The 103071-nt window shown below is 45.7% G+C and overlaps 1 protein-coding gene across 5 annotated transcripts; it reads left to right on the top strand.

Moving 5' to 3' along the window:
* Positions 1–17025: 17025 nt before the first annotated feature.
* Positions 17026–96331, top strand: LOC123352519 (ficolin-2-like). Of its 5 annotated transcripts, XM_044992761.1 has the most exons (16): positions 17026–17066; positions 26133–26392; positions 30421–30532; positions 34126–34279; positions 36221–36334; positions 76873–76926; positions 79051–79086; positions 81350–81385; positions 85099–85152; positions 85557–85592; positions 86750–86785; positions 87492–87527; positions 88373–88500; positions 89483–89612; positions 89948–90082; positions 95815–96331. In XM_044992761.1, the coding sequence occupies exons 4-16, from the start codon at positions 34141–34143 to the stop codon at positions 96060–96062; spliced, it is 1182 nt and encodes a 393-aa protein (XP_044848696.1). In that variant the 5' UTR covers positions 17026–17066; positions 26133–26392; positions 30421–30532; positions 34126–34140; the 3' UTR covers positions 96063–96331. The 5 variants fall into 5 exon arrangements, with proteins under 5 accessions (XP_044848696.1, XP_044848699.1, XP_044848695.1 ...); XM_044992764.1 differs by lacking the exons at positions 76873–76926; positions 79051–79086; positions 81350–81385; ... (6 more) ...; positions 89948–90082; positions 95815–96331 and adding exons at positions 37951–38004; positions 41950–41985; positions 44317–44352; ... (3 more) ...; positions 53430–53564; positions 56765–58106; XM_044992760.1 differs by lacking the exons at positions 17026–17066; positions 26133–26392; positions 30421–30532; positions 34126–34279; positions 36221–36334 and adding exons at positions 73987–74133; positions 75374–75487.
* Positions 96332–103071: the final 6740 nt, after the last annotated feature.

Here is a 103071-nt window from a genome sequence, read left to right as displayed (position 1 = left end):
TCTGGACCTGAGGGACTTGGGAACACAAGTTCCATTAAAAGTCAATGGCATGTGTGCTTCTTAGTCATTCTACACTGCAATAAAAAACCCATGACACCAAGTCTCAGAACCCGAGTCAGCTGGGGTTTGGGGTTCAGGCTGCAGGGCTAAAAATCCACAGTCTGCACTTGGCCTTGAGCCGCTCTGAGACTCTCCGTCCTTGCAGGGTTTCAGAGCCCAGGCTCCAGACCAAGCCTAAGTGCCTACACTGCAAGTCTTAGCCCGGTGAGCCGAAGTCAGCTGATCCGGGCCAGCCCCAACCGTGCTGCAGGTCTTTTATGAAAGTGTAGACGTACCTTTTGGGTAACATTTGTTAAAAGTGCTAAGTGATATAGGAGCCTACGCCCCATTTTTAAAAGGGATTTAAGTATGCAGGAGCCTAGATCCCATTGACATTCACTTTTGAAAATGGGCAATAGGCCCTTCAGTCATTCAGACGCTTTTGAAACTCCCACCCATAATGTTGTTCATAACTGTACGTTACAGCAAGGCAGCTCAAACATTTCTGGGGCCGCTCGTGCTGGTCTGAAGCCCACAGGTGGAGCGTGGGGGAGGACAGGCCTGGGGGGACAGTGAAAGCTGAGGTAGGAACCTTCAGTTTGCCTCGTTTTTTATTTGTTTTTTTGAGCTGCACGTCGAAGTATAACTTTAATAAAAGGTTGTTGTAAGGGGCAGTCTGTGCTAGTCTCAACCAGGCCTCGTGGTGCTTTTGTTTTGTTTTGTTTTTTTATTGTGGATATAGAATGTTTCATTTTGTTACCCCGTCACGCTTCTGTCTCTGCTCAGCGGAAGTTCTAGCCCTGTCCAATGTCATCCAGATTAGGCTGCTATTTTTTTTAAATCAAGAGAGACAAAGTGGGTGAGTGTAGCAGGGTGGTTTCCAATACGACTCCTGAAATGAGGACTGAGAACAGCTGGGGGAAGCTGACTGAGTAGCTGACCTCAGGTGTGGCCAGCTCAATCAGGGCCCAGCTGGCTCTGATAAGAGGGCTGGAGGCCAGGTGCTCCAGGCTCACTCGCTCGCTGTGGAGAGAGAAGGACCTGGGTGCCTGGGAGCTCAGGGTACCTGATGCAGAGCAGAACTGGGTAGCAGCAAGAGGAGCTGGGGAGTTCCAGCCTGGCAAATCCCCAGGCTGAGGCCTTGTTTAAGGCCTAAGCAGGTCCTGGGGCTACAGAGGTGCAGCCTGGCAATAGGCAAAGGCAGCAGGTCCAACCCCCTTGCCAATGACGAGTGGCCATTACACACTGCAGTCTGCCCCAGTGAGTGGGGGCTAGATGGTGACTGGCAGTAGCCACTGAGGCAAGGTGGGGATAGAGGGTTGGGGGTTCCCCTGAGGGGGGAGACCTGGAGTGTGTGGGGGTACTGCAGGAGCTAGAACACTGAGGTAAAGGGCACTGAGGTCTGGGAGGGACATGGGGGGCTAACGCAAGGGAGACACTGGCCACAAGGAGGCGCCCTGAATGCTGAAGAACTAATTCCCAGGATGACCAGTGGGAGGTACCACGGCGGTGAATTGTCACTTGCTACAGTGAGGTAATATCTTCTATTGGACCAACTTCTGTTGATGAAAGAGGCCTGAAGAAGAACTCTGTGTAGCTCAGAAACTTGTCCCTTTTGCTAACTGATGGCAATAAAAGATATTCCCTCACCCACCTTGTGTGTCTCGTATTCTGGGACCAATACAGCTACACCAACACTGCACAGAACATTTGCAAAAATCTTTGAACTTTAAAACACTCTTTGTCTGACACTTCCCCCAGCTGAGTTGCACAATGTGTCATTGTTCTATATTGCCCTGGGGGTAAACAGCGCAATTACATTCCAGCAGGTGTTCCGTCCACCCATGCCCTTTCTCCAGCTGTTGTGAACACAGATAGGCTTCCTTTCGTAAACTAGGCAGATTAATATTTATTAGTCCCTCAGTGCCACCCTCCCTCTCTGTCCTACTAAATCTATTTTTGGCTTATAGTGTTAAGTGGAAGGAAAGGAACTTGGGTAGTAGCCAGTGCTCTTACTGCCGTTATAAGACTCTTAAGGCTATTAACAATAAAACAAAACTTCCTGAAAACTCAATCCATGCCAATAACATTAGTGCAATCAGCCCTGAGGGAGCAGAGCCAGGTAACTTAGGCACAGTTCATCTCATGGGGTTTCCAACAATTATTCCCCACAGAAGAGTGGAGTTTGGGGGGCAAAGGGAGCTAAGTCATATAGAAGCCTAAGCCCCATTTTCTAAAATGATTTAGGTACTTAGGAGCCCAGATCCCATTGACCTTCATTTTTGAAAGTGGACCGTAGGCTCCTCAATCACTCACACACTGTAATGTTGTTCATAACTGTACATTACAGCAAGGCAGCTGAAAGATTTCTGGGCAGCTCATGCTGATCTGAAGCCTGGGGGCACAGTGAAAGCTGAGGTAGGAACCTTCAGTTTGCTTTTGGGGGGGGCTGCATATCTGTTTTTTAAGTATAACTGTAATAAAAAAAATTGTTCTAATGGCCAACTTGTGCTAGTCCCAACCAGGCCTCATGGTGCTTTTGCTTTGGTTTCTATTGTTAGTAGTTTAATAGGCAAATGTTAATGGACACATTCTGAGAAGAGCATGATCCTGAAAGAGGAGGCAAATGCTAGGGGTAAGGAGAGCAACTGCACTGCACCGGGAAGACTCTCTGCCTTGCTTCCCTGGGATCAAATGCTCCAGTTCTGAGTGACCTCTTGGGCTGCTGGGATAAGGGGGATGGAAAGGTCTAAGGGCTGGTCCACACTGGGGAGGGGATCAAGCTAAGATACACACCTTCGCGTAGCTGAAGTCGAAGTTTCTTAGTTCGACTTACCTGGACATCCTCACGGCGGCAAGTCGACTGCCATGGCTCCCCCATCGACACTGCTCACGCCTCCTGCCGAGGTGGAGTACGGGCGTCAATTTGTGGATCGATTTATCATGTCTAGATGAGACACGATAAATCGATCCCCGATAGATTGACTACTACCCGCTGATCGGGCGGGCAGTATAGACGTACCTTAAGTCTCCTACTCCCCTACCTGAAGCCTGCTGAAGCGACTTGGTGTGAGAGTTGCCTCTTGTAGAAGAAGCAGGGAGATTTCTGCAGTTCCATGTGTGACATTTCTCACTGCGGAAAGACAGTCACCAGAGGGATATAGATTTAGCTTTAAGGGATGGTGAGGCAGGATTAGCTGATATCAATTTAGTGTTAGTGTGAAGAGGTGTAGCACCTCCCTCTCCACCCGGTTACCTTCTTTAATGCTAATTACAGGTTTTGATGGACAGGTCTGGGTTCTTCTGGATCCTGCCACCCACTCAGCAGGGTGAATCTTCTTTATTTTTCCCTATGAATTTATTTGGCGGTGCCTCCACCTCCCTCGCTCCTTCCTGTCAGGGTCACCAGAGCAGCTTGGGAGGAAAATTCTAACCTCAGGGTAACCCCCACTTACTTGCCAGATAGTTGGAGACTCCCAAGAAATAACACAAATACATACAGTGTATTCAACACAGTAATTATATTAAACAGGAGACAAATTTAAAATAACAGGGTAAAACAGTATTCTTAGGGTCACTGGTGTCCACACTAATAATACCCGAGACTTTCCCCAGTCGTGGGACCTGATGTATGAAATGTAAGATTAGTGTCCCGTTGATACGTATACTTTGTTGGGGCCCTTGATGACCTATGACCACAATATCTTCTCTGCCGTGGTTTAGCAGAGTGGCTGACGGGTTCACAGGGGCGGCTCCAGGCCCCAGCACGCAAAGCGTGTGCTTGGGGCAGCAAGCCGCGGGGGGCGCTCTGCCGGCGCCGCGAGGGCAGCAGGCAGGCTGCCTCCGGCAGCTTGCCTGCGGAGGGTCCACTAGTTCCACGGCTTCGGTGGACCTCCCGCAGGCGTGCCTACAGAGGGTCCACTGGTCCCGCAGCTTCGGAGGACCTCCCGCAGGCGTGTCTGCGGGAGGTCCACCGAAGCCGCGGGACCAGCGGACCCTACACAGGCAAGCTGCCGGAGGCAGCCTGCCTGCCATGCTTGGGGTGGCAAAATCCCAAGAGCCGCCCCTGCGGGTTCAGTACAACCCAAAGGACTCACAAGTGGGAGAAGGTGGTAAGACCTTCACAGATTTAATATGCAGCAGGTTATAAAATCCCCAAACTCTCACTCCCTGGCTTGAGGACACAGTTCAGGTAGTAGGGGGTCCCCAAAACAAGTTCCCTGACTGACTAAAAGATGGTGCCCTCACAAACTCCATGAATGATCCTCAGGTTCAGAGATGACTCCGGACTCCTCAGTCACTGCAGAGGGGCTGATTTCTGCTGGCCGGGATCCTCTTAAGGCAGGAGTCAGCTGATTCAGTCCCAGGATTTCCCCTCCCCACAAAGGGGTGCAGGGCTCAAGGTGCAGATTACACAACTACACTAACATCCAAACTGTCGTCTCCTAGCCCAGCGTCCAGACACACACTCAGCAGGCAGCAGCCCTGGACTAGCAGCCAGAGCAGAGCTGACCAGGTGGTGACTGGTCTCACCTAGGGAGCTGGAGGGCGAACTCAGCCTGGCTGGGGAAGTTTCCCAGCAAAACTCTACAAACTGGGAATCATCAGTGGAGCGGGAAAAGCCCAGCTGAGGGATCTTGCTTTCAGGTCTCTAGAGGCCAGTTCTCAGGGGGAACCCTGCCTGCAGGCCTGGGACTCCCCAGCTTCCCACACAGCCAGTCCTGCCCTTGCCCTGGCTGGCTCCAGACTGACTCAAAAAATGGCTTCTCCCCTTTCCTGAGCTCCCTGGGAGGGGCATCTCACTCCCTGTTGGTTGCCGGGCAGACTCTGAGTCTGCCTTGGCTCCCGCTCCGAGCCAGGGACAGTGCCTCTCCCTGAGCTGCCAGCAGACAGAGCCCCAGGAATCTAGGTCATCTCCTTGGGGGTTACAGAGGAGTAAGGGTTAGAGAGGGGATTCAGTTTTAGATTTAGGGGTGATGGAGTTGGGTTTAGGGGATGGGGATTAACATTTGGGGTCATGGTTTGAAGTGGGTGACTGGCACTCAGGCTAAGTGGGCATGGCTTGAAGTTAGGCTTAGGGGGCAGCCAGGGCATTAGGTTTGCAGGGCAAAGACTTCAATTCCAGTTTAAGTGACAGGGATTTAGGCTTAAGTGGATGGGGTCAGAGCTGGACAGGGTGTGGGTCTCAGGGTGAGGGACTAGTCTTAGTCAAAGTTTGTGGTGGTTTTGGATTAGGGGATAATGATTTAGGTGTTGAGGCCTGGAAGTATGTTTTAGGTCTAGGGTCAGAGACAGGTGATTAGCTGGAGGTTACATGTAGGTTTAAGGGACAAGGTCAGAGGCTGAGGAGTCAGTGTGCTTAACCTCAGGAAGTGCGGAATTAACCTCATGTTGAAGGTAGAAGGAATTCTGTGAACACTTCCAGGAGCGCCAAGTGATGCTCTGTGCTTGGGTGGGGGACCCGGAAGGTTCTGTGAGGAACTAGACTCTGAGGGGGCCATTCTACAGGCAGTTAGGCCAAGGGATATTCAGGCAGCTCTACTCTGATGGCAGCTTTCTGAGGGGTGGGGAACCCTTAAGGTGTTTTTCTGAGGGGATGGGAGCTCTGGGAGTTATTCCGTGAGGAGTTGTTAGCTCTGTGGGACAATCTGTGAGGGATGGTTAGCCGCAGGAGACCTTCTGTGAGAGGTTGCTTGCCTTGGACAAAGTTCTTTCAGGCACAGGGAGCCCAGACTATATTCTGTGAGTCTGGGAGCCATAAGTGACATTTTGTGAAGTACAGAGGCCACCGTGGGTGTTTCTGTGAAGCATGTACCCTGGGGTATGTTTTCTGAGGCTCAGGGAACTATGGGAGATACTAGAGATGCTGTGTGGTCAGTGAAGGACCCAGGGAACATTTTGTGATGCACTGAGAGCCCCAATTAATAATCTGCAAGGTTTAAGGAGTGGAGCTGGTCTGAAATTTTAAATTTTTCCTGTGGAAATTTTCTATGAAAATGAAAAAAAAATTTAATTCCATGTGAATTTTCAGTTGTTCACAGAAAAATAAAAAAAATAATATTTTGGGCCAAAACTGATGCAGAGGGGAAAAAGTCTTGGGCTGTGAGGGAAAGTTAAGGGAGGTGGTGAGTTTTAGGGGGAAGAGAGGATTATAGGATAGTGAAGGAGTGTTAGTTGAATTGGGGGAAGAAGGGTTATCAGGCAGCATGGGGTGGGGGCTGGAGTTATAGATAAATACAAGGGCAAGCAGCTACATAGGGAATGTTTGAGGTGGTGAAGCTACAGATTATTTGTCCCAACTCCCTTACTCGTCAGAGTTGACTTTTCATGGGGAGGCTCCCCTGGAGTGCCACCTTCTGTTGAAAAAGCCCTCAAATGAAAAGGAAGAGAGCAGAAGCTCCTCCTTCCCCATCTCTCCCCCCACCCAACCTCTTTCCTTTTCTCTTTGAGATCTATGGGTGGAAAGTGCGATATAAAAGAGCTAGATATTATTATTGTTAGCCTGCAGGTTGGGTGGCTCCCAATCTATAAGAAGTCTTCGCTGAATTTGATAGGCATGATAGCTGCCTTTCATTCAGGCTAAATGAGGAATCAGTTAAATGCCTCTTTGTTTAGTGATGGCTGAAACAATGGAAGCCACCACCTAAGGAATGGATTGCATGTAAGGCCAGAGCAGAGGCCAGACCATAGGGACTGAGGGGCTTCTCTAGAGCAGGGATTCCCAAACTTTATTCCCTGAGGCCCCCCTGTGCAGCTGCAGTAAGCACTGAGGGCCACTATTAACAGTTCTTGAGGAAAAATATTTTAAATTATTATAGACATATAAACTATGACACTGTAAACAAACAATGTACATGTTTCCTTTTCCACCAGTTCCCTGGCAGAGCTGGGGAAAAAGCCCTGACTTCACCCCCTAAATCAAGCCAAAGCTCCGTGTCCCCAACTCTTTCCCATAAGCAAGGTCCCTCAGCCTCTGTCCCCCCAGGAGCACTGGTGGGGCAGGGGGTGGCTGAGGTCCCTTGGTGTTGCCCATCACTAGTGCAGTTGCAGCAGCTTCTGCTTGGCTTGGGTACTGCCACAGCACCAGTTCAGCCTGCATGGCATGGTTCTCCCTCAACAGGCACTGAGATCAGACTCATTCCATCAGGAGATCATTCTATGTCAGTACACATCAGTAACTGTAGATGTAAGCCAATGTTGTGAGTGAGCTTTCTGTGGCCATCTATTGATGAATGAGAGGAGAAGACCGCATGAGCAGATCTTATTTGCATAAGTGACTCCCACTGTATCAGAGTGATCATTTTGGCTGTTTTGGGTTAAAATTCACTTAAGGCTTAGATGTAAGGGTAATTAAATGTTAGTCCCTGAATTGTATGAATAAAGGCAGTGGATTAAGGGGATCACCATAACCTATTGCTCATTCTTGAACAGCTGGGTAGTGAACCAAAAGGAAGAGAAGAGGGAGATGTTGATGCTGATCTTGTTTTGGGTGGGGCTTCTGTTTAATGAACCTATATGTTATTTGATCATTCTTCTTTCTGGGACTGTAGAGTTTAAATGCGCAGCTGAATAGACTCAATTAAGAATCTTCCTCTTTTCCCAGTTATGGTGGCAAATCAGGAAAATGAGATGCCAAAGAGGTAGCAGCCTTACTGGTATCAGTGGTAAAGCAGTGGCAAGAGGTAGAATAACGAGAGGCAACAAATTGAAGCAAGAGACAGGCATTTCTTCACAGGAGCCAGGCAGCAAACCTTGCCCCCCCTTCTCCCAGGTGGTGGAGGTGAACCCGTCTGAATTCACGTCTGGACTCTGGGACTTTGCTAACCTCTGACAACAAACTTATGCCCGCAAACTGTGAGTGGGGTGCAGTGAAGGAAGGGGAAAGTGGTGTGTTAAAGGGACATTTGTCTATTGGACTTCCCCACTGAAAGGTGGGGAAACTCAGGCAAAATACTACTGCCCAAGATGCTTCTGGGCGAGTGTTTTACTTATTATTTGCATGCTTCTGAGTCATTGTTACTGTATTTTCCCAAATTAATACGGTATTTACTCTTCTCTTAATAAGTTATACATGGACTCAGTGCTTGTGAATGGAGAAGCATTGCTTAGTAAGGGCACCCAGGAGAGGTGTTACCCCCACCCCTCAGGTTACTGGATTAGGCTTAGACTTGCATGTTTTATTTTATTTTGCTTGATAATTCACTTTGTTTTGCCTGTTATTACTTGGAACCACTTAAATCCTACTTTTTGTATTTAATAAAATCACTTGTTAATTAGCCCAGAGTATGTATTAATATTGGGGGGGGGCAAACAGGTGTGCATATATTTCTATCAGTGTTATAGAGGGCAAACGATTTATGAGTTTACCCTGTATAAGCTTTATACAGGGTAAAATGGATTTATTTGGGGTTTAGACATCTGAGTGCTGGAGACAGGAGCATTTCTTAAGCTGTTTTCAGTTAAGCCTGCAGCTCATGAGGGACGTGGGGTTCAGACTTGGATCTGTGTTTGTAGCAAGCAAGCGTGTTTGGCTCAAACCGGGCACGGGACTGACGTCCCAAGCTGGCAGGGAAAACAGGCTCAGAGGTAGTCTAGGCATAGCAGGTGGCAGTCCCAAGGGGGTTTCTGTGATTCAACCTGTCACAGGGGTGTATATGAAAACTCTATTTAATGTTATAAACTGTGGCTTTAAATTGTAAGGAGTTTCCTTGTTCTGCCTGGAGACTAGGGGGCTCTGAGGAAAACCCGATCTTTGCAGCAGTGTTCTGAATGGGTCTGAGTTTGGCCTTGATTAACATAATTTGGCCCAAGAAAAGGATGTTGCAGTAATTGAGCCATGAGTTGATGAGAGCTCGGACATGAGTTTTAGCTGTGTGGCTGGACAGGGAAGGCTGCATCTTAGCAATAAGATGCAGAAGGAATCTGCAAAGTTTAGACATAGCCTGGATGTGAGGACCTACAGGTGTCTGAGCCAAGAACAATGCTGAGGTTACAGGCCTGAGTGACAGGCAGGATGCTGCTGTTATAGTTATGAAAATGTGCTAATGTGTTGAAATTAAAGGCAGATACTTGGTCAGAAATCTTGTGAGAGCCACAGGCAGAGGGTGAAAATATTCTTTGGGGATGCTGAGTAAAACATAATATTAAGTGCTATTAAGGGCCCAGTGGGTTGGAGAGTGAGCCCGGCTGCCCCATACTTACCCTGCAAAGCCGGCTCCTGTCCTGCAAGTCTGGGCCTGTCTCCCCACTCCAGCACATTGGCTCTTGTGACTCTCAGACATGGAGGAGGCTGCCCTGGTATCATGTGGCACATTTGTCTATGCGCAGGCAAGCCCCTCCTGCCATGAGAATCCACCCTAGGGTTGCCAACTTTCTAATTCCAGAAAACCAAACACCTGCTGAGCATTCGTGAGTTGTGCTAGTTCCTCCCCTGCCCTGACCCAGCCAATGGGAGCTGCGCCTGTGGACCAGGGGGGAGAGGCAGCATGTGGACCCCTCTGGACGCCTCTGAGGCTAGGAGCCAGACATGCCGGCTGCTTCCTGACCCAGGAGCTGCACGGTGCAGAGGCTAGCAAGGAGCCTGCCAGCCCCGCGGTGCTACCAACTGGACAGTCAATGGCCACCAGGATCCCTCTTTGACCGGACACCTGGTCACCCTAACCCACCCCCTTCCTGGCCCTTGTGCTGCTGGATGCAGGGTTTTGCCTGCCAAGCTGGGCATGCACGTGGTCTGAGAAAAACTGGAGGAAGGTTGGTGATTTGATAGGTAGATTTGGGGGCTGTGGCCCAAAGACCTCTTGATGCCAACTAGGAGAGTGCCCAAGAGTACATAGGGGTGCAGAGTTCACCAAAAGAATGGCATGTAAGATCTATAACGAAAGCCTATGGCACACTGACCCATCTTAATCACTGAGATGTATGTACAGAAAATATGTGAGGAGGGGTGTGTGTGTGTGTCTATATCTATACTAAAATGTATAATCCCTAAGTCTGTAGTTAAAAGCCGGTCACTCAAAGGCAGTGTGTCATGAGACAGACTTATCCAGACAGGCAGTGGGAGACTGTTGTATGTCATACAACAGAAATATATTCATATACTAAGTCAGATGCTAACAAATTGCTGGTGGAGATTTTAGAAGGAAATTAAGAGGAAGAGATTCCGCAGTAGGGGGAATGGGAATCTATTTTCAGGTGACCATCAAAGGTCTGTTCTGGTACACTTGGGGGTGCAGAGAGACCCCTAGCATCTCTCCATCTGTGAAGACAAACCAGGCTTGATCTTATGAAATGGGGATCTTGGCCAACCTGGTTAAAAAGACCGGGAAAAGGACTTGGGGTAAGCTGCCTTGTAGGAGACAAGGGAATGCCTTGTTAGTTAAGTTTGGGCTCTAGAAAGCATGTTATGATTTTATTTTATATGTAACCATTTGTTTCCAATACTTTTTTCTTTCTTACTTGAATCTGTGTTCTTTGATAAGCCTGTTCTTGTTGTTACTATCTATATATATGAAGTGCTATGTGTTACGTAGGGTGAGGATCCTGAGTTGAACCTTGCTATCAGGGGTGTACTATTCCTTTGGGAATGGTGGCTCTGAGAAATCGGCACACTCCTGAAGGCCATTTGGAAGATCCAGCGGTTGGTGTTACCTATTGTTAGCCTGTGCAGAGAGCAAGGGAAGGCAAGGCCTGGCAGGCAGTGCTTGTGTTGCCAGAGGCTGGTGGAGTCAGGGCTGATCCACAGCAGGCACAGACAGTAAGGGCAGATAGTAGCGAGGTGCCTCACAACCCCAGATGCCCCTGGGACGTGTCACAGGGACGCTGAGCCCCCTCCAGCCCTAGCCACCCATCACCTGTGGTGAGAACAGTTCGTGAACGTACTGTATAAATATGGCCCCTATATAAGAAAGTGTCCTCATTCAGGGCAGCATTTAAGCTCACACTTAAATCCCACACATGCTTAAATGCTTTTCTGAATCGGGGTCTGAGATTGCAAAAATGAACGTCAACCTCAGAAATGTGATTGACCGGACTAAAAGAATTAAATGGTTTGGAGTGCTGTGCTGCCTGTATTATCTTAACATCTGAATGCTAAGAAGAGTGATGGGCCAAGTGAGATGAACAAATTAAAAAATAACAATTTATGAAATCAGTATGTACATCTACTGTAACACACAACCTGCCTAGGGTCTGTATAGCCCCTTATCTTTTGTATTACCTCACCCTCCCTTTTAACACTTATTTGTTCTGCCAACAATCTAGCATAGTGGTAATAAGGAAGGAGGGTGTGTGTGTGAGGGGGGAAGGAGCAGGGAAAGTAGCTGCTAATCTTGCTGCCCCAGTAAAAGTTTCTAAGGTACAAACAAAAGAACCATTATTCTTAAACAATCCATGCCAAGAATGTTGGAGTGATGGGTACAAGGGAGCAGAGACAGGTGGTGCTTTGTTTAAAGAACATTGAAGGGATGGGTCTCTTTTGCAAGCACAACACCTCATGATGCTACAGGAGAGACCTGAATTCCAAAACAGCCTCAGAACACCTGTTGCTTGGGCCAGTGAAGACGGGGTGTGTGTGCTTGCTCTCTGGGGGAGGGGAGGTGTGAGTGGTCCCATTTTGAAAGCTCTCTCCTGCCATGGGGCAGCACTGAAGGCAGACTTGTAATGCTTGTCTACATGGTGGGGAATGCTCTCTGCCGGGGTGTAATTTCTAACGTGTTCCACGTTAACCGATCCATGCAGATCCTGCTGGTGCACTTTCACATAGTGCCGTTTGAAACAGTACTGTGTTAAAGAGCAGCAGGGGACCTTTCATGCACACCAGCGGGGTCTGCAGAGACCAACCAATGCACAGCATTTTAGTGTGCTTTAGAAGTCACACCCCAGTAGTGCGCATTACCCCAGTGGACAAGGACGGAAAGCCCTGCTAATATTTTTCTACCTCTGCTTTGATCACTTTTTAAACGAGTATAAGGACATGGAGTCTTTCTCAGGGCCCAATGCTGCAAACTCTTGCTCACCTGAGTAGGTCTGTTGACTCCAATAAGATTACTCGCATGGATGAGGAATAGTGTAGAATGGAGGCTTATCTGAACTTACTAAAGACTGTAAAGCTTAAACCATCCCTTGCAGGATTCCTTAATGAAAGACACAGTCCAACACAGAGCTGCAGGACACCAAACTAGAGGCACCACACCTGTTTAGCCCCTACCAAAGCACACTGTGATCTGGGAGTGGGCTTCCACGTCCTGGGTTTGTTTGGTTTTGTTAATCTTCTCGATGAGTTGTGTATTTGCAGCTGGGGAGGGGTTCAGGGTTTTTCTGGACATACCTGCAGTTGGAAGGGGTTTATTGTTCTGATGGTGGGTATTTAATGTGTGGAATACAATGGGTTGTTATTTACATTATACTGCAGGACCCTCACACTAGAGCTGAGCACACCACTGATTTTATTTAGCAATGAACCAAAACTGATTTTTTTCCCAAATAAAAAACAAGTTTTCATCAAATGTTGGTTCAAAACAAAGTGCCCATTTGAAACATTTTGACATTTCCATTTTTTTCAGCCAAAATTATTCACCACACTCAAATAATTTTGCTGCTCCCCAAAATGTAATGAGATGAAAGGAGGGGGACACAGGGCCAAGGAGTCTGGTGCAGTTCATCTCCTGGAGTTTCCAACAAATGCTCCCCATGGGCGAGAGGAGTTTGGGGGTGGAGAGGGCGGATTGCAGCCTCCAAACCCTGTGCTGATATGAAACTGCTCTGCCTTGCAGCACAGCCTCCCTTAACCTCTTGGCCATTGCTGGGACTCTGCTATTGGCCATCTCACAGTGCCTATGCCTTACTCTGCCTCTGTGGGATGAGAACGGCGTGGAGCAGGGGTTAGTGGTAACTGGACATTCATTTGGTCCCAAACGGAGCATGTTGTAGGGAGCTTCTGCCCCCCATCATGCCATCCCTTCATTATCACAGACCCATGTGGCCCTAACCCTGTGGAGCTTGTGGAGAGCTGTTTCCACAGATTTCTAAGCAAGAGGGGGAGCATGCCTGATACGTCAGAGAGAGACCGCATCTAGCACTGAACTGGGAGCAACTGGACATGTTGGGTTCATGCCATAGCTTTCCAACGTCTCTCTGCTAGTGCTGGACGCTCTCCGGGCTGAGACAGGCCACGGGGGAGTGGGAGGAAGGGGGCTGTGGAATTCCCAGTTACGAAGGAGGAATCTTGAAAAACTGCCCTTCTCTAAACAAGACCATTTCCAATATCTTTCCAAGCTGCCTTAATACATGATGCAGGTTAGTCGGATTATCTTATTGAAATAGAACATGTGCTTACATGCCGCACACCATATGTCGCCCGGGCAAAGCAATGTTGTTTAACCTGGGCCTTGCCCTGGTTAAATACCAAGAGCTTTAGAATTTATGAATTTATGTATCTTTGGTTATTAAGGGCTCACTAACTCTGTGACCTCAGAGAAATGTAGCTGGGACATTCTGGCTTTTTGTTTGCTTGGATTTGCATTCAGGTTTCCAAGAAATGTGATAATGTATGTACTTTGTGTTAAGGTCAAATACAAACCTGTGAACTATAGGAAATTCAGAAGGACTGTTAATCTTTAATCCACACTTTTGTTTCTCTGAGTTGTAGCACAGAAAATAGGTATGGTCCCTGAGGGTTGGGGTTGTCTTTAGAAAAAATAGAGCTGTGTAGAAGTAATCAGCCGATGTAATATGCTTTTACTTGTTTAAACCTAATTCTTTTTATTTCATTTTTTAATATTTATAAAAAATGACTGAGAAAGTTAAGGTTGGTAAGCTATATATAAGATTACTAACACCAACATCAAGAAACAGGGAACTGAACAGTTGAGACATCGGCAAACAGCCTCCAAGTTAAAATATCATGTGCAATGCTCACATTCCTAATGCTATTAGCCAGAGCGCTGTAACTGAGCTGCAAACAGAAATTTGAGATTTCTGCTTGGAAGTGTTGGTTGATCTCTTTCAAGTTAAATTTCCCTATTTTGTTTGTTTTATTTCAAATGTTGATATAATAGTCATTAAATACAAGCTAGCAATTTTTAATTTCTCACAATATCTTTAAACAAGAATCATGATGACTTTAACTCTGTCCATGTGGGAATGGAAACATTTTGGAAGTCAAATTTACTGACTTCAATGGAGTTACACCAATTCTTATCACACTACCTTCCAGCAAGATGGCTGACCACCCCTCTTGTCAGGGTCTTCTCCAAAGTCCTTTGTTGGCCTAGGGGAAAGGTGATTTAGGGTTCATTGTCCTTCTCTTTTATAGTCCAGTGAACCTTTGAAATGGATTTTTCTGACGGTTATCCCCCCAACGTGAAGTTCATTCAAGCTGTGGGGAGGGAGACATGGAATCTGCTGGTGAAGGAAATTCCATGCTGGTTTCTTCCCCCATTGGTGTTTGCTAAAATGCAAATGAATGGCCACTTGACATGCAATTGCTAACTGACTCTGACACCTGGCTGCAGGCATCAGCCTGCCCTTTGTCTGGGAGAAACCTGTTTACCCACTTCTCAGATTTGTCTGGTAAACTCATTTTAGTTCCACGTTTTCTTCAGATATGTGTGGTCCCTTTGGCACTTACCATACACAAATATTAATGATTAGAGTGTTAATTTTCTAATGATGCGTTACGTGACACACCTCAGATACAGTTTGACATTAATGAATTGGGGTACATGAAACTGGTCAGGCCAGTTGAAAAGCACTGCCAGATGCCAGTGAGCCCCTTGCCCTTGTGCATTGGGGAGCTCTTAGGGTCACACCTCCTCCCCTACAATAGTGACGGAGGGTTAGCCACTGGCTGACCTGGAAGCAAAAGGTCAGAGCCCTCTTTCCTGGACCTGGGTTGTGCCACTCTATTTTCTTTCCCCTTTATATGTACAATCTCCATACCATATTCTTGGAGAGTCGTGCTCCATCATAGCTTTGAATTGGAGCCCTTTGTTTTATGTAACCATGCTAATGGAGAGTGATCAGTCCAGACCCTGAATTTCTTCTTAAAGGATAGGGCCTCAGCTGTAATTGGCCACATTAGGGCATAGCATTCTGCTTAACCTGAAGAGAGGGGTTGCAGCTGAGAATCTGAAGAAGGGGGAGGGCACCTCCCTTCAACCCTAATTTAGGCAACAGACTCCCCAAGAGCCATGGGCTTAGGACACAGGCCTCTCCTTGGTATCTGGTATTGGCTAGCTTAGGCGGGGAGCTGCTTAACATGCTGGCTTTTGTGAATCCTATTCTGAGGCACCCTCCATGCATCTTATAGGGAGCCTAGGTGCTGAACTCTGGCTCTGTAAATCCCAGTGATTTGTTATAAGTGGTGATGCTCAGTGTTAGGGTGACCAGATGTCCCGATTTTACAGGGACAGTCCCGATTTTGGGGTCTTTTTCTTATATAGGATCCTAGTACCCCCCACCCCCTGTCCTGATTTTTCACACTTGCTGTCTGGTCACCCTACTCAGTGTAGTCACGCCTACGTTCCTTCACAAATCCAGACTGTAAGTGCCTAGATCCATTTTGAAAATGGAACTTAGGCTGCTGAGTCACTTTAGCGCTTTTGAAATTTTGGATAGAAAACATGGAGTTCCCAGTCTTCCTGCCAGTGTGGTCAATGGCCACTGATGAAGCTTGACAGGGCCAAGGTAAGAGAGAATTCCTAAAAAGGAAAAAATTATATTTAAGCAATTATAATACTGCTCGGGGCATGGGATGAAGGTGCTTTTTTTTATAGGTGGGCTGCTCTTAAGAGCTGGAGTCTACACGCTGATTTGTTGTTGCTTATGAGAGTTGGGCTTCTGACATTGATTTCTGGTTTTATAAAGGACAAAAGCATTCTTCAGAAATGACACCTGTCACAGGTGGGGCTGCTCTGTGGCACCCCCTGCAGAGCCAAGCCTGGTATTGCAGGTGCTTCCCGCCTTAGTCCACAAGTTGTGGCTGCCTGCTTGGAGCGCAGTGGCCCATTTTGTAAGCTAGGTGTCAGTCTCTGCACAGTTAAATAAAAATGAACTCAGAATTTGGCTGTTTGCACCTTTAAACAAACAAAGGCAAGTGCTCAGTGGTTTTCAAACGTTTTGTGTTGGTGACCCCTTTCACACAGCAAGCCTCTGACTGTGACCTCCCCCACACCTTATAAATTAATGTAACCCTTCTGCCCATCAGAGATGGCAGCAACAAGGGCCGGGTTCAGTATCCAGGGGTTCCGTTTCAATAACGCAATGCAAAACCAGTTTGAGCCCCCACCCAGTGACCTGGGACAATTACATACCACCGCCCGGGCGCCTCTAGGAGGCAACACTTCTCCTCTCGCAAGCAGAGAGTCTGAGTGTAGCAAAAAAACTTTTAATAAAAAGAGGGAAACAATGTGGCATTATTTTGGGGAAACAGCACATACAGGGTTCATAAACATAAATCATGAACAAAGAAAGAAGTCCAGCAACCCAAAAGTCCAATTAACATGCCTGTCCTTTCCCTGCACCTCACTCATGGCTGCTGTCCTTGGATTGTGCAGACTCAGAGTTCTGAGGTGCATCAGCAGAGTTCACCTCCCAACCCTGGCAGAAGGGGGCAGGGATAAGGGAAATGATTTTATGAGAGTAAACAGCCTGCAGCATTCTCAGGCGGCTGTGTTGCTTTAATCTATTTCCTGGGGAGGGAGGACAGGGAGAAGGACTAATGTAAAGAAACAAATCTGTAGTGAAAGTGTTTTTATATGCTGGGTCATCAATCGAGACTGCTATAAAATGAAGTATATGGCAGAATGCTGGTAAAACAGAGTAGGAGACGTACAATTCTCCCCCAAGGAGTTGAGTCACAAATTTAAGTAATGGATTTTTTTTTTTTTTTTACAAGCATCAGCATGGAAGCATGTCCTCTGGAATGGTGGCCGAAGCATGAAGGGGCATATGAATGTTTAGCATATCTGGCATGTAAACACCTTGCAATGCTACAAAAGTGTCATGTGAATGCCTCTTCACACTTTCAGGTGACATTGTAAATAAGAAGCGGGCAGCATTATCTCATGTAAATGTAAACAAACTTGTTTGTCTGAGCAGTTGGCTAACAAGAAGTAGGACTGAATTGTAGGCTTTAAAGTTTTGCATTGCTTTGTTTTTGAGTGCAGGTATGTAACAAAAAATTCTACATTTGTAAGTAGCACTTTCACAATAAAGAGATTGTACTAGAGTACTTGTATGAGGTGAATTAAAAATACTAGTGCAAATATTTGTAATAAAAATAATATAAAGTCAGCACTGTACACTTTATATGGTGTTGTAATTGAAATCAATGTATTTGAAAATCTAGAAACACATGCAAAAATAATTCATAAATTTCAATTGGTATTCTGTTTAACAGTGTGATTAAAACTGCGATTAATCACAATTATTTTTTTAAATCAGGATACATTTTTTGAGCTAATTGCATTAGTTAACTGCGATTAATTGACAGCCCTAAAATATATTCATTGTTTCCTATCCACACCCCCCCTATATAGGACAGAGCTTTTCACTGAGCTCTGCCCAGACAGATGCCCAGGTCTCTTTTCTTCGCTTTAAAATTTTTGTTGTTGTTAAACTAGATCCCAGCAATGAAGATAAGTAGTTCAAATGATTCCTTCCAGTGTTTATTATCCTGCACTTGCCTCCACTGAATATGATTCACATCACGCTGCCCATTTGTCTGCCTTTGCTAGGTCCTTTTTGAAGTTTCTCAATGTATTTTAGTCCAGTCTAATCTAAATAATTATAGCTCCGATTTTAGCCCTAGAGTGTTCTCTCCTTCTCCGTATCATATGTAATGCTAGAGCTGGTCAAAAATCAGAATTTCCATCCCACAGGAAATTCTGCTATCTCAACATTTCTTTTTGTCCCAAATGAAGATCCCATGATCCCCTGGAAAAGTTCAGTTCTGTGGAAAAGGTATTTTCTGTCAAAAAAAGATTGACTGAGAGCTCCCTACCAGCTCTTTTAAATACAGTAAACACCAGCCCTAAATAGTGGGACACTGTTAACTTCTCTGCATATTGAAAACTGACCATTTATTCCTATTCTTTGTTTTCTGTCTCTTAGCCAGTTTCTGGTCAATATCTGAACTTTACCTCTTATCTTGTGACTACTTCACTTTCTTTATTACTTCTTGTGAAGGTCTTTGTCAAAATGCTTTGCAAGTACAAATTGTCAGCTAGTTTTCATTTATCCACCGTTTCGCTGATGCTGTCAAATAGTTATAGGAGTGAAAAGACACCACTTTCCTTTACGAAAGCTCAGTGGTGCTTTTTCCTCCATATATGATGGTTATTGTGAATTTATAATTCTGGTTTACTAAAAGTCTTGTTTAATCCACCTAATACAAAAGTATGGCTCTCTGGCATGTAATTCCTAGGAGCACTCTGAGCATCTTTATTAAAGACAGGTATAAAATTTGCTTCCCCCCAGTATAACAGCTTCTTTTAATGAGATTTGCATAAATTTGTTAGCAGCCCAGCCATTCCACTCCACACTTAAGTTCCTTCAGAACTGCTGGATGAAATGCCAGCTGGTCCTTGTATTTCATCTGATTGTTTCAGCACCTTCTCTTCTGCCACCTCAGTGTCTGGCAGGACCTCCTCTTTATTACTTGAAAAAGAGTAAGTCCAGAGCTGGATCTCCCCAACCTGCTCTGTGGTGCAGAGCGATGCTGATGAGCTAAAGCCCAGATCCCCAAAGGATGCCTAAGTCCTAGATGTTCAAATCCCAGTTCTAAGCATCACTGTGATCCTCTGAGCTATTGGATTTTCTGGTGTCAGGCTCCCTCAATAACCCCGGTTAAAGCTGTTCCTTTGTGTATAAATAATTAGAGTCAGTGGAGAAGAGGGACTTGATCCTGGGTCTCCCACAGAGGGTGCCCTAAGCTCAGGGCTATGGAATAATTCTCTTTCTCATGCTCTCTCTCCTTCTAGCCCAATGACTAAGTATTTGTACACAGTGGAACAGCTTCAACAGGAGAGACGGAGGGAGCCCTCCCCCATCAGAATGTCCCATTGGTCTGTGTTCAGAGCATTCTCTTGGGATGGTGAGAGATTCCTGTTCAAATGTTTATCCTGGGTGAGTTCTCTAACTACTGGGCTAGAAGTGATAAGGGAACTACCATTATCATGAGGGGGCAGGGCTTAGCACCCACCTCTCTGGTCAGCATCTCCCATTGGCTAGCTCAGACATGTATCCCAGTGAGAGGGGTAGGGCTTGGTACACACTCTTCTGGTTGGCATCTTCCATTAACACACATCTCTCTGGCTGGTTTCACCTACTGGCTAGCTTAGGTGCCTATCTCCCTGAGAGGGGTGGGGTTTATCACCTCTGGTTGACATGTCTCCTTGGTTCGCTTAGGTGATCCCTGACTAGAGTGTTGGGTTTTGCGGCTCTCTCTCTCCATTCACTGTATAGGGAGCCTATGTGCTTAACTCAAGCTTTGTGGATCACCGTGTTGGTCCAGTGATTTTCGTGGTACCTAAAAGTTGCGTATTGCAATGCTGAGCATCATAACAACTAAGTCCCTTTGTGGAGCCAAACCTAAGTGACTATGTTGTAATATCCTTTCTTAACAGCTCCCTTCTTTCCCTGCTAGTGCAGTGCACCCAACAGCTCTTTTTCAGGCTTCTGTTAGTATTACAGACTTTGCACCAAACAGCTCTATTTCCAGCTTCTGGTATTGTTAGACTTTTTGGTGTTTCTTTTTTTAAATTCCTTTGGTTATTCACTTTTTGCATTTCCTCCTTAGCCTTCTTAATTTCCATCTTACATTTCACCTGCCAGAGTTTATGCACCTTTTTCAAACTTGCCAAATGTGGTTTATGCACCCTTTCTTTCAGTCAGCCAGGCTGCAGGAACAGAGCAGGTTTTTCATTTAATTTCTTCTCCAGGATATCAGGATAGGGTTTTTTCTTTCTCTTTTCTTGCTGACTTCTATGGTAAAATATCCGGAAGTAGCCTCCATGTTGAGTAAAGATTTTAATTTCTTTATGTTTGACTTTTTTTGTATCCTTTTAAATTAGTTTCCTTCTTTAATTTTTTTCCCCACTTTCTAAAGACTAATGCCACACTGCTGGTTTCGGTATGAGCTGTCCCATGAAGACTTTAACCATAATTATATACTGCTGACTGTTAGTAAAAGGCTGAACAATAGTTACTACTTCAACCAACTCTGTATATAACTTAAGATGAGAAGCTACTTAACTGTGTTACCTAGAGCTAGATAGTCCAAGAAGTTGTCATATGATCAAGAAATTGCTCCCTTTTTATTATATCCCAGTGTGTCATTTCATCAATTGACTGTGATTCTGTCAAGTCCCACATTACTGCAGTTTTTTCCCAATGGGTATTACAGAACCCAATGTCTTACTAGATTTAGTGATTTGTCTTTTTGATTTCCCTTTATACTTTGACCTTATTGTACTATCCTGATTCTAGTAATAAAACTTTACTAGCATTTTTATTTTTCTGAGTTGGGTTGTATAGACATACAGATTCTACCTTATAGTCCTGCCCACTCAGAAATGCTGACTCATTAAATTCTCTAAATTCTGTAGACTACTTTAAGGTTCAGTTCTACTCCCCAACCTGTGTGACCTAATCTGTCTGTCCAGATATCACAATATCTCACTTTTAAAATATACTATCGTGCTTCAGAAAGGGCTGTTTTTATAGGTTAAGCCATCTTATATAGCTAGGCATTCTAGTTCACCTCTTTTGGCGTTCAGCTTTTCACACAGGAAAAGAAACATTTGATATTATTTATTTACATTAGCACCCAGTGTGCTAAATACTTCACAAATGTAGAACAGAAGAGCTGGGAGACAGCCAGAGAAGCTCTGGTAGCATGGCCCTGGGAGGAAGATGGAAGAGCTTTTTGGACAGAGTGCTGCTTGGAAAAAGGCTTGGAATTGTAAACAAGGAAATTGCCTCTGTTTGTTTCTCCTGTATTCAGGGAGACAGGACTCAGTGTACATTCTTTGTAAATAAACTGGACTGCGCCTAAGAAATACCTATCAACTTTTCCTTCTAACAGAAACAATCCACAAGGCCTGAACGGGGGCTAGCTCCTTGGGCCAAAAGGAGCAATGTCTTAACCATGAGACCAAGCTCTCTCTTCCTTCAGTCCTCTAACTAATTCACTACACACCTTCCAATCTGCCAGTACCTGCAATAGGTACACATCTTGTAATTTCTGCAACAAATGAGGCAGGGGTCCTAAAGACAACAGCTGTGTTCACTACACAACCTTAATTTGTAGATCTTGAACCTGGCAAAAATGTGTCCTTTGAAAATCCTGAGAGCTCTGTGCTTCTTGTTCAAAATGATCCCACCACTGCCACCAAGTCAAGGCTGAATCCCCACTCTGGCACTTCAAGTACAGAAGGTGGGGGCCCACAAGGAGTCTAAAAATTAATACTTGCCACTCCAGGCTTGTATTAAACTGCCAAGGATAGCTTTTCTCTGATCTTGGCTTGGTAAACATTGCCACCACCCAAAGGCAAACCCCCCATTTGGACTCAGGAAGGAGCACTTGGGAATTCCTCCCTGTGGGGTACCCTCAAGCCATCTCTCTCTCTCTCTCTCTCTCTCACACACACACACACACACACACACACACACACACACAGAAAGAAAACAAAGGAAATTAGCTGTTGCTACCAGCTAATCAAACAACATGCACAAACATCTGAGGACACCAAAAATCCAATCCTGTTCTTTAAAAAAGTAAATTTTATTAAAAACAAAAAGGAAAAAAATACATCTGGAACTTAGGCTCTTGCTAGCTTTTACAAGAGCAATTCCAAAAATTAAGCACCCAAAATAGCTTTCTTGGAGGTTCAGCTTAAAGGTTACAAGCAAACAAAAGCACCCAGGGTTAGCACAGAGGAGTCCACAGGCCAAAATAAAGAAATAAACCTGATTGCGTCTAGCTAAACATTCCCAATTTACTTACATATTTGGGGGGTTTCAAAGTAATTCTAGGTATGATCTGATGATTTTTCATACCTGGCTTATAGCTTTACCCAGCATTCCTGCTGCCCTCTGTTCCCCTCTTTCCCGGAAAGACACAACAGACCCAAAGGGAAAGCTTCTTTCCCAACTTTAAAAAGTTCTAGCCTTCCCATTGGCTCTTTTGGTTAGGTTCCCACTCCTTTTCTTTCACATGTGGGCTTGTTAACCCTTTACAGGTAAAGCAAGCAGAGAACAGACACCAAGAGGGAATTTACAGCTAACTGGCTGGCTGGGTGTCCATAAAAGGGAGCTACCCCCACTTCATTATCACATCTGTCAAAAAAAGATTGACCAAGATCTCCCTACCAGCTCTGTTTGGGTACGTCTTCACTACTCGCCGATCCGGCGGGTAGTGATCGATCTATCGGGGATCAATTTATCATGTTTAGTGCAGACGCAGATAAATCGATCCCCAATGGCTCTGCTGTTAACTCCGGAACTCCACCGCGGTGAGAGGCGGAAACGGAGTTGACGGGGGAGCGGTGGCAGTCGACCCCGTGCAGGGGCGGCTCTAGGATTTCCGCCGCCCCAAGCAGGGCGGCAGGCCGCGGGGGGTGCTCTAGCGGTCGCCGGTCCCGCGGCTCTGGTGGACCTCCCGCAGACGTGCCTGTGGAGGGTCCCGCTGGCCCCGCGGCTCCGGTGGACCTCCTGCAGGTGTGCCTGCGGATGCTCCACCCAAGCCGCAGTCCTAGCGGACCTTCCACAGGCATGCCTGCCGCCCTCCCGCTGGGACACTGCCCCAAGCGCGCGCTTGGCGCGCTGGGGTCTGGAGCCGGCCCTGACCCCGCGCCACGAGGACGTGAAGTAAGTCGATCTAAGATACGTCGACTTCAGCTACGCTACACTCATAACTGAAGTTGCGTATCTTAGATCAATCCCCCCACCACCACAGTGTAGACCTAGCCTTAGATGTATTAAACACCAGCCCTAAATAGTGGGACACTGTTACCTTCTCTGCATATTGAAAACTGACCATTTATTGCTACTCTGTTTTCTGTCTCTTAGCCAGTTTCTGATCAATGTCTGAACTTTACCTCTTGTCTTGTGACTACTTTACTTTCTTTATTAGCTTCTTGTGAGGGTCTTTGTCAAAACGCTTTGCAAGTACAAGTTGTCAGCTAGTTTTCATTTATCCACCGTTTTGCTGATGCTGTCAAATAGTTCTCAGAGTGAAGAGGCACCACTTTCCTTTATGAAAACTCAGTGGGTTTTTTTCCTCCTCATATCATGATTATTGTGAATTTATAACTGTTTTACTAAATGTACTTTACTGCATTTTGGCTAATTTACCTAGTACAAAAGTATGTCTCTCTAGCATGTAATTCCCAGGAGCACTTCTAGCATCTTTATTAAAAACTGGTGCAAAATTTACTTCCCTCCCAGTATAACAGCTTCTTTTAATGAGATTGCATATCTTTGTTAGCAGCCCAGCCACTCCACACTTAAGTTCTTTCAGACCTGTTGGATGAAGTGCCAGTTGGCTCTGGCTTGTATTTCATCAGATTGTTTCAGCATGTCCTCTTCTACCACCTCAGTGTCTGGCAGGACCTCCTCTTTATTACTTGAAAAATAGTAAGTCCAGAGCTGGTATCTCACCATCCTGCTCTGTGGTGCAGAGTGTTGCTGAGGAGCTAAAGCCCAGATCCACAAAGGTCCTTGGGTGCCTAAATCCCAGATGCCTAAATCCCAGTTCTAGGCACCACTGCGCTCCACTGAGCTATGGGATTTTCTGGTGTCAGGCTCCCTCAATAACCCCCGTTGAAGCTGTTCCTCTGTGCATAAATAATTAGTCAGTGGAGCAGGGGGACTTGATCCTGGGTCTCCCACAGGTGCGCCCTAAGCACTGGCCTATGAAATGATTCTCTTTCTCATGTGCTCTCTCCTTCTAGCCCAATGACTAAGTATTTAAACACAGTGGAACAGCTTCACAGGAGAGATGGAGGGAGCCCTCCCCCATCAGAATGTCCCATTGGTCAGCGTTCAGAGCATTAGGGTGACCAGATAGCAAGTATGAAAAATCGGGACAGAGTGTGGGTGGTAATAGGTACCCAGATAAGAAAAAGCCCTGAATATCAGGACTGTCTCTATAAAATCGGGACATCTGGTCACCAAGCAGAGCATTCTCCTGTTCAAAGCTTTCTCCCCACAAGGTGGGGTGTGTATGGAATTGAACCCACGTCTCCCACATCCTGGGTGAGTTCTCTAGCCACTTGATAAGTGATAAGGGAACCACTTAGAATCCTTCTTCCCCCTGTGGTCAGAATCTCCCATTGGCTAGCTCAGACCCTTATCCCCGTGAGAGGGGCAGGGCTTGGTACATACTCTTCTGGTTGGCATCTTCCATTAGCACACATCTCTCTGGCTGGTATCTCCTACTGGTGAGCTTAGGTGCCTATCTCCCTGAGAGAGGTGGGGCTTATCACCTCTGGTTGACATGTCTCCTTGGTTCGCTTAGGTGATCCCTGCCTAGAATGTTGACTTTTGTAGATCACTCTCTCCATTCACTGTATAGGGAGCCTATGTGCTCAACTCAAGCTTTGTGGATCGCCGTGTTGGTCCAGTGATTTTCTTGGTGCCTAAAAGTTAGGTATTGCAATGCTGAGCATCATAACATCTAAATCCCTCTGTGGATCCAAGCTTAAGTGACTACTCTGTAATATCTTTTCTTAACAGCTCCCTTCTTTCCCTGCTAGTGCAGTGCACCAAACAGCTCTATTTAAGGCTTCCGGCTTCTGTTATTGTTACAGACTTTTTTGGTGGTTTTTTAAAAATTCCTTTGGTTATTTACTTTTTGCATTTCTCCCTTTACCTTCTTAATTTCCATCTTACATTTCACCTGCCAGAGTTTATGCACCTTGTTCAAACTTGCCAAACATTACACACAGGGTGACATACATGCAGGCCCCATGCACCCTTTAATGCAGTCAGCCAGGCTGCAGGAGCAAAGCAGGTTTTTTCCTCTAATTTTTCCTCCAGGATATCAGGATATGAATTTTTCTTTCTTTTTTCTTGCTGACTTCTATGGTAAAACATCCTTAAGTAGCTCCCATGTTGAGTAAAGATTTTAGTTTCTTCACATTTGACTTTCATATCCTTTTAAATTAGTTTCCTTCTTTAATTTTTATATCCCACTTTCTAAAGACTAATGCCACACTGCTGGTTTCGGTGTGAGCTGTCCTGTGAAGACTTTAACCGGAATTATATACTGCTGCCTGTTAGTAAAAGGCTAAACAATAGTTACTACTTCAACCAACTCTGGTATATTACTTAAGATGAGAGGCTACTTAAAGGTGCTACCTAGAGCTAGATATTCTAAAGACTCATTATATGGTCATGAAATTGCTCCTTTTTTATTATATCCCAGTGTGACATTGCATCAGTTGATTGTGATTCTGTCAAGTCCCACATTACTGCTGTTTTCCCCAATGAGTATTACAGAACCCAATGTCTTACTACATTTGGTGATTTGTCTTTTTGATTTCCCTTTATACTTTGAACTTATTGTACTATCCTGATTCTAGTAGTAAAACTTTACTAGCATTTTTATTTTTTTGAGTTCGGTTGTATAGACATACAGATTCTACTCTCTAATCTTTCCATCCAGATATCACAATATCTCATTTTTTAAATTTCCTATCATGCTTCAGAAATGGCTGCTTTTATAGGTTAAAGTTCTCTTACATAGCTAGACATTCCAGTTCACCTCTTTTGCCTTTCAGCTTTTCACACTGGGAAAGAAACATTTGATGATATTTATTTACATTAGCACCCAGTGTGCTAAATACTTCACAAATGTAGAACAGAAAAGCTGGGAGACAGCCAGAGAAGCTCTGGTAGCATGGCCCTGGGAGGAAGACGGAAGAGCTTTTTGGGCAGCGTGCTGTTTGGAAAAAGGCTTGGAATTGTAAACAAGGAAACTGCCTCCTGTTTGTTTTTACTGTATTCAGGGAAACAGGACTTAGTGTAGATTCTTTGTAAATAAACTGGACTGCACCTAAGGAATACCTGTCAACTTTTCCTCCTAACAGAAACAATCCATGAGGCCTGAACATTGGCTAGCTCCTTGGGCCAAAAGGAGGAACACGTCTTAACCATGAGACCAAGCTTCCTCTTCCTGCAGTCCTCTGACTAATTCACTGCACACCTTCCAACCTGCCCAGCCAAGTACCTGCAATAGGTACACACCTTCCAATTTCTGCAACAAATGCGCAGGGTCCTAAAGACAACAGCTGTGTTCACTACACAACCTTGATTTGTAGAACTTGAACCTGGGTCTGCAACATGACAGGTGAGTGCTCTAATCGCCTGGCTTTTGTCTGTTCTGGGGCAAATCATAGAATATGAGGGTTGGAAGGGACCTCAGGAGGTCACCTAGTCCAACCCCCTGCTCAAAGCAGGACCAATTCCCAACTAAATCATCCCAGCCAGGGCTTTGTCAAGCCGGGCCTTAAAAACCTCTAAGGAAGGAGATTCCACCACCTCCCTAGGTAACCCATTCCAGTGCTTCAACACCCTCCAAGTGAAAAAGTTTTTCCTAATATCCAACCTACACCTCCCACACTGCAACTTGAGACCATTACTCCTTTTTCTGTCATCTGCTATCAATGAGAACAGTCTAGATCCATCCTCTTTGGAATCCCCTTTCAGGTAGTTGAAAGCAGCTATCAAATCCCTCCTCATTCTTCTCTTCTACAGACTAAATAATCCCAGTTCCCTCAGCCTCTCCTCATAAGTCATGTGCTCCAGCCCCCTAATCATTTTTGTTGCCCTCCGCTGGACTCTTTCCAATTTTCCACATCCTTCTTGTAGTGTGGGGCCCAAAACTGGACACAGTACTCCAGATGAGGCCTCACCAATATCGAATAGAGGGGAGTGATCACGTCCCTCAATCTGCTGGCAATGTTCCTACTTATACAGCCCAAAATGCCATTAGCCTTCTTGGCAACTAGGGCACACTGTTGACTCATATCCAGCTTCTTGTCCACTATAACCCCTAGGTCCTTTTTTGCAGAACTGCTGCCTAGCCACTCGGTCCCTAGTCTGTAGCAGTGCATGGGATTCTTCCGTCCTAAGTGCAGGACTCTGCACTTGTCCTTGTTGAACCTCATCAGATTTCTTTTGGACCAATCGTCTAATTTGTATAGGTCCCTCTGTATCCTACCCCTACCCTCCAGCTTATCTACCACTCCTCCCAGTTTAGTGTCATCTGCAAACTTGCTGAGGGTGCAATGTACGCCATCCCCCAGATCATTAATGAAGATATTGAACAAAACCAGCCCCATAATGAACCCTTGGGGCACTCCTCTTGATGCCAGCTGCCAACTAGACATGGAGCTATTGATCACTACCCCATTGAGCCTGATGATCTAGCCAGCTTTCTATCTACCGTATAGTCCATTCATCCAGCCCATACTTCTTTAACTTGCTGGCAAGAATACCGTGGAAGACCGTATCAAAAGTTTTGCTAAAGTCAAGGAATAACACGTCCACTGCTTTCCCCTATTCCACAGAGCCAGTTATCTCACCGTAGAAGGCAATTAGGTTAGTCAGGCATGACTTGCCCTTGGTGAATCCATACTGACTGTTCCTGATCACTTTTCTCTCCTCAAAGTGCTTCAAAATTGATTCTTTGAGGACCCGCTCCATGATTTTTTCCAGGGATTGAGGTGAGGCCGACTGGCCTGTAGTTCCCCACATCCTCCTCCTTCCCTTTTTTAAAGATGGGCACTACATTAGCCTTTTTCCAGTCATCCGGGCCCTCCACCGATCACCACGAGTTTCAAAGATAATGGCCAATGGCTCTGCAATCATATCCGCCAACTCTTTTAGCACCCTCAAATGCAGTGCATCCAGCCCCATGGACTTGTCCAGCTTTTCTAAATAGTCCTGAACCACTTTTCTCCATAGAAGGCTGGTCACCTCCTTCCCATACTGTGCTGCCCAGTCTGGGAGCTGACCTTGTTCGTGAAGACAGAGGCAAAAAAAGCATTGACTACATTAGCTTTTTCCACATCCTCTGTCACTAGGTTGCCTCCCCCATTCATTAAGGGGCCCACACTTTCCCTGACCACCTTCTTGTTACTAACATACCTGTAGAAACCCTTCATGTTACTCTTAACATCTCTTGCTAGCTGCAACTCCAGTTGTGATTTGGCCTTCCTGATTTCACTCCTGCATGCCTGAGCAATATTTTTGTACTCCTCCCTGGTCATTTGTCCAAGCTTCTTGTAAGCTTCTTTTTTTTGTTTAAGATCAGCAAGGATTTCACTGTTAAGCCAAGCTGGTTGCCTGCCATATTTACTATTTTTTCTACACATTGGGATGGTCTGTTCCTGCAACCTCAATAAGGATTCTTTAAAATACAGCCAGGTCTCCTGGACTCATTTCCCCCTCGTGTTATTCTCCCAGAGGATCCTGCCCATCAGTTCCCTGAGGGAGTCAAAGTCTGCTTTTCTGAAGTCCAAGGTCCGTATTCTGCTGCTCTCCTTTCTTCTTTTTGTCAGGATCCTGAATTCGACCATCTCATGGTCACTGCCTCCCAGGTTCCCATCCACTATTGCTTCCTCTACTATTTCTTCCCTGTTTGTGAGCAGCAGGTCAAGAAGAGCTTTTCCCCTAGTTGGTTCCTCCAGCACTTGCACCAGGAAATTGTCCCCTACACTTTCCAGAAACTTCCTGGATTGTCTGTGCACCGCTGTATTGCTCTCCCAGCAGATATCAGGGTGATTTGAAGTCCCCCATGAGAACCAGGGCCTGCGATCTAATAACTTCTGTTAGTTGCTGGAAGAAAGCCTCGTCCAGCTCATCCCCCTGGTCTGGTGGTCTATAGCAGACTCCCATCATGACATCACCCTTGTTGCTCACACTTCTAAACTTAATCCAGAGACTCTCAGGTTTTTCTGCAGTTTCATACCGGAGCTCTGAGCAGTCAGACTCTTCTCTTACATACAATGCAACTCCCGTACCTTTTCTGCTCTGCCTGTCCTTCCTGAACAGTTTATATCCATCAATGACAGTGCTCCAGTCATGTGAGTTATCCCACCAAGTCTCTGTTATTCCAATCACATCATAATTCCCTGACTGTGCCAGGACTTCCAGTTCTCCCTGCTTGTTTCCCAGGCTTCTTGCATTCATGTCTAGGCTCTTAAGATAACTCGCTGATTGTCCTGCTTTCTCCATCTGAGACAGGAGTCCTCCCCTCTTGCACGCGCCTGCTCGTGCTTCCTCCCGGTATCCCACTTCCACACTTACCTCAGGGCTTTGGTCTCCTTCCCCCGGTGAACCTAGTTTAAAGCCTCCTCACTAGGTTAGCCAGCCTGCTTGCGAAGATGCTCGTCTCTGCCCATCTTGCCTAGCAACAGGGCCGTCCTTACCCATAAGCAAATTTCCTGCTGCCCTTCACAGCTGCGTTCTACTCCAGCCCCTGCTCTGCCTCTTCCTCAGGCCCCCTGCCCCCACCCTGCCTCTTCTCGCCCCTGCTCTGCCCCAGCCCCCCCCCTTCCTGCCTCTGCTCCGCCCCAGCACCCCCCTTCCTGTCTCTGCTCCACCCCAGCCCTGCCCCCACTCCCCTGAGCTCTGCAGCGTGGCCAGGCCTGCACTCGAAGCTCCCTCCGCCCCTCAAGCCAGCCCCACCCCCACAGACACCTGGGGCCCCACACCCCCCTCCACGGGAGGGCTGCGTAGGGCCCCAGAATAGCTAGGGACGGCCCTGCCTAGGAAGCCGCCTTCTTGGAACACCATCCCAAGGTCAAAGAATCAAAAGCCGTGTGTGTGTGTGTGTGTTTCTCCGACCCCCCTTCCCACCCTGAAATTCCATCCTAGACTTGAGAAAATGTTTGCCATAACTGATATGTTTCCACTGCACATTTCAGTTTTGACAAAATGGCATTTTTGATGGAAAAATATTTCTAATGATAAATCTAATAACTTATTTAGTTTAGCATCTTGTTGCTTTTCTGGATCATACACTGGTGACCTCATTCTCTTCTTCCTTCTGATAGATCTACAGTATAGTTATAGACATTGTGGTATAACTACAGGGCACAGTTCAGATTCTTTGGGTGCCTTCATGATGTATTTCCATATTTAAACATGTTTGATTTTATATTGGGTGTCACCTTACTTCTGAATTTTCTGGGTTTATAATAATTGTTTTGGGGATATGGCAACAGCCCACTAATGTTTTTCCCTTAAGTCACTTGTACATACTCTCGACCTTTACTCCATCTTAAGGTACTTTTCTGTCTGAGAATTTCCTTGTTTTTTAAAAGCTTTGTACATCTCAACCTTAAACCATTTTTAATTGAACATTTTTAGGGACAGACTCACTGGTTCATTGAAGCAGTGCAACACTCCCATAGTGCACCAGCTATTTAAGCTACGTTTACTTCTGGTTTGCCAAAGCAGTGCAAAGCAACTGAAGCATACGGTGAGTCTGCCCCTTAGTTTGCAGTTGACACAGGTTTAGAGAGCTGTGTTAGCAAGGCCAGTGCTATGTGAAAGGGGCCAGGGAAAGTCCAGTCCCTGAGTCCCAGTGTCTGTGCACGTTAAGGGTTCAGCTTATACTCCTGCCTCAGTTTCCCTGGCACTGCTGCCTTGGTGTGAGTGGATCCAAGACAGTAGTGCTATGGGGAGACTTTCCAGCACTGACGTCCAAGCTAGCATGTTGCTAATGGACCCGTTAAAGAGCAGTGACAGCTGGACCAAGAAATCTACCATCCTGGCAAACGTGTCTTGTCTCCTTCATATTATGGAGTCATTATAAGCAATAGAATTGTTGCATGCAGATTAGTTATAGAGACTGAGAGGAGATTGGCTGAATTACTTCTGATGTCACAATGCTCTGTTTAAGAAATACCTGAGCAATTGACCCGAGCCTATCTGTTGCCCACATATTTATAGCAATTTTATACAACAATCATTAATAGCTTTATAGCAACCTAATTTCTTCAACGCTAGCCTATGCACAAGATTGTAATTAATTTTAACTACATGGAAAGTTTGAAGAGTCTGTGTTACTCCATTATTAAAATTATTTAAAACAAAGTAAAAACAGAGACAGATGCTAAATTTCTTAAAGGAGCAGGTTTTAATGAATTTTTACTCCTAAATTAGCAGATTTACTTGTTAATGCGCAGAAAATTCATTCTGCACTTAGAGTAATTGCTGAATGTTTGCAGAGGAGATGCTGTATTTTTCTGACATGACAAAACATTGATTCCCTTCTCCAAGGGCAAAATGGAACTCAACTTTAACTTTTGTCATGACTGATGCATTCCTAATATTTTCAGATTTCACCTATGGTATACATCACAAACTCCTTTGTATAGGGCCACGATGAAAAGCTTCATTTTTGTTTGTTTATAGTGCCTTTATGGCACTACTTGCTGTAATACCTGAATGTGTTTTCTTGCACTCTGGCTTCACTTACAAATTGCTGGAAGGTGACAAGCCTTCTACTTGCTCTGATAAATAAGAAAACAATGAATTGTAGAAACATACGATTAGAAAGGACCTTGGTAGGTCATCTAGTCCATCCCCTTGCACTGAGGCAGGACTAAGTATTATCTAGATCACACCTGAGAGGTGTTTGTCTAACCCACTGTTAAAAATCCCCAGTGATGGGGATTTCACAACCTCCCTAGAATATTTGTGCCAGTACTTAAAACTTCTTAACTGTAAGGGTAATTTCCTAATGTCTAAACTAAATATCCCTTGCTGCAACTTAAGACCATTCCTTCTTATCCTGTCCTCACTGGAAAAAGAGAACAATTTAGCACCCTCCTCTTTATATGTACTTCAAGTCCGTTGTCATGTCGCTGCTCTGTCTTCTCTTCTCCAGACCAAACTAACCCATTTTTTTCAATCTTTCCTCATAGGTCAAGTTTTCTACACCTTTAATAATTTTTGTTGCTCTTCTCTGGGCTTTCTCCAGTGTGTCCCCATCTATCCTGAACTCTGGTGCCCAGAGCTGGACACAATACTCCAATAAGAGTAGTTACGTGGACTTGCTCCTCCTTTTCGTGAAGTCAATGGAAGCAGGACTGGACTCACTTCAGCTGTGACCATAAATTGCTAATAAGATTTCCCACCCCCCAATTCCTTCTTTCTGTCTTTCTTCAGATCATTTAGCAGGTTCATTTGGGTCAGCACATTTTCTACAGTCAGAAAAAGAAAATAACTTATGTTGACATGAAACTATGTTAGTGACCCGCTGCTAGTTCTCTAAAGAAGCAGTGCCACTTCTCTCTTTTTCCTTGTCCTCAATTCATACTTCCAGCCCTGCTGCAGAGGGAACTGCAGGAAATGCAACCTTCGCATTCTGTCACAGGTTAAATTTTTACCCTTGGACAAGTTGGAGATTTGTTGCCGTGAGAAAATTAGGGAGTTTACTTTAGGTTTTAAATGGAAGTTGACTCTGTCATTGACATGTCGTTCAATGGAAGGTGAAACTTTTTTTTAATGGTTGCACTTCTTCCCAGGACGGACAGAGTCTGTAGTGGGAGGGGTTCTCTCATCTCTACCCAAGTGTAGAACAACTTTAATTATCCATTTTTCATTAAATTAAAATATTGTCTTGGGCTCTAGCTATGTAATTTATGATTCAAAGATCTCAAGGCCAGAAGGGACCATTGTGGTTATCTAATCTGACCTCCCTGTACAACACAGGTCATGATCTGGATTTCAACTTCCAAACTTTAGGTGGTGGTTAAATCTAGGGTTTCGGTTCAGTCCATTATAAAAGTAGGCACAATTTGCAAAATCAGAAGGTTAGAATTAGTGTTCTTCTAATCTGAATTGACTGTCATTCTATTACTGTCAAGCCTCACATCCATGTTGCATTTATTGAGCTCTCAGATGGTCCTGCTGCAATTCTCCTTATTCATAAAATGTCTCCCAAAAGTTTTGCTGGACACATACTTGGCAATTTATGGTTCCATGGCACCTCAAGGGCTGCAAGTGATGAATAGACTTTCTGTAACAGCCCATTCCCATCAAGTTCTCCAATGTCCTCTGCATTACAAATGGACGTGTAGCTGAGGTGGTATTTGATTCCAGACAACCAATTTTAACCAAAACACCTATGACCAGATTCATCCCTACTGTGATTCTGCTGACTTCCACTGGAGATGATTATCCTGTCAGTTGCGTGGACTGAACTATCATTGAAATCAGTGGGAATTGCATGCATTCAGGTGATGAGGGCTCTGATTATATCAATTGTCAATTCTTTACCTTAGCCACAAGACCACCTTTCAGCCCTCTCTCTGTGATACTGTTATACTGACAAACCTGTTTTGTCAGGGATCTTGTTTCAAAATGTATGTATTAACTGGTGTATTTAATTATCTAACATCAGATTAGAGAACATTAAAAATATAGTTTCCTGTGAAGATCTGGCATCTGTTTTTAAAGACTTGCTAAATACCAGGGCATTCAAGTCTGTTGTTGAGTTTTGGGGCCCATGTCTACACTTAATTAAAACCAAATCACTTTATATTTTCATTTGGGGTTTGTTTGCTTTGTGTTGCTAGTTTAACATCTCTGGCTGACAGCATCTAATGAAAGAGGAAATTTGGTCCAAAAGGTTTTATCTGCAGCAACTTCCCTCTGAACTCTGATGCCCTGATGAAAGATGATAATGTATCAGGAGGTTAAGAATAGTTTCACCTTCATGAGATTTGTATAAAATTTTGATTTCTTGAGCTTCTTGGGAGGTTTTTAAATCCCACTTTTTCGAATCTGGGCATTTTGCATCATGCTCTGTGATACTGACCCCACCAATACTCCTCCACCAGGAGAATCTCTGCTTTAAAGAAAAATCATTGAAACTAGCTACAGAAGGAAACCTAAGGCTAATAAACAAGGGATTGACTGTAAAAATATTACACCAGGCCCTGAGATGAGCTAAAGTAGAGAAACCATAGAACAATCTCAGCAGAAACAGCAGTAAAGTGGAGGATGGGTGGGAGGAGTTGAGAATTTAAGAGGTGGAGTTTGTTTTTATTTATCCTATAAAAGGCACCAACGGATGAGATGCTAATTAGGGAAGAGGCTAAGTGGAGCTTGCTGTTGCAGAGGCCAGCATCAGCCATGGGAAGAGCCGCACAGCAAACCCTCACTGCTTTACTCTGCATAGCAGCAGCCGTTTGCATGGATGAGGACAGCTGTCCAGGTGAGTAGGAAACAAGCCCTGTAACAGCTTTTCTTAATAGAGTCATTACCAAGCCATCCTCTGCAGAACTAGTGGAACTGATCAGATTGACCTGTAGTGAATTGGTCGCTGCCTTCCTTAAAATTATTTTGTTATTACTAACAGTGAGTTGTAGACTTATAGCTTCCAGCCTCTCCTACCTGATGTTGAACTCTTCTCTGGTACAGATCCATGGACTACGGGACTGCCAGTTACCAAACGACAATCCTGACACTATAATATTTTAGAGCTGGGACTTCTCTTTTTTTTACAAGATTTTTTTGTCTAATTAGTACTATAATACATTGAGCATATTGCTGCTGTGTGTATATTACCAGATATCCATTCTCTGGGACCATCACAAAATGTCATCCATTCGGTGCCTAAATGCTCTGCTGCTGTTCAGTGCGCTGGCATGAATGTAGAGTTGAGAGTGTGAGACTGCAACGTTGATTAAAATTCACACTGACACTTTCACATCTACATTTTTAAATGTAGTTAAAGGTTTATATTTTCCTAATTAGTATGGAAAGAAACTTCATCTTTGACTTACCAGATGGTACCTTAGGCATTGAGGAACCAATGAGATTTTTGGATCTCTCATGGCTTCCTATTCAAAAATAAGAAACCAGCATTAATGAATGCTTGTTTAGAAGGCACAGGTATGTGCCGGCCTCTAATTGGACATCACTAATATAAATAATACCAAATATTTGCAGAAGGCAACAAAACTACAATATTGTCCTAAAACATCCAGCACCTTCATAGCAGCCTCATGTCAAACCAAAAAGTGTAACTTTAAAAAATTCAGGTTCTTTAATTCTCAACTAAATGACAACTTCAAATTTAATTTGCTTATGTAACCCTTCTGCCCCTCTGAGTTGGCAGCAACAAGGGCCGGGTTCAGTATCTAGGGGTTCCGTTTCAATAACGCAATGCAAAACTGGCTCGAGCCCCCACCCAGTGACCTGGGACAATTACATACAACCCCCCTGGGCGCCTCTAAGAGGCAATACTTCCCCTCTCACAAGCACAGAGTCTGAGTGTAGCAAAATCCTTTTAATAAAGGAGGGAAACAATGTGGCATCACATTGGGGAAACACCACAAACAGGATTCATAATGTAAACCATGAGCAAAAGACCCACCAAATAAGTTTTGGCAATGTCATTTTCCCCTTAGGGTCTTAAGTCCAATCACCCCAAAGTCCAACAACCCAAAAGTCTCTGTCCCTAGTCAGTGCCGCCCCAGAGTTTAAAAGCTTATCTGCAGAGTTTCACCCCCCCAGCCTGGGTGTAAATGGGGGTGCAGACAGGGTGTTAAGGGGCACCTTACGTGGGCCGGGGCCGACTGCTCCGCCTCTCCGTGGAGTTCTGCTGCAGCCTTCACCATGACCGGCTCCACTCCACCAGCTGTGCCGCTCCTCCAGCCGACCTGTGAGCCGCTCCAACCGTCCCACAAACCGCTCCGCTCTGCTCACTGTTCCATGAGCCGCTCCAACCGTGCTGCAAACTGCTCCGCTCTGCCAGCTGCTTAGCAATAGATCTTCAGGCTCCCCCACTACTTAACACAGCACTCAGTGATCTCAGCTCAGTAAGCTTAGCTCTTTTAGTGATTTCAGCTTGTAGTAGGGGAGCCCCAGTGCTGGTGCACCATTGGCCCAACGTGAATTCAGCTCAGCAGCCTCTAGATGAACTCCTAATGGAATCAAAATTATCTCTGCTCTTCAACAGTGCAGAGAGGAGGAAGTGCAATTGGTGTTCCACTTAAACTGGTGGTTAACTGTCCTTGTACTCCCAGCCAACAGTGAGTTCTGTAGGTTCCCATTTGCTGAAGTTTCCCCCCCCCGCACTGGAATCTGCAGAATATTCCACATCCTGAGACTCTCTCATATGTTACTTATTGTTTCATCTCTTTTTCCTCAGAGGTCAAGATTGTGGGACTCACTGGTTCTGACAAACTCGCTGTTCTCCAAGGATGCCCTGGGATGGCTGGAGCCGCAGGTCCCAAAGGCGAACCCGGAGCTGCAGGAATGAAAGGTGTGTTCCCAGGGGCTAAGTGGGAATCTGATATGGCTGGTGATGTCTAAAACATCTCTGTCCCAGTACAGATCTTTTAGCCTGTGTTAAGGGACTTGAACTTCATTATGTCCCTGCTCTGAACCTTTTCCTTTTCTCTGTGCTGATAGAACATCAGACACTTGCATGGAGGTGTGTACGGAAACATCAGTCATGTATTTACCAGCTTACAGATACTAATATACTATTTGATTATATACAGAGATGATTTAAAATGGAAATGTAGCTGATTATTCAAACAAATCCTTTCAATACCAATGGCTGATGTATTGTTTGGGATGTTCACAGGGCTGCCAATTTTCATTGGACATATTCCTGGACATTTCATTACATGACATAATTTTTAATTTCTGGAAACTCCAGGACATTCCTGTTGCATTGGCAACCCTAGATATCATGTTCATAGAATTTATCCACAGCATCACTGAGATGAGAAACAGCAGAGTAATAATATGAATGCATTAACAGCTGGTATGTTTGAAAGTTTACATTATTTCCATTGTACACTAAATAGGCCATTTGATTTTATGGGATTTATTTGTTCAGTTTGCATAAAACAATTGGGAGAGTCGGGATAAAAATCGTATTGTTTTCTAAGCACACACCAACGTTTGGGTTTCTTGTGGTGTTCTGTAAAATAAGTTGAGTTGTCCAAGGACACAAGTGTTTAGTGTGTTTGCAGCACAGAATCAGACATCAGAACATGGGCTCTGATCCTTAGCTGGTGTAAGTGGCATTGAAGTAAATGGAGCCGCACAAGAGCTGGTCAGAAAATGGGCTTTTGTCATGGACAGTTTTGAGTTGCAAAAAATCGAAACTCAAAATATTTTCATCTGAAAATGCCACCATGTTGCCTTGTGGGAGTTGCAGTACAGTTGCCTCATGCTCCCGTTCTCTGACGGCTAGGCTCCCGTGTCAGACTATGTCTCCCATGATGCACCGTGGTCTCTCCTTGGTGCATTAAGGGAGTTCATCTATGGTGCACCATGGCAAGGTAGTCTGGCTAGGGAGTCCCTCGCTGCTCCAGTCATCACCAGCGTTTGGACTGACAAAACCTCCCAACTTGATTGGGGTAACACATAGCATCAGCTGCATCTTCTCTGTATTTTCCCTCACGTTTGATTGTTCAGGATCTGCACTACTTTTACTTACGCACATGCATGCGCGCACACACACTTTTGGACCTGCTGAAGGCCATTGATTTGCAAGCCAGCTGACAGCTAGGACAAAACCTGAGCCAGTGGTCTTCTGATTGGCCGGTTGCATGACATCCTCACCAAGCCACCGAGAGAACTGGCTTGATCCTGTGTGTCTTGTGCAGACAAACAGCAGTTGAAGTTCAATGAGAATTTTGCCTTATTAAGGAATCCAGGATCTGTCTGAAGATAGTGATTAGCCATATCGTCTGAACCCTTCAAACTTGTTTATTTTCTGGTTTAACCCTCATTTTGCCATTTGACTTGTAGGGGGAGAGTAAGAACTGACTTTCCAGCCTGCTTCACTCCTAAGTTTACCCTTAAAATATATCCCCACTAGCATCTTTAAAATGTTCATCCAGAGCCTTTCATGTTTTGTAGGGGACAGAGGTGCTGATGGGATCCCTGGAAAGATGGGACCAGCTGGGGAGAAAGGTAATGGAATGAACATAGTTGTTATTTATGTCCATTCACTGCATGATTTAAATCACAAAGAAAGACCTTTAAATGATTTGCGTCTCCTCTGTTGGGTATATGTGCCAGAATGGGTATTGACCAAGGAGAAAATCCTCCTCTCAGGTAGGTCTACACTGCAGATGAAGGTGGGAATGCAGCATGGGTGGATGTACCCGCACCAGATTTAACCTAGCTAGTGGTTGTAACAGTGTCGGTGAGGGCATGGCACTGTGGGTTTTAGCACAGGCTACTGCATAGGCGCCGACTTCCCCTCTAGCCGGGGGGTGCTCGACCCCCCCCCCTCGAGGCCTCGCCTTCACCCCATCTCTTCCTCCAAGACTCCGCCTCGCCCTGCCTCTTTCCCATCCCCGCACCTCCCTCTCCCTCCCAGAGCTTCCTACACACCGCGAGGCGTTGGGAAAGGGGGAGGAGTTGGTCAGTGGTGCTGCTGGCAGGTGAGAGGCACTGGGAGCAGAGCCATCCCTTGGGTAGACTGAATCCGGGTGACCACTCTGGGCCCTGTGCTTTGGGGGGCCCTGAGCTTCGACATCACGGTGTCAGATGGGGTGCGGACAGCAGCTGTCTGCAGTGAGCAGAGCAGGAGGCAGCATGGTGTGTCTGGCCCCTCCTCCCTCCAGCAGCTCACACCATTTGGCATAGCTGAGGAGCGGGGCTCGGCAGGCCTGGGTCAGGGGTTTCTCACTGCTGTCCAGACAGCTGGGCTCCCCCATGGCACCTGCACATAGATCACGTGGCCCCCGCCTCCGCCCTGGGCTCTTGGATGCGGAGGCTGGGGAGTGTGGGGGTCCCAGCCCAGGCTGTGCAGGAGGCAGCACCAGCTCCCACCGGACAGGCACCCCTGACCACCATGGGTGGGCCGTACTCCAGGTAATTTTCCTCGACCCACGCCTCATAGAGCAGCTGGATCCCCATCACTGGAACCAGCACCCCCCTGCTCCCTCCAACCAGCACCCCTGGGGAAGACCCAGCACGCCCCCTACCCCATGGGGGATGATTTGTCCCGGGCACCGCACCCCCTAGGGATGGCCCTGGCTGGGGAATGGGGGCAGTTTGGCTGCCGGTGGGTGCTGCTGTGCAGCAACTGGTAATTTTTCTCTGCGGGTGCTCCAGGGCTGGAGCATCCATGGAGTCGGTGCCTATGGACTAGTGGCCCCACTACAAACCCACTGGGAACTCTGGGTACATACTTGGCTTACTGGCTGTGCCAGGGTCCATGCTGCCATGTCGTCACTGCTGTTATTACCCCCACTAGCTAGATTAAAGCTAATCCAGGTCCACGTACCTGTGCTACAATCACACCTTCATTTCTAATGTGGATGTACCCGCTGCTACACAGGTTTAAAACTTCACTAAGCTCAGTAGGGTTAAACTGTAGAACGCGGAAAGAAGAATATGTGGCCAAAGATATTGGTCACTAGGGAACCTCAGTTCTGTGCATCCACCACCACTGCAAAGAGTATGGGCCTGATTCAGAGGTGAGTCTAAATGCATCTCAGGTAGTCTGTCTTTATCTTATCATCCTAACGTATACCTTCTTCTGGCTTCCTTGGCCTGTCTGTTTCACTATATTACTCCCATTCACACACTCTGCCTGAAGGTGCACTTTCTGCTCCTGTGGGAATTCTGCAACAAAAATGAAAAATTCTGTGCACAATATTTTAAAATTGTGCACATTTTATATGTCAAAATAACACAATATAGTCCCACCAGTTTCAATGACTTTTGGTCATTTATTTCAAAATACCTGTCAGCAAGTACGTCTGTAACAATACAGACAACAAAAAAGATTCAGGAAACATTTTTTGACAAACAGATTCCTTATTAGGCATATTAATACAGAACTGTGAGTAATAATTTATTCATTTAAACTACAATACAGATCCATATTTCCTGCACCCCTCAAAAGCTTGGGGGAGTGAGGAGTAATGGGGGAGTCAGGGGTAATGGAGGAGCTGAGGGAGAGGGAAGTAAATTGCTGGGAAGGAGCCTGGGTGTGAATCTGGAGGGTGTTGGGGTATGGGTGGGAACAGTAAGGGACAGGTTTTGGGGGGGGGCGGTTATGGTTTGTTAGGGAGCTTCCCCCATGCAGACCCTGGCTGACCCCAGCCTCTCCCATTCAGTCAGGCACATCTGGCCCCATCCCCATTTGTTCCTGCACCCCCGTGTTTCCTTTCACCCCCGTCCATGTGTCCCTTTGTAGCCTGATTTGGGGTGTGCTAATAATGTTGATGTTAATTTATCAACTTAATTTAATTTTATTTAATTAATTTTAAGTAATTAATGCTAATAATAATAATAATTCTTAATATGGGTTTGTGGCTCACCAGTCTGTTTGATCAGAAGATAAAGTTCTTGTCCCGAATCAGGCTTCACAGAGTTTATAAAGGGACCCTCGGGGGATGACAGGAAGCTCACTCTGAGACAGATATAGTCATAAAGACTTTTTATTAAAATCAATGAAATAGTGAGCAAATGGTAAAATAGTCAGAGTTACAAAATTATAGTTGTATCAGTTATTCAAGAGATACATAGGGTAATACAATATTATGTGCTGCCAAACTTTAGTTAATACTCACACCCTCTTTTGATAATCTGGTGTTGAAAGATACAGGACCTCACCTCTGGTGGTTCCGATTTCACACCTCTTGCAGAGGAAACTCATGTGAAGAGCTGTTAAAGCTGTTTACTCTCTAACTTAAATAATTAAACTAAACTGAAAAATAAAGCTTTAGGGAAACCAAACTTAGCCTAGTCCCCTTAAAACTTAATGTTTGAAAAGAAACGAAGTACAGCCCATTAATAGTTAATAGCCATCGTAGATGGGTAGCATTGAGGCATAGTTGAAGATGGAGACAATGAAGAGTAGATAGATAGATCAGTCGACCCCCAAGGCAGGCTCTTTCTCTTCCTTAGCTGGCTGGGAGCTGCTGCTGTGTTCTATTGCCACATCGCCCTCTGGTGGGCAAAAGTCAGAAATGGAGATATTATTTTCTGCTGGGAGCTGCTGCTACTCTTCTGCCACAGTGCCCTCTGTTGCGCAAAAGGTGGAACTGCAGCAACATTTCTGCAGAAGCTTTTTTCTGTGCAAAAAATTAAAAATATGCATGGCTCATTAATTATAAATGTATGCAGTAGCGCAGAATTTCCCCAAAAGTAACTTTCTCTTAGAAAATACGGACCTGTAAAGCTCCACCAGAGCAGCATCACCGGTGCAACAATGGTGTAAGTTCTGGTGTAAACAAGGCTCAGGTGTTTTTTAATTAAAAGTTGCTCATGTGGGGATGAACTGGTGCTAGAAACCAAACAAAAAAAAACCTGTGTGGTGTAGACGTGGCCAGAGTTTGTCTCCCTTAGACCTACTTATACCTCTGACTCAGGGTAGTTTACACCACTTCATGTATCACCTCTCAATTTATCTTGTCTTTTACCTATAACGTCTCTATCACCATAGGTCATGACTGTGCTCAGTCCCTAGGCAGATGGGCAACAGAGTTGGGAGGCGTAAATAATCTCTCTACCCTGGTGCCCTCTTGCAGGAACTGCAAGGAATCTGCCAGGCTGGTGCTGTTATGGGTCCTAACTTCTGACAAGCTTGTGGGTCAGGGCACTGACCTGTCTCCTTACCCTCAACAACCAGCAGAATTGAGCAGCCACGGAGGGGAGCATTTCTGCATCTTCCTCAAGGATGGAACAGCATCAGCTCTCCCCAGGGTGTCTGGGTGATGATGTGCCCCCCGAGGTGCTATGCATCCGGGAATTCCCACTGGACACAGCAACTCTGTAGTTCCCCCGGTGCAGGGCAGGGCAGGGCCTGCAAGGGACAGTTGAGCTCATAGTATCTAAGCACCAAATACTGTGTCTCTGCTAAATCTTTCAAACATTTTTCTTTTTTTCTTCCCCCAGGAGAGAAAGGTGGTGTCGGCCTCCCTGGATCGCAAGGTGAGAGACCTCCGATGGCTCTCGCTGGAGGGCAATACACATGCTTTAGGGTCTGACACTAATAGGTGCTCAGCACCACTCAAGGGCCAGATCCTCCCTTGAAAGCAACTGCCCGGGATTTACGGCTGCCTGGTCAGGCCCAGATTCTTTGTTTCAGAGAGGTTGTGTCAGTAACTCAGAATCACCTGTGATTTCAGGAGAAGCAACTCCTGGGGAGAATCCTGCAATGATGGGTCCAAGGGACAAAAAGTTGCAAATGAAGAGTTGTTAGTTTTGATCACTTAAATTATATACAGCGATAGGAGACTGTAAGCCAATCAAGGCTGAAATTCTAAATAGATGAAGGGCTGATGTCCAGCCATTTTCAACAGAGGGAAGGCCATTGTGAAGGATACCCCACTCTTCAGAAGAGAACAGAATCTCCTGAGGCCCTGTACTGAACCCTTCACTGATACCCGGGGCCAGACTGGGGCTCTTCAGCCACCAGGGTCTTTTCCTCACTAGGAAAAAAGCTGTATTTTTAATACTGTACATATTAACATGTATTACAATCCTAGTGTAGACAAGGCATAGAGCTTTAACACCCGTTAGCTCATCAAGGCTCCCCCCCAGGTTTTAACTTGACCAGTTTAACACACGTTAAAGGCAGTGTGCCTTAGCTACACTAGACTTCTAAAACATGTCAGGATGTGTTAAGATCACACCTCGAAATGCCAGTCTATATAAAGCCCTAGTATAGACATGGCCTTGGGGGCCAGTACAATCCTCTGGGAGCAAGGAGGGACTGAGAAGCCCTCGTTATCAAACGTGCATCAGCTGAGCTGTGCTGGTTGTGTGGATGAAAACAAGGCTGTCCTCCCTTTGGAAAAACAGAGGAAATCATAACATAAGAAGAGGTTAGATCTGAACCGGCCTTAGAGTGATATTTCTAACAATATGGTCAAGTTGGCAAAAAGTGTAAATTGCCAAGTACAGAATAGTGCTTCTGGTCTAGCATAAGGGGTGATGGAGGAGAGGAAGGAGGTGCCTCCCTATAACCTTTAGCCCAATGGTTAAAATGCGCACCTGGGATATGGGAAACTCCAGTTCAATTCCATCTGCTGGTTGTGGCAAAGTGGTATGAACTTGGGGTCCATCAGGAGAGTGCACTAGGCGCTGGACTGCAGGATTACCTGATGTGGGGCTTTCTCAATGTTGTAACTGTTCCACTTCGTATTAAAGGATTAAATCCACACAGGGCCAGAGGGAGTGTGAATCTATAGTCCAATGTTTAAGGCACTCACCTGAGAGGTGGGTAAACCCTTGTTCAAATCCTTTTTTGTCAAACAGAGTGGGGAGTTGAACGTGGGTCTCCCACATCCCAGGTGAATGCCCTGACCACCGGGCTAAAGGTTAGAAGGTGACCCCTCTCCACTCCTTTTAAGTGGAGTTAGGAATGCACCACTGTTCTTGCAAGAGACGTCTCAGGCCCCTGAGTCCAGGAGACGGTTCTAACTGTGGATCACAAGCAGAGAGAGGCACCTCCTTCCAGCCTGGATTTAGGCACCTAAGTCCCTGAGAGGGGTGGAGTTTAGGGGACACACCATCCCCTCAGTGTCTGCTATTGGCTAGCTTAGGCTGTTCCCCACTCAGCATGCTGGCTTTTGTAGATCCCATTGTCAGGTGCCTGTCTCTCCCCATGCATTGTATAAGGAGCCTAGACACCTACCACAGGGTTTGGGGATTCCACTGGGAAGCTCAGTACTTAAAAGTTAAGCTGTGCAGTGGTCAATCCAATTGTGGTTTGGGCCCAATTCCAGATCTGGACAATTTTTACTGGGGTTCCTAAATATTGATTTAGGTCAAGACTTTCAAACCGGGATGCCTAAAGTTAGGCACCTACCAAGTTGGTCTGAACTCTCAGTGTTGGGCACCCAGGGAAAACCAGTTCATTTAGTGAGGTGCCCAAATGAGGATTTGGTGACAAACTTTAGGCACCTGAGTAGGAATATTTGGCCCCTTCTCAATGTTAAGGCCATCGGTCAGAGTCCCAGCAGGTCCCTCGAAGTCACGTTGTCTTTGTTCATTCCATTGCACCCCCCCCTTCTTAGACACTAACGTCTATATAACAAATATGACTCATTTGACAAACAAAGCTGCTTCCACCAGATAGGTCAAGTTGTTTTTCCAGAGTGATCCACAAAACCCTCAGTTGTGAACCACCCAAAGGGGTTAAAGCTTCTCTGCTAAAACTCTCCATGTTCTTACACCACTGTGTAATTGACAGCACCAAGCCCATCCAGGTGTGGGCTCCAAGTAATGCAAGGATTTGACCTTGTGTTTTTATTTTAGGAATCAAAGGAGAACCTGGAGCATCAGCAAAAATAGGTGAGCACCTTTGAACTCATCAAAACATGTCAGGGTTGATATTTTAGTGCTAGTGCTTTAAATGACACAGGAAACGTACTGACAGTAATTCCTTTGCATACTATGCTATCCTCTGCCTGTGGCCATCAAAATGTTGCCTCATCTTCAAAAATTATATAAAGACTCAAACTAAATTCCTGGTCCCTGCGCCACCAGAATTCCCATGTGTGGGGTGGGGTTACAAACTCTGGAAAAATGAGAGGGATTCTTTCTGTGGCCATTTCAATTGACTTTTTTTTTTAACCTGGACCATCTTCATGGGCATTTAATCCTTCATATAGCTGATCTCTTCTCTTCCTTAACTGGTGCTTTTAACTGGCTGAATGTTTTGATCAGATGTCACTCTTTTTAATATTTCTTACCCACTGGATGTGGCCCTGGACCTTCACGTTACCCATGGGAGGGGAGAGATGTGGTAGCTCACAGGGGTCGCTGAACCTTCCTTCCCCTTGCCTCTCTGCAGGAGTGAGTTGAGATTTGGCTGTGCAGTGTGGAAGCACATTCTCCCCCCTTGGATTGAGATGTTACTGTTGTGCCACACCGAGGTGTAGATATGTAACAAGAATAAGGTCTGAGGCAATCTCTCTATCTGACTGCATGGAGTGCTTTGGTTTAGTTATGATTCGTCCAGGGTTTCCACAGACCCCACTTCTATTATCTCTGATTTTTGCAAATCATTTGCTTGGTGCTTTTTAAGTAACAAATCTGTATGCGGCATTCTATCATGTAGAGTCCTGCTTGAGGTTTTTATGGTAGGTCTAGTAGTGAACTGCTGCAACTTCCTTTACACTGCCATGTGCCACATTGTGGACCAAATAGTCCAAGGGCTCTGGCTTTTCTTCACTGGCAAAAAGGTCTGTGTCCTGCAATAGCCATCTCGCTGTAAAACCCCAGTGAAGACAAGGCACTTGTAGTGTTTACCATGAGGTAACTGAATGAGGTTAGCTCTCACCCATGGTTCACCTCACTTAGCTATCTCACAGCAAAACCACAGTGCCTTATCTCTCTGTGGTGTTGGTGAGAGAGCTCATGTGTATTAGTTACCCCATGGGTAACTAACACACCTTTCTTAGCAGTGAAGTTATAGCAGCGTTTTTTACCTTGGGCACTGAGCTTTGCAAAGGTAATAACATAGTGGAGACAGGGCACTACAAAGTCAACTCAGCAGAGTGCTAAGTGCCTCTGGTAAGATGCCAAGCTCCTTTGCAATTCCTCCTGAAGTCACCGCTCAGTGGAGTTGGGCCCTAAGACTGTTTTGTAAATAGCAGCCAGAGGAGTGGAGTTTAGGACTTTTGGAACCTGTCACCGGACCACATTCATGGTTTTTATAATATTCTCTAACTCAAGATGTTTGGTACCATTTCTAATATGGGAGTTATGGCAGATTCAGACACATGTTAGGAAAAGAGGAGGCCTTCACTTGATGAGGTTTGGTTAATTCTTTGAAACAGGGAACTTAACGAGACACAATTAAAGAATGTATGACCTTCTGGGTCATTGAGTCCACATCCCTGCTATGGCAGGCAACTCCATCCTACAGTCCTGTTTATAAACATATCAAGCTCCATCTTAAAACTAGCTAGGTTGTTTGTCCTCCACTCCGCCTATTGGAAAGCTGTTCCGGAACCTCTCTCCTCTGATGGTCAGAACCCCCCTTCTAATTTCTAGCCTAAACTTATTCTTGACCAGTTTATGCCCCGTGTACATGTGTCAATCTTGTCCTTTGTCCTACCTCTTCCCCTGCTGGAGTTTTACCCCTGATGCGTTTCTAGAAAGCAATCTCATATTTTCTCATTAATGAAAATATTAAAATTAAAATGATTATGGTCCCAAGACCAATCCTTGAGGAACTCCACTAGTACCCTCCCTCCAGATTGATAGCTGTCCTTACAACACAATCCATTAGCTCTTCTTTAGCAATTCTTGTGTAACCCTTCTGCCCGTCACAGTTGGCAGCAACAGGGGCCGTGCTCAGTATCTAGGGGTTCCGTTTCAATAACACAATGCAAAACCGGATCAAGCCCCCACCCAGTGACCTGGGACAATTACATACCACCCCCCCGGCCGCCTCTAAGAGGCAATAATTCTCTTCTCACAAGCACGGAGTCTGAGTGTAGCAAAAGCCTTTTAATAAAAGAGGGAAACAATGTGGCATTATATTGGGGAAACACCCCAAAAAGAATTCATAACACAAGCCATGAGCAAAAGACCCACTCCCAAGTAAGTTTGGCAGTGTCCTTTTCCCCTCAGGGTCTTAAGTCCAACAACCCAAAAGTCACCCCCCTCACAGTTTCTGACCTTGGTCAGTGCAGCCCCCAGAATTCAGAAGTTCATCTGCAGAGTTTACCTCCCAGCCTGGGTGGAAGTGGAGGGAGGCATGGGGGGGCATCTTACATGCTTCGTTGCTCAGGTTGACAGCTGAGTGCCACGCCTCTCCACAGGGTTCTGCTGCCATCTTCACCGCTAGCCATCCTGCTCGCTGCTCACCAACTTTTCTTCAGCCTCCCCCCCGCAACTTAATACAGCTCTCAGTGAGTTTAGCTGGTTGTAGGGGAGCCTCACTGCTGGTGCACCACTAGCCCAGAGCAGGTTTAATAGTCAGACCAAAGTATCAGAGATTTCAGCTCTGCAGCATGTAATAAGATTCCCAATGGAGTCAAAATTAGCTGTGTTATTATATAGTGGAGAGAGAGAAGGGAGTCAAAGTAGCATTTAAGGCCCTTAGAGAGACCCCACTCCTACCAGGTACACCTATCTATTCCCAGCCTCTCTCAATTGACTGGGTTTTGGAACCCATGTCCCTTGCCTAGCAAGTGCTGCTTAGTTGAGGGCGAGTCCCTCCCTCATAAAATACCAAGTACAATTCTACTGTCCTTGATTCACATAACCAGGATAACAACCCTTTATTACTCCTACCCCAATAACAAAGAGACCGGGGGTCCCACAGCAGCCAAAGTGACCGTTTGGGAGGCAGGCAGTCCATCATGTTAGGCAGGATGGGTGTGCCCATGCAAACAAGATCAGCCCCTGAAGTTCTTTTCCACAGCTCACCACCAGATGTCAGGGTAGAGCTCATTCTGACTGCTTACACTTGTATTAATCCCCATCTTCCCCATTTTAACCAATAAGTTCTCATGTTATACCATGTTAAATGCTTTACTGACATTCAGATAGACTTGATCTACTGCATTTCACTTCTCTGAGAAATCAGTTCTCTTATCAAAGAAAGATAGCCAGTTAGTCTGGCATGATCTATCTTTGCCCCTATGTTCTGACCCCTTTCTATCTTCCTCCTTGTAGAAAACGGAGGCAAAATTCATGTTGTTTTGGGGCCGTACCTACATTATCCTTAATTTCTACCCATTCTCGCTGCATAGCAGCCCCACTTCTTTTGCTCTTGTTTATGTGGCTAAAGAACCTTCTACCAGTTGCTTTAATTTCCACTGTAACTCAGCTTGACTCTTGGCAATTCTCACCTTTTCTCATTAGGGCTGGATGAGTAATCGACTCTTTTTTTAGTTTGCTGGCAGTTCCAACAAATCGGGGGGCAGGGAAATTGGTTCAAGTCACACAAAATTTGAAAATTCTGATAAATGTTGGTGAATTGAAAAAGTCCATTCGAGGTGGAAGGAAACATTTTGTTTCTGGGCCTTTTTAAAGGATTCACAGTATGGCTGGTGGAGATCCCTTCTGAGCTTTAGCCCAGTGGTTAGGATGCTCACTGGAAATTTAGGACAGCAAGACTCTATTTTCTCCTCTACCTGATGTGGAGAAGGGATCTAAACTTGATAGGAGAATGTCTTTCTCCCTGAGCCATGGATATTCTGATGTGGCAATCCTGCTGAAGCTGTTTCACTGTGTATGAATAATTGACTGATCATTGGAGTAGAGTTAGAGACTAGGAGAGTCTCCTAACTCCCAGGTGAGAGCCCTAACCATTAGACTATATAGCCATTCTTACTTTCTCTCTCTCTCTTTTTGGCCGGACACTGTGCATGTATCCAAGTCAGAACAGCTTCAGTAGGAGAATCTGAGAGCATTTCTTATAAGAATATCCTGTAGCTGAGTAGCTAAGGCATATACTTGTCATGCGGGAGGCCACAGTTCAAATCCTTTTTTCCCCATCTGGCAAAGAGAGGGACTGAACCAGTGTCTACCATGTACCAGTGGTTTAAAGCTTGTAAGGGAGGTATTTTGTGAATGGTGCCTCAGTCCCCGCCTTTTTTTTTTCCTCCCAAATATTCTGCAAATTTGTGTCTCATTCATAAATAGTTTTGGTTTGCCAAAAAGTGCATTTTTTTTTGTCCAATGTGCTATTTTTTGCAGGGGGACGGGGGATTGCCCATCTCTATTTCTGACCTCCAGGATGTAGCTTACTTTGCTGATCAATTCCTTCTTTCATTTCTTGTTGGTTCTCTACTTATGCCTAATATCCTTTTTGAGTTGGCTATTCATCCATTTAGGTCTGGAGCTCTTCCCTTGGCTTGGGATGCAAATTCCAGATAGTGTTTGTGCCTTTGACTCAAAAATTCCAAGTCTCCTCCACATTTATGTTCACAAGCTCCTCAGTCCAGTTGACTACACTAACTAGTGCCCTTCATTGCTCAGTCTGCCCTTTTGAACTCAGGTGACTGACAGGTTTTTGATTACCCTTGCCATCAATTTAAACTGAATCAACTTGTGACCACTATTTATTGTTTTCTATGAGCAGCTCTTCTGTAATGTCCTCACTACTTACCAAACCAAGTATAAGGGTACATCTATACTGCAAATTAAAGTGCAATTTTCAGTGCGGGTAGGCATATCCATGCTAGATTTAACATAGCTAGTGTGGGTAGTAATAGCTGTGGGGATGCTGGTGCAGACCCAGCATCCTCTCAGTCCTCAGGGTCCCCAGTGTGCTTCTGCTGGGGCAGCTATCCTTCACTGAAGCCCACCCCACATTTTCATTGCTATTGTAAGCCGTGCTAGCTAGATCAAAGCTAGGGCAGGCATGCTTACCCATGCTACAGTTCTGCCTTCATTTGCAGTGTAGACATGCCCTAAAATAGCATCCTTTCTGATTGGTTTTGGCTGACTTTATCCTTTCACCCTAGTTCAGTGCTCCCACCTGTGGTTTTATGTTTGACAGAGAGAAGAATCAAGTTGAACTCTAAATGTGTTTTGTTCAATTTAACCGTTAAAATGGCCAATTCTTTTTGAACATGAGTCTTAACAGATAGAGATGGGCTGCTGAATAGTCAACTGGCTGCATTTATGGAATGAGATAAATCAGATAAATAGATTAACTTTTATATTTTAGATCTGAACATCTGTTTGAAAAAAACAGTTGCTTCCAGTTTTAATCCATTTCCATTGTGTTCCTTTTCTTGCATAGAATTGAAGGCTCTGGAAGATGCAGCTTGTAAAGAAGGTGAGGTTTTTTTTGCTTTAATTACTGGCCTGTTATCTCATTCCCATTCCAAGGGTGTAGTGACATACAGCTACTGCTAATGACAATAGGTCAACTCTTGTTTGCCCGACTAACCTGAAAAGTCTTATTGAAAATCTCACAAGAGGAAGGCAAACAGGATTTGGCCAAAAATGAGAGAGTCTGTTACCTTTAGAAGGGGAGTTAATTACCAGAGATAGTAGGAATCCATTTTATTTTTACCCGTTTTGACTGGAGCAGCTGCAGCTAGTCAAAGTTCAGGGCACTGCAGATATTTCCAGTTAAGAAGAGAAGTTGACAATGGAGTCTTGTACCTTTTGATGCAATCGTTTTTATTTATAAAGAACATACAAAGTCCTGTTTCTTTAAAGACAGGAGGAATAAAAAAACATGAGAAAGTGTTCTTGCTCACAGTTCAGCCAGCTTGTTTAGGCTGTGTGTGCCTGGCATTCTTTCTGCTTCTCCATGTCCCTGGGGTCCTTCTGTTTGTTTTCTCTCTCACACACTCACACTCACACTCCCTTACCCAAAGACAATGCCCAGCAGAGCTCTCTGCCTACATAGATCAAATCCTTGACTGCCACCGTGGTTTGGAACAGTGGTTCTGAACCTGTTTTGTAAACCTTGATGGCCTCTTGTGACTCAGTAAATAGCTAAATTGTTGACATTCCACAACTCCTGTGCCACAGGGCTGGCTGGGCATGGCTCCCCGCTCCAGGCGTTGTGACCAGGTACGTGGGGTTCAAGTGCCACACAAGCAAATTTGGCCTGACCAGTCCCCCCATTATCATGACATGGAGGTAACTGGACCAAACTTGTGTGATGTTGTGTTCCTCCATTAGGATGAGGTAGGAGCCACCACTGCAAGATGAGTGCAGTGCAGGCTTTGCAACCCTCCCCTCCCGAGGGAGAATCCAATCACCCTACCTCTGCTCCCCAGGCCTCCTACATCACCCTTTGACACATTTTGGTGATCCAAGTAGGGGCTGCACCCCATGCATTGAGAAACCCTGTTTAAACTGCTATTGTTTCCCATGTTTAACCTAAATGAAGGGCAGCTGCTACACTCATCAGGTGAAGGGTCTATAAGCCAACCTATAACAGTATGAATCGTTATACCCTGTTTTCAGTTCCATGCTGAGGAATTCACTTCCAAGAAGATCAGTTACATTTTAGTCTTTTTAAATGGGCTTATGTAATAGGCCTGGTGACAATGGTGCGGACGTAAATGGTGAGATGAGGTAACATTTTTATTTTATGGTACAAATCTCAGTTATAATGTTGGGGGATAAGATGCCCTTGGCTCAGTGAAAGCCATTCTGTTACAGTATATTTATATTTTGAAATTCCTGCTCTGACCAGGACTGAGGAACTGCAAGGAGCTGTTAGCCAAAGGGAATCTTCTGAGCGGCTGGTACACCATCTATCCCAAAGGCTGTACTGCCATGCGTGTGCTGTGTGACATGGACACAGATGGTGGAGGCTGGATTGTAAGTAAGAATTGAGCATAATGATGCTCGTCGGACAGCTTCATGTCTCAAAATGAGAGTCAACTCTTTCCAAAAGCATTTGTTTTATACAGAACAGGAGTATTTGTGGCACCTTAAAGACTAACACATTTATTTGAGCATAAGCCCACAAAAGCTTATGCTCAAATAAATGTGTTAGTCTCTAAGGTGCCACAAGGACTCCTGTTCTTTTTGTGGATATGGACTAACATGGCTGCTACTCTGAAGTCTGTTTTATATAGGTAAATAAAAGCCAGTGTATCCATAGAACATAGTGTCAGAGTGAAAATAAAATGCAGTCCAATCTGATGGCTAATTCTTTAGTGCAAGAAGGACAGAATTCACTATTGCAGAGGTTAGCAACATGCCTGTGTCCCATTGTTCACTCTGTCCCCTTGCAAGTCACTATATTTGTGGGTATTTGGCAGGCGTACCTGATGCTCTGTTCTTGCAGCACCTTCTCTCAGCACTGCCCTCCCAGGGTTCAGCTCATGGAACCTGTTCACAGGCAAAACTAAATGCAAGCAAATGATCAATGTAGTTGGTGTTGATTTTAATTTTGCTGAAAGCCTTTCAGTTAAGTTTCCTTTTTATAGAACAACTGATGCAAGATGCTAAATTTTATGGGTAAATTCTCAGTTTTGAGCATGAGTCATTTAGCCGCATCATTCCTATTAACAGCACACATCACTCAGAAACTCTCCAGAGATGCTATGACACACAAAACTTCAGGTTAACTTTCAGTTTTCCACCTGAGTTTTTTTTATTTCCTCTCAGGTCTTTCAGAGACGGGTAGATGGTTCCGTTGACTTTTTCCGTGACTGGGATGCGTACAAGAGGGGTTTTGGAAGCTCGCTGACCGAATTCTGGCTGGGGAATGACAATATTCACCTATTAACATCTCTCGGTATAGACATTTTGGATACATTTTGCCCCCTACAATTCTGTAACCAAGAAAGGAAGTTTAGCACAGGATGGTGCACAACAGTAGCACTGAAACTGCTGCCCAAATCCAAACTAGTTATTCCCTATAGAACAGTCCTGCTGGGAAAATTATCAAAACTAGTAACACTCTCTAGTTGTGCTGGCTATAAGTAAACTTGGTTAGATTTAGAGATGGTAGAGGTGATTGAATAATGAATATCCAGCATCTGATCGTATGTTAAATCTAATCCTGCTCCCTCCTTGGGTAACATGGACCTGCACAATGTTATGTCATTTACAGAGATAATGGATGAAGTCCCATTGAAGTCAGTTGCAAAATGTCATTGACTTCAATGGGGCCAGGATTTTTCCCAATTTCTCCAGAAGGTGAGACATCCAAAATGACAAATCCAAATCCTGGCCAATTAAGTTTCAGCAATGTGGCATAATTTCCTAAGGTAGTGACCTGGCTCTTGCCAGAAGCTGTGGTCCTGGGAATGAGTGGTGGAAGAAGCTCTTAGGCTGTCGTTGCCCAGAAGGTTAGCAAGCAGCAAAATAATCAGTCCATCTGTATGACTGCAAATGCAGCTATCTACCCAGCATCTGCAGAATGTGAGCTTCAAATCTAGCTAAATTCTCTCTCTCTCTTTCTCCATGTTCTTAATGGTTCCCTCTTGTCTCCCATTTGACTCATAGAATCATAGAATATCAGGGTTGGAAGGGACCTCAGGAGGTCATCTAGTCCAACCCCCTGCTCAAAGCAGGACCAATCCCCAACTAAATCATCCCAGCCAAGGCGTTGTCAAGCCTGACCTTAAAAACCTCTGAGATCCAGAATTATGAACTAATTACAGTGACAGGGGTTCTCAGCTAACCAGTGGTGGCAAGACAGGTGCTGAGTTTGCCTTTTTATGGTTCATTAGTGAACTGATTCTGGGCAGACCACGGCGTGGTGAATGCTCCCGATTCTGATCTATTAGCTGGAACAGAAGTGTTAGCTGTAGGTGCACTTTGCTAATGGGGATGTGAGATTGGGGGGTGTATCTGAGTTAGCAATGGTTCATAAGTTGATGGCTTGGCCTGTGAAGATGAGGCTCACCCAAAAGTAAACCCAAAATTATACAAGATGCTAATGGAATGTATTGAATATTTGCTAATCTTCATGTCTTTAACAGGAGCTAACGAACTGCGCATTGACCTCCGAGATTTTGAAAATAACCATGTGTTTGCCAAGTTCAAGTCATTCAGAATTTTAGACGAGACTGAGAAATACAAGCTGATTCTAGGAGACTTTATTAACAGCACTGCAGGTAGGTGGTTGCCTCATTCTCCAGTGATTATACCAGAGGGAGCACATGCAAATAGTGCTAAAATGTACACGATCTTGTGGCTAAACATGAAATCCCACCATCAGCAAAATCTGAGTTTAGCCTCTTAGAAAACCACAGGCTCATGTTTAATTACAGCATCCACTCCTGATATAATCTGGGAAGATGTCACCTCAAGCATCATTTAGTTAAAGGATAGGCTTTCTGTGAATCTTTCATGCATATGAAGTCAGTTTTGGGATTGTTAAGATTACTCCGACACTGGTTCAGTGTCATAGGACTGGTGAAAAAAGTTTCCTCCAACAAGTTTGCAGCAAAAATAGTCTGAAATGATGATTCTGCAAGTGGGAGGGAAATAGGTATGGAAACCATAAAAGGGGCTTCTTGATTAAGAAAAGAGGTTGCATTCATTCTAGTGTTAAAATAGAGGCAGTCTAAGCCACTCTGCCAGCACAGGGGTTGAATAAACTGCTGGCCTAATTTAAAGAAACCCTCTTTCCACTCTCCTATATGCTGAGAGTAATCATACATTACTCCTGCCACCTCTCACCAACAGCTAGATTGCAGGTCATTGGTACCTCGCAGGACTCAATGCTACCCCATTAGTGAGGTCGGGTTGTTGCTGGCAGCCAGCATTGGTAGAAGCCTTCTGTAAAGAAGGAGATGAGAAATGAAATGAGGTGTTTGGTCACACACACAGATACACAAAAACATTCTGCATATCAAGGCATTTGGACTTGAACTTTAGGAGCTAATTCTGGCGAGGAACACTGATATTTTCCTGCGTATGTGCAAGTCATGTAAGTGAAGGGAAATCCGAGCAGTAACCAGAGCCACTGACAAGTCTTTTGGGGTTAGTTTTCAGGGTTTAGAGATATGTAAGTATGACCCCCATGTAAACAAGGCCAGGTACGTTAATGGAAATAATAAATGAAGATGTGTATAAAAGCTGTAAACCAACATGTTATGATAGTGACAAATTGACATGTCTCCTGTAAAGGAAAACTGTGTCTTCCCTATCAGGATTCTCTATCAGAAGTGTTGTTTACTACTTCTCATAACACAAGAACTAGGGGTCACCAAATGAAATTAATAGGTAGCAGGTTTAAAACAAATAAAAAGAAGTATTTCTTCACACAACGCACAGTCAACCTGTGGAACTCCTTGCCAGAGGATGTTGTGAAGGCCAAGACCTTAAGAGGGTTCAAAAAAGAACTAGATAAGTTCATAGTAGATAGGTCCATGAATGGCTATGAGCCAGGATGGGCAGGAATGGTGTCCCTAGCCTGTTTGCCAGAAGCTGGGAATGAGCGACAGGGGATGGATCACTTGATGATTCCCGGTTCTGTTCATTCCCTCTGGGGCACCTGGCACTGGCCACTGTCAGAAGACAGGATACTGGGCTAGATGGACCCTCGGTCTGACCCAGTAGGGCCATTTTTATGTTCTTTGAATTGTTTGAGCATGTCAACTAAACAGTGGATAAAAATATATATTAAGACTTTTTAAAAGTCTTTGAAATTTTAAGACCTCTCAAAAAAAGGCTATTAAGGAAACTAAATAGTGATAGAATGAGATGCAATGTATTAGTGTGGATCAGAAATTGGCTAAAATAAGGAATAACTGGTCCATTTCAAATGTGGTTAAAGATTAACACTTGGCTGCTGCAAGGATCTGGTGGTGTCTAATGTGTTTATTAATGACAGGGAAATCTGGATGAGTAATAAGGTGGCAACTGCTGCATCTGATACTCTTAAAAAATGTTGTGTGAGGAACTTCAGAGGATCTAGCCCAGGTTGGTTGATGGTAGATGAAACTCACTGCTGACCCATGCAAAGTAATACACCTCAAAAGGAATGATTTTCACTTCTCGTACACATTGCTGGGTTCTAAATTAGCTGCAGCCACTCAGGAAAAAGATCTGGGCATCACTGTGGACATCTCAATGAAACTCATTATGCAGCAAAGCTTAAAAAGCAAGCAAAGTGCTGAGATGCATAAGGAATGAGAGCAAATACTGAAGGAATTATTTATAATGCAATGTGTTGTATATCCTGACGTGGAATACTGTGTCCAGTTCTGATTCAGATAACCCAGAAATACAACCTACACCGAGAAGGTTCAGAAGTGAGCAACAAAAAGGATTAAAACTGGTATTTTCAAAGGAGCCTATGGGCTTGTGTACAGGCAGAAGCTATTGCAAAATAAATTAGGGTGTGAATTTAAGTGCAACAGCTATACCATGCTAACTCCCCATGTGGACACACTTCTCACTCACTATGAGCACCTTTGTGTATTCAGTTGAATCCACTGAATTAAGCTAAACCACAGAGAGGCACTTTTCATGCAAAATAAGTGTTCGCACAGTGAGCTGTTCTCCAATAGCTATTCTGGACTTCTGCCTCCTGTAGACAAGCCCTGGGAATGCGAGGGTGCCCAAATCCCATTGAAATATAATGGAAGTTGTGTGTCTGGCTCCCTCTTTAACGCTCAGCCTAGCAGCCTGGAGACACTTCCACTGAAAGAGAGAATGAAAAGATTGGAACTGTGTAGTCTGAAGAGGAGGCAAATGAAGGTGAATCTGCTCCTCCCAGTTACCCTTCTCTTAATACAAATATAGGGCAACCTCCAATTAAAACGAACAGCAGGAAATTTAACACTTATAAAGGAAATATTTTTATATGCAAAACTGAATTAACCCATGGGACTGATTGCCACAGTATGTCAATGGCAGCTGTTCAGTAGGGTTCAGGAAAGGATGGGACATTTATATGGATAATTCGAATGCTCCCAGCTTTATTAGGCAAGACGTTACAAGGCATGTAAAACCTCACCCTCCAGGGCAGAAATCAGTCTCCTCATGGACATGGTTAGGAAGAAACTTCCTCTGTGAGCAAGTTACTGGACATAGTTGGAGACAGGAAAGAGTATTTGGTGGTTCCCTGTTCAAAACTGATCCAATTCCCTGTATGTGTAGGGCTGAGTGTGTGGGCCTCTGAGCCCTGCTTTAAAGTCAGCCCCTCCCTTCTCTCTCCTCAGAGAAATGTGATGTTACTGCAGCACTCGGCTTGTATTGCAGGGGCTTTGTTTTACCCCATGATATGGGAAATGAACGATCTTGCTCTGGAACCAGTAACTAAATAACAACTGGGGTAAAAAGATCATTTTTGTTTTTGTCACAGGTGATTCATTAGCAACTCACAGGAACATGTTCTTTACAACAAAAGACCGTGATAATGATCTCGCTTCCTCGAATTGTGCTACACTTTACCAGGGGGCCTGGTGGTACAGTAAGTGCCATGCCTCAAACCTCAATGGGAGGTATTGGCTGGGAGCCCATAATAACAGCGGAGATGGTATAAACTGGCACGCCAGCAGAGGCAACAAATATTCCTTCAAACTCTCAGAAATGAAATTTCGGCCTGTTCAGCAATGGTGAGCTGGCAGCACATGTTCCTCCTGCTTTCCCAGACGTCTGTTTGCAGTGAGCACATGTGGCAAAACTGCAGAGAGGAACCAGCCAAAACCACCGGCCACTAGGAGCAGGTGCAGGAGCTGCCAAAGCAGGGGCCTTCAGCCATTCACAGGACTACCCGTTTCTCTGCCCTCTGCTGATTTTTCTTTTGGCCACAACCCTTTCCTCAGTCTCTTAACCTCACCATCACACTTATTCCTCTTGCCCTTTTCCCTAACCCTGCCCCTCACCCTCCTTTCCTGCAGTGTCCCCTCTCCCTTCCCCTTTCTTTCCATTTAGCTGATCCCCTCCTAACTGAACACCCCCCGCTCCCCACAACAACAAACAAATCATGTCACTAAAATGACATTTGCTGCCATTGCATTGTTCACTCTGCTTGTGTGTTCTAGCCCTTCCCCCACCCCGTGTCTGACCTGTCAGTGGAGCTTGTGAGCTCTTCTGGGCAGGGACTGTCTGAGCTCTTCAGGGCTGAGCACTCTTGTACGGGGAGATTTTGGCAAACCGGTAAAATGCCTGAAACCACTGTTGCGTATTGCTAAGAGCAGCCAAATCAGCAGGCTGTAAATTGGCCATGCAGCAGCCTTAGCTTCACCAAGGCAGGAGGGGAGGGGGTTTTGGGTGCCACAGAAAGGGCAGCTTGACCCCGTGTCCTTCCTGATAAGAATTGTGTTGAAGTTGCTGCTACATGCATTTTAGAAGAGCAGGATGTGCTCTCAGGAATGTGTCTGACAGGGCCTCAAGGCTGCAAACTCGGGGGAAAAAACACACCTGGTTAATCAATAATCAGAAGGAAACCTCTTGCTTGACCGTTGAAACTGCTTACTTAACAACTTTTCTTAAAGTGACATGTCATTATATTACTAATGGGGAAAAATTTGAGGTAGGGGGACTCTCTCTCTGGATGCATTTTGTGATCGCCACCGGCTGCTGCTGTGCCACTCGAGAGCCACACTCAGTTTCGGTAATTAGCAAGGGTTGGGGTGTTTTACTAACCTGTTGCGGACGTGTGTAAGTGCTTGAAACGAAGTAAAGTTTAGCGTTAAGTGAAAGTACTCTTGTGTTGTCCTGTTTGTGCAGCCATCTATCGGTCGGACGGCCGTGTCTCCCCTGATTTATTTCCTGACACCACCTCGCACAGAGTAAAAGTTACCAAGAGCTTTGGGTTGAAAGAACCCCAGGTAACACTCTGAAGCCCCGTTCTTGGTTGGTCCTTAGGCGCTGCCATAACAAATATGGTTAATAACATCTGTCTGCACAAGCTTCTACATTGCAAATGCTTGCACTGGCATGGTGACAACAATTTGTGGATTGGAAGCTGTAAGACGGAAAAAAGGGGTACTTTGGAAAAGGAGTGGGAGAAACAAAGACAATGAGCGACAGCAGGAGAGATGGCGTGTGTAGCCTGATTTAGGGTGTACTAATCATTTAATTTAGTTTTAATTAATAATAATAATAATAATAATAGCTAATTATTAACATTAATTAGTATGGGTTTTAGGCTCGCCAGTCTGTTTGATCAGAAAATAAAAGTTCTTGTCCCGAGTCAGGCTCCACAGAATTTACAAAGGACCCTCGGGGGTATGACAGGAAGCTCACACTGAGACAGATACAGCCTCAAAGACTTTTTATTAAAATCAATAATAGTAAGTAAATGGTACAATACCAAGAGTTACAAAGTTACAATTGCATTACTGCTATTCAAAAGATACATATGATAATATAGTATTATATGCAACAACACTTTGGTTAATATACTCAGACCCTTCCTTGTTAACCTGGTAGTAAGAGACATTCAGTGGGAGGGATGGCTTAGTGGTTTGAGCATTGGCTTGCTAAATCTAGAGTAGTGAGTTCAATCCTTGGGGGGGAATTGGAGTAAAAATCTGTCTGGGGATTGGATTAGATGATCTTCTGAGGCCCCTTCCAACCCTGATACTCTGTGTGACACAGGACCAGCCTTGCAGTTCAGGTTTCTTAATCCTTGAGTGAGGGATGCAGGGCTTAGAAAGAGCTAATACTACTTAGGGTTTACTTGACAAACTTACAATCAAAACCTAATAAATAAAACGGAAGGGCTACCTCTTCTAGCGAAGCTCCCATGCAGGAAAGACTTTTCCCTTTTTAGCACCTTGGCTCAGCTTGTAAACTGCTGGAAGAGGCTGAGGTTGACACTCGCTCTTCTGAACCAAGGGGCAATCAGAAGGGAATATAGATGTCCAGTTTTTTCCCCATTGAAGTCAATTACAGATACCCTAGTGATTTCCATGGGTGAAGGATTAAGCCCGTATTGGCTAAAATCAATTATAATTTCCCTCACAAGACTTGCCTAGCCCTGATTGTTGCCTTTGTTCTGCTCATTTACTATATTAATAGACTGTCAAATTTAGATAATAAAATATCGCTACCCTTCCTGCTGGAGAAAAGAGAAATATGTTGGGTCAGCAAATGCCGCTACGCCAGAGATGTGAGCTTGTTCATTTTTCTCTGCAGCTGCTTCATGCTTCTCTTCATGATACTCACACTTCTCTAAACCCAACTTTCACTTCCCTTGACCTGATTCACACTCCCCTTTAAGCCAATGGCAGCTGTGTGTGTGTGGATATCAGAGGACAGTATTTGAGACCAGATTTACAAATTGGGGTGTCAAAGTTAGTCATTTAAATATGAGATTAATGCGCTTCAGTGAGATTTGGGCACCTAGGGCCAGATTTTCAAATGATTTCAGCTTGGAGTATGTAGTGAAATGCCCAGTGAGATTTTCAAAATCTATGGGGGAGTTAGATACTTGGCACTTTTGAAAATCCCACTACACGTCTATCTGCATCTTAGGATGCCTAAATAACTTTGAAATTCTGGCCCCTGGATCCTAATTTAAGTCCCTACCTAGGAACTTCAGGTGCTGAGCCTTAGGCACCAAGACTTGAAATTTTGACTCTTGACCACTAGTAATTTATTTTGGAAAGTTCTAAGCACAAAATTTTACCATTTATATTTCAGCAAAGTTTGGAGAGAAAATCTCATTTTTTCTGAAATTTCACAAAATGAGATTGTAGAATTTCCCCCTCTCTAGTGGGTGAATCAGTGATGGGTTGGTCTGTGTCCTTGCTGGGGAATGTTAATTCAGTTTACATTTAAGTTCACCAATAATGTAGAAAAAATATCCAAAATAGCCTTTCCCCAGGCTTTGAGCCAATGTCGTTCTGTCAATGACTTGCTCCCTTCCACAGGAAGAAAGGGCTGGTTTTTTATGGCTACTCTTCTACCAAAGTTGGACAGAGTATTTATAATGCAGTAGCTGGACTCATCTCTTTTTTAACTATCCTGATGCATTAGATTAAAAACTAATACTTAGAAATGGGCCCAGGGTTCAAAATTCTGATCTAGGTTTCAAACACTCACAAAGTTAGGTGGTGTTTTGACCTGAATTTTTTTTTTTAAACCATCATCATCTTGGCCAATCACAAAGGGCTCCTTGCACCTGGAGCACTACCTGGATCAATTTCTGGCTCTGTCCTTAAGGTTGTCTGTCTTGATATTCAGATTATGTCCATCACTGGCAATCTTATCACTCCACCAAAACTTTTGACACCGACCATGTGGTGGCATTCCTTGTTACATGCTTTGGGATTTGCTGGTCTTCCATTCTAATAATATGTCCATATCAAAAAAGCTGCTAAAACTGAACTAGTGCTGGTGGAGGCAGTTGCTGGATTCAGTCTGAATTTTGGATCTCATCCTGCCACTTGATATGGAGCAGCACAAGGAGATGATGAGGCTCAAAAACATCAATCCAGTGTTCATCAGCCTTCCTCAGTGCACATATCTTACTTCCATGCAGTGGAGTTGGTGTGCAGCTTCATGGCACGTTAGATGTCACAACATCCCCACAGATACTGCTGAAGGACCCGCAACATGACAGCAGTTGCCACTGTACAAGTGTCCACATTTTTTGAGCATCCTCCAGCACTATCTAGGACACTTCCCAAATATTTAACAGTTGCCACCTGCTCTATGTCCCATCCAGAGACCTTAATACCGATCTGAGTTGTAATCTGGAGCTGGGGACATGCTACTTCTTGCCCGAACCAGATTGGGCCATTGACTGCAGCGATTCACCAAACTGGGCCAACAAGGCAGTGTCATCTCACTTCACAGCAGAATGGTGTTCAGCTCAATGCCACCAACAGCTGCTCCTCAAGCTTAGCCATCAACCAATCAATGCCGATACTGAACTTTGTTGGTGACAGAGCAGAGCCGCACCGAACTCCCATGGAGATAGGAACCCAGGACATGTATCTGCCATTGACTCAAATATAATGTTCCATTCCACTATAGAGCTCTACTGTCAATGACTTGACCACATTCCGAAGTGAAACCCATTCAGGCCTAGCTTTTACACTCCACTAATGTGCCTTTGGAAACTCAACTTGTAGTTTGGGCTTACCTAGTATCTTAATTAAAACCACACTTCATATTTGGTATTCAGTTTAGGTGCCCTTGGCTAACAGCCTCTTACTTCAGAGGTCACCAGACTCAAACAGTTTCTGTGACACATGGCTAGAAAGGGTTAAACATCCTGCAAAATAAATAACCCTCAAAAGAGTGGGGAGATAGATAATGTTTGTGTTTTTGTGTATTTACATATGTATGAGTGGGGTCCACAATGTAATCAACAGTCCCTGTCTGTGCTGTATTCTGATATCATTTACATTAATTGTAAACACGAGCTATCTCGGTATTCATCTCTCTTTGAAATATACTGTGAATGGTGGAGGAAAAAGCAAATGGCCTTATGTTAATTCGTATAGCTAAGTACCTAATGACCTCTTGTTTCCTGAGGGAATCCCAACTTGTCAAAGAGGACATGAAATTGTATAAAAGATCCTTGGGTCCTGATTCTGTCATCTCACATCTGCTTAGACTTCATCAGGGCAAGTTTGAGTCGCAAAACTGAGGTCCCAGTTATGCTGGTACGCCCTGAATATGAGATTTGGATATTGGACTATGGCCTATGAACTGAATTCTAAAGGAACTCTTGCAGCTATGAAGCTCACCATCTCTGCTATGAATCTGAACCTCAATGAATTGAACTCATGTCTGTTTGTATATTGATCTTTTAACCATACTCTCCCTCTTTTGTTTTTTAATACATTTTAGTTTAGTTTATAAGAATTGGCTGTAGCGTGTATTTGGGTAAGATCTGAAACATTCATTAACCTGGGAGGTGATGTGTCCGATCCTTTGGGCTTGGTCCAACCTTTTCTTTTCTATGATGAAATAAGATTTACAGAAATTGTCACCATATTTGACATGGGTATCTGGATGAAGGCCTGAGGCTGGATCACTTTAAGGCAGGGGTGGCCAACCTGAGCCTGAGAAGGAGCCAGAATTTACCAATGTACATTGCCAAAGAGCCACAGTAATACATCAGCAGCCCCTCATCAGCTTCATCCCCCCCCTACCTCCCAGCACCTCCTACCCACTGGCAGCATCTCCCCTTCCCTCCCCGCACCTCTTGATCAGCTGTTTCATGGCATACAGGAGGCTATGTGGGGGGAGAAGTGAGGGCATGGCAGGCTCAGGGGAGGGGGTGGGAAGGGGTGGAGTGGGGGCAGGGCTGGTGGCATAGCCAGGGGTTGAGCAGTGAGCACCCCCAGGCACATTGGAAAGTCGGCGCCTGTAGCTCCAGCCCCGGAGTCAGTGCCTGTACAAGGAGCCACATATTAACTTCTGAAGACTTTTCAGCTTGGAAAAGAGGCAACTAAGGGGAGTTATGATAGAGGCCTATGAAATCATGAGTAGTATAGAGATAGTAAATAAGGAAGTGTTATTTACTCCTTCTCATAATACAAGAACTAGGGGTCACTAAATGAAATTAATAGGCAGCAGGTTTAAAACAAACACAAGAAAGTATTTTTTCACGCAACGCACTGTGAACCTCTGGGACTCCTTGCCAGAGGGTGTTGTGAAGGCCAGTACTATAAGGGGGTTCAAAAGGGAGCTAGATAGATTCATGGAAGATAGGTCCATCAATGGCTATTAGCCTAACTTTGTGTGTGGCAGAGGGAAAGTGCTTCTAACCTTTTATCTAGTGAGTCTATTACCTTGCCTGAATCGAGGTTATGTAAAAATCCTCGTGATGGGTCAGAGGTGACTCTGGATTTAAGTGAGACCCAGAAAGAGTCTGTTGTAGCTCAGGAAAACGTTCCTTTGGCACAAGCCCTAGGTGAAAAGGGTAAGGGCAGAATTGCTGTGAAAAATGGGTTGTTGCTTAGAAAGATTCCTAAAGAGAAAAATCTTTTGCAACCAGTTTGCTGCAACTGATGGGTGTGGAAGTGATTGGATTGAGTGAGGGTGAATCACGGTATAGAGAAAGCAACAGCTTTTCTGGGAGACTTGTTTCAGTTAACAAGAATTGACTGTACCTGGATGGAGGCCTGGGGCTGGATCACTTTAAGGGAACTGTGTTGTTTGAACTTCTGAGTAACCAGTGAGGTAATAAAGAAGCTGTTTTATGCTGGTTTGGTGACTCTAAGGGTATGTCTACACTACGGGATTATTCCGATTTTACAGAAACTGATTTTAGGAAACAGATCAAGTTGAGTGCACGCGGCCACACTAAGCACATTAATTCGGCGGTGTGCGTCCATGTACCGAGGCTAGTGTCGATTTCCGGAGCATTGCACTGTGGGTAGCTATCCCATAGCTATCCCATAATTCCCAGTCTCCCCTGCCCATTGGAATTCTGGGTTGAGATCCCAATGTCTGATGGGGGAAAAACATTGTCGCTGGTGGTTCTGGGTACATCCTCCCCCTCCCTCCATGAAAGCAATAGCAGACAACCGTTTTGTGCCTTTTTTCCTGGGTGAACTGTGCAGACGCCATACCACAGCAAGCTTGGAGCCTGCTCAGCTCAAGACCACAGTCATGGACATTGTAAACACCTCGCGCATTCTCGTGCAGTTTATGCTGAACCAGGACCTGAAAAACTAGGCGAGGAGGAGGCGGCTACAGCAGCACGGAAACGAGAGTGATGAGGACATGGACACGGACACAGTATTCTCTCAAACCCGGTGCTTTGGAGATCATGCTGGTAATCGGGCAGGTTCTAGCCATGGAATGCCGATTTTGAGCCTGGGAAACAAGCACAGACTGGTGGGACTGCTAGTGTTGCAGGTGTGGGACTATTCCCAGTGGCTGCAAAACTTTCGCATGCGTAAGGGCACTTTCATGGAACTTTGTGACTTGCTTTCCCCTGCCCTGAAGCACCAGAATACCAAGATGAGAGCAGCCCTCACAGTTCACAAGCGAGTGGCGATAGCCCTGTGGAAGCTTGCAACGCCAGACAGCTACCGGTCAGTCAGGAATCAAGTTGGAGTGGGCAAATGTACTGTGGGGGCTGCTGTGATGCAAGTAGCCAATCACTGACCTGCTGCTATCAAAGGTAGTGACTCTGGGAAATGTGCAGGTCATAGTGGATGGCTTTGCTGCAATGGGATTCCCTAACTGTGGTGGGGCGATAGATGGAACCCATATCCCTATCTTGGCACCAGAGCACCAGGGCAGCCAGTACGTAAACCACAAGGAGTACTTTTCAATGGTGCTGCAAGCACTGGTGGATCACAAGGGACATTTCACCAACATCAACGTGGGATAGCCGGGAAGGGTTCATGACGCTCGCGTCTTCAGGAACACTACTCAGTTTCTTGTCTGGGAAGTAATTCCCTTGCTGCAGCCGTTTAAACAAACAGTTGGGGATGTTGAAATGCCTATAGTTATCCTTGGGGACCCAGCCTACCCCTTAATGCCATGACTCATGAAACTGGACACAGGCAGCCTGGACAGTAGTCAGGAGCTGTTCAACTACAGGCTGAGCAAGTGCAGAATGGTGATAGAATGTGCATTTGGACGTTTAAAGGGATGCTGGCGCATGTTACTGACTCGCTCAGACCTCAGCCAAACCAATGTCCCCATTGTTATTGCTGCTTGCTGTGTGCTCCACAATCTCTGTGAGAGTAAGGGAGAGACCTTTATGGCGGGATGGGAGGCTGAGGCAAATCGCCTGGCCGCTGATTACACACAGTCAGACACCAGGGTGATTAGAAGAGCGCACCAGGAAGCGCTGTGCCTCAGAGAAGCGTTGAAAACCAGTTTCATGACTGGCCAGAGTACCGTGTGACAGTTCTATTTGTTTCTCCTTGATGAAAACCCGCCCCCTTGATTGACTCATTCCCTGTAAGCAACCCACCCTCTCCCTTCAATCAGTTTGCTTTCTAAGGAAATAAAGTCACCTATCATTTAAAAATAATGTATTCTTTATTAATTGATTATAAAAAGAGGGAGAGAACTGACAAGGTAGCCCGAGTGGGGTTTGGGAGGAGGATAAGAGGGATGGAAAAGGCCACTAAAAAAGTTCAAAGTAATGACAGCATTTTGCTTGGGCTGTCCACTGGGGTGGAGTGGGCGGGTGCACGGAGCCTCCCCCCTTCGGGACGGAGGAGGGAGGCTTGAAAAATTTGCAGCTGCGGGGGGAGGGAGGGAAAAAAAGGGAGAGAAGTATTTTAAAAGATACATTGTACAGAACAATGCTTATACTCTTTCACGGTGAACAACACTACTCACATTACATAGCACATGTGATTTGAGTACAAGGTCGCAGTTTGCATCTTAATATTTGTTGTCAGAGTGCTACCGGTGTGGTGCTCTGCTTTGTTCAATGTTGATATCACTCGGCTGCGTGCATGTGTTCCCTCTGTGTGCTGCCCCAGCTCTGCGCAGACAGTTGACACAGCAGACCCGAAGAGAACCCCCAATGACCACAGAGTCTAGTAAGGTACGAAGGCACTTCGGCCAGGTTTATTGCCGTATTGGACACAACGATAGTTCCCAGTAGATTACTTAGTCTACCGGGCATACTACTAATATGTGCCCGTGGTCAATGGACTCGGCTCAGTCAGTGGCGGGACTTTCCACTGCTCCCTCGGCCGGACAAAGACACCGCCCCAGGGATGCTTTCTTATACACAGGTACAAACAAGTTACACATCACTCCTGATGTATGAGGTGCAACCCCTCTACGTAGCAAGGTACAACCCCTCTACATAGTAAGGTGCCGCCTCTCACCTTGTACATGTTGGTTCGAACAAAACAACTCTATCCATCATATTACCCTTTTGGCCCTGTCATTGGGATGGGTCAGCCTGTTCCTTGTTATTTGTGTGGAATGTGCAAGTATGTGAATGTTCTGATATCTAGTGTTCAGTACCTTTTAGGTACATATCTTCTTGCAGCATCAGCCCTTTCCTTGCCAGCTTCTGTGAGCAGGGCCCGCCTCTGGCTCACAGCTTAACTTTGCTTTATGTTAGCAAAGTCTTGATCATTACTTTAGTTCAGGCCTTAGGCCTCATACCAGGCCTCTGATATTAAGGTTTATATCTCAGGGCCTCCTCTTACTACAATATTAAGTGCCTGCGGCTCTGGGGTTAGAGATCACAGACACAGGTCTGGGCAACAGAATTCGTCTTGCATGCGGCCATGGTAAGCCATTGTCTTTCAGCTTCTGCAGCCTTCATATATCCAGTGCCCTCCTTTCCCACATACCAAGCAAAGCCCGTTGACTGCTGCGGCTTTCCTGTTAACGTGCAGCAGCAGAAACCAAACTACCCCCCCTCATCCAATTCTCTGGGATGATTGCTTTACCCCTCCCCCCACTGCGTGGCTGGTGTCAGGGAAGATCCCTGCTAGCTACCCCCATCATTGCATGGCTGGTATCAGGGAAGATCCCTGCTAGCCAAACGCAAAAAAGCTCAGTGCCAATCACCCTCCCCTTCCTCCCCCGGCTTGACTAGCTGCAGGGAAGGATTTCTTTTCAGCCACAGACAAACAGCCCAGTAGGAATGGCCACCTCTGTCCCCTTAATTAAATTCCCATATTTCAACCAGGTTACCATGAATGATATCACTCTCCTGAGGAAAACACAGCAAGATAAAGAAAGGATGTTGCTTGAATGCCAGCAAACACTGGGACCATACGCTGCCAGGCTTTGTCATGCAATGATACCAGATTACTTGCTACTAGCATGGCGTGGTCAAGTGTCCTACCATGGAGGATGGACTAAGGCTGCACTGCCCAGAAACCTTCTGCAAAGGCTTGTGGAGTACCTCCAGGAGAGCTTCATGGAGATGTCCCTGGAGGATTTCCGGTCCATCCCCAGACACGTTAACAGACTTTTCCAGTAGCTGTACTGGCCGCGAATGCATCCAAAGTCCTCTGGGCAAATTAATCATTAAAAAACGCTTGCTTTTAAACCATGTTTTATATTTACAAAGGTACACTCACCAGAGGTCCCTTCCATGGCTTCATGGTCTGGGATACTGCCTTGGGAGGGTTGGGAGGCTACTTCAGTCAGGCTGAGAAAAAGATCCTGGCTGTTGAGGAGAACGGAGTGCTGTGTGCTCTCTGCAAGCTTGTCCTCCTCCTCCTTCTCATCTTCCCCGTCCGCAGAATCCTCAGGCATGGCTGAGATTACCCGCTCCATGGAATCCATGGTCAGGGGTGGGGTAGTGGGGGCGGCCCCCCCTAGAATTGCACGCAGCTCAGCGTAGAAGTGGCATGTCTGCGGTTCTGACCCGGACCTTCTGTTTGCTTCTTTGGTTTTCTGGTAGGCTTGTCTGAGCTCCTTAACTTTCACGCAGCACTGCACTGAGTCTATCCTGCTGGTCTAGCCTGGCCTCTGTTTCCTGGTTCACCCGTTTACCCTGCAAGAGAACGAAGACCCTCCTCTAGGTCCTGCTTTGGGGCCGATGCCCCATTCTACTATTTGTCATCTTCATACAGCAGAGACACCAGCTGCCTTTATATGATCAGCCAGTGACAGACCGATCCATGAGCACAAACCCACAAGCTGATCTTTCTGAAGCACCGTGTAATTCATGGTGCTTTCTGTCTTTCCTGAACAAACTAGAAGATCAACGCTCTGCATTCAGTTTAAGACTGTAGTTTAGTTCTTTGCAAAAGCATCTGTTTAAAACGCTTTATCCTCTGCCACACTCATCCTTCTCAAGCTACCATCAATGTGTTTATGTTGTCCCTTGATCCAATCAGTTAGCCAATATTTGGGTTCTTGCCAGGTTGTTTCCATTAGGAGGAGAAATTGATGCTAGAGCCCAGTATATTCTTTGGTGAAATCCTGTTTATTTACAAAGAATGTACAAAGTCCTGTTTCCCTGAACATAATAGGGATAAACAAGGACAAGTTTCCTTTTTTCAGAAATTGACATCAGCCTTTCCATGAGTCCTGTGTCCCAAGGAGCTCTGTGTCTGCTCCCTTCCAGGGCAATCAATCATCATGGAAACCATTTGGCCACACGATTTAGCTTCTGCTCAGTCCCAGGAATGAGGACTTGCAGCTGCACACAATAAATATCTCTGCCCTTTCTGCAGCAAGACAGAAGAAATAACTTTAGGATTATAAACAAATAATGTGCAGGGTCAGCTAATGCCAATACTTTAGAAATCGGAGTCAGCTCATTTCTCTCTCCAGATGCTTCATTCTTCCCTTCATGTTATTCATACTTCCCTAATCACAACTTTCACTTCTCTGTACACAATTCCCAGCTCCCTTTAATCTGAGCCACACTTTCCTTTAAGCTAGTTGTAGATATGTATGCACATCACAGGGCAGTATTTGAGACCAAATTTGCAAATTGGCTGTTTAATGTCAGTCATCTAAATCCCGGATTTTAACCAGCTTAGTAGGATTTAGGCCCCTATAACCTTATTTAAGTGGCTACATAGAGAGTTCAGGTGCTGAGGTTTAGACACCCAAGTTTAGACACTGGTGGCCCCTAATTGTTACATTCTTTGGGAAGGGCCCTGCCCCAAAAGTCACTGTTTTTATCCTGAAGTATCCTCACACCTCCTTGTCAAACTGTCTGAAATGGGCCATCTTGATTATCACGACAAAAGTTTTTTTTCCTCCTGCTGATAGTAGCTCATCTTAATTAATTAGCCTCTTAGAGTTGGAAGGGCAGCTCCCACCTTTTCATGTTCTGTATGTATAAATATCTTCTTGATGTATGTTCCAGTCTATGCATCCCATGAAGTGGGCTGTAGCCCACGAAAGCTTATGCTCAAATAAATTTGTTAGTCTCTAAGGTGTCACAAGTGCACCTGTTCTTTTTGCAGATACAGACTAACACGGCTGCTACTCTGAAACCTTTCTGAACTGTCTATCCTGCTTGTACCATGCATGGTCCCTTATTACGTCAGGCCGGTGGGTGCTCCACACAGTGGAGGCGGGCTATTCTATCCACTTCTGCTCCTTCCCGCTGTTCCACGTCCCTTGCCTGTCCCTCTTCAGGGATCCCTCTCATGAGCAACTCCTCATCCAGGAGGTCCCGTCCCTCCTTGCTCTAGGAGCTGTGGGGGAGGTGCCCCAGGAGCTCAGAGGCTAGGGTTTCTACTCACGCTACTTCCTCGTCCCCAAGGCGAAAGGAGGCCTGTGGCCCATCCTCGACCTGAGGAATATAACAAGACATTGTCAGCTTGAAATTCCGCATGGTCTCCTTGAGCATGATCAGCCCCTCCCTGGATCCAGGAGACTGGTACACCACCCTTGATATGAAGGACACATATTTTCACGTTTTGATCACCCCATCTCACAGACGGTTTCTCTGCTTCGTGGTGAACAAAGTGCATTATCAGTTCATGGATCTTCCGTTTGGCCTGTGCACGGCTCCTTGCGTCTTCACCAAATGCATGAGGGTCGTGGCAGCTTTTCTTCGCTGCCATCACGTGCATATCTACCCGTACCTGGATGACAGGCTCATATGAGGCCAGTCTTGCCAGCAGGTAGAATCACAGGTGCAAATGGTCAGAGACATGTTTGAGCACTTGGGCATCATTCTCAATGTCAACAAGTCTGTTCTCACCCTAGCCTGAACAGTAGAGTTTACTGGGGCAGTCCTAGATGCGAACCAAGAGAGCGTTCCTCCCAGAGGCCTGACGTCGGGTCTTCTTGCAAATAATCAGCGGCCTTCGCAGCTTTCCCACCTGCATGGCAATGCAGTGTCTCAAGCTGCTGGGCCACATGACTTCCTGTACTTACATGGTGCAGCATGCCAGGTTGCAGTTCAGGCCTCTGCAGGCGTGGCTCGCGTCCGTGTACCGCCCGGGCCGCGACGGTCTGGACATGGTGCTGACCATTCCAGGGCATACCCTCGATTCCCTACGTTGGTGGCTGGACCTCCACATGGTGGGCGCTGGGGTTCCGTTCCACCCTCCCCAGCCCACTCTGATCCTGGTAATGGATGCGTCAGTGCTGAGCTGGGGAGTGCATCACGGGGACCTGACGACTTGGGGCTTATGGCAAGTAGAGGATCTGACTCTGCATATCAACATCAAAGAACTCAGGGTGACCCACCTCGTGTGCCAAGCATTCCTGTCCTGCTTGTAGGGCCACTGTGTAGCGGTGCTGATGGACAATACCACGGCCATGTTTTATATAAACAAGCAAGGCGGAGCCCAATCATCTCCTGTCTGTCAGGGAGCCCTCCTACTGTGGGAATTCTGTCTAGCCCACTCCATCCTTCTCCAAGCTCCATACCTGCCGGCATTCGGAACATACTGGTGGAGAGCTTGAGCAGATGGTTCCTTACAAACAAATGGTCGATTCGTCTGGACATTATCCACTCCATCTTCCGCAGTTGGGGGTTTCCTGAATCAATCTGTTTGGCACGCGGGCCAACAGGAAGAGCCCAACCTTCTGCTCCTTCTGGGGTCACAACCCAGCCTCAATCCCAGATGCCTTCCTGATTCCATGGTCTGATCAACTATTATGCGCCTTCCTGCCATTTCCACTGATCCACAAGGTGCTTCTCAAGGTCTGTAGGACAAGGCAGACATCATACTGGTGGCTCCAGCTTGCATTCGCCAGTGCTGATACTCCACCCTGTTGGACCTGTTGATCTGGTCCCCAGTGCGTCTACGTCTCACTCCCGACCTCATCTAGCAGAATCACGGTCGTCTCCTCCACCCAGACCTTTAGTCACTCCACCTCATGGCCTGGAGGATCCGTGGTTGAACCAGGCAGAGCTCACCTGTTCAGACCCGGTGAGGCGGGTGCTCCTGGAAAGCCTCAAGCCTTCTACCAGGGTCACTTACAAAGCAAAATGGAAAAGGTTTTCTACTTGGTGTGCCCAAAGGCAGGTGCTCTGTAGCACAGCGCACACTCACCCCTGCGGCGCCTCCTGCTGGTTGTCCTTGGGAATTAGCTCACTGCCAGCCAGGAGCGCCCTCTGCAGGCCAGTGATCCGCCTGTCCTCTGGCCCTCGTGTCCCTCCCTGGACCTCAGTGCCTTTTTAACTGGGGCGCTGCCCCCTGGCAGTACCCCACCAATCTGGGTATCCCCTCCCTGGGGAACCCTCAACCCACTATCCCCACTTTGCCTCAGTTTGGCTACTGCCCAGTCTCCTCTAGCCCCCGTTCACTGGGGCAGACTGCAGTATCCGCCAATCATCACTGACAAGGGTGGGTTTGGACCTGCTGCCTTGGCCTACCCCTGGGCTGCCCCCTGCAACCCCCAGTACCTCTTGGCCTTATGTTGGGCCGCAGCCTGGGGCTTTCCAGGCTGGAGCTCCCCAGCTCCTCTGTCTTTCCCCAGCCCTGCTCCACTCAGGTACCCTGTGTCTAGCTCCCTGCAGCCAGGCCCTTCTCCCTCTACAGGCAGAGGGAGACTGTTCGGGCCTCTGGCTCACAGCCTTTTATAGGGGCCAGCTGGGCCTGACTGGGGCATGGCCACAGCTGAGCCTGCTTCCCCCAATCAGCCCAGGCTTCTTGCCCCAGCCACAGCCCTCTCCTGGGCTGTTTCAAGCCCCGCAGGGCAGGAGCGGGTAATCACTCCGCCACATGCTCCCACTCCAGGCTTCAATCCTGTGTGTCCTGGATTATCTTGCGCACCTAAAAGACCAGCACCTGGCATTCAGTTCTCTTAAGGTCCACCTCACGGCTATCTTGGCATTTCACCCGGGCGTTTCCGGGCGCTCAGTGTTTGCACACCCCATCATGGGACGTTTCCTTAAAGGATTAGAGAAGATCCACCCCCCGATGAAACCCCCTGTCCCGGCCTGGGACCTTAATTTAGTCCTTTCTCGCCTCATGGGTCCTCCTTTTGAGCTGTTAGTTTCCCGCTTACTCCTCAACCTCTCCTGGAAGGTTGCCTTTTTGGTGGCCATCACCTCGGCACAGCACGTATCTGAGCTGTGGGCCCTCACATGTGAGCCCCCACATACCATTTTTTATAAGGACAAGGTGCAGCTTAGACCTCACCCAGCCTTCCTGCCAAAAGTCATGTCCCGCTTCCATGTCAGCCAGGATATCTTCCTGCCGTTTTTTTACCCAAAACCGCACGCCAGCCTTCATAAACAGCAGCTTCATTCGCTGGACGTTAGAAGGGCACTCGCTTTCTACATAGACCGAACAAAGCCGTTCTGCAAACACCCCAGTTGTTCATTGCTCTAGCAGAGTGGATGAAAGGTCTGTCGGTCTCTTCCCAGTGGATATCCTCCTGGATCATGGCATGTGTTCGCGTTTGTTATGACCTGGCAAAGGTCCCTCTCTGCCTGCTGTGACGGCTCACTCCACGAGGGCTCACCTCTCCAGGAAATCTGCAGGGCTGCCATGTGGTCTTCAGTGCACACCTTCACGTCGCACTACACCATCGTCCACGAATCGCAGGAAGATGCAGCCTTCGGCAGAGTGATACTTCAGTTTGCGGTACCTTGACTCCGACCCCATCTCTGAGGTAAGGCTTGGGAATCACCTAACTGGAATTGATATGTGTAAGCACCCGAAGAAGAAAAAACGGTTACTCACCCTTTTTGTAACTGTTGTTCTTTGAGATGTGTTGCTCATATCTATTTCATTCCCCCCACCTTCCCCTCTGTCGGAGTTGCCGGCAAGAAGGAACTGAAGTGGGGTCAGGCCGGCAGGGTCGTATATAGAGTGCCATATCAGCTGACTTGGACTGGAGGTTATTATCCTGTCAGTTGTGTGGACTGAACAATCATTGAAGTCAGTGGGAATTGGATGCATTCAGGTGATGAGGACTCTGATTATATCATTTATTAATTGTCAATTCTTTGCCTTAGCCACAAGACCACCTTTCAGCCCTCTCTCTGTGATACTGTTATACTGACAAACCTGTTTTGTCAGGGATCTTGTTTCAAAATGTATATATTCATTGGTGTATTTAATCTATTGCCAGATTAGAGAACATTAAAAACCTAGTTTCCTGTGAAGATCTGGCATCCGTTTTTAAAGACTTGCTAAATACCAGGGCTTTCAAGTCTGTTGTTGAGTTTTGGGGCCCATGTCTACACTTAATGAAAACCAAATCACTTTATATTTTCATTTGGGGTTTGTTTGCTTTGTGTTTCTAGTTTAACGTCTCTGGCTGACAGCATCTAATGAAAGAGGAAATTTGGTCCAAAGGTTCCACCTGCAGCAACTTCCCTCTGAACTCTGATGCCCTGATGGAAGATGATGATGTATCAAGAGGTTAAGAATAGTTTCACCTTCATGAGATTTGTATAAAATTTTGATTTCTTGAACTTCTTGGGAGGTTTTTAAATCCTACTGTTTCGGATCTGGGCATTTTGCATCATTTTCAGTGATACTGACGCCACCAATACTCCTCCACCAGGAGAATCTCTGCTTCAAAGAAAAATCATTTGAAACTAGCCACAGAAGGAAACCCACAGCTAATGAACAAGGGAGTGACCGTAAAAATATTTCACCAGGCCCTAAGATGGAGCTAAAGTAGAGAAACCATATAACAATCTCAGCAGAAACAGCTGTAAAGTGGAGGATGGGTGGGAGAAGCTGAGAATTTCAGAGGTGGAGTTTTTATTTATCCTATAAAAGGCACCAACGGATGAGATGCTAATTAGGGAAGAGGCTAAGTGGAACTTGCTGTTGCAGAGCCCAGCACCAGCCATGGGAAGAGCCGCACAGCAAACCCTCACTGCTTTACTCTGCATAGCAGCAGCCGTTTGCATGGGTGAGGACAGCTGTCCAGGTGAGTAGGAAACAAGCCCAGTAACAGCTTTTCTTAATAGACTTATTACCAAGCCATCCTCTGCAGAACTAGTGGAACTGATCAGATTGACCTGTAGTGAATTGGTCGCTGCCTTCCTTAAAATTATGTTGTTATTACTAACAGTGAGTTGTAGACTTATAGCTTCCAGCCTCTCCTACCTGACGTTGAACATTTCTCTGGTACAGATCCATGAACTACGGGACTGCCAGTTACCAAACGACAATCCTGACACTATAATATTTTAAAACTGGGACTTCTCTTTTTTTACAAGATTTTTTTGTCTAATTAGTACTATAATACATTGAGCATATTGCTGCTGTGTGTGTATTACCAGATATCCATTCTCTGGGACCATCACCAAATGACATTCAGTCGGTGCCTAATGATCTGCTGCTGTTCAGAGCATTGCTATGAATGTAGGTCGAGAGCATGAGACTCTGTAATGTTAATTAAAATTCACACTGACACTTTCACATCTACATTTTTAAATTTTGTTATTTTCCTAATTAGTATGAAAAGAAACTTCATCTTTGACTTACCAGATGGTACCTCAGGCACTCGAGAACCAATGAGATTTTTGGATCTCTCATGGCTTCCTATTCAAAAACAACAAACCAGCATTAATGAATGCTTGTTTATAAGGCACAGGTATGCGGAGGCCTCTAATTGGACGTCACTAATATAAATAATACCAAATATTTGCAGAAGGTAACAAAACTACAATATTGTCCTAAAACATCCAGCACCTTCATAGCAGCCTTATGCAGGGCTTTGGAGCAGAGGCCGGAGCTGGAGCACAGAGCAGCTCCAGAGCAGTGGAGCTGCAGGTTTTTGCCTGGGGCTGGAGCACAGCTCCAAAGCCCTGGCCTCATGTCAAACTTAAAACCAAAAAGTGTAACTTTAAAAAATTCGGGTTCTTTTATTCTCAACTAAATGACAACTTCAAATTTTATTTCCTTAAACTATTGGTTAACTCTTGCATCCGATGAAGTGGGTATTCACCCACGAAAGCTCATGCTGCAAAACGTCTGTTAGTCTATAAGGTGCCACAGGATTCTTTGCTGCTTTTATTGATTAACTGTCCTTGTACTCCCAGCCAACAGATGAGATCTGTAGGTTCCCATTTGCTGAAGTTTTTCCCCCCACACTGGAATCTGCAGAATATTCTACATCCTGAGACTCTCTCACATGTTACTTATTGTTTCATCTCTTTCCTCAGAGGTCAAGATTGTGGGTCTCAGTGGTTCTGACAAACTCGCTGTTCTCCAAGGATGCCCTGGGATGGCTGGAGCCGCAGGTCCCAAAGGAGAACCTGGAGCTGCAGGAATGAAAGGTGTGTTCCCAGGGGCTAGGTGGGAATCTGATATGGCTGGTGATGTCTAAAACATCTCTGTCCCAATCGGGGCGGTAAGCCGCATGGGGTGGCCTGCCGGTCGCTGTGAGGGCGGCAGTCAGGCAGCCTTTGGCAGCGTTTCTGCGGGAGGTCTGCTGATCCCACGATTTCAGCATCAATTTGCCGCCAAATCCACATGGCCGGAGGACCTCCCGCAGAAACGCCGCCAAAGACTGCCTGACTGCCGTGCTTGGGGCAGCAAAAAACAGAGAGCTGCCCCTGCCTCAGTCCCTCTTGGAGCGAAGGACCCGCCGCCAAATTGCTTCCAAACAATTAAGCGACGTGGTAGAGCTGCTGCCGAACTGCCGCCGATCGTGACTTTATCTTTTTTTTTTTTCTTTTTTCCTTTCGCTTCGCTGCTTGGGGTGGCAAAATAGCTGGAGCTGGCCCTGGTCCCAGTGCAGATCTTTTAGCCTATGGTGAGGGACTCTGTCCACTAGCATCACTGAGATGAGAAACAGCAGAGTTATAATATGAATGCATTAACAGCTGGTATGTTTGACAGTTTACATTATTTCCATTGTACTTTAAATAGGCCATTTGATTTAGGGGATTTATTTGTTGTTCAGTATGCATAAAACAGTTGGGAGGCACCATGTTGCCTTGTGGGAGTTGCAGTACAGTTGCCTCATGCTCCCATTCTCTGATGGCTAGGCTTCCTTTTCAGACTACGTCTCCCATGATGCACCGTGGTCTCTCCTTGGTGCATTAAGGGAGTTCATCTATGGTGCACCATGGCAAGGTAGTCTGGCTAGGGAGCCCCTCGCTGCTCCAGTCATCACCAGGGTTTGGACTGACAAAACCTCCCAACTTGATTGGGGTAACACATAGCATCAGCTGCATCTTCTCTGTATTTTCCCTCATGTTTGATTGTTCAGGATCTGCACTACTTTTACTTACACACATGCATGCGCGTACACACACTTTTGGACCTGCTGAAGGCCGTCGATTTGCAAGCCAGCTGACAGCTAGGACAAAACCTGAGCCAGCAGCCTACTCATTGGCCAGTTTTGCGACATCCTCATGAAGCTGCTGAGAGAACTGGCTTGACCCTGTATGTCTTGCGCAGACAAACAGCGGTTGAGGTTTAATGAGAATATTGCCTTAGTAAGGAATCCAGGATCTGTCTGAAGATAATGATCAGCCACATCGGCTGAACCCTTCAAACTTGTGTGTTTTCTGGTTTAACCCTCATTTTGCCATTTGACTTGCAGGGGGAGAGTAAGAACTGACTTTCCAGCCCGCTTCACTCCTAAGTTTACCATTAAAAAACATCCCCACTGGCATCTTTAAAATGTTAATTCAGAGCCTTTTATGTTTTGTAGGGGACAGAGGTGCTGAGGGGATCCCTGGAAAGGCTGGACCAGCTGGGGAGAAAGGTAACGGAATGAACAGAAAGAATAACTATTTTCATGCACTGCATGATTTAAATCACAATGAAAGATCTTTAAACCATTTGCATCTCCTCTGTTTGGTGTCTGTGCCAGAATGGAATAACAAAAAAAATTAAAAATTCTGTGCACAATAATTTAAAATTCTGCATATTTTATTTGTAAAAATAACATAATATAATTACCCCTGTTTCAATTATTTGTAGTTATTTATTTCAAAATACCTGTCAGCAAGTACGTCTGTAACAATACAGACGACAAAAAAAGATTCAGGAAATGTTTTCTGAGAAATAGATTCCTCACTAGGCATATTAATACAGAACTCTGGGTAAGAATCATTTAAACTACATTACAGAACCGTATTTCCCGCACCCCTCAAAAGCAGTGCAAAGGCTTGCGGGGGAGTCAGGTGTAACAGAGAAGCTGAGGGAGAGTGAAGTAAATTGCTGGGAAGGAGCCTGGGTGTGAACTTGGAGAGTTGTTGGTTTTGGTGGGAAAAGTATGGAACAGGTTTTTTTGGGTGGGGGGGGGGGGACATGGAAAGGGATTGTTATGGAGCTTCCCCCATGCAGACCCTGGCTGACCCCTAGCCTCTCCCATTCAGTCAGGCACATCTGCCCCTGTCCCCATGTGTTCGTGCACCCCTGTGTGTCCTTGCACCCCCATCCACGTGTCCCTCCATCTCCACTCAGACACCCACTTCCCCCATCCCTATGTGTCTCTGTGCCCCCACTCAGCTACTCCTGCCCCTATATGTCTCTGTACCCCCTCTCCATGTCCCTATATGTCTGTATCCCCACTCAGCCACCCTGTGTACCCATGTGTCTCTGTGCCCCATTCAGCCATCCCCTGCCCCTATGTGTCCCTGTACCCCCACCTTCTGTCCCCCACCTGGTAATCTTCTGTCCCTATGTAGCTCTGCACCCCCTCCCCCATCACCATGTGCCCCTGCACCTCCCTCCCACAGTGATCCTGTGCCTCAACTCCCATTCAGCTCCTGCCCCAGTCTGTCCTCCCCGACTAGCCCTTATGAGCCACTGTCTGACCCTCCCACCCCCATCAGCCCCTGTCTCCGGACCTGGCCTGACAGGTGCTGCAAGGAAGGCAGGCTCTTTCTCTTCCTTAGTGGGCCAGGAGTTGCTGCTGTGTTCTATCGCCACATCGCTCTCTGGTGGGCAAAAGGCAGAAATGCAGACATTATTTTCTGCTGGGAGCTGCTCCTGCTCTTCTGCCACAGCGCCCTCTGGTGGGCAAAAGGTGGAACTGCAGCAACATTTCTGCAGAAGCTTTTTTTCTGTGCAAAAAATTAAAAATATGCGTGGCTCATTAATTATGCATGCATGCAGTACAGTAACGCAGAATCCCCCCAGGAGTAACTTTCTCTTAGAAAACATGGACCTGTAAAGCTCCACCAGAGCAGCAGCACCAGTGCTAGCAATGGTATAAGTTCTAGTGTAAACAAGGCTCGGTGATTTTTAATGAAAAGTTGCTCATGTGGAGATGCACTAGTGCTAGAAACCAGAAAAAAAACTGTGGTGTAGACATGGCCAGAGTTTGTCTCCGTTCCACCTACTTATACCCTCTGAATCAGGGTTGTTTACACCACTTCAGGTATCACTTCTCAATTTATCTTGTCTTTTACCTCTAACGTCTCTATCACCATAGGTCATGACTGTGCTCAGTCCCTAGGCAGGTGAACAACAGAGCTGGAAGGCGTAAATAATCTCTCTACCCTGGTGCCCCCGTATGGGAAGTGCAAGGAATCTGCCAGGCTGGTGCTGTTATGGGTGCTAACTTCTGACAAGCTTGTGGGTCAGGGCACTGACCTGTCTTCTCACCCACAACAGCCAGCAGAACTGAGCAGCCACTGAGGGGAGCATTTCTGCATCTTCTTCAAGGGTGGCACAGCGTCAGCTCTCCCCAGGGTCTCTGGGTGATGATGTGCCCCCCAAGGTGCTATGCATCCGGGAATTCCCACTGGACACAGCAACTCTGTAGTTCCCCCGGTGCAGTGCAGGGCCTGCAAGGGACAGTTGAGCTCATAGTATCTAGCACCAAATACTGTGTCTCTGCTAAATCTTTCAAACGTTTATTTTTTTTGTCTTCCCCCAGGAGAGAAAGGTGGTGTCGGCCTCCCTGGATCGCAAGGTGAGAGACCTCCGATGGCTCTCGCTGGAGGGCAATACACATGCTTTAGGGTCTGACACTAATAGGTGCTCAGCACCACTCAGGGGCCAGATCCTCCCTTGAAAGCAACTGCCCGTGATTTACAGCTGCATGGTCAGGCCCAGGTTCTTTGTTTCAGAGCGGTTGTGTCAGTAACTCAGAATCACCTGTGATTCTTCTTCGAGTGCTTGCTCATATTCTGCTTTCCACCCGGTGGCGAATGCCGATCTGTCTTCACCAACCCCATGGTTGGTAGGTTCCTTAAGGGCCTTGACCGTCTCTGCCAGGTACAGCAGCCAGTCCCCACGTGGGACCTTAACCTGGTCCTCTTCAGACTTATGAGAGCCCTGTTCGAGCCATTGGCCACCTGTTCCCTCCTATACCTCTCTTGGAAAATGGCTTTCCTCGTTGCTATCAAGTCGGTGAGGCTTGTATCCAAGCTCAGAGCTCTTACCTCAAAACCACCTTACACGATCTTCTATAGGACAAGGTGCAGCTACGACCTCACCTGGCCTTTCTTCCCAAAGTGATTTCGATCTCTCATATCAACCAGGATATTTTCCTCCCGTTTTTTTATCCAAAACCGCATGCAACTCATCAGGATCAATGGCTACACGCCCTCAACATTCGTAGGGCCCTTGCTTTCTACAGTGAGCATACAACACTGTTCAGGAAAACGACCCAGCTCTTCGTCGCGGTGGTGGACTGGATCAAGGGCCTCCCGGTCTCCTCCCAGCAGATCGCCTCTTGGATCACTTCCTGTATCTGTGCTTGCTATGATCTGGCCGGTGTTCTGACCCTGACCCTCACCGCTCACTTTACAAGGGCCCAGGCCTCGCTGGCAGCTTTCCTGGCCCAGGTTCCAATCCAGGAGATCTGCAGAAGTGCTACCTGGTCTTCAGTACATACCTTTGCCTCTTACTATACCATTGTCCAGCAAGCCAGAGATGATGCAGCGTTTGGTAGAGTGGTCCTACAATCTACGGTACTTCACTCATACCCCACCGCCTAAGTAAAGCTTGGACGTCACCTAATTGAAATTGATATGAGCAAATACTTGAAGAAGAAAAGACGGTTACTCACCTTTGTAACTGTTGTTCTTCAAGATGTGTTGCTCATATCCATTCCAAACCCGCTCTCCTTCCCCTCTGTCAGAGTAGTCAACAAGAGGGAACTGAGGGGGCGCTGGGTCGGCTGGGGTATATATCAAGCACCATGAAGGCGCCACTCCAGGGGGCTCCACAGCTGACCCACTGGGTGTTGCTAGGGTAAAAATTCTCTGACGGCTGCGCACGCGGCGCGCACACCTAAGTGGAATGGATATGAGCAACACATCTCGAAGAACAACAGTTACAAAGGTGAGTAACCGTCTTTTTCAGGAGAACCAACTCCTGGGGAGAATCCTGGAATGATGGGACCAAGGGACATAAAGTTGCAAATGAAGAGTTGTTAGTTTTGATCACTTAAATAATATACAGCGATAGGAGACTGTAAGCCAGTCAAGGTATGTTTAGTTTGGAAAAGAGGAGATTAAGGGGGGACATGATAGCAGTCTTCAAAGGTTTGAAGGGTTGCCATAAAAAAAGACGGAGAAATATTGTTCTCTCTTGTCTCAGAAGACAGGGCAAGAGGCAATGGGTTCACACTATAGCATAGCAGATTTAGATTAAATCTCAGGAAAAACTTCATAACTGTAAGAAAAGTAGAACAATGGAACAAACTGCCTCGTGAAGTCATGGATGCTCCTTCACTGGAGGTTTTCAAAAGGAGGCTGCATAGCCGTCTGTCTTGCATCGGTGGACATAACAAATCTGCATTTTAGCAGGGGGTTAGATTAGATGACCTTTGTGGTCCCTTCTAACCCTGTGGTTTTATAATTCTATGTCCAGTGACCCCATTTTAAGCATGACCTGTTCCAGTCTACTCTAGGTGCTAAGTTGTGTTTAATGTCATGTTAATGAACACATTTTCTAACGTCATACATTTTCCTGGTGTAGCTACAGAGAGACACTGCTTTGCCTTGGATAGACAAACCTGTGCAGGAATCCAGTGAAATAGCCCTGAAGATCTGCCTATATGCTTTGGAGCTTATTTTGCCCATTTGTGTGTTTTTGCTCCAAAGCAGGATGTTTGCTCAGCCTCACAATATGTTGTCAATTACGTATTTTGTAATTTGTTAGCACCAAGCCCATCCAGGTGTGGGCTCCATGTAATGCAAGGATTTGACCTTGTGTTTTTATTTTAGGAATCAAAGGAGACTCTGGAGCATCAGGAAAAATAGGTGAGCACCTCTGAACTCATCAAAACATGTCAGGTTTGATATTCTAGTGCTAGTGCTCTAAATGACACAGCGTTGGGTGGTTCTGACTGCATGAATCACTACACACAGGAAACGTACTGATAGTAATTTCTTTGCATACTATGCCATGCTCTGCCTGTGGCCACCCAAATGTTGCCTCATCTTAAAAAATTACATAAAGACTCAAACTAAATTCCTGGTCCCTGCTCCACCAGAATTCCCATGTGTGGGGTGGAGTTACAAACTCTGGAGAAATGAGAGGGGTTCTTTCTATGGACATTTCAACCTACTTTTTTTTTTTAACCTGGACCAGCTTAATGGGCATTTAATCCTTAATATAGCTGATCTGTTCTCTTCCTTAACTGGTGCTTTTAACTGGCTGAATGTTTTGATCAGATGTCACTCTTTAATATTTCTTACCTACTGGACGTGGCCCTGGACCTTCATGTTACCCATGGGAGGGGAGAGATGTGGTAGTTCACAGGGATCGCTGAACCTTCCTTCCCCTTGCCTCTCTGCAGGAGTGAGTTGTGTTTTGGATGTGCAATGTGGAAGCACATTCTCCCCCCTTGGATTGAGATGTTAATGTTGTGCCACACCGAGGCACAGATGTGTAACAAGAATAAGGTCTGAGGCAACGAGATTTGTTCTCTCTCTAGTTTACTGTACGGGTGCTTTGGTTTGGTTATGATTCTATCATGTATGGTACTGCTTGAGTTTTTATGGTAGGTCTAGTAATGAACAGCTGCAACTTACTGTACACTGCCATGTGCCACACTGTGGACCAATTAGTCCAAAGACTCTGACTTTTCTTCACCGACAAAAATATCTGTCATGCAGTAGCCATCTCGCTGTAAAACCTCAGTGAAGACAAGGCACTTGTAGTGTTTACCATGAGGTAACTGGATGAGATTAGCTCTCACCCATGGTTCACCTCACCTAGCTATCTCACAGCAAAACTACAGTGCTTTATCTCTCTCTGTGGTGTTAGTGAGAGAGCTCATGTGTATTAGTTACCCCATGGTAACACACCTTTCTTGATAGTGAAGACATAGCAGCACCTTTTACTTTGGACACTGAACTTTGCAAAGGTAAGAAAACAGTGGAGACAGGGCACTACAAAGTCAACTCAGCAGAGTGCTAAGTGCCTCTGGTAAGATGCCAAGCTCCCTTGCAATTCCTCCTGAGGTCACCGCTCAGTGGAGTTGGGCCCTAAGACTGTTTTGTAAATAGCAGCCAGAGGAGTGGAGTTTAGGACTTTTGGGACCTGTCACCAGACCACATTCATGGTTTTTATAATATTCTCTAACTCAGGATGTTTGGTACCATTTCTAAAACATTCTGCTCTGCCAATACTGGGAGTTATGGCATATTCAGACACATGTTAGGAAAAGCGGAGGCCTTCACTTGATGAGGTTTGGTTAATTCTTTGAAACAGGGCACTTAACAAGGCACAATTAAAGAATGTACGACCTTCTGGGTCATTGAGTCCACTCCCCTGCTATGGGAGGCAACTCCATCCTACAGTCCTGTTTATAAACATATCAAGCTCCATCTTAAAACTTGTGTGTGTGTGTGTGTGGGGAGGAATTAGCATGGGGAAACAATTGTTACTCACACCTTCTTGTCAAGTGTTGGAAATGGGCCATCCTGATTATCACTACAAAAGTTTTTTTTTCTCCTGCTGATAATAGCTCACCTTAATTAATTACTCTTTTTACAGTTGGTACGGCAACACCCATTTTTTCATGTTCTCTGTGTATATATATCTTCCTACTGTATTTTCCACTGCATGCATCCAATGAAGTGGGTTTTAGCCCACGAAAGCTTATGCTCAAATAAATTTGTCAGTCATTAAGGTGCCACAAGTCCTCCTCGTTCTTTTTGAAAAATGTTGGTGAATTGAAAAAGTCCGTTTGGGATGGAAGGAAACATTTTGTTTGTGGGCCTTTTTAAAGGATTCACAATATGGCTGATGGAGGTCCCGTCTGAGCTTCAGCCCTGTTTTTAGGGTGCTCACTGGAAATTTAGGATATCCAGGCTCAATTTTCTCCTCTACCTGATGTGGAAAAGGGATTTAAACTTGATAGGAGAATGTCTTACTCTCTGAGCTATGGATATTCTGATGTGAGAATCCTGCTGAAGCTGTTTTACTGCATATGAATAATTGACTGGTCATTGGAGTAGAGCCAGAGAGTAGGAGAGTCTCTTAACTCCCAGGTGAGAGCCCCAACCATTACCTCCCAGGGTAATGAATGTTTCAGATCTTACGCATATACACGCTACAGCCAATTCTTATTAACTAAACTAAAATTTATTAAAAAACAAAAGAGAGAGAGAGTGTGGTTAAAAGATATATATATATATATATATATATATATATATATATACACACACACAGACATGAGTTCAATTTATTTGGGTGCAGATTCATAGCAGAGATGGTGAGCTTTGTAGTTGCAAAGAGTTCTTCCAGAAATAGTTCATAGGTTATAATCCAATGTCCAAATCTCATATTGAGGGCGTGCCAGCATAATTGGGACCTCAGTCTTGCGACTCAAACTTCCCCTGATGAAGTCTAAGCAGATCTGAGATGACAGAATCAGGACCCAAGGATCTTTTATACAATTTCATGTCCTCTTTGACAAGTTGGGAGTTGAAAAGGTAATTAGCATGACTTTGAAGGAAGTCCGTCACTGGTACTTAGCTACAGAATTAACATAAGGCCATTTGCTTGTTCTTCCACCATTCACAGATTATTTCCTATACATTTCAAAGAGAGATTAATACAGAGCGATCTGGTGTTTACAATTCATTGGAATGATAGCAGAGGGGTGGCCAACCTGTGGCTCCGGAGCCACATGTGGCTCTTCAGAGGTTAATATGCAGCTCCTTGTATAGGCACCGACTCCAGGGCTGGAGCTACATGCGCCAACTTTCCAATGTGCCGGGGGGTGCTCACTGCTCAAAACCTGGCCCTGCCACCCCTTCCCACCCCCTTCCCTGAGCCTGCCGTGCCCTCGCTCCCCCCTTTCCCCCATCCAGAGCCTCCTGCACACCACAAAACAGCTGATTGGGAGGTGCGGGGAGGAAGGAGAGGCACTGATTGGCGGGGCTGCTGGTGGGTGGGAGGCACGGGGAGGAGGGGAGGAGCTGATGGGGAGGGGCTGCTGACATATTACTGTGGCTCTTTGGCAACATACATTGGTAAATTCTGGCTCCTTCTCAGGCTCAAGTTGGCCGCCCCTGTGATAAGATGTTCTTTTGACCTCTGAATTATCAGAATACAATATAGACAGGGACAGCTGATTACACTGTCGACCCTACTTATACATATGTAAATACACAAAAACACAAACATTATCTCCTCACATGTCTTTTGAGGGTTATTTATTTTGCAGGATGTTTAACTCTTTCTGGCCATGTATCACAGGTTGCATGTAGAAAATGGTTGTTTGCCAGCTTTGGTTCTCACCTGGCATCAAGATGTGCTTGTCCCATTGACTTCCATGGGGTGTCCATGCTAGGGGGTCCTGATGTGAGATCAGGGACTCAGCGATCCAGATGCAGATACATTATCTGACTTTCGACACAGCTGGGTTATTGTAATTCCAGGCTGGGGTGGTGGGTGGGGATTATGTACTCAGTATTTACGCTACCTTGGAAACTATTCAGTCAGTTTTCTGTGTCTGTAGGGGAACGGGGACCTCCGGGGATCCCTGGAAATGCAGGACAAGCTGGCCCAAAAGGTAAAGTAACAAAGGGCAGAGAACTGTGTTTTCCTACAGGTGACCTAAGAACAGGAAATTTGTTTTTAATCAAATATCAATTAGAGCTCAGTGGTTTGAGCATTGGCCTGCTAAACCCAGGATTGTGAGTTCAATCCTTGCAGGGGGCCCCTTACAGATCTGGGGTAAAATCAGTACCTGCTAGTGAAGGGAGGGGGCTGGACTTGATGACCTTTTGAGGTCCCTTCTAGTTCTAGGAGATAGGTATAACACCAATTCCTCTAATATCTGGGCTCGAAAAACCACCATAACTTCCCTTCACTCTATAAAGGGTTTATTATTGCAACAGAACTTCAGTTCTGATCCACTGTCAAGATCTCGGTATCTCTGATCAGTCTTTACTATCTTATTTTTTGTTTAATCAGGAGAAAGAGGTCCTGCTGGCCCCCCTGGAGTGAAAGGTGAGAGACCTCAGATGATTCTTCTCACTGCAGAGCACTTTATGGTGCTGTTCGTGGTGACAGAAGAACCGGGAGCCACATTTCCCCCCATCCCACTGTACAATTTTCCCTTCTGGCTGCTCACAGAAAGAAAAAGCTGAAGAAAAAAATTGGTTCAGGTAGAACAAGAAGTGTCATTTGACCCAAACCAACAGGTTTTGGGTGGGTTTTTTAAATCTCCTTTTGGCTTTTGTTTAATAGCCAAATGACTAAACAAAATGTTTCAAAATGAAAAGTTGGAACATTTTAATAATGTCAAAGCAAAACTTTTTGAGTAAGTGGGAAAATTTTCCAACTGATTTATTGTCATTTGCTTACTTTGGCTGTACGTGTTTGCCAAATGTGAGCTGAATTTGTGATTTTTTTCAAACAAGAAACTGCATTTTTTTGATGAATAATATATTAGCTGAAAAATTTCAACAGCTCTAATTCTAATGTCTGACATATCACAAGGTCCTTGGCAGTCACAGGAAATTACTCCAGGAATCAAACCGCACTAGGCCAGCGGTTCTTAAACTTCATTGCACAGCGACCACCTTCTGACAACAAAAATTACTACACGATCCCAGGAGGGGTGACCGAAACCTGAGCCAGCCTGAGCCCTGCTGCCCTTGGCAGGGGGACCAAAGCCTGATCCCTACCGCCTGGGGTGGGAGGCCTGTAACCTCAGTTCCTCCACCCAGGGCTTCAGCTTCAGCCCCGGGGGGTGGGGCTCAGGGTTTGGCCCTAGTCCCCAGCAAGTCTAACACCAGCCCCGGTGACCCCATTAAAACAGTGTTGCGACCACTTTGGGGTCCCGACCCATAGTTTGAAAACCCCCATGCTAGGCTAACACATGTTCGCTCATTCCATAGGAGCTGGGAAGCATGCACCCAGCTGCAGTGTTGACGTATCCTAAGGGTGAAATTCAGCCCGTGAAGAGGACAAGAGAAGATAAATGTATCACTTAAGTCCCACTAGTGGGCTACTTTAACAGATTGTCTGGAGTGTAAATGATACATAGGCCTTGAACTAGCCCTCTGCACAATTAACCCCCAAGTGGGTGTTGAAATGAGAGCTCAAACTATGGAGATGATCTCTATGGAAAACAAGGATTTTATTCTGAGTTCTTCCTTTAGGAGATAAAGGAGAATCGGGAACCCTTGGAACAGTTGGTGAGACCCTCTGCACTTTCCTTTATATTGAGCACATCACTTCAGTTTCATTTCTGCTGAGCTGGAACTTGAGTGGTTTAAGAATCTTCCCTCTTGAATAGTTACCATGCCCACAGTATCGAGCTCACCAATATTCCTGTAAGTGTTGGAATGTCTGAAGAGAGAAATAGCTCTGTCTACAAAACAGGTAGTCAGTAAAGTGTTGCAACATCTGCAATAACTCCAAGCAGATGACCTTTGGTATTAGAGATAATATTTGGCATGTAAGTGAAAGCTGTAGATCCAGATGTACATCCTGGAGAAGGCTGCTTTCTCTTACCCTCCTTATACTCCTCACATACTGGGGGTGGGGAAGGGATTACAAGAAATGGATCCTGATTAAATGCTTGTTTAAAGGAGTGCCCCTTTTTCTATTTAACTAATTTCACTTGGGATTTTTTATAACATATTGACTCAAATTCACAGCTCACGAGAGGGTTACAAAACAGTGTTGGCTAGTTATGAATGGCATCTTTTTTATTCCAGACAGGAAGCGCAGATCAGAGATGGGTGTGATTCTGTTAACACTTGGTTTTGCATAAGTACAAACCTGTCTGTGCATTTTCTAGTACATTGCTATCCCAGCTATCACTGTTGGTACAGTTTAAAAGACTATACAAAGTTTTCTGGTTCAAATTTCACTTCTATTGTTTCTTTTCCCGTCCAGGAGAGAAAGAGCTGGACAATATACAGTGTAAGAAAGGTGAGCATTTCTTATAACCACTGAAATATATTCTCATTCCTTCCAGGGAATGCAGTTATGATGGCTGAACCCTTAGGAATGATGAACAAATATTTTTAAATGACTAATGTGACCACTCCGCCCTTTTCCTGTTTTACCCGCCAGATGGTTGGGTATTTTTAAATGAATGATTTGTGCAAGTAGCCAGTGAATTTTTTGTGGAAACACATTTCAGCCAATGGGTTCATTTGCAATCTGTTTGATGTGAGTATTCTTATGAGAGTTTGATATTCCCTTGCAGTGATTGCTCACCCAAGTCACATGATGACTGGAAGCCCTTCTGACTCACCAGGGATTTCAAAATGGCTGCACAGGCACTTCCACCAGTACAAATCTTCATGCAAATTTCAATTTCCATCAGTTTTCAAGACACTTTGAGCCAATCCTCTGTTCAGGTTGAGCTGTTCTCACACAGAACACAGGGCTTGGGCAGTTGTTGCCTCTTTTCCTCTTTCAAACAAACTTAATATGAACCAGACTAGCGCAGTGAAGTCTAAATAATTGTGTTTGCTAACCACAGAGAGCATGAAAAGCCTAGCTAGGTACCTAGGCTGCGACTCTGGTAGGTTTCTAAAGATAGAACACAGAGAGCACCACTAGAGGGCTCACAAACTATTTAAAGGGATACTACCCATTTCCCAAACACTACAGTGGGGAGGAGAGGAGATGGTGGTTCAAAGATTATTTTCCATTTACCTGATTCTGCAATTGATCTGGCCCTCAGTGCAACATAAAGCAGCCTGTGAATCCCTGTACAATGAGAGTTATACAACCAATTTACATATTTCAATTCCTCTTTCAACCAGGAGCAAAGAACTGCAAGGAGCTGCTAGCCAGAGGGAACATCATGAGCGGCTGGTACACCATCTACCCCCGTGACTGTAACGCCATGACCGTGCTGTGTGACATGGAGACAGATGGTGGAGGATGGATTGTAAGAACCAAGCATAATGAAGCTCATTGGATATTTTTTTTCTTGCACAACAAACAGTTTTTTGTCCCAAGAATGAGAGGTGGCCCTTACCCAGTGGGTTGTAGCTAGGAGAAAAGCATGAGGATGGAAACTCTGAAGCTGTTAGCTCACCATGGTTAGCTGAAATAAAAACACAGACACTTCCTTAGCCCTTCTAATCCTCCTAATCCTTGTCAAAGTCTCCAGACACCTTGGTTGTGAACACAGTGGGTTTCATGGAGGGAACCCGAAGCTTTAGCATCTAAAAGACCTGGTCTGAGGGGACATTTGTCACTGGTCTGACACAGTTAACCAGGTTTCCCTTCTCCTGGCTCTCACAGCCTGCTCAGACTCTGGAACAGAATTCCTTCCACCTTGGTCAAAGTCCTGGTGCATCAGCTGCTCTGTCACTCAGGCAATCTCTGAGTATGAGAGGAGAGAGCATGCTAGGGAGCTGAGGGGTTTGAACCCTGTATGTACCTCACATTTAAACCTTCCAATTTATTATTCTGCTTATTTATATCCCAGTCATGCCTAGAGAATCTGATGAAGATCAGGGTCCCATTGTGCTGGGTGCTGAACACACACACTGAGAGACAGCCATAGTCCCTTACAGCTCTTACTCTCCATAGACAAGGCAGACAAAGGGCCGCACAGAAAGCAGAGGTGATGTGACTTACCCAAGTGGCAGAACTGGGTATAGAACCCAGGCCTCCTGATTGCCAGCCCAGTGCTGTAGTTTTCAGACCATGTGAGCCTTTACTCTAGTGCCGTTGCTGCCAAGATTTAATATGATCCTGTGGGACAAGCCTCCATCTGCGGTAGTCACCTGAGGCTGAAATAGATCTGACCCCGTTAAATCTCATCCAGTGATTTACAGTCTCAGAGTTTCTGGTCTCCTGCTCAACGTAGGATGGAAACCAATGTGGGATTTCCCAGCTAAGAACCTCCTGTTTCCCTGCAGGTGTTCCAGAGACGGGTGGATGGTTCTGTGGATTTTTACCGTGACTGGAATTCATACAAGAGAGGTTTTGGCAGCCGGCTGTCAGAATTCTGGCTGGGGAATGACAATATCCACCTGCTAACATCCCTTGGTAAAGACATCACTGATGCATTCTTTTCCTAACTGCAACCTTTTCCACCAAGTTTTGTTCCCACATTTTAGTCATGGATACAGGGTATAGATTTGTACTATCGGTAGAGGTAACCCTTCTGCTCCAGACACCCCTTCCTGTTCCTTACAGCCCAGTCCTGACACACAAAGCTATTGAAACCAAGAATGCTGTGGTAGCTGGGCTAGCTCCAGTCATGATTAATGGAGCAGCATTTGTCCTCTGAGTCCGGTAGTTCGCCCACAGTACAGCAATGAGGAATGCTACAGACTGGATGGAAATTGCTGAACATTTTGCTTTCAAATTGTTTTCTAAAGGAACCAACGAGCTTCGTGTCGATCTCAGTGATTTCGAGAACAACTATCAATTTGCCATCTTCAGCTCATTCAAAATTACAGGAGAGACTGAGAAATACAAGCTGATCCTTGGCGCCTTTGTTAATGGCACTGGAGGTAGGTTCTGAGCTCGTCTTTTACCCTTTGTGGCAGATGGAAAAATGGAAAGCAAAAGTGATGCAGAGTATTCTATGGCAGAAGCAAAAGGTGATGTAATCTGTGATCTCTTTTGGGAAACAACAGTTATTCTGCTATTGAACTTTTTGAGCAGGAACCCATGTTCTAATGACACCAGCTATGTATGTAATATGGATATCCTGCCTAGGGCAGACTGAAAGCAGAATTCTGAGCAGAGTTAGGCACAGCCATGGCTTGTTGTTTTCCTAAATTAAATCTGAATGCCCTTGAGAAACATCTGAATTAAACTAGCATAGGCACACCTGGAATGGTACAAGTCACTGAGTGGGTGAACATGTGCATTTTATGCCAGCTATGCATCCAGACTCCTGCACACCGGAGACAGAAACATTCTTTGGCATGCAGAGTCATTGTAGGCCACTGCAGGATTGCTTAGGCACATTGCTTAGCCACACCACCTTGCCAACCTATTATGGAGGGCTTGAAATTAGGTTCAAAGCGGGTAGGTGATCAAAGCCCACCGCTAAGAATAAAAAAGGGCCACCTTAACTGAGGGTTAGATGTTGGGGGGGGCATATATGTACGGTAACAGGAGCAACAAGAGTGGGAAATCTGCTCAGCATCTTAGATGTCTATACACAAATGTAAGCAGTCTGGGAATGACTAGGAAGAACTGGAAGTATTAGCACAATAGCTAAGTTATTAATTATGAACAGCTAGCCAAAGACTCCAAAAGTAACAGTAAAAGTACATCAGAAGCAGGAAGCCTGGTAAAGAACCAGTGGGGCCACTGGACAATTGAGATTCTAAAGGCGCACTCAAGGACGATAAGGCCATTGCGGAGAAACTAAATGAATTCTTTGCATCAGTCTTCACGGTTGAGGATATGAGGGAGATTCCCAAACCCGAGCCATTCTTTTTAGGTGACAAATTGGAGGATCTGTCCCAGACTGAGGTGTCATTAGAGGAGGTTTTGGAACAGATTGATAAATTAAATAGTAATAAGTCACCAGGACCAGATGGTATTCACCCAAGCGTTCTGAAGGAACTCGAATGTGAAATTGCAAACTGTGGTATGTAACCTATCATTTAAATCAGCCTCTGTACCAGATGACTGGATGATAGCTAATGTGATGCTATTTTAAAAAAAAAATAAGTGGGGGGGGGGGGCTCCAGAGGTGATCCTGGCAATTATAGGCCGGAAAGCCTAACTTCAGTATTGGGCAAATTCTGGAAACTATGGTAAAGAACAGAATTATCAGGCACAGAGATGAAAATGATTTGTTGGGGACAAGTCAAGGTCTCTCACTAAAGGCTCTTAAGCAAAGTAAGTTTTCATGGGATAAGAGGGAAGGTCCCTCTCCTGGATAAATAACTGGTTAAAAGATAGGAAACAAAGGATAGGAATAAATGTTCAGTTTTCAAAATGGAGAGAAAGGTAAATAGTGGTGTCTCCCAGATGTCTGTCCCTGGACCAGTACTGTTCAACATATTCATAAATGATCTAGAAAAGGAGAGAACAATGAAGTGGCAAAATTTTCAGATACAAAACTACTCAAGATAGTTAAATCTGAAGCAGAGTGTGAAGAGTTACAAAGGCAGATCACAAACCTGGGTGACTGGGCAACAAAATGGCAGGTAAAATTCAGTGTTGATAAATGCAAAGTAATGCACGTTGGAAAACATAATCCCAGCTATACATGTACATGGATGGGGTCTAAATTAATTGTTGCCACTCAAGAAAGAGATCTTGGAGTCATTGTGAATAGTTCTCTGAAAACCTCTACTCAATATGCAGTGGCAGTCAAAAAAGCAAACAGAATGTTGGGAATCATTAAGTAAGGGATAGATAATAAGACAGAAAATATTATATTGCCTCTATATAAATCCATGGTATGTCCACATCCTGAATACTGCGTGCAGATGTGGTCACTCCATCTCAAAAATATAGGTATTGGAATTGGAAAAGGTACAGAAAAGGGGAACAAAAATGTTAGGGGCATGGAACAGCTTCCATATGAGGAGAGATTTAAAAGACTGGGACTTCTCAGCTTGGAAAAGAGATGGCTAAAGGGAAATATGATAGAGGCTTATAAAATTGTGACTGGTGTGGAGAAAATAAATAGGGAAATGTTATTTATTCCTTCTCATAACACAAGAACTAGGGGTCACCCAATGAAATTAATAGGCAGCAGATTTAAAACAAACAAAAGGAAGTATTTCTTCACACAATGCTCAGTCAACCTATGGAACTCGTTGCCAGGAGATGTTCTGAAGACCAAGACTATAACAGGGTTCAAAAAAGAACTAGATAGCTTCATGGAGGATAGGTCCATCAATGGCTATTAGCCAGAAGGGGCAGGGATGGTGTCCCTAGCCTTTGTTTGCCAGAGCACATGGGATGGCTCACTTGATGATTACCTGTTCTGTTCATTCCCTCTGGAGCATCTGGGATTGGCCACTGTTGGAAGACAGGATACTGGGCTAGATGGATCTTTGGTCTGGCCCAGTATGGCCATTCTTGTGTTCTTATTACTTAACTGGCATCACAAAGACTTGGTTGGATAAGAATTGTTACTGCAATATTGATATAGAGGGGTGTTGCTTGTTCAGGAGAGACAGGCAGGAGGAGGTGTTGCATTATACACCAAGAATATATACACTTGTTCTGAGGCCCAGAACAAGGTGAGTGGCAGGTCATTTGACAGTCTCTGGATAAAGATAAAAGTGGTAAAAAATAGGTGACCTCATAATAGGGTGTCTATTATAGTTCACCAAACCTGGAAGAATTGGAAGATGAAGTATTTCTAGAACAAATAGCAAAAATAGGCAAAACCCAGACCTGGTAGTAATGGGGGACTATAACTACCCACACTTCTGTTGAAAAAGTAATACAGCAAAACACAAAATTTCCAGTAAATTCTTGGAATATATTGGGGACAACTTTTTAGTTTCAGAAGGCAGAGGAAGTAACCAGGGGGACCAGCCATTTTAGACTTAATTCTGACCAATTGGGAGAAATTGGTAAAGAATCTGAAGTTGGAAGGCAATTTGGGTAAAAGTGATCATGAAATGATAGGCTTTATTATTCTAAAGGGAGGAAAGAGTGAAAGCATCAGAAGAAAGGCAATGGATTTCAAAAAGCAGACTTTAACAAACTCAGAACTGATAACTATCCCAAAGTGAAGGAAAGATTGGAAGAATAGGAAGAGGCAATTAGTATTCCATCAGGAGCCCCTTAATGACCTGAAAATCAAAAAGGGATCCTACAAACAGTGGAAACATGGACAAAATGCTAAGGAGGAGCTCAAAAGAATAGCATCACCTGCAGGGACAAAATCAGAAAGGCTAAGTCACAAAATGAGTTAGACCTAGCAAGGGACATAAAAGGCAGTAAAAAGAGATTCTTTAAATACATTAGGAGCAAGAGAAAGATGAAGGAAAGTGTAGGTCCACTACTTAGTGGGGATGGAGAGCTAATATCTGATGATATCAAGAAGGTTGAGGTGTTTAATGCCTATTTTGGTTCAGTCTTCACAAAAAAGGTTAATGGTTACCAGATACTCAACACAATATTAGCAATAAGGGGGAAGTGAATGAAAGCCAAAACAGGGAAAGAACAGATTAAAGAGTATTTAGATAAGTTAGATGCACTTCAGTCAGTGGGGCCTGACAAAATTAATCCCAGGAACCATTAGTCATTATCTCTGAGAACACCTGGAGGGTGAATGAGGACTGGAGAAGTGCAAACATAGTTCCTATCCTTAAAAAGGGGAACAAAGACAACCCGGAGAATATAGTCTAGAGATCCTAACTTCAATCCTGGGGAAAACATTGGAAAAAATTATTAAACAATCAAATTGTAAGCAGCTAGAGGAAAATAGTATTATAAGGAAGAGCCAGTATTGATTTGTCAAGAAGAAATCATGCCAAACCAACCTGATTTCCTTCTTTGTCAGGGTTATTGGTCTAGTAAATAAGGGGGAAGCTGTTGAAATGATATATCTGGATTTTTAGTAAGGCTTTTGACACAGTCCCACATGACTTTCTCACAAGCAAACTAAGGAAATGAAATCTAGATGAAATTGCTATAAGATAGGTGCACAACTGGTTGAAAGAACATACACAAAGCGTAATTATCAGTGGTTCACCGTCCAACAGCGAGGGAATATCTAATAGGGTCTCACAGGGGTCAGTCCTGTGTCTAGTATTATTCAATCTTTTCATTAATGACTGGGATAATGGAGATGGAGAGTATTCTTTGAAAATTTGCTAATGACACCAAGCTGGGAGAGGTTGCAAGCGCTTTGGAGGACAGAATTAGAATTCAAAATGACCTTGGCAAATTGGCCTGTATTCAACAAGTTGAAATTCAATAAAGACAAGTGCCAAGAGCTTCATTTAGGAAGGAAAAAGGCGTGATTCTCAAACTTTTGTTTTGATGACCCCTTTCACACAGCGAGTCTCTGAGTGCGGCCCTCCTCATAAATTAAAAATACATTTTAAATATTTAATACTATTATAAATGCTGGAGGCAAAGCAGGGTTTGGGGATGGAGGCTGACAGCTCGCGACCCCCCACGTTATGACATCACGATCCACTGAGGGATCACGACCCCCAGTTTGAGAACTCCTGGGCTAAGTGGTAGTACTGCTGAAAAGGATCTGGGGGTTAGAGTGGATCGCAAATAATGCGAGTCAACAATGTGATGCTGTTGTGAGTTACTGTGGGATCTGTTTACACGTATTGCATGTAAGAGAACGGAGGTTATTGCTCGACTCAGCTCAGCACTGGTGATGCCTCAGCTAGAGTACTGTGTCCACTTTTGCATACTGCACTTTAGGAAATATGTGGACAAACTGGAGAGAGTCCAGAGGAGAACAACAAAAATGATAAAAGGTTTAGAAAACCTGATTTATGAGGAGTGGTTAAAAAAGCTGAGCATGTTTAGTCTTGAGAAAAGAAGACTGAGAGGGGACCTGATAACAGTCTCCAGGGCTCATACAAAGAGGACGATGATCAGTTGTTCTCCATGTCCACTAGTGGTGGGATAAGAAGTTGTGAGCTTAATCTGCAACAAGGGAGACTTAGGTTAGATAATAGGAAAAGCTTTCTAACTATGAGGATAGTTAATCTCTGGAATAGGTTTCCAAGGGAGTGCGTGTAATCCCCACCAATGGCGGTTTTTAAAGACAGATTGGCCAAACACCTGTCAGGGTTGGTCTAGGTTTACTTGGTCCTCCCTCAGCATAAGGGGCTGGACTTGATGACTTCGTGAGGTCCCTTCCAGCCCTACATCTCTGTGACTCTATGATTCTTTGGTCCTGAATCCTCAACCATTCCCTGGTAAGCTGTTAGTGTTAGAAGCACATTGAGCGCATTGACTGCAATCTGGGGATTGGTCCTGCTTTGAGCAGGGGGTTGAACTAGATACCTCCTGAGGTCCCTTCCAACCCTGATATTCTATGATTCTCTGATTCTCTGAGTAACTCTGCATTTATAGTGATGACACTGAGATCAGAATATGGTTTGGTGGAAAATCTTTCTTCTAGGAAGTAGAACTGCAGTCTCTCTCCTGGACTCCAGGGAGATTTTTATTGCCTGGTGAAAAGAGAAATTTAGCAACCCCACTGCAGAACTGCCAGGCTGGGCTGTGGGACCTGAACTGTGAAAGCATGTGATAAATACTGTACACACAATTGTTTCCACAGGGGATTCATTAACCATCCACAACCACATGCCGTTTACAACCCAAGACCGTGACAATGACCTCAGTTCAAGTAACTGTGCCACATCCTATAAAGGAGCCTGGTGGTACAGGGAATGTCATTCGTCCAACCTGAATGGATTATACTTGAGAGGAGCCCATGAAAGCTATGCTGACGGGGTGAACTGGAAGACCGGCAAAGGGCACAAGTACTCCTACAAGCTGTCAGAGATGAAATTTAGGCCCGTGTAGCCAATCAGGGAGGCAGTTATAGTAATTACACTTCGCTCTTATACAGCAATTATCGGCCTGTCATATCGATCATTTATCTGGAGACATGCTGAGATGAATTCTTTTTATAGCACAATGTTTTCTTTGTCTTTCATGTTCTGTTTTTCTGCTCACCCAATGAGAAGTGCAGCCACTTATGTAACAGAAAGTAGAAATATGAGCTCATTAGTCAGTCATGGAATGGGTAAATCTCTGCAAAGCTACTCAATAAATGGTTAAATACACATGGACCCAAAGTCATAAGTAAGGCTAGAGCCCATCGCCTTCAGCACAATAACTGCAAGCCCCTAATATCTGAGCTAAGTAAGTAAGTATCTTTAGCTATATGTAAGTGTTGGGATATGTTAGGGTTAAGTAAAAGACCTGGGATGCTGCTGATGTGCAGGGGCGGCTCCAGGCACCAGCACGCCAAGCGCGTTCTTGGGGCGGGCAAGCCACGGGGGGCGCTCTGCTGGTCGCCGCGAGGGCGGCAGCCAGGCAGCCTTCGGCGGCTTGCCTGCGGAGGGTCCGCTGGTCCCGCAGATTCGGCAGACCTCCCGCAACAAAGCAGCAGGACCAGCGGACCCTCCGCAGGAATGCTGCCAAAGGCAGCCTGCCTGCCATGCTTGAGGCGGCAAAATGCCTAGAGCCACCCCTGCTGATGTGCTGATATGGCATTAGGGGGCAAAGGCATAACCAGGCAGTATTTCTTTGTTTAACAGATAAGCTGCCATATTTTTCCCTTCCCTGTTGCTTATGTAACCCTTCTGCCCATCACAGTTGGCAGCAAGAAGGGCCGGGTTCAGTATCTAGGGGTTCTGTTTCAATAACGCAATGCAAAACCGGCTTGAGCCCCCATCCAGTGACTTGGGACAATTACATACAATCCTCCGGGCGCCTCTAGGAGGCAATACTTCCACTCTCACAAGCATGGAATCTGAGTGTAGCAAAATCCTTTTAATAGAAGAGGAAAACAATGCAGCATCATGTTGGGGAAACACCACAAACAGGATTCATAACACAAAACGTGAGCAAAAGACCCACCCCCAGGTAAGTTTGGCAGTGTCCTTTTCCCCTCAGGGTCTTAAGTCCAACCACCCAAAAGATCACCCCAAAGTCCAACAACCCAAAAGTCTCTGTCCCTGGTCAGTGCAGCTCTTCTCCTCTTTGGCTCTGTCTTCTGCTGCTTCCATTACCAGAGGCCCCACCACAGCTCCTACCACTGTCATGCAATATTTCCTCTGCTGTTAGTGAATCATTTCCATTGGAAGCCGCATCTACCAGTGGCGAACCTTCCCCTCTGTTAGTAAAGCAAACACTGGCTCAATGATGTGCTTTTCACAGACTTTTTTTTTTTTAAACATACAAGACAGTTCAATTGCATCAGAGCTAAAAAGAAATGCCTGGCTGTGCCTTAGGTGAATTAGAGAGGTGGGAAGGCAAAGTGTAACCATGCTAGAAGGAGACACAATTTGTCTGGGTACTGGGGAGTACAAGAGAGGGTAGCTACCTCTGCCAGGAGCACTGTTCCCCGGAGGGGGCATGTCAGAGAAGAGCGATGGTGCAAATAGAAGAGTTCTGCAAGGATCTCAGGCGACATCTGTACTAGAAAATCCCACTGCCCAGCCCAGGCCTCGGGAGGCATAACAGGCCATAGTCTCTCCCACTGACGCTGGTATTACTCCCAGGGCTGGATTAAAGCAACCCGGGGCCCTAGACTACCCCGACATGGCCCCCACCAACTTGGATTACTGGTGGCAGGGCCCTCCTCCCCTTCCAGGGAGTCAGAGACAGTGGCATGGGGCATCCTTTTCCTCCTCAGAAGGGACCTCTTTCCTCTCCAAAGAGACAACGCTGGCAGCAGGAACGTCCCCTCCCCCGGTACCTAGTCCAGAAGCAGGGGTTTAATCTACAGTCGTCATGGAGGGGGTGGTTGGCCCAAACCTGAGCAGTGCTCTGACTAGGTCACACCACCACTCACTCCAATTTGGCCTGGCCGGCTGCCTCTCATGGTAAATAACAAAACAACATGTTGGGCCTCCTGCCGCGTTTGGGCCTTAGGCACATGCCTAGTTTGCCAAGGCATTAGTCTGGCCTTGATGACCCCATGGTGACACACAGCCCCTCCTCGTGTGTAGCTGGGGAGCTGTGCTCCAAGGGAAGAGACACCCCTTTGGGGCCCCTGCCAGCTCCACGGCAGAGCCCTGCACTGTTAACTTCCCCCAGCAGCAGGAGGGAAGGGGAAGGCGAAGCAACTTCACCAGTCACTCTGGCAGCCCTCCTCCCTCGACCGAAGGGAGGAGGGGCGGCAACAGCAGCCCCCGGCATCCCGTTTGAGGGCAGAAGACAGCCAGGCAGCCATCAGTGAACAGGGCAGAGCCCCTGGGGCCCAGCAAAGCAGGATGGAGGCTGTGAATAGCCCAGTTTCCCTCACATGAAGAGCCCAGGCAGGGAGAGGTGAGGAAAGGAGGTGTCCCCGCAGCCAGCCAGTGCAGAACTTCCAGGCCCAACAACTGGCCTGTCTGTGACCTCAACCTGCAGAAAAGCCCCAGGAGGGGACAAGCTGCTCCTCCTGCCGGCAACTGGAGACAGCTCCTCTCTCCTGCCACCGCCTGCAGCCTGCTGGCCCCGCAGCAGCCCACACCAGAGCTGGGATTTCAGATCCAGAGACCCAACCTGCCTGCAGCTGAACCCGTGGGCTCCAAGCTTTGAAGACTGGCAGCACCATTTCAGAAGGGAGTTGGTGGTAGGCCCTCCCTAGCGATCCCCAAGAATCATTCACTAACTATAATTTATGCCCAAGAGCTGCTGGCCTGCACCAATCTCTTGAGCACTCAGCCAGAGAAGGAACCTGAGTGCCCTGTGTTATCGTTAGCTAGGCAGTTGGGGTTCAATCTTGCACCATTAGAGCATACTGTAGCTGCAAAATGACTTTCGTCTACCTAGATCATCGCGACCTGCATTGTCAATTCCCAGTATAATAGTGCGTTTGTAACAGCATCTCCTTATAGGCACAGCCGGCTCCAGGCACCAGCTTAGCAAGCAGGTGGTTGGGGCGGCCACTCCGGAGAGGGGCGGCACGTCCAGCTATTCAGCGGCAATTCAGCGGAGGGTCCCTCACTCCTGCTGGCAGCTTGGGGTGGCAAAACCCCTGGAGCCGGCCCTGCTTATAGGCCTGTAATGGGTCCCCGCATGCACCACCTGGGTCCTGAGACGTGGGGAGCAGTTGGAACTGAGGGGGGGAGACACTTTTGGTTAGCAACATTGGGGACTCTGTGGTCATGTGACATAGTGTGTTTGCCAGCATAGTCTTTAGTAATTAAAAAGCATTAATACCTCAAATCATTTAATATTTTTTGCTTATATATTTCTCTTTAATCAAACCCTTACATAAAGTTTACAGCTTTTTGTTTGCTTATGTGAGTTTGAATTATTGGTGAATTTAAGTGTGGTAGCCACGGCCTTTGGTTTACGCTGCAGAGTTAGGGAGATGTAAGGCAGCTTACGTCGCCCTAACTCTGTAAGCGTCTGTTGCTTCCACCGATGTAAGTCATCCACTGTACCGATTTAATAACGCCACTTCCTCAAGAGGCATAGTGCTTAGGCTGGTGTAGTTCAGTTGACGCAGCGTCAGTGTAGACACTCCATTGACTGTTCTGGCTGTCAGCCCCAGGGTGGCAGGGCTCTGGCTCTCAGTGCCTCACAATGCTCCTGGCGAGGACATGAACCACCACTCCATGGACACCCTTGGGGTATTTGCTATTAGTTACAGGGACAGTAAAACTGGCCCTTTTAAATCTCCTTCCCATTGCTCCCTGATTCAGCACAGTATCAACTGTGGTCTCCTCCAGCAGTTCACAGGTGCAGCCAGGGAGCCAGAAAGAGAATAATTTCTGACATATGCCTCCTACGCGGTGGTGTGGCTGGGAGAGGCAGCCCTGCTGTCCTACCTTCTAGGGTGTTCTGCTTCACTGCCAGAAGCCACACACCTCCTAGCTCGGCTCCAGTGTAACTCCCTTCATCAATTCTGAGCCGCATGCCGCAGTGTCTGTAGTGTTGGCTTCGGTTGAAACAACAGCAGCGCCTCAGCCTCTTCCTCAGAATGACCCCTTCCTGTTCCCTGTGCGGTTCCTGTCTCTTCCCTTTCCGTAAAAAAACAAACCAACCAGAAGAAGTGGGTATTCACCCACGAAAGCTCATGCTGCAAAAACATCTGTTAGTCTATAAGGTGCCACAGGATTCTTTGCTGCTTCTACAGAACCAGACTAACACGGCTACCCCTCTGATACTTGAAACCAACCAGAGACTCTTCAAATGGCAATGCCTGGCTCCCCAGGATTTAAACCTTGCCTCACCGGTAGACTGTCAATACCCATCTCTGACGGTCACTCCCAGTGTGTTTGCGGCCTGGAGGAGACTCACGTTCAGCAGAAGTGCCACCCCTCCCCACCAGCTCACGCATCACCCACGGCCATGTCGGACATGGGATCCTCCTCTAAGACGAGCACAGAGGATCCAGCCCCCATGACAACAAAGAAGCATCTCACTCCTCTCCCCAGGGAGAATCGCCATGCAAACAGCGATCTCCGACCGCTAAATCCGCCTGGTACTGTCGGCATGCAGAGCCTCGGACCGCGTGGCACTGGGTTCGTCCAGTGCAGAGGCAACCCGAGGAGCAAAGACCCAGTGACGGTCTAGCTCTGAGACAGGCAGCTGTGGCAAAACAAAGCCTGTTCCCTCAGAGCCTAGAGAGCTGAAGCCCTCGGCACTGAGAAGTGTTATGACACCACCTGTTGTCCCTATATATTACAGCAAGCCCATAGCAGCGGCAGCACAGGTGCTGAGTAACCTCTGTGTGCCTCCTATGCCTGCACCTAACTTCCCAGTGCCGCAGGATTTCGTTAGCCAGGCACAGGGCGCCACTAGGACTCAGAGTGTAGAAAATTGTGTCTGCTGCTGGTGCATATGTATTCTCCCTGCTCTAGATGCACAGAGATGGTGGAGTGCTGTGCTGGAGGAAGGAGGGCACAGGAGACCTAACAGGCAGGCAGGAGAAAAGATGAGAGAGAAATAACAGAAAGCAGCAGGAGCTATGGGGAGAGAGAGGAGGAGGAGCCTCTTATGTACCTCTCTAGCACTCCCAGGAGCCTGGGCTGATTAACACCAGCTTCTCAGGGAGCTTCCTGGTTCCTGCTGCTTCCCTGAACCCACTTTAGGAGACCAGGCAATCAACTGAAGTAGTAGGAGCCAGTGAGGCCCTTAAGACGGTGATATCTTCCCTCACTCAGGCCCTGCTACCAGCCTGCTTATTTGTCCCCTTCAATTGAGTGTTGAGAGCCACTATAGCTGGCACAGAATAGCAGTCATGAGTGAAAGAAAATGCCCTTCTGGGGCAGCATTCAGAAGAAGAAAGAAAGCAACGGAAGCTTTTCTATCTAAGCAGGAAGGAGCTCTCCTGAGATACATAGACACAAATGTTTATGGTAGGCCTTCCGGCCCTAGTGAGGATGTGAGTGGTGAGGAGATGCCTGATCTTCCAGTTAGTCAGAGTGCAGGTGACCTGGTAGCTACTGCAGCATCCATATCTCCATCTCAAATAGATGGAACCATGCACATTCCTGAAGAAAAGTGTAGATCAGAGAAGAGAGTGGTGGAGGCACAAGAAACAGCTGCTGCTGAGTTTAGTTACTTAAATCTTGATGATCCAGGGCTGTAGACCCACTTGAGCAGGAGCATGAGGGACTTCCTTGTACTGCATGGGCCACAGCAAGTGAAAAACTTCAAGTTCCCCAAAGACAATGAAACTAGAAGTTTCCATCCAACACATTACTGGCATGAAATCCTCAATGGTGACAAAGTGGAGAGGCCATGGATTATGTACTCAAAAACCCAGAATGCTGCATACTGTTTTTGTTGCAATCTCTTCCAGTCTAATGTTCCAGCCACATTGGGTTCTACAGGAACAAAGGACTGGAAAAATCTGGCTAGAAATCTGGTATGCCATGAGAAGGCAGCAAATCACCAGAGAGCATTCCATAGGTGGAAAGAGCTTGAGATGAGACTGAGATTAAAGGCCAGCATAGATGATCAGCATCAAGAGAAGATTGCATCAGAGTCTCTTTACTGGCAAAATGTTCTGAAAAGGTTCATTGCCATTGTGAGAGTGCTTGCTACCCAAAACCTAGCACTGCATGCCACTTCAGATCAGCTGTATGTGCCAAACAATGGAAACTTCCTTAAACTTTTGGAGCTGATGGCTGAGTTTGACGCTGAACTCCAGGAGCATCTAAGAAGAGTCACCATCCAAGAAGAGTCACCACCCTAGAATGTACACACACCACTACCTTGGAAAAACAATTCAAAATGAGATCATACAGTTACTGGCAACAAAAGTCAAACAGAAGATTGTGGCAGATCTGAAGTCAGCAAGATATTACTCTGTTATTCTGGACTGCACACCTGACATCAGCCATAGGGAACAAATGACTTTAATGGTATGTTTTGTAACAACAACAGAACCTAGTGAAGATGTCCCTGCAATGCTGACCATCAGAGAGCATTTTCTAGAATCTGTTGACATTGATGATGCTACAGGAGCTGGTATGACAAATGTGCTTCTTAAAAAGCTGGAAGATACGGGAATTGCGATAGCTGACATGAGAGGTCAGGGCTACGATAATGGTGCCAACATGAGAGGAAAGAACAGAGGAGTGCAAACACAGATCCGAGAGTTAAACCCTCAAGCTTTTTTTGTCCCATGCAGTTCTCATTCATTAAACTTGGTGGTCAGTGATGCAGCATCAGTTTCTAGTGAGGCTGCTGAATTTTTTAATGTAATTCAAAGCATCTGTATATTTTTCTCTGCATCAAGTCATCAATGGCAAATTTTGAAGCAACATCTGGGAACATCCTCTCTGACACTGAAACCACTGAGTGCCACATGGTGGGAATGTCAAGTGGAGGCAATAAAGCCAATCAAACATGAAATTGG

The sequence above is a fragment of the Mauremys mutica genome, chromosome 18 (genome assembly GCF_020497125.1).
Source record: "Mauremys mutica isolate MM-2020 ecotype Southern chromosome 18, ASM2049712v1, whole genome shotgun sequence".
NCBI lineage: Eukaryota > Metazoa > Chordata > Testudines > Geoemydidae > Mauremys > Mauremys mutica.
Note: the sequence above shows the minus strand (reverse complement) of the source record. Positions and strands in the feature narration are given on the sequence as shown.

Bases quoted from the DNA above. Each gene is read 5' to 3' on its own strand.
- LOC123352519 (XM_044992761.1), top strand. From the start codon at position 34,141: ATGCTAATTAGGGAAGAGGCTAAGTGGAGCTTGCTGTTGCAGAGGCCA. The intron at 76,927-79,050 runs GTAACGGAATGA...GTCTTCCCCCAG, and splicing joins TGGACCAGCTGGGGAGAAAG to GAGAGAAAGGTGGTGTCGGC. The intron at 79,087-81,349 runs GTGAGAGACCTC...TTTTTATTTTAG, and splicing joins CGGCCTCCCTGGATCGCAAG to GAATCAAAGGAGACTCTGGA.